The 142,840-nt window shown below is 46.9% G+C and overlaps 1 protein-coding gene, 1 non-coding gene and 1 pseudogene across 5 annotated transcripts; 1 reads left to right on the plus strand and 2 right to left on the minus strand.

Annotated features, from left to right (window-relative positions):
• Positions 1–16,974: 16,974 nt before the first annotated feature.
• On the plus strand, positions 16,975–112,055 carry SUSD6 (sushi domain containing 6). Of its 4 annotated transcripts, XM_027552269.1 has the most exons (7): positions 16,975–17,227; positions 59,614–59,773; positions 60,053–60,257; positions 102,205–102,402; positions 103,390–103,528; positions 105,770–106,188; positions 108,230–112,055. In XM_027552269.1, the coding sequence occupies exons 3-7, from the start codon at positions 60,137–60,139 to the stop codon at positions 108,253–108,255; spliced, it is 903 nt and encodes a 300-aa protein (XP_027408070.1). In that variant the 5' UTR covers positions 16,975–17,227; positions 59,614–59,773; positions 60,053–60,136; the 3' UTR covers positions 108,256–112,055. The 4 variants fall into 4 exon arrangements, with proteins under 4 accessions (XP_027408070.1, XP_027408069.1, XP_027408071.1 ...); XM_027552268.1 differs by lacking the exon at positions 59,614–59,773; XM_027552270.1 differs by lacking the exons at positions 16,975–17,227; positions 59,614–59,773 and adding an exon at positions 17,531–17,645.
• Positions 21,051–21,153, minus strand: LOC113900578. Its single transcript, XR_003513208.1, has one exon. It is a non-coding gene; the product is annotated as a U6 spliceosomal RNA (small nuclear RNA).
• LOC113899039 lies at positions 83,929–84,336 on the minus strand (annotated as a pseudogene).
• Positions 112,056–142,840: the final 30,785 nt, after the last annotated feature.

Raw genomic sequence — 142,840 nt, forward strand, 5'->3', positions numbered from 1 at the left:
AAGGACTTGTATTTTATGACATTTTGTCCCCAACCCCTGGGCCTGACACAGATATCAAGAAGGTTTGAGGAATAAATGGACACAAGACATACTTGGTCTCATCTCTCTATTCATGTTCTCCCCCTTCTTTCCTCCTCTCTGGGGAGGGCCTTCCCATCATTGCCTCATTTTTGAGAGTCCTGCGGAGAGGCAGCCACGGGCATTGCCAGCAGGGCTCAGGGCTAAGGCTCACCAGGACGCCGTCCTCCACTGAGACTTGGCTTCGGGACCACACACACCTCCCTGTCTAAATTTCGGATCTTATTTTATGAACACAACAAATGACTGAACATCTCTGAGCCTCAGTTGCCTTATGGAGAAGGTGATGGCACCCCAGTCCAGTACCCTTGCCTGGAGAATCCCAGGGACGGAGGAGCCTGGCAGGCTGCCGTCTATGGGGTCGCACAGAGTCGGACATGACTGAAGCGACTTAGCAGCAGCAGCAGCAGTTGCCTTATCTGTGAAAACAGAAATTGTTTGCTTTGCAGAGCTGTTGTGAGAATTAAGTAAGATACCCAACTGCTTGGCACGTAGTAGGTGTGCAATAAATACTAGTTTCCTTCCTATGGGGTTTTATGTTGAATCCAGGGAAGTGACTTCATCCTTGGGGAAGAATGGCTGTTATTCATTATGCAGGTGGAACAGTGACAACAAGCATCTTTGGGAAACACCGGCTTCCCTTGCCTGGCACAGGAAACAGGCCAGCCTGCCCTCTGTCTCTGCCGGGAGGCCAGGTGGGCGGAGGCAGATGTGCAGGGCAGCGGGGCCTCTGCACAGCGCCCTCCTGCTTTGATTGTCCTTTTTCCCATTCGTTTGCTCCTTCAGCTGACACTCTATGCTCTCGAGGGGCAAGGTGCTGGGGCTGGCGGTGAACAGGCAGACGTGGCTGCTGTCCTCATGGAGCATGTGGTGTTAGTGGCTGGGTGGAAAGAGAGACAGGTGCATGTTGCAAAGAGGGATGGAATGAGTGTCAGTCGCTCAGTCGTGTCCGACTCTTTGCGACTCCATGGACTGTAGCTTGTCAGGCTCCTCTGTTCATGGGATTCTCCAGGCAAGAATACTGGAGTGGGTTGTCATTTCCTACTCCAGGGGATCTTCCCAACCCAAGGATCAAACCCAGGTCTCCTGCATTGAGGCAGATTCTTTACCATCTGAGCCACCAGGGAATAAGGGCTATGAGGGAACAAAGGAGGATATAACCTAGTCTGGGAGAGGGGAGAGCTTCCCTGAGGAAGGGACTTGGAAACGGAGACAGAAAGGATGGCTGGGGGTGAGCCAGGCCAAGTGCAGCTCACTCACTCTTCCCCATCAGCTTGTGGGGGACTCCAGGTGGGTACCCCACCCAGAGCTCCCTGTCACAAAGCTCCACCTGAGCCAAGCCCCCGCAAACCGCCTAGCCCAGCCCCTGTGGCCCTCTTCTCAAGTGGCTGCAGGAACCAGAGGCTCTTTTTCACCAAGGAAGTCTCCCTAAGATGACAACTGGGAAATGTGTCTGTTCAGGGAGCACTTGCCTTCTATTCAAGGATGCACAGAGAGGACCTGTCTTTAAAGAACAGCTTCCAAACACTGAGCATGTCAGGCACTTTCTGCTCAGTGTTGGAAAGTCATACATGGCTTCCCTCCCTCTCTCTCCATCACGGTGCCCTTAACTTCTCCCCACCAGAGCAACCCACCAGCCCCCGGAGCCTTTCCTTGCTTTGGCACAGCCAGATGCCAGGGCCCTGGGCAGCCCAGGGGATTGGGCAGGGACCTGCAGACTTTCTGTTGCCAGGCCACATGATCTGGCCCAGCCCAGGGCAAAAAGTGAACTTGACGTCAGCCCAGGGTGGGGTCCGACAGTGAATGGTCTGTGAGCCTCAAAAGGAAAAGAAGAATCACCAAGAACAGAGCCCAGCTGCTTTCGTTTCCTTTTCTTGACAAGGTTGGCAGATCAGGGCAATACTGGTAATCCAAGGCAAGATCCTGGACACTCTTTGTGGATGGGATGGTGAAGCGTGGTCCCAGTCAGACTCCTGCCAGTCATTCGGTCTACATTTCCAACTTGGATAGAGTCACAGTGGAATTACTGGGATAAATGATGCAGACTTTTTTTTTTCACTTTTTGTTGTATTAAAATTTTTATTTTTAGAAGGGAAAATGTATACATGGTAAAAAAAAAAAAAATCCAGATCGTACAAGATATACACAATGAGAAGGAGGTCTTTCTGACACTGGTTTCCAATTTCCCACTCTGAACCAAAATTACTTTCTTGTGCATGTTTCCCAGAGATAATGGGTGTAAACAACAGTTATATGTCTGTATAATCCACGTTTCTTTAGAAAACTAAAATTGATATACTATAAGCACATCTTTCCCTTTTTTATTGATACATTAGTGACTGAGCACACATGCAATATATCTTGGAGATACTTCCTATCCTTATCACCGCACAGTATTTCTTGTTAAGGATGGACAATAATTTAATAATTTAACTAGTGGGGCTTCCCTGGTGGCTCAGACAATAAAGAATCTGCTTGCAATGCAGGAGACCCGGGTTCTATCCCTGGGTTGGGAAGATCCCCTGGAAAAGGGAATGGCTACCCACTCCAGTATTCTTGCCTGGATAATTCCATGAACAGAGGAGTCTGGTGGGCTATAGTCTGTGGGATCGCAAAGAGTCAAACATAACTGAGCGACAAACAATTTCACTTTTCATGGGTGTTTTGAAGATGTTTGATGCATATCAATGAATCAGCAGAAGTGAGCTCTGGTTTACAACGAGAAGTCCTTTAAACCCAGCTAATCAGTGAAACCAGGATTAAAATCCAGATCAGCTCAAAGCCATGCTATGTCTGCACAGATGTTCAAAGACCAACAGCCCTGGAGAGGGAGTCAGTTGCTGGAGAATACCCTCCTCATACCTCCCAGAGAAGGTTGGACTTAAAAATATGTGTGAGAAGTAAGGCCCATCATTTTTTAAAACAATTGTTAGGCTACCAGCCAGATAATTGTATCCTCTATAGCAAGTGCTTGCAATGCAGAGTGGACGGTCCGCCCATGGCAGCATGAGAATGGGCCTGCTCCACCTAAAGATACTCAAGTTCAAGCACATTATTAACTATGCTGAGCAACGTCAGCTTGAGACCGTCTCGGTGGCAACGAGATCAAACTGTGCAATACAGAGCAGAAAGAGCAAGCCCTGTGCGCACATGTGGCTGGATTTCTGGTTAGGTGGACAGGACCTCCATCAGAGCCCTGAGGATCTTTTCTGAGACCTGGGTCTTCTTGAGATCCTCTCCGATATGGTATGGAGAGGAAGCAACACTGCTGAAGGCCTTCCCAAAGTGGCAGGGAGAGCGGAACATGGCCTGCAGAGGACCTTCTTGGGGGGACAGAGCTTATCTTTGTCCCGTGCCCCCTGCAGCGGAAGAGAAGAGTCCTAACCACTGGACCACCAAGGAATTCCCCAAACTGCTGGGACTTCTGACGGATTACTTCTGTTTTTTTTTTAAGTGTCTATGTTATCCCTTGTCACAAAAGTTTTATCTTCTTCCAAGACATGTTAGAGAGGACTACTTTAATCTGCGAAGCTGGGGAACCTGGAGAGCAGTACTGTAGACAGAGCATCTTTGTTCATATGATTACAAAATATCAAAATGCCTATGACTGGATGAAAAGGCGCATTCAGAGACATCCTTCTTAACTCCAAATTCCCTGATATACTGCTAGAACTGACAACTATTTCTGCCTGAGGGTTAGTATCCAAGTTGAACTGTGACTATGTAAGTCACATCTGTCAGCTCCTTGGGGTTGTATGGAGCCTACAGGTGCTGGGCGGAAGGTCCTGAGCAAGTGTGTACAGGCCCTTCTGCCTTCTCATCTCTGGCCTCCTTCTTCCATCCCCAGTCCTTCCAGCTCCACAGAGATCAAAGCCGATCCCTCGACCGTACAAAGCCATTGATGGAAAAGCCGCAGTGATGCGGCAGCTCTTTGCTGACTGGGGCTGGGAGTGGTGCCAGGCCAGAGATTTTAAAAGGGAAAGCTTCCAAAGGCTGGATTAAGCCTCTGGAGCAGACGTTGCCTGTGGCTCGCCAGCATTCCCAGAGCTAGATGGGCGGCGGGCATGGATGGGGATTCAGCTAGCTCACAAAACTGTTGAGCAAAGACCTGGAGAGTCTGTTCTAAAAGGAGAGGCCAAGGAAGGGTCAGGTGTCAGGGGTCTCCAGGCGAGCCCCGCTCAGTGCCTTCAGAGACTGGCATCACAGTGACTCGTTTCAGACAGAAAGGGCACAGAACAGGTGTTCCCATGAGTGCCTCCCCAACACCCCACCCACATGGCACTCCATGGATATCATTCCTTCTTGCAGTTTTATACGCAGCCTCCGCATTTGGAAATGGGGAACAACTGAATGCCTGAAGTTTGCCAAGGAGTGAGACTTTGATAAACAGTAGAAATAATGTAGGGACATATCCATAAACCATGGTATAGTTTTATTTCTTTTTGGCCGTGCTGTGCAGCAAGTGGGATCTTAGATCCCCGACCAGTGATCGAACCCTCATGCCTATAGAGGAAGTATGGAGTCTTGACCACTGGGCCACCAAAGAAGTCCCATAAATCATGGTTTTGTACACAGAACACAGCAGCTCGGACAGAGCTGATCTTGCCCTTTGGAACAGGTGAATGAGGGACCAGAGAGGTGTGCCAACCAGAAGACATCTCTCTCCACCAGCATGTTCCCATGCCTGAAATTCCACCACTGCCAGTTGGTAGCACTGGGTGGCCGTATCAGGTCAAAGAAGACCCAAAAAGAGAGGCCAGGAGGCTGAAAAAGATGTGGGGAAAGATACACTTTGCTGACTGCGCTGATCTGCTTAAGGGCAGCTTTGGGACAAAGACACGTTATCCCACGGTGCACACAACTGAGCGGCTGAACAGAAACAGCACAGAACAGATCCCGGACTTGGAGTCAGGTACACCACCGTTTGAATCCTGCCTCTGACAATTACTGGCTCAAGTAACTGACTTTGAGCCTGTCACTTGACTTTTCTGAGCCCCCACTTTTCCATTGCTGAAGCAGGGAATTGACTCCTGCCTCGAAGGATTGCCATGAATGTGAACATGCCCTTTTACTGAGACCCTGAGCACACGTGTAATTTATCAGTAGTGGCAGCCCAAACATCCGTGGCACTGTTGTGGACGGGATGTTCGACTTGCCTCGCAGATTCTCTCTGCTGTGATCGCTCTTCTCAGCCCAAGTCCCCTGCTTATTCTTGGGCAGTTCCTTCCGAAGCTGTGGTGACCTTCCATGCAAGCTATTGAGAGGCTGGTGTTAGAATTTCACTCAAGTTTTCCAAAGGTATTTGCATTTTGAGGCCAATTTTCCTTTGCCATGTCCCCCCCCAACCCCCCCCCCGCCCACTTATGTTCGGCCTTGGGGAGAAGGTTTCCATCTTTCTGAAATTAATCTTTGTATGGAAGAGTTTCTTACCACCAAGACAGATCTAGGCCTGCCTGCCCCCCCCCCCTCCCCCGCCGCCCCCCGCAACCTCCGCATACACACATTTGCAAAGGAGGGCAGGATAGAGGAGGAAGAGGCAGAGAAAAGTTGGAGTGAAGTTAGGAAAACAAATGATGTGAAAGCAGCAAATAGAGAAGGTGCAGGGAACTAGAGGGCAGAGGAAGAGGGCCTTGAACCTGGAGGGTCTCTTCCTGAGTAACCGTGGGAGCCAGCAGTCCCTGTGAACAGGCTTTCTCCCAGCGCCTCCTGTCCCCACCAGAGCAGCCTGCCTCCATGGAGCTGTGCAGGGCCTGCCTGCCTGTGGATTCTAAATTCAACTCCTAGTGCCCCCAGAGTCTTCTAGCTCTCTCTCTCTTTTTTTCCCCCAACTGTTGCATAGGGAATGCCAGATCTTAGTTCCCCAACCAGGGATCGAACCCATGCCCCCTGCAGTGGAAGTACAGAGTCTTAACCATTGGCCCACCAGGGAAGTCCCTAGTTCTCCTTTCCGCAGGCCTTCCTGCTGCCTCTGAGAGGCCTGTGGGTTCTCCTGGTAACCGCTCTCTCACTAAGCCCCATTACCTGCACCAGCCAGTGTGGGGTCGGGTTCCTGGGTGTGCAGCCTGGGTGGTTATAACAGGTCCTATGCTCAGAAAGAGCATTAAATCTGCTTTGATTTAATGCTCTTTTTCTGTCTCCATCTTGAAACTTCTAATAATTTAATCTTTGAAATGGGTAAGTGTTTTGTAAGTGAAGTCCAGTGACTTGATGGAGCATACCTGAGACAAGACCCCAGGCGGGCAGGCAACAGGAACACAAGGCTTAGTGGCCCTGCAAGTATATGCATGCCTGGCAAAGTCTAGGGGACCACTGGGCCCCAGTGTGGCCCAGTCAGACCTGGACCCATACTGGTGGCAGTGACAGTGGCGGCGGCAGAAACCACAGGAGCGGGGGGTGGGGGGTGGGGGGTGGGGGTGGAGGGGCTCACAGGAAGGCAGCACCCGATACCCCCGGGGGGCCTGCTTCTGCCCCTGGAGCCCATCCTTGCAGTGTCTGGACAACTCTTGGATCTGAGCTCCCAGAAAAGAATTGCTGGCCTTCAGGCAGTAAATTTTGTCAATAAATTATTACAAAATAATGGCATATATATAGATATTATAATAGAGCATATCAAGGAATTATTAGAATTCTTCAAGGAGTTTAGATAATCTTCAAGAACTACTACAAAATTACAAAGCAAATATTCACAGGCTTACAAAGAGAAATTAGATTCAAATTGAATTTTTTCATTCAATGGAAAAGAACACTATATTCATATGAAGCTTGAATTAAACCAGTTATTAACAAGCAAGGTGACTTCAAAATTAAGTTTTCTTGTCATTTAAGATACAATGAAAGAGTGCATAAATAGGTGTTTTAAATTACATGCCAAAAATGAGGCCACTTTCAGTTTCGTATTTGACCTCAAGGTACAGAAATAGTCAAAGGAAACATTAAAGAGGCATGGTGTAAATTTATGTTTAAAACCAAATTCAAACTTACATGAAACTGGCTTGTATGAAGAATTAAATCTGCCTAGAAAGATTGTTCCATGGAAATCATCAGATCTAAATGTACCAAAATTTATATTTTGAAATAATTTGTTAAAAATGTATTCACAGGCCATAAAATATTCTTAACAGCTTCAGTAACAGCTGCATCCGCAGAAAACTCCTTCTCAAAATAAAAAGTTATTGAAAATATTTACTATCTTACATTTGCAAGGGCAACTAACGTCACTCTCCATTATACTGACTGAAAATAAAGTTGTGAAAATTATAAATTTTGGTGACCTAATAAATGAACTTGCAGATAAACAAGGCAGAAAATGCTTATGCTCAATCAAGATCTAACATTAATGAATTATCACTATATATTGCATTATATCTAGATAGCATATTAAAAAGCAGAGACATTACTTGCCAACAAAGGTTCGTCTAGTCAAGGCTATGGTTTTTCCAGTGGTCATGTATGGATGTGAGAGTTGGACTGTGAAGAAAGCTGAGCGCCAAAGAATTAATGCTTTTGAACTGTGGTGTTGGAGGAGACTCTTGAGAGTCCCTTGGACTGCAAGGAGATCCAACCATCCATTCTGAAGGAGATCAGCCTGGAATATTCATTGGAAGGACTGATGCTGAAGCTGAAACTCCAATACTTTGGCCATCTGATGTGAAGAACTGACTCATTGGAAAAGACCCTGATGCTGGGAAAGATTGAAGGCAGGAGGAGAAGGGGACGACAGAGGATGAGCTGGTTGGATGGCATCACCGACTCAATGGACATGAGTTTGAGTAAACTCTGGGAGTTGGTGATGGACAGGGAGGCCTGGTGTGCTGCAGTCCATAGGGTCGCAAAGAGTCAGACATGACTGAACAACTGGACTGAACTGAACTGATTGCATTATATAAAATATGACACCAAAAATACTTTTTTACAATTTGTTAGTTTGTTACTTATGTATCTTTATTACCCCCAATAGATTCCATAAGTAATAAAAATATTTGTAAAGGCAGAACTTTTACATTCTAGTACCTTTAGTGGCATGTTTTTCTTGCTTTTTGAACAGGGACTCCCACATTTTCATTTTGTACTGGGCCCTACAAATTACGCAGTCTTCCCTGCTCAGTACCTTGAAGGCTCTCTAAATTTCAGCAAAGCCCATAGACATATAAACTCCACATTTTAAGAGTTTCTCCAGACTCCAGATCAGAGGATTTCAACCAAGAGCGATTTTGTCCCTCCTTCAGGGGACATGTGGCAGTATCTGAAGACATTTTTTTAATCATCACAAATGGGGGGCTGTGGGCTTCCCTGGTGGTGCTAGTGATAAAGAATCCACCTGCCAGTGCAGGAGACGTGGTTCAATCCCTGGGTTGGGAAGATCCCCTGGAGAAGGGCATGGCAACCCACTCCAGTATTCTTGCCTGGAGAAACCCATGGACAGAGGGGCCTGGCAGGCTACAATCCATAAGGTCACAAGGAGTTGGACACGACTGAAGCAACTTAGCACAGAACTCTAGGGCACTGCTATCAGCATCTAGAGAGTATAGGTCAAGGATGCTGCAATATCCCACAATGTTCGGGACAGCTCCCCACAGCAAAGAATTATCCGGTCCACAATACCAATAGTGGGGCAGTTGAGAAACTCCTATCTGGGGTCTCCATGTGTGATTCTGGATCAGCAGAACAGCATCCCTGGTGGGTTTGAAATGCAAACTCTCAGGCTCCACCCCAGACCTGCTAAGCCAGGATCTGCGCTTTTAACAAGATAGCCAGGTGATTCGTGTGCACAGAGAAGTTTGAGAAGCACTGAGCTAGAGGACATGAATGGTGTATTTTAGACATGTGAAAAGAGCTGAGAAGCTGTCTCTGAACCCTTCAGTCATGCCAGGTTAGACCAGCCCTGCAAGGACTCCAAGGGCTATGCTGCTCCTGCCACTTTATTGTCTCTTCTTGTTCATCTCCTGAGCCCCAGTCCCCAGACGTGTGATAGATAATCCCAGAGGCAAGGACACTGTGGTCAGGGTCTGACAGCACCTCAGTCCTGGCAGTCGCTCTGATTTTAGACTATCTCAAGTCAAGCAAGTATGCAGAGAAAGACAGCAGGCTGATCTCAGACCTGGGAACTTCCAAGTTCTGGCCTGGCTTCCAGCTGGTCCCAGGCCACCCCCTGTTGCAGTGGCCCAAGGACTCTGCCGCAGGCCTCTATGTCCTAGCGACTGGTCCTCAGGCACGCCCCTGCTTCAGACCACAGCCACTAAACACACCGTTTCCTTCTCCAGTGAAATGTCCTTTCTCTCTCTCTTTTTTTTCTAACTTTTATAGTTATTTATTTTTGGCTGTGCTGGGTCTTCATTGCTGCATGTGGGCTTTCTCTAGCTGCAGCGAGTAGGGGCTACTCCACGTTGCAGTGTGCAGGCTTCTCACTGCGGTGGCGTCTCTAGTTTGTGGAGCACAGGCTTTAGGCTCGAGGGCTTCAATAATTGTGGTGCATGGGCTTAGCTGCTTCATGGCATGTGGGATCTTCCCAGACCAGGAATAGAACCTGGGTCCTCCTGCATTGGCAGGCAGATTCTTAGCCACTGGACCGCCAGGGAAATCCCTATCCTTTCCCTCTTTATTTGCCTCCCAACAAGCATTCAAGGTGGCTTCCCAGGTGGCTCAATGGTAAAGAATCTGCCTGCCAATGCAGGAGATGCAGGAGACGCGGGTTCAATCCCTGGGTCTGAACGATCCCCTGGAGAAGGAAATGGCAGCCCACTCCAGTATTCTTGCCTGGAAAATTCCACAGACAAAGGAGCCTGGCAGGCTATATATAGTCCAAGGGGTCGCAAAGAGTCAGACATGACTAAGCATGCCTGCAATGAGCATTCAAGACTCACTCACCTGCTTATCCTGGAGACTTTTCATTTTCCTTGGGGTTCCCATAGCTACCAGCAGCCATATCTATGACAGTGGCCCCAAGCTCCAGGGTCCTCGAGACAGGGGGAAGTAAATGAAGGCCAGGTGGAGGCTGTGGCAGATGCAGAACTCTCAACCAGACACACAAACACAGGCCCAGTGTGTACACAGCTTTGGATTTTAAAAGAGAAGCAGAAAGTCTTGCTTTTTATGCGAAATATCCTTTTCAAATACTAGTAACTAAATTAAAAAATTAAAACAAACCAAAGGCTGACCACACTCCTCTACAGGAGGCTAGCATCCCCGATAGGCAATTTGCTAGTCTATGTAAACACTTGTTATCTTGTTTTGTCACTATCTGTGGACATCTTTGTCTTCCCACTCAGCCTGGTAGCAACCTGAGGGTGAGGCCTGAAACAAGTTGTCCTTAACATATGGTGGGTGAGTAAATGAATGAATGAATGCTGCTGCTACTTCATGTAAGCCGTGGTCATCTGGTGGGTTTAAAACCATGGTTCATTATGGGCAGTGTCACCTCCTAGGAGTTGTTTGGACACCTGTGAAGGTATTTTTGGTTGTTATAAAGATTAACAGTACCATTGGCATTTAATGGGTGGGGGTACTCAGAATAATATGGATGGATGTATGGATGAGAGAGCTGAACCATAAAGAAAGCTGAGTGCCAAGGAATTGATGCTTTCAAACTGTGGTGTTGGAGAAGACTCTTGAGAGTCCCTTGGACTACAAGGAGATCAAACCAGTCCATCCTAAAGGAAATCAGTCCTGAATATTCATTGGAAGGACTGATGCTGAAGCTGAAACTCCAATACTTTGGCCACCTGATGCGAAGAACTGACTCACTGGGAAACACCCTGATGCTGGGAAAGATAGAAGGCAGGAGGAGAAAGGGATGAGATGGTTGGATGGTATCACCAACTCGATGGACATGAGTTTAAGCAAGCTCCGGGAGATGGTAAAGGACAGGGAAGCCTGGTGTGCTGCAGTCCATGGGGTCACAAAGAGTCGGACACGACCAAGGGACTGAACAGCAAGTCAGAATGATGAAAGTAATTTTAAGCACTTATTTTGTGCTCACTGTGTGCCAGACTCTCTTCCAGGTATTTTATTGAAAGGAACTTATTTAATCCTTATGACAGTCTTACAAGGTAGATACTGTCATCATACCCATTTCACAGTTGGCAAGGTGGGTGAGGGGAGGCTAGTAGGTTGGCAGCGGACAGAGCAGCCTTGCATCGTAAGAAACTGCAGTTTCTTGGATGCTCCATTGAATGCTTATGCAGGAAAAAAAAAGCCTCTGTTTATGACCATCAGAAATACAACAATCACATAAATGAAGAGTTTTATTTTTACTAACTGCTGAAAAGAGCTCACCATTTCATAAAAATCAACAGGCAGCAACATTGCTCAAGGCATTTGGGTCTCTAAACCCATATCCCTACATCCATCTGTGTTCACAGTTACCAAAGTTATGATGATTCTAGATGCAAGCACTGGATTGATTGATTTTTTCTATTAGTAAACTTGGTATTGAATAACTATGAACTTCAAAGAAGTGAACGAATCATAAGTATACACCTTATGAGCTTTTGCAAAATGAACACTTGTGTAACCAGGACTCAGATCAAGAAACAGAAAGTTCTTAGCACTCCGTAAGTCCCTTCTAGTCACAATGTACCCTAAAGGTAACTAGCGACCATCCTGACTTCTAACACCTGACATTCATTTTGCCTATATATCTTTGAACTTTATATAAATGAAATCAGGTAGTATATGCTTCTTTAGTGTCTGGCTTCTTTTAAAATTGTGATTCAGCCACATGGTTGTGTGAACTGAAAGTCTGTTCATTCTTGTCATTGTGTAGTATTCCATTGATGGACATACCACGCGGATCTATCCCTTCTGCTGTAGGTGGACTTTTGAGTTGTTTCCAGTTTTGTGCTATTGCAGATAATGATGCTGTGAATATTCTTTTGATAGCTGTCTTTTGGTAACATGTATACATTTAATTTCTGCAAGTATGTGCGTAGGAAGTTTATGGTATCTGTGATTTTCATCTCATAGTAGGAAGTTGTTGTTCAGTCATTAAGTCTTGTCCGACTTTTTGCGACACCATGGACTGCAGCACGACAGGCTTCCCTGCCCTTCACTATCTCCCGGAGTTTGCTCAAACTCATGTCCATTGTGTTGGTGATGCCATCCAGCCGTCTCATCCTCTGTCACGCCTTTTTCCTGCCTTCAATCTTTCCCAGCATCAGGGTCTTTTCCAGTGAGTTGGCTCTTTGCATCAGGTGGCCAAAGTATTAGCAGTAAGAGGGTGTTACAAAATACTATCCAAAGGAGGTATCGGTTTGAAGGAACAGTTGAGACTCTCTGGTTTGAAGCAGAGGCTCTGTCCATGGCCCATTTTCTGTCCCACAGAGATTGTCCCTGCTGCCATGTGCTTCCTGCTAGGGAGTGCTGTGGCTGAGCTCTGAGGAGGGAGTCAGAGAATCTTGTCTGAGAATCAGTCTGAGAATCTTGTCGTAAGACTAAAGGGCCGGGACTTCCCTGGCAGTCCAGTGGTTACGACTTTGTGCTGCCAATGCAGGGGGCATGGGTTTGATCCCTTCTGGGGAAACAAGATGCTGCATGCTACTGCTGCTGCTGCTGCTAAATCGCTTAAGTCGTGTCCAACTCTGTGCGACCCCATAGACGGCAGCCCACCAGGTTCCCCCGTCCCTGGGATTCTCCAGGCAAGAACACTGGAGTGGGTTGCCATTTCCTTCTCCAATGCATGAAAGTGAAAAGTGAAAGGGAAGTCGCTCAGTCGTGTCCGACTCTTCGCGACCCCATGGACTGCAGCCTACCAGGCTCCTCCGTCCATGGGATTTTCCAGACAAGAGCACTCCCCACCAAAATTAAATTAATTAAAAATAAACAAATAAATAAAAGACTCAAGGGCAGAGACCTGCATTCTCACTTCCACCACTAGAGGTCAGGCATTCACAAGGGACAGGGACTGGCGGCCCCTCTTCATTCAACCTTCCTTTCAGGTTCCTGTCCCTTCATCCCTGGTAACTGGGGATCCAACTCTGCCAGGGGAATTTAAACAAAATCTTCTTAGTGCACCTCAGAGGAGGCAACGGAATCAACACACTGTGGGGGCATCAAATCTTTTCCACCCAACCTTCCCTGTAAAATGGAGACTCTCTAGGGTCTGGCTGTCTCTTAGAGGTAACCCATGTTCTCTGTCACTCACTGGCTTTAATGGGAAGTGTATCCAACCCTGGGCCATCTCTGCTGGATTCACTGTTCCTACATGGTGACTTCTATAGACACACACATGCTGGTAAATGTTTACCAACTTGTTCTGGGAGTTGGGGGGTAATTTGTAGTGTTTACTAATTTCTGTGATGTAAATACTTTCACTATGTCTGATTTCAGTTATTAATGAGATGTCACTGAACCTGGAATTGGGAAGAGATGCTAAATAGCATAGTCGTCATCACGCATATGTGCTCAGTCGTGTCTGACTCTTCACAACCCCATGTACTGTAGCCTGCCAGGCTTCTCTGTCCATGGGATTCTCCAGGCAAGAATACTGGAGTGGGTTGCCATTTCCTCCTCCAGGGGATCTTACTGACCCAGAGATCGAACCCCTGACTCCTGAAGCTCCTGCCTTGCAGACAGATTCTTTACCTGCAGAGCCACTGGGGAAGCCCAAATAGCATAATATGATATAGTATTTCCAACATACATGCATAATAGATGTAAATAAACTTGAAAGCGTAGATAAGAGTACAATGTAGTAAAATTAAGAAGTGATATGTTTTGAGTGTGTGTTAGTTTAAAACTTTTGTTTTAGTGTAGTGTAAATGCCATTATTTGGAGAAGGCAATGGCACCCCACTGCAGTACTCTTGCCTGGAAAATCCCATGGACAGAGGAGCCTGGTGGGCTGCCATCCATGGGGTCGCTAAGAGTTGGACACAACTGAAGCAACTTAGCAGCAGCAGCAGCTTTCTTTATAGTCCAACTCTCACATCCATACACAACTACTGGAAAAACCATAGCTTTGACTACCCAGCCCTTTGTTGGCAAAGTAATGTCTCTGCTTTTTAATATGCTGTCTAGGTTGGTCATAACTTTTCTTCCAACGAGCAAGGAGCTTTCATTTTATGGCTGCAGTCACCATCTGCAGTGATTTTGGAGCCTCCCCAAAAAAGTCTGTCACTGTTTCCACTGTTTCCCCATTTATTTGCCAGAAGTGATGGTACTAGATGCCATGATCTTACTTTTCTGAATGTTGAGTTTTAAGCCACCTTTTTCACTCTCCTTTTTCACTTTCATCAAGAGGGTCTTTAGTTCTTCTTTGCTTGGTGATGTCATCTACATATCTGAAGTTATTGATATTTCTCCTGGCAATCTTGATTCCAGCTTGTGCTTCATCCAGCCCAGTGTTTCTCATGATGTACTCTGCATATAAGTTAAATAAGCAGGGTGACAATATACAGCCTTGACATACTCCTTTCCTTGTTTGGAACTAGTCTGTTGTTCCATGTCCAGTTCTAACTGTTGCTTCCTGACCTGAATACAGATTTCTCAAGAGGCGGGTCAGGCGGTCTGGTATTCCCATCTCTTTAAGAATTTTCCACAGTTTGTTGTGGTCCACACAGTCAAAGGCTTTGGCATAGTCAATAAAGGAGAAGTAGATGTTTTTCTAGAACTCTCTTGCTTTTTCCATGATCCAGCGGATGTTGGCAATTTGATCTCTGGTTCCTCTGCCTTTTCTAACAGGTTTCTCAGGAGGCAGGTAAGGTGGTCCAGTATTCCCACCTCTTTAAGAATTTTCCAGTTTGTTAGAGGAGGAAATTGAGCAGGGAGGGAGGGTGTCCACCTTCTGCAGTGAGTCTGGATCTCGGAAATGTTAAAAAACAAAATTCAACCCAATAACTTTGAAGATCTAATTGACTTTATTCAATGGTTCAGGAATCAGGGAGAACCCCATCTAGCAACTATAAGGGCACTCAGAGGGGCTGTACAAAATGGAAGGTTTTTTACAGGAAAAAGGGTGGGGCAAGGGACCTATTGTTAAAAGAAATGAAAGTGGGGGGGTGGGGGGGAGAAGTGCCAAGGGTTTTACTATGTAGATTGTTTCTTCTTCTCTTCGGGAATGGAGAGGGTCCCTGTGACAGATTATTATGTGACAGCTTCTCATTGGTGCCAACCAGAAAATTCCAAACTCATTAAGATTACATTTATGGTAAAGATTGAAACTGCAATTGGGCTCGGTATTAAATCTAGCTTTGGAATCATGGGCTTTAGCACAAGTGACGCCATTTTGGGCCTGTGGGTTTTCTCTTTAACAGAACTTAGGGAGCAAAGAAGGCAGAACAAGGACAGACTTATGGAAAAGGAAGCAGCAGCGGTAATGCAGGCCCCAGAATGGGAGGGTTTCCTTGCTGCTGCTGCCAAGTCGCTTCAGTCCTGTCCGACTCTTAGCGACCCCATGGACTGCAGCCTACCAGGCTCCTCTGTCCATGGGATTTTCCAGGCAAGAGTACTGGAGTGGGGTGCCATTGCCTTCTCCAGGGTTTCCTTGGGATAGGTGTGTATGCTTGGTGGTGGACATTCTGCTTGCTTTGTTTGAACTACCTCAAACATTTGACTTGTTAATCACAGCACTTTTTTAGAGAAGCTAGCAGAATTGGGCTGGGTGAGAGACCCTGAGAACCTGCCTGACCCAAGTTGCAGCAGAGGCTCTGGGTCCAAGCCCAGACTCTGGCACTGCCTATCAAGTAGGAACGCCTCAACATTAATTGAGCACCTCTGAGACAAGTATTGTTCAAGACCCTGGGGCGCAAAGATATAAAATCAAAACTTTTTGTCATTAAGGGGTTATTCTCTGGTGGCGCAGTGATAAAGAATCTGCCTGTGCATAGAGGAGATAAGATTTCATCCCAGGGTTGGGAAGATCTCCTGGAGAAGGAAATGGCAACCCACTTCAGTATTCTTGCCTGGGAAATCCCACGGACAGAGCAGCCTGGTGGGCTTCAGTGCATGGGGTTGCAAGAATGGGACACGACTTAGCTACTAAAACAACAACAATAAAGCCCTGTAAACACAAGCAGAGGACTTATCTCCTATGGCCGCAGGGGGACCACCTATATATAGAGAGAGATGCTATAACTATAAAGTGCTCAAACTGGTTGCATACTGTATGTTGGAAAATAGCCCTGGGAGACAAAGCTCAGGCTGGGAAATAAAGCCAGGAGTGCGGCGGGGTACTATAGCCGACTCTGACAGCCCTCGAGCTGAACTTGTTTTCTGAACTTTGAGATCCGTTGCGTGCGTTTAGAATGCCGAGGAATCCCTTTTAGGAAAGCCTGTTAAAATAGATTTTTAACACTAACGGCTTAAACACTCCAGTCGTAGCCTTTTTGAATCAGAATGGCTGAACGAGGGACCCTAAATCTGCATTTTTACACCCCTACCCCCGGGACAATCTGACGCTGGTAGGCTTCGCAACAACAACAAAAACAACAGCTTAGCGACGGGCCTGAAGAGAGATTCCTAAGTCCAAAGCTAAGGCAGCAGGAACGAAAGCGCCTAGCCGACCGGAGAGCAAACCAATCCTTTGCAAATAACAGTACTCCAAAAAAATAAATCCTAGCCGAATACTACAAATAATAATACAAACAATAAGAGCAGAAGAACTGAGAGGCTAAGCGCAAAGCCGTCGCAGTCAGCCCGCAACACCTCCTCCCAGTCTACTCTGGCGGAGTTGGCGTGACGGTCCCTTTAAGAACTCCCTTTCTTCCTCTGTCTCGCCTGCCGCGAGGCGTGAGGCGTGCGGGCCGGCCGGCGGCGCGTGCGTGCTGGCAGCCGTCTACCGGCCGGGCCTTTTCCCCAACGGGACGATCGCTGCGGCCGACGCCGGCGCTCGTTACGTGCGCGCGCGTGGCCCCGCCCCTCGCCCGCCCCTTCCCCTCCCCCCTCCGCGGCCTCCCCCGCCCGCGCCGTACAGCTGGCCCAGTGACGCGAGCACTGCCACTGCTGCCGCCGCGGTGTTCCATTCTCCTCAGCCGGCGACAGCCTCGTCCCCCTGCCACCGGCCTCCTCCTCACGCAGCGCCGGCCAGACGACGGCACGCGCGCGGGGGCTCGCCTAGACCCGAGAGGGCTGCGGGCGCGCGCAGGCGACGGAGCGGATCCCAGCGCCGCGGAACCTGAGAGCGCCCCCCTCCCGGAGGTCGCCGCGCCGTCCCCCCGGTGAGTTGTCACCGCGGCCGGGGGCGCGGCGCGGGGCCGGGCATTGTGTCACAGGAGCGCCCGACCGGGCCGGCTGTCAGGGGCGCGGGGCCGGCGCGCACAGCCCAGGAGGGGGACGGCTTGGGGAGCCCGGGCAGCCGCCCCGAGTCGGCTGCTGTCCGCGCTTCCTGGCCCGGCGCCCCGGGGTGTCACCCCAACTCCCCGGGCGGCGAGCCCCGGTGCTTGGCGTGGGCCGGGAGGGCTGGCGGGGTGGGCTGTGTGCCGAGGCCGGGAGGAGCACCGACCGGCAGGCTTACGGCCGGGAGCTTGGTGGCCGGGACCGGGGCGCGCTGCCCAGGGGCCTCTCCGGTCGTGCGGGGTCGCGCTCCGAACCGGAGTTCAGGGTGGAGACCGCACTTTGCAGGTCGCAGGAGAGGAGGTAGGCAGAGGCTTTCTTTTCTTTATTACTTGTTAACCGTTTTCGCGTCAGGGCCAACGAAAGCGGCGGGTCCCGAGCTGGGGCAGGGTCGGCTTAGCGATGGTGGACTTCGCAGGACAACCTTGGAGCCGAGGTGTGCAAGCCTCGGAGCTTCATGGAGCTCCCGCGTCTCGTCTGGTCTTTAATCTCAAAACTTCATTATTATCCGGGCTGAGACGCACCGAAACCACTTCCTGTTTGTGTATGTAGACTTTTTTTTTTTTTAATTTCTGGTTTTTAGAAGCTCCAAATATTGGTGTCGGTCTGACCCTCCCACAGGGTTGTGACTCTGGGGGCAGCTGAAGTGGGAAAAGTTACCCCGTAAGGGAGGTCAGGAGAAGGAGGTGGTTTGGGGCACCGTGAGACCCAGGAGAAAAGCGTCGAAAACACATCTTTAGCTGGCTCGAGGGAAGTTCAGCAAGGAGGCCTGATGCTGCTGTTCCCATAGAATGTCCTCTGGTGGTAGGTACTTCCTCCGGCTATTTCTCAGATCACTTGCATCCTTATTTCTTTTCTCCAGGGTACACATTGATGGTGTGTTTGCACAACATTCGCTTGTTCATACATTCTTTCTTTTCTTTAGTTTCACGAAAGTTTTTGTGATATAGGATATATGCCAGGCACTGTGTGCTAGGTATTCGGGTTACTGCAGTGAATAAGACAGAACCCAGCCATTCCTTACAGAGTTCACAGTTTTTAAATCAACTCATTTTGGATTATGTTGTTAATTTTCACTGGTGGCCATTGCTGCTTAAGGAAGTTTTGCCCAGTGTGTTAATAGGGGACAGTACTGGTACAAGACCTGATAAATAGAAATCCCTGTCCACAGAGTGGCTTTTTGGATACTGTAGTAGAAGTGTTCTGTGAAACCAAACCTCACCTGCAGCTAGATGGGGCAGGTCCCTGATCAGAGTAAGACATCCCAGGGCTCCCCCACCGCCGCCACCACCACCCTGCAGTGCTTAAACCCTCAGAGCAAACCCTTTGTCAGATGGCAGAGTTCAGCTTATTTGCTTGAGGCTTGCCTGCTCAAAGGTCAGAATTTGGGCAGATAGAAACGAAAGGAAGAAAGGTAGAATGAGCTATTACAGATGCAGGCTGGCAGACGATGAGCCCTCAGCACTTTGTCTGGTCTCCTGGCTGGTCTCCATCATGTGGTGGTTGAACTTGTGCTGTCATGTAATGGTCTCTTCGTAGGGGATTTCCTCCCTTGCGATGGCCAGGGCAGCAATCTCTATAGCTTCCTCCCCACCCCCCATAACACATGTATGCACCCTCCAAAGGGAATTATTCACCTGACTTCTTAAAAGGAAGAACGTATTTTAAGTTTACTGCTACTCAGCATTATGCATTTCCATCCTCCAGGAAAAAAATTTGCCTTATGTTTAAAATGTTTCCTTGTTCTCTTTTTCCACATTCTTAGCTCTTTGATAACCAGATAACTACTGGTATCTGTCTGTGGCCCAGAGAATTATAGTACTGTGTCTTTGAAAAAATTCGTGAGTCATGTAATCTTCCTTATTTCTGTTCCAAAACAGTTGAACTGGGGAGAATGTCTTGAGCAGAGCCTCTTGCAGGCGGAGAAGGAAGGCCAGAGAGCACATGTCCTCGTCTTCCTCTCTAGTTCTCCGTTTACCAAGGGGCGATTTGCAGAGAGGGACATGATGCCTGTGTCCAGGCCTGACATGCCCACTTGGAGGCCTGAATGTCTGCAGACCCACCAGGCCCAGTTGTGTAATTGCCATGCAGGAAGCACTTTCCTGAGCTCCTGAACTGACATGTGATCTCCTAGTGAAAGCTGACTAGCAGGATTCCTTTTCCCTCTTCCATTCTCCTGGACAGTAGGGAAGTCTTGTCTGGGGGTATTCCCTCAGGCAGTAGGAGAAACAGGAGAAGGGACAAGGAGAGGGAGAAGCCCAGTGCCTTTTTTGTTTTTAACTTTGCAGGCAGATACTACTGTGGTACAGACTTGAGTGCAAATTTGCTTCTTGGGTTAAGAGTAAGCATTGGGACAAATGCTTGTATGTTAATAGAGACTCTTTTCTCCTGGTCGAGATGGCTTCAGGCTAGGGTCCACTCACATATCCAACTGTGGTGAGGCTTCACTTAATGGAATGAGTTTAAAAAAAATTAATATTCTTAAGTTACATTGCCACATTGCAGGAAACTTGAAACTAGAGCAGTGAGAAATAAGGCCCATGATATGCCAGTGTTGTTTCCTTATTGGTTGGAATGAAGGCTACAGCTCGAGGCTGGGGCTGGGGGATATGTGATGGGTGTTGGAAGCTGCTAACAACTATGGATCTGAGACCAAAGAAGCAGTCTCAGGACAGCTCAAGGACCATCCTTGAGCATCAAGACACGTTCACGCCTGCCCTGGCTAGGATTCATGGCAGCAGCCGTTCTACCCTTAGATGGCTATGAGTTCTGGTGTCTCTTTGTAAAATCTTTATCAGAAAAAGTAGAGATGCTGGAAAGAGGCACCTCAGACAAGGGCTAGGTTTTAGCAGCAGAGTCTGTGGGCACCTACGGATGTTTCCCTTTTCTTGTGCTCACCTGTGTCTGTGGTGCTGGCCTTTTTCTTTCCCTCTTAGTTCCTTGGCCTAGAAACCGGCAGGATTCCTCTATTTGCTCTCTGATCGTCTGGTTCATACCTGAGTGTGGAAGTCTCCACTCCTTTGGTAGACTTTGCAGTGGTGCTGAGCTGGGTTGCTGCAGCTGTGGAAGGCCACCTGTGCTGTCGTCAGGGCTAGGGGACGGTTGAGTCTCTGTGAAGGTGCTGGTACAGCAGGAACAGGAAACGCAGCTACTATGGTGAAAACTAAGTGGGTTTCACAGACTCTGTTGTTGCCTGTGATGTATTCTGCCTCCCTGACTCTTCCATCTCAAAAGAGGAAAATAGCCACCCTTGAAACATCAGAAGCTGCGTGCCAAGAATTCATGCAGTCCTCCAGAAACAGGATATTATTGAAGCATTTTTCTCAAGCAGAAACAGATGTAGTTCCCTGTTAGTGTCGCCAGTGTTAGTGGATCCTTATAAAATTACCTGATAGCAGTGTGCCCTTAAGTGTACCCCCCAACATGTATACAAGCATTATTATTATTATTATTATTATTTTTGGCAGAGCCTCATTGCTTAATCTGGGGAAGGTTAGCCTGGGATTCCTGATCAAAGTTAGCCTGGGTTTGTAGATGCAGAGGTTGTGACCGACAGTTCCTTATTACTCAAGAGGATCTTGTGTGGTGAAAAATTTGATGACTCAGGATTCTTTCCTCCTGTAGTTGGTGATTGAACACAGAACCTCAGGGAAGAGACACAGATAGGGGTTTTTCCCCCAATTTACCCTTTCTTTCTGTCCTTTTTTTTTTTTTGTGGAACACTTCACGAATTTGCGTGTCATCCTTGTGCAGGGGCCATGCTAATCTTCTCTGTATAATTTCAGTTTTAGTATGTGTGCTGCTAAAGCACTCTTTCTGTCCGTTTTTAAGAAGGGGAAAGTCTAATCTTTCCAAATCCAGCCTCCTGCCAGCAGTGACTTGCCTTCATTCACAGAAGTTGAAGACTAGAGTGTAAATTGCCCTATATGTAGACTCTCCTTGCTGAAATTTTGGCTAGACTAGGCTAATGATGCGAAGAACTGACTCATTGGAAAAGACCCTGATGCTGGGAAAGATTGAAGGCAAGAGGAGAAGGGGACGACAGAGGATGAGATGGCTGGATGGCATCACTGACTCAATGGACATGAGTTTGAGTAAGCTCCGGGAGTTGGTGATCGACAGGGAAGCCTGGCATGCTGCAGTCCATGGGGTCACAAAGAGTCAGAAACAACTGAGCAACTGAACTGAACTGAGGCCAATGAAACATGCTTCTGGGAATGGGAAAGGGGTATTCATCCCTTTCTTCCTTCTTTGGGTTATTCTTAGTTGATCTCAGTAAACTGAGTTGATGGGAGTTTAAAAAAGAGAACTTGAAAAAGAGAACAAGGTGGTTTTGCTTATTTTGCATTTTAAGTTGTCAAGACAAACTGAGGGGAGAGGGGAGACTGAGGCTTTTTTTTTTTAAATTGTTAATATGCTGGGACAAGATTACAGAAGACTTGGAAAATAGAGGAGGGGAACCACTGTGATTCTACCATGCTAACACAAACATCATGTCCATGTATGTATTCTGTGGTAGTCCTGTACATTCGATTTTCTATTTCTTTTTATCATCCAACATTACAGCATAAACATTTTCCTGTAATGACACATAACTTTTATAATTATTTTTAGTGGCTTTATAAAATTCCGTTAACTAGATCAGCTGTGATTTAAATACCCTTTTTTATACATCTGCTTCCCCGGTGGCTCACATGGTTAAGTGTCTGCCTGCAGTGCGAGAGACCTGGGTTCGATCCCTGGGTCAGGAAGATCCCCTGGAGAAGGCAGTGGCACCCCACTCCAGTACTCTTGCCTGGAAAATTCCATGGACAGAGGAGCCTGGTAGGCTGCAGTCCATGGGGTTGCAAAGAGTTGGACACGACGGAGCAACTTCATTTTTTTTTTTTTTTTCATTCATTTTATACATCTAGATTATTTCTAAGTTGGCTCAAGGAGATTTTTTTTTTGGAGGGTGATTTTATTTTGTCATGACATTTTTAAAAGACAACTTTATTGAGACATAATTTATATATCATAAAGATCATCCATTTCAAATGTACAAGCAATGGATTATACTATATTTAGCATTGTCCAGCGATCACCATAATCTAATCTAATCTAATCTTAGAACATTTTCATCACCTCCCAAAGCAACTCCATTAGTAATCACTCCCTATTTCTCTACAATTCCTCTGGTTCAGGGGTACCACTAGTCCACTGCTCTGTCTGTAGTTTACGTATTAGGACATTTCATTTGAATAGAATCATATATTATACAGTCTTTAATGATTGCCTTCTTTAATTTAGCATAATGTTGCTGAGGCTTATCCATGTTGTAACATATGTCACTACTTCATTCTGCTTTATTGCTGAATAATCTGTTGTATAGATATACCATATTTTGTTTATTCATCAGCAGAAAAACATTTGGGTTGGTTCTGTTTTGGTGATTATGAATAGTGCTGCTATGAACTCATGGTTTTTGTGTAGGCATAGATTTTTTAATTTCTCAGGGAATTATTTTTAAAGCTGCATCTGTATTTTTATTTTGGATTTAATGTTCTACTTGGTTATGTTGTTTGTTTGGGTAAGAACAGTATAGTGAGATCTCTTGTCGAAAGATGTTGAAGGTATTGCCCTGAATTTAAGAAGAGGTGCTCTATCTCTCTGTCTATATCACATATTTAAGAAGTTTGAACTCTCCAATAGCATTGTTTCCAGGTCTTTGGTGCAGAACTTTATAAACAGCAGCGAGAGCTAATAGATGCAATAGTGCTTAAATTCAGTGCACATGTACTGCTACTTAAAAAAAAAAAAAGGGGGGAGCGGGGAGAGGGGTGGGGTGGTGGTTTAGCATGAAGGCTCCCAGTTCTAAATCACATCATCATGTCTTTTGGAAAGAGAGTTACCATGAACCCCACAGAGCCTTCCTTATCAATGTAATTTATAGTTCTCAAAAGTTTTTCCTCTCTGTATGAAAAATTGCATACAAGGGCTCTGTGCACCTGCTTGAGGCTGCTGCTGGGCTGGGGAGCGGCGTGCCTGATGAAGAGAAAGCCAGCCAGTGATGGGGGAGGGGGAGGGGCTGTGTAAACACAAGTCTAGAAAAAATATTCTTTAGAACAGCTCTTACAGGCAGACCTTAGTTGCACCCAAGGTTTAAAATATAGATCATGCCAGACACAAAGAGGAACAGATGGTGCTGCTGGGAGTGTCATTTCCTCCACAGAATCTACCCCTGGGTGGCTTTGCATCATAGCAGCCTCAGTACTGAAATAGTGCCATGCCTACTTTCGCCCTTGTCTTAATTGGAACTCCTAGCATTTGTGATTAGTAGCTGTTCTTGCTTCTCCTGCTCCTAGATTCCTACCAGAATCTCTTGAAAGTGTGCATGTATAGGGCACCTGAAGATCAGAGAGTCCAGAAAGTTCTACCTCAGAAATATGTGGGACACAGGCCACATGCCTTTTGTCCACAAGCCAGACAAAACCTAGGAAGTTGAGTTATTTTCCCTTGTACCTGTTTCAGGTTCCTGTACCTGTAGCTAAGTCCCCGGACCAGTTCTTCCAGAAAGTTCGTGTATGTGTGTGTAAATGTGTATGAGTGCAGCCATAACTTCACAGCCACTGTTCACTGCCAAAAGTTTTAGATTTGGAGTAGGCTCTACCTGTTAATGGCTTCCCTTGTGGCTCAGATGGTAAAGAATCTGCCTGCAATGCAGGGGACCTGGGTTTGATCCCTGGTTTGGGAAGATCCCCTGGAGAAGGGAATGGCAACCCACTCAGTATTCCTGCCTGAGAAATCCCATGGACAGAGGAGCCTGATGGGCTACAATCCGTGGAGTCACTGAGCAACTAACACTTTCACTTTCACTACCTGTTAATTTAAATTCTGTTCCTAAGTACTAGGAGTCTCAAAAGAGTGAGGACACAGTATCCACATGTTACTTGCACAGTACGTCAGGCATGTGACCAGAGAGAGCTTGTGAAATGCCGGAGTTGGAACAATGGGGCTTGAGGATGGTCTCATTTCACCACCTCACTTTATAGAGAAAAATGGGATATGGTTGCTCAGAGCTCATTTCCTTGAGTGCTGACGGGGCCAGGGCAGAAGCCAGGGCTTCAGATTCCTAGTCTGGTGCATTTTCTGTCCCAGTGTGATCAGCTTCTTTTCCCTGGGCCTCTTCCAGGAAAGAGGGCTGGAGCCCAAAAGGGTATGTGGTTCATATCGTTAGAAACAAACTCATATCCCTCTGTGATTGTGGCTTTTGAGTCTTTAGTAGTGAAATTACAAGAGAATGAGCCTCTAAATTCAGTTCTTCAGAAGAACTGTTCCTTAAAATGGGAGTTGTTGTGTTTAGCCTGGCCTGCTTAACTCTTCTATCTCTGTACTGTGCTTCCTTACAATTTAAAAAACACTCTGACTCCAGGCCGACGGGATGTGTTCTCTGAGTCATTTTCCCCTTGCGGTCTCTCTCGCCTAGGTGAGGCGGTGGCAGGTACTGGTGGCATCCTGGATGTAGGAGGACTGCCCAGTATCTGAGAACATGCTGTCTGGGCGAGCTGACTGCCTCTCCTTCCCACCCTGTTAGCAGACCGAAACCCTTTGCAACCGTGGTTCTGGTTTCCTCAGGTTTATTTCATGTGGGTCAGCCACCCGTCCACATGTATGCAGTGTGAACAAGGTCTCTAACTGTGTCTTTAAGCAGCGAGGAAGGAAACAGACTTCTTGGGTTGAGTTGTCGCATATACTATCTTTCTCCAGATAGCCAGTGAGCAGTTTTGTGTTCAGTGGGTGCTGTTCTTTCAGTTGGCACGCCCGGGGCATTTCTAGAGGGTTAACACATGGTGTGTTGGCTAGTCCACACCTTTATCAATCCTTGATTCTCATCCACCCCCAGGTAGAAACTGTGCCATGGGAAGGCGGTCTACCTCCTTGTTTCAGTCCTATGGGGGATTTTGCTTGTTACACAGCAGGATGGCAAGAAAAACAGGCTCTGGGTTTCATAAGATTTCATTGGTCCATCCTAGTTTCCCCTTTACATGTGCCCTCAAGTCCTAATCATTTGTGAGCTGAAAGTCTGGTTGGGCTGTGACGTCATACTGGTGGGAGGTGGGCAGAGGGTTGCTACAGAAACCAAGAGGAAGGAAGGAATCAGGTCATTTGTGTGGCAGGTACTTAGTGAATGCCTGTGGTTGCTCAGGCATTGTGAACAAAGAACAAAAAGGACACAGCACTTGCCCTCATGAGGTTAACAGTCCGGGGGAATACCCGGGGGTTATTTAATATGACAGTAGTGCTGGAGGAATCTGTTGTGTAAAGCAGGCGTTCAGCTTGGCTACTCAAAAGGAGTGGCTCTGGCTTTTTCAGGGACATTTGTGCTCCAAACCCACAATCACCCTGGAAAGGAGGAGGGCTTGAAACATTCTCTTGGCGAATTCTACCTGGCCTCCCTAGCAAGAGAGCAAATTGCCTTTCTCTGTAGAGCAAGCTCGGTCTAGGAATTTGGAGTCTGGACTCCCATTTTCTGGCTTTACTTGAGTGCTGCACAGTCTGTGGGATCTTAGTTCCCTGACCAGGTATCAAACCGGTGCCTCCTGAAATGGAAGTATGAAATCTCAACCACTGGGCTGCCAGGAAGTCCCAATCAGTTTTTAATGTGTGAATGTTTTCTGACCCTGAAGTATCTTCCCTTCACCCGCTCCCCCACCTTTCTTTTAGTTTAGAGAGAAAAGCCTGTGTGAGTTTAACAGTGAGAAATTGGGAGGGAAGTAGGATCAGTGGTGTGCATTCTTTAGGGAATCTTTTCTTCTCCTTTTCCTTTAAGTCTCAGTTTTAAATAATGTTAATTTGCAGTATCTCTTCCTATTATGGGGCTTTCCTGGTTGCTCAGCTGGTAAAGAATCCACCTGCAGTGCAGGAGACCCTGATTCGATTCCTGGGTCAGGAGGATCTGCTGGAGAAGGAATAGGCTACCCACTCCAGTATTCTTGGGTTTGCCTGGTGGCTCACCTGGTAAAGAATGTGCCTGCAATGTGGGAGACCTGGGTTTGATCCCTGGGTTGGGAATATTCCCTGGAGAAGGGAAAGGTTACCCACTCCAGTATTCTGGCCTGGAGAATTACATGGACTACAGTCTATGGGGTTGAAAAGAGTTGGACACGACTGAGTGACTTTCACTTTCACTTCCTGTTATATCTGGCTTTATAACCTGCCAGGGTGGTAAGGCCCCAGTACACTACTGGCGCAGATAAGGGTCCCAATAAGCACATTTCCCACGTAGGCTCAGGTTCTTGGCTAAGATTGTAAGTTCCTCAGGGTCAGTGCTTGTCTCGTCCACTTCTTTATACTCAGCTCCTGGATTAACTGGTTGATAAGAATTGACCAGATGTAGAGGATTAAAGTAAAAAGGGTGAGAGGGCAAGGTGACTTTGAGCCTTGATGACAAGAAATGTAAGAGTGGCATTATTGATAAAATTCTAGAAAGAAACATTTTGAGGGAGGCCTGGCTTGAGTGGAAAACAAATATAAACAGGGTGATAAGAAGCTGTTAACATTCATCAAGTTCATTCCGACTGGTGGCTGGAAAAGAAAAGAGCTCAGGACCCGTGGAGGTGGAGGGAGGGAGGGAAGGAAGGAAACAGAGGATATTGGTTGTCCAGAATGTTTCAGTGAGGCCAGTCAAAAACAAATTACAGGACCCGTTACGAATTTTGATCCTAGACCAGAGAGTTACCCCTTCTGATATTCAGGTGCAGGACTTTGTTTCTGGGAAACTGTCATTCTTTTAAAAGCCTCAAGAGGTATCAGTCACACCCTTAATCCAATTTACACGTGTGCCATCTACTTGTTTGGCCTTTTTTTTTTTACAGATACATAACATCCACTGCACATCTGGCTGCAGGCAAGGAAGTGGTTAACATAAGATGGCTTGTTTTCTGTTCTCCGGAACCAAGCTCTTCTGGGTGCATGCTCAGTCGTGTCCACCTCTTTGTGACCTTGTGGACTGTAGTCTGCCAGGCTCCTCTGTCCGTGGGATCCTCCAGGCAAGAATCCTGGAGTGGGTTATCATTTCCTCCCCCAGGGGATCTTCCCAACCCAGGGATTGAACCTGCATCTCCTGCATTGCAGGAGGATTCTTTACCACTGAGCCACCAGGGAAACCTGAGCTCTTCTGGGTTGGTACTTTTACTCCTGGAATTATAAAATAGAATTGTGTGGGTCATCTGCTTTGAAGATCTGTGTGTGGTTTGAAAAATCACGCCTTTGAAAGAACGGCTGCTCTCTGCAAATGCTGACCGCTTTCTTGGAATGTATGTGAGACAGTGCACGAACAGATTTCACAGCCTTTCGTATTGGTAAAACTTTCTGTGGATGGTAACAAGTAGATATTTTTCAAGCAGTGCATTGGAACTCATTTATTAATTGAACAAGTATTGAATGCTCTTTCCCACGTAATCATCTCCCCACAGGGATTATTTGCAGCACGGTATAACAGAGGTTTTGAATCGTTTGTCAGTATTTGGTTAGTCTTTTCCTCTCATAGATTTCAAATCCCTAGAGGAGAGAAGGGCTGGTTTAAGTTTCTTCCTCATTTACTTAAGCAGGTTGAATGTTCATATTAATAGCAATAAAGATCTGTTTATTTTACAAAGTACTTTACATAAGGAATCAGATAATTACTGTGAGGAAGATTTCAGTCCCATTTTACAAATGGGACAGCCAAGGCCTTTGCTGACCAGTGGGCATTTAGAATTCACTGTGCTGATAAATAGGGGCGCTGAGTCAGCTGGGGCTGAGGCTGAATCAAACACTGGTATCCTGCTGGGAAACAAGAAAACTCCTGGAATTGCAGACTTGGTAGATTTTAACTTGTGCATGAAAAGCAATGTAGCAGCCCCTTTCCTCGTCCCTACCCCTGTGTCGGCGTGGGTGCTCTCCAGATCAGTATGTCAGTATGTTTTTGTGTATCAGTGGGACAGAGATGTGAAAGTATGTGTAATTCAAAAGGGCACATTGCATCTCCTAACTAAGGAAAAAGCATTGCTGTATAGTCTGAGAAGATTTCACTTTTATTTTTTCAGAGGAGCAGGGAGGCCACAGGGGCAACACCCTGGTATTTAGAAGCCTGTGCAGTTTTGGGGTTAATAGAGGGTCCATTTGGGAGTGAGCCAGAGCAGAAATTCTAAGTTCCTAGGACTCTGTGTGGGGATCTTGAGGGCTCTGCAGTTGTATCCTGTATCAGCGTTGTTGCAGTCCTGTTCTTTCTGCAGGTGTGTTCTGACTGGGACACCAACTGTGGGTCCAGAGCCCCCTGAGACGCCTCCCACTCCTAGGCCGTCCTGAAGAGTGTCCTTTCTTGCTGACATGGGGATCCAGGGTCTCCTGCACGCCTGTCCTGACCTCCTCTTCTCTTCCCCATTGTCCTGCCTCTCTCCCTTTCAGAGGCAGAAGAGCCTGTGTGGACAGTGAGCGGGCTGGAGGGGAAGAAGGTCCTGCCTCGCCCAGGATAGCTTAGATTTGAAAACACGAAGCAGCACTAACGTTGCTGGGGCGGGGTGTGCTCAGACCGCTCTGGCTGTTTTTCCATTTGGTCAGGAAAGTGGAGGAGTGAGACTGGCTGCGGGCCAGGCAGAGTTTCCCCCTTTCCTATGGCGAATGAAAATGGACGATTGTTTGGGGGAGTGGGTATGAGTGGGAGGCGCGGAGCAGGCCTTGTCCTCATGCTGGCCCTGCTCAGCCACTTCCCAGCTTCATGACCCTGAGCGGGCTTAACCTCTCAGACGTGGAGTTTTATCCCTTGTGAAGTGGAGGTGAGAATGTTCCCACTGGCTGGCTCTTGACGGGTAGCCACCAGAGTATTAATAATTACCTGGAATGGGGAGTTCTGGGGTGATAAAGGGTAACAGGAAACTAGAATTTCTTTTTGTTTTAATTTATTTTTTAAAAATTGGAGGATAATTGCTTTACAGTGGTTAACTATAACTTCTTAAACTTGCTTTTTGTTTCATTCGAATTTTCACCATTGGCATGGATAACTTAAATGATTTAAATTATGTTGAAAAGTAACCCCTCCTAGGATTGTCACAAAAATAAAATGGGATAGTTAAAACACTCGGTATGGTGTCTGACAATTAAAAGATAACTCATGGCATTTTATTTGGGGAAAGAGGTGATGTTTAGTAGTTGACCCTTGCTTTTTGTAGCGTTAGGTTTTCTGTCTGACTTACGTACTTTGGGTGAGTCTCTTTGTTAAGCCCCAGTTTGTCAACTGAAAATGGGGTTAAAGTCAATATCTGCTACATACAGGGGTTTGGAGGAGACACGCAAAGCAGCTAGCCCGGTGCCTGGCTCCTAGTCGGTGCTCAATAATTATTGCCTGTTAGCCTGTTATCCTCTCAGTCACCCTGGAAGTGAGGAGAGAGTGGTGCCCACTTGAAAGCTTCAGAATGTGAGGCACAGAGTATAGTTTAGGCCAGGTGTCCTGTCTTAAGGCCAAGTGCTGAGTTAGCAGCAGAAATGGTGATGCCAATGCTCTTGTGGCCTATTGGCCCCTCTTGCAAACCAGAGAGGTCTCACCAGTGGGCAGATGGGAAGCCCCGGCCAGGGCTGTGGATGTGAAACACGCCGCTGGCCTGGAGAGTGGGGGTTACTGAAGGTCAGTTTGTCTGAGAAGGGCAGAGGCTGGTTTAGGACCACTTCCTTTCTCCACTCTCCAAGGCACATGGACTGCATCCAGACTGACAGAAGGGAGGGGCTCGTTTCCTCTTGCTTTTCTTTCACATCCTCCTGCTTGTCTTGTGGGGGACTCCTGAATACTGCCCTTGTAGTGGGTTCAGTTTTCCCCGCTCCTTCAGTCTAGCCTTCTCTGCTAACCTGCCCTGCCGCTAGTCCACACCAACAGCCTCCCAGGCCTCCTCCTCCTGTCCTGGAAGGCTAGCACAAGGCCTCTCAGCTTCTCTCTCCACACCCCTTGGGGGCTGCCGGTGACTTTCCACCTGCTCCTCAGCTAGCTGCCTGTCTGTGCGGCTGACTGGGTGAGCTGAAGCCAGACTTGGTGGGAAATCAGTGTTGAGCTTCCTTTTCTGTGTATTCACATTTTGAGAGGGAAAAAAAAAAAAAAATAAAGACCCTGAGTGATTTCTGCCCAGTCTTGTTTTCAGGAGAATGAGAGGTTCTAGTCACCAAACCCACTTGTGGGGCCAGAGCTGATTTTGCCCTGGCTTCTCACCTTGGGTTTGTACAGTATGCTTCTCACCCTCCCCTTTTCAGTTCTCTTTTTACATAACAGGCGTGACCACATTTGCCTTGCTCCCTTCTTCACAGGGGTCACGAAGTCCTTACCCAGAATTGGTGAACAGTATAGGCATTGCAGTGTTTGCAGCTTTAGCAGCCCAGGTTTGTCTGGCGTACTGGAAAAAAGCGTGTGCATACTTGTGCAGAGTCTTGCCCTTGATAGCTTTTATCCTGTTACCCTGTGTTTCGAACACACCCTTTTCCATTTGCATTTGGTGGTGGCTGGTGAGCCTTGTAGTCCATTTTTCCTTGGAGTGTATCCTTGCTGTGGGTGTTGAGTTCACATTTTATGCTTAATTTCCCATCAGGATCTGAACAGTGGGCCTGCTGTGGCGCTACCACCAGCCAAGTCATTGCACCTCGAGACAAGTCTGCTCTGACTCCCAGGCTGCTTTCTTTTCCTTATTTATGGCGGCCTGAAGGCCTCATGAAGTGCATCAAAGTGTTTCCTGTTGGCTTGGTGAAAGGAAGACACTTGGAGGACCTTAAAGGCCTCGTGGAGGGGACCCTCTTACAGTTAGCTAATCACAAATTTAAGACTCTTGAGTGAAGAAGTAGCCCTCCCACCCACTCTGTAAAAGCCCCTCTGAAACTCAAGTGGTTCAGGCTGTTTGTCATGTTGCTGTAGTATTTATCTGGTTTTTGAAGACAGACTTGCCTAAATTAATCCTGATTGTAAGGGTAGTGCCTGGAGGTCTTAGAGGAGAAACTTAGGGAAGAATCAAACTCTGGGTTTATTTCAGGCCTAAGCAGGAGCTGGCAGCAGCGGCTCTGGGGCTCTAGGGAGGGGGGAATGGCACCTGCCTTGGAGCTGTCATCTAGGATGCCACCTTTTGGGAACCAGACTGTAGACAGTTCCTGGCCCGTGTGAAGTTGTGCCTGGGCCTTATCAGAAGTGAACCAGATGGTGTTTCTAGCAAAACTGGCAGGTGTTCTTGCTGTCAGAATTAATTTGAAAGTTTTACATGTAAATGTGGAATTATGGGCATTTTTCTTTTGGGGTTTTAATTGCGTGTGGAAGTGCTACCCTTATCTTAACAACTTTATTCATCTCCTGCCTCTGGCCAGAAGTGACTCCCAACTCCATGTCCTCCTGTCCCCTCTGGTTGCTTTCCTCCTCAGATGGGTCCTTTGTGGTGAGGAGATAGAGGGTGACCTGTCTTGAGTGTAATTTGAAGGTTGCTGATGGGACCGGCTGCCCGGAATGTATCTGCTCCACAGATAACATCAGTGACTAAAACGTTCGTCATTTGAGTCACTCCTTTGAGTTGAGACCTTTGGATGTAGCAGGTATGATACCTAGAAATAATGACTGTATCAGAGTCTCAGAGCCCAGGGAAGAGGAAAGAAGAAAAATCCTGTGGGGACTGGGACAAGGCAGGAGGACCTGAGCGCATGCTCTGTGCCAGGCCCTGTGCTGGGTGCTATTCCTAGGTGGGCCTGTATCCACTTTATACATCAGAAAATCAGGCTCTAAAAACGTTAAGTATTGGGGTTTCCCTGGTGGCTCAGTGGTGAAGAATCCACCTGCCAATGCAGAAGACACAGGTTCGATCCCTGATCTGGGAAGACCCCATCACGTGCCGTGGAGCAACTAAGCCCGTGCACAGCAACTGTTGAGCCTGTGCCCTAGAGCCTGGAAGTCACAACTGCTAAGCCCACGAGCCCTTAGAGCCCATGCTCTGCAACAAGAGAAGCCACCGCAGTGAGAAGCCCACACACCTCAATTAGAGAGTATCTCCTGCTTGCTGCAACTAGAGGAAGCCCACGCAGCAATGAAGACTCTGGCACAGGCCGCCCCCCCCCCCCCAAAAAAAAGTAGTGTAAGTGTGTGTACCTCAAACCAAGGTTAAAATGATTCCAAAGTCTTTGTTGTTTTCATGGCAGATAAAAATATATACTGATGAAGAAGTTGGGGTGGAGGATGAGGTGGTGAGGGAGACAGGGGGAGCCTGGAGAGACCAGAGTGCGTGGGGGAGCTGCTGTGGAGGGGTTCTGGGGAGTGGATGGTCCTGGGTGAAGGATGTGGAAAGGAGAGGCTGGCCAAGCTGGAAAAGAAGGAAAAAGAGTTTTGGGTATTGCTTTGGAGGGGTTGACCATTGGCCGATGGCAGCTCTAACCCGAAGGACTCGTCTCGGAGTCTGTTTGGGGTCTGGAGAACCAGAGAGCCTTTGTCTTCAGGCCAGTGGCAGTTGGGCCCGGCAGGAAGCCTTTTAATCCCTGGTATTTATAGACTGGCCTGTACTCTACTCTAAAGCAACTCCATTTCGGTTACTGAAGGCAGCATTACCTTGCCTTTGAAGTGCCACATTTATGGGTCCCCCATTTGGCCCAGCGGGAGGGGCTGGATAATGCTGCGTCATATTGTCCTGATTCCCGGCTGCCTCAGAGGTTGTGCAAGGGCAGTTCTGCCATTTCCCTCTAAGTGACCTCTGGCTGCCCCTGCTCCTGCAGCTGCTGCTTTTCCTCTCGGGGGTGAGGTGGGAGTCAGGACTGGGGAAGTCAGCCCTCTTGTCTGTGTGTTCAGGGTAGCTGGGAATTCCCTACAACAGTGATTCTGATTTGTTCCCCCAGCGCCTTGCAACAAGCCTGGGGTTGCTTGGCTTATAGCACGGGCAGCCCTTGCCGTAAACCCTCAGTCCAGCCCAGCCTTGATTTATTGATACCTGCTGGCGTGAGTGTGGGGAGTGGTAACCAAAGATGACGGAGATGGGTCTCTGACCCAGTACCTGGAACTGATGAACACGCAGCTCACGAGTAAAGATCAGGTCAGTTCCTTTTCCTTATAGCAGGACGTGTCCGTAAACCTTTAGTCCTGTCTATCGTAAACGATTATTGTGAGGGCTGATTGTAGCAATAATGAATTGAGACTGCTTCAGAAGTATAAAACTCTAGGTTCACGCAAAACCTTGTTAATATTACACGGTGGAGTCTTAATAAAAGGTGACATGTCTTGAGTGCCTTCTGAGTACCAAGCACTCATGGTCTAAGTGACTTATATAGTTTATATAATCTTCACAGGAGCTTCAAAATAGGTTGATTATATTATACCTGATTTACAGTTATGAGAATTGATGCCAAAAGAGGATAAAAAACACCTTTCTAGGATGAACAACTGGTAAGTAGCAGCAGAAGCAGACACTCTGAAGTCTTGGCTGCACTGTGTGACCTTTCTGAAAACCCCAAGGAATCATAATGGGGGTGGGTGTCCCTCCTCAAAGGGAGGCGGCAGCCAGGACTTACCTCAGAGACCAGAAAGGATCAGGGAAAGGTCAGCCTGGGGCCCAGAAAAGCATTAGCATTTCTGTACAACCTAATCACATTACCGAAAGCAGTCCTGAACTTGGAGCCATCTTTCTTGGATAGTAATGCAATTGACATAGATAATTTAAGCCAAAGAGGAAGGGCAAACTTGGTGAGCTCGAATATGTGGATGGATACCTATTAACTAAAACACTGAGAGGCAAAACCTCACAGCAAGTGCCTCTGTCTTCAGTTTACAAATGAGTGCCAAGACCCAGGCAACATGCCCTGTGTTGGGACTTTAAAAAAAACAGACATTAAAAAAAATTTTTTTTCTCCTGTCAGCCTTTTTGTGTTGGTTTCTATAAAGGATATCTGAATTTGGTCATTAATATGCAGTGTATCCATCTTTGGCAGTTACTTTTCAGAGGAATCAGGCTCATTTTATGGGGCAGCTTCTAGCCAGGTTATTTCAGTTGTGGAAGGTGTGGGGCAGATGGCTCCTCAGATGCAGGTCTGTAAAGAAAAGAGAGCTTTGGGAATTAAAGTCTCTGAATTCCTGCTTCCCTTCACTCCATTCTGCCAACAGCATTCTTCACATGCAGCGCCTGTGACTGAGGTGATGTGTCTCATTCGCAGTTCGGGGGAATTAGCCGTCAACATCTAATGACCTAGTTCTCAATTTCTTCAGTGGCTTCAGAAAGTTTCCTAGAATACCCCCAAAGCAGTATTTCTCAAAGTGTGCTAAGTCACCTGATCCACCTCTAACTGAGGAATTCTTACCTAGAATCAGTCTGCAAGTTAAAACACTTTGCTCTGCTGAGGTTCTGAAGTAGAGCTGGGAATCCAAGTCCAAGTCCACTCAAGAAGGGCTAGAGCCGCAAGCCGCCCTGTGAACAGTCTTCAGAACTTCCTGTTTTTTTTTTCTTCCCAGAGTGAATGGGAATTTTTCCTTTTATTCTATAATACATCTAGGATAATTTTAATATTTGAAATGAATTACATAATCTAGCAATTGATTTGAACCTCTACCAAGATTATATGCTTTGGTGTCATATTGATTCATTTGTAATCTTGCTGTCGTGAATTGCTATCTCTGTGGCCTTGGGGAAATTATTTAACTTCTCTATACCTTGTCCAGATAGAGAGTTGCTCTCCAAAGAAAGAGTCGCTTGGTCGACTCTGCAATCCCATGGACTGTAGCCTACCAGGCTTCTCCATGGAATTCTCTAGGTGAGAATACTGGAGTGGGCTGCCATTCCCTTCTCCAGGGGATCGGATCTTCCTGACCCAGGGATTAAAGCCGTGTCTCCTATGTTGCAGGCAGATTCTTTATCATCTGAGTCATTAGGGAAGCCTGGAGATAGGAGTAGTACCTTTTAAGGTTCTTATGAGGATTAAATCAGATATTAGATGGAAAATGCTTAGAGTCATGTGCAGTGATTAGGCAGTTAGATTCCAGGTAGTAATAATGATGTGTTATTTTTCTTATCCTGAGGTTCCATGTCACTGGGAGTATGACCACCCCAGTTACAGAGTCGAGTCCTGCAGGATAACAAAACATCCCTCTTCCATTGGTACAGCCAAGTCACGGACTTCTAAAAGGCCTTTTGCCGTCCATAGGAAGCCTAAACCAATTATTGGGAAAATGTTTTGTGCTAACATATCCTCAGCACCCCAGTTTTAGTTCTCCGAGCCCCTGTGTGGAGGGTATGGGTGGCTGTTCTCAGGCAGTCAGGATCTGTCACAGGTGGGAGGGATGCACTTGTTTGGAAAATGTCGGGATCCACCGAGTTGTTTTAACCCGCAGCTGTTTGTTCTTCATTCAGTCTACACGCTCTTTTTCCTCTTATTCTTGTTTAATGGTTAGGAAAGAGGGCTAAGCTGCACTTTCACTTTAATGATGTGTGTGTATTTGTGTGTGTGTGTTAGTCGCTCAGTCGTGTCTGACTCTCTGTGACCTATGGACTATGCTTTAATGGTACACATGTCAAATTCATTTCTCCCACCAACTTACTTGTTTTAAAAAAAATTTAAGAAATCACAAGTTCTACTTCCTTCTTTTTTTAAATGGACTTATTAGTTTTTTTAAAAAAATATTTTTATTTATTTATTTGGCTGTGCTGGGTCTTAGTTGTAGCACACAAAATCTTTGATCTTTGTTGTGACACGTGGAGCAAGTGGGATCTAGTTCCCAGACCAGGGATTAAACCCAGGCCCCCTGCACTGGGAGCTTGCACTCTTAGCCACTGGACCACCAGGAAATTCCCTCTACTTATTTCTTGAAGAAAGATTAGGAAATACAGGTTACTTGATTCATGGAAGAAGAAAATCACCTGTGATTTCCCTTCCAGAAGTCACCACTGTTCACCTGTTAACTGTGCTACTTGTGTCTAGGATGGCCGGGGACAGCAGTGGCCGGCAGCGTGTCGGGGTTCAGAGGAGGGACTGCCTTTCTGAGAGCCGGGCTGGCCCTCCTGTGGCTCAGAGCCTTACACTGGGCAGCTCTGCTTTGGGACAAGCACTTGGCAAGTCCTCAGGTGTCCTCCCGCCTTGAGAGCAGTTACTGTGGGAGGCCAGCTGCTAGTTTCCATTGATGCCGTGTACCCAAGCGTTCTGGGCCTTGTTCATGTTGATTCTGCCCTCCTGATTGTGCGTTCAGTTTTCACATAGCCAGGTGGGGTGGGGTCTTGGGCCTCTTTTCTCTGTAGGAACTGATGCTGGCTCTTAGGGTTGGTGGTGCTCCATCTCTTGCCTCTGCCTTGCTAAATGTCTCTGGGAAGGCTCTGCCCAGGAGGAGAACTCACTGGGTAAGGAGAACACTGCCTCACAGCTTTTAAAATGTAATGCCTCCTCCCCCTGTTCTCTTCCCGAATAAGAGCTGCCAGTAGAAGTTTAGTGCTGGACCATTGAGATGTTTTTATTACTGTGTGATGGACAAAGGAATTGTCAACTCATTCATCTCCTTCACTCCCTTGCAAGTGGGAATTACAGGGAATCACAACTAGCATAAAAAACTGGGCGAGTGGGAAGGATGCAATGTGTAACCCTTATTCCCAAAAATGGGCAGAATGTCGGAGCTGACTGACCTTAGCCTTAGGCGATCAGTGGGCCAAAGCATGGCCTGAAGCTCTCACCATCTGGGAATTGACACTGAATCTTGCTGCTTTCTGACTTTGTGTCATCAAGACTCCCCTCTTCTGAGCCCCTCCTGTCTGATCAATAACGAGCTCCTGCCAGTTCTTTCTGCTGGAGGTTTCTGTCACCACTACCCTGGCCCAGACCTTAACATCCTGTCTGGCCTCCCAGGCTGCTTTAGTCTCCCTTGCCAGGTTCATGTCCCCTGAACATTTTTCTTATCTCAAGTAAAACTAGGTAAGAGAATGCAGCCCTATGTGTGCGGGAGGTCATATTACCGTCCCTTCCCCCATGCTCCTTGAGGACAAAGACTGAGTAATCTGGTGCCTCTTACATAGTAGGCCTTTAGTAAATACTTGTTGAGGTGGATGAAGTCATGTTTCCTGCTCAAGAACATTCATTGGTTCCCTACTACCTATGGATCCAAAGCTGAATCTCTCTGCCCGTTTTTCATAGATGTACAGTCTGGCCTTATTGTAAGTATTCAGTGGAATACTTAATTTACTTTGTGGAATAACCAGAGTCTGGTAAGTAATAGATACCAGGGAAACCGTAAGAATTGTGCCTTGCCCTGAAGGATCTCAAATGGATTTTTTTTTCTGTTCTTCCCTGATTCTTGGCTTCTTTCCCCACCCCTGCCTTCCCAATTTATCATGCTTATTTATGCCTTTCAGCCCCAGAAATTCCTTCTTGTTGTCTACATACTAATTCAGCTCTCAAGGCTTTCAGGTCAAATCTTCCTTCCTTCCTTTTTAAGGTCCTCTCTCTCTGTTTTTAAATATTTATTTGGCTGTGCTTGGTCTTTGTTGTGGCATACAGGATCTTTAGTGTCAGCATGCAGAATCTTTTTAGTTGGGGGTGTGGGATCTGGGCTTCGAGGTAACTCCATGGTAAAGAATCCACTTGCAATGTAGGAGATGCAGGTTCTGTCCCTGGGTCAGGAAGATCTTCTTCAGGAGAATATGGCAACCCACTCCAGTATTCTTGCTAGGAAAATCCCATGGACAGAAGAGCCTGATTGGCTGCAGTCCATGGGGTTGCAAACAGTCTTACACAACTGAGCGACTGAGCATGCATGCATGTGGGATCTAGTTCCTTGACCAGGGATTGAATCTGGACCCTTTGCATTGGGAGCTCAGAGTCTTAGCCACTGGATTCCCAGGAAAGTCCCTAGGGCCCTCTTTAATTGTCTTGGTTCAGGTCCATTTCTGTCTCTCTCCCTTTTTTTTTTTCATTATTCTGTCCATAACTCACAAGTAGTTGCTGCTTATTCTTCCTTATTTTCTGAAATGCATACCTCACGATTTAGTGTTTTATTGCACCCACATAGACTACTGAAATAGACACTCTTGCCTTACTGGGTGCCTTGATTGTTTGCTGTCAGGTAGGCAGCTTCTCCATCTCCACTGAAAGCGGACTGGGGCTTGTGGTTTCTGTGCCTTTTGCAGGCTTCACGTAGGACATGGTGCTGCACAGAGCAGACAGAGGTGGAAGCTAATGTGATGTGCTTGAGAGTGTGGTTCCTGGCAGGATTTTGGGTGGCCTGAGGCTGGAAGACCATCAAGGACTTTTTTTAGGGCTCTGGAAACCAAGACCTGAGAGAAGATGGAAAGATCAGAGAGGGTCCAGCTTGTCCCCCAAGAGTTTGTCCCACTCAGAGATTTTCTTGAAACCCCAGTTCACGTGGAACTGTGTTCATTCTAGAAGTTGGCCAGTGTTCTTGGAAATTGTGGGGAGGTGCATGTGTGATGAATCCTCTCTAAAGGAGGATATGAAAGGTGCCTGGCCATAGGGAAGCTCGTAGCTTAAGGGAACAGACCATCTGGGGCAGTGGTGAGCAGATGCAGTTCGATTTGTTTGTATTAGAGGCAAATTGATTCCTCTGGGAAGTTTAGGGATTTAAATAATATTCTATAAATACATGTTTTTCTTTGCTTTGTCACTGATGAGGTTTATGGCTTACGTTACATGTTTCCTTCTAATAATAGAATCTTACGTGAAATTAAAAGCAGTATCTTCCTCTTCTGACTCAGACAGAATTATAAGTGTATTGCTGATTTCCTACCCTGCTTTTATTTCTTACATTCAACCAGGACTGTGCAGACAGGTTGGTACATCTGTGGGCTGAGACCAGTTTCAGCCAGCTGAATTCCCTGTAATCCAGTCTGCATCTGAGAGGCACATCTAACTTACTGGAGTTCTAGGTAGGAAGTGTGGTTAAGGAGGCAAAACCATTTAATTGCAGCTTGTTTGAAAATAAAACCAGCTTGAGTTTTCTTCTCACAAACTTTCTCTGAAACATTTCTTTAGATCTTTTATTTTTGGCAAATGGGTTTTGGGGTGGCAGCCTCATTACTTGTGATGGAGAGGTAAAATAAGCCAGTGGGTGATTTCCCAGAATCCTGAGCCTTTGAACATTGCAGTTCCTTTTGGAAGTGCAGAAACCAGGCTGCCCGTCTCAGATTTATACCCTCTTCCCATTCTTATCTCAACTAGTAAATACTGTGGCATCAGTCTGCCTAAAAATGTAACGGCTTAAATTTGTTTAAATGTCTATAGCAGTTTGGTGATGAAGTTTAGCCCTTTAATGATAATGATGATGATAGTGATGATAGTAGTAGACAAGCAGGCTGACTGAGTTGTGAATTAGTTCTTTTAAGGTTCCCAGGAAGAAAATTACTAACTCACTTTTCTTGTCAAGGTCTTAGTGTTGAGTAGAGCAGGGAGCAGCCTAGAGAAACCATCTGCCCAAAGGTTACCCTTCACACAAGTCCTTTACAGGAAATTGTGTGTTTTCTGTTTGGAATGGGGTGTGTTCATTCTTTTGAGAAGCCTTTTTACAATAGTATAATGGTTCCTCTGGAACTCCTAGCAGTGTTCTCTTTCTGCCCTCTACTGTATTTACAGCTGCTTTTTCCCTAGGGGAGCATTCATCTGTTTTAAAAAACAGAGAGAGAAAACAAGAAGTTCTCTCTAACAGTGAGGTTTGGAAATCAAAACCGTGTTTGCCCTTCAGGAGGGCAAGTTCTTGAGGGGCTGTTGTTGGGGTGGAAGACAAGGAAGTCCGGCTGTAGTGTCCTGATTCCCTGCCCTCACTGCACCCCCGCGCCCCTCTACCCGCAGCGTGCTTGTGACAGATGTGAAGGGGTTTGAGCACAGGGCCCATTATGACCCCTTGGTTGTACTAGATCAAACATTGCTTTTCAGCCCCTGAGTAAGGCAGTTTTTCTGGCAGGCCACTGTCTGGCCCCGCATATCCGTGTCCAGGGTCCTGGACTGATGTTGGGCCTGAAGGGCAGGAGGAGCCTATGGTGATTGCCCTGGAGTGTGGAGGCAGCAGCAAAGCCACAAGCGTTTAGGAAAGACCTCTCATCCTTAGGATGCTTTCATTATACTGATGCTTCAAGGCCTTGGAGCTGGGGTTTGCCAGGTCTCTGGGTGCAGTTAGTCAACGAACTTCACCCCAGTACTCCTTAGCCTCTTTTTGCCCAGTTTTAACCACATAGCTGGTTGTGGACGTGCACCTTTGTTTGATGAGGAGAAGAGGATTTCTGCTTTGCAGTTGAGTAACTGTGCCTTCTATTTAGGTTCTGTAGAGGGTTATATTTGAAAAGCTAATGAGTGTTTTTTTCCACTCTGCACACACAGTGATCCAGAGTGGGCTGCAGCGCAGGTGCTGTTGAAGGCAGATGTTGAGCTGACAGTAAGGGCAGCTGGGCCCTGAAGCTCCAGCGGCCTGGCCCCCTGGCTGACAGCCCATCCCCCAGGGCCAGGTCGCCAGAGAGGGCTTCAGCTTCCCTGAAATGACTGCTTCTTATGGCTAGTGTGACCAGCCAGAGGAGGGGGTGGGTTTCCTGGGGAAGAGGGTGGGAGAGTCTTAATTAAGCCAGTCTAGTTTGGCAGTTAGCTCCGACTTGCCTCCAAGTCTGTGTTGGCTGATAATTCCCTTCAGCTCTCAGAACAAGCCTTTTTCGTTTCCAAACACACACCGCCCCCCACGCCCCCAAAACTACAGCCTTCCTTGAGTGTTAACTGTGTGTACCTTCTGCTTCCTTTCTGGAAGAGGCAGGTAGCTACTCGTGAATTTTTTCCCCTGAGCTGCTCTGGCTGCATTGGAGTTCCTGGAGACTCAGCGCTACCGGACATTCTCATCTGGCAGAAGCCTGGCCAGGAGCCATTCCTGGAGGGCTCAGTGGACAGAGCACTGGGAACAGTGCTGGGGCTGGCACTCAGTCTGGGGGGCTCGGTGGGAGGTATTTGGGAAACCTTGCTGAGTGAAGAGTTGGGAGAGCTGAGTTTTGGTTCAGCCACTAACAAGCCCTGTGTTCCCGGGGCAAGCTGTAGTCCCCCTCTAGGCCTCAGTTTCCCTCTCTTAACATGGATAGGTTGAACTTTAGGCTGTAATGTGTTAGGATCCCAAGACAGACCCCATGAGTCTGCTCCTAATAAAAGATGACCAGAGGCAGCAAAGGTGGGTGCAGAAGAACCTTGGATGATACTAGAGATGTTTTCCAGGTTCATCTCTTGGTGGCAGAGCATTGGGTGTCTTTGCCATCCCACCCCCAGGGTGGTCTTTGGAGGTGATGCTTGGCTTGGGCCCTGCTCCTTTCGTTTCCTGCCCTGGGGAGGGGCGGGCAGGCACGTGCAGTTGGCTGTCTCTGCCAGCTGCCTGGGGCTGAGCCATCTGCTGCTTAGGCCCGCGGGTGGGGTGGGGGCTGAGCCCCAACCTAATCTCCTCTCCCGCACTAGCCGCTCAGCAGAGTCTACCCCTTCTCCCCGCATTCTGTCCTGTGTTCCAGCGCTCTGTTAGGCTACCCTTCACCGTGGTCTTGCTTTGTTCCAGCTGCCCCCATCCCCAGGAGAACCCTTGCTGTGTTTTTGTTTACTCTGTGTGTGTGCTGTGCCCTTTAGCCTGTGCCCCAAGAATCTTTCTGTAAGTAAGGCAGCAGCGGCGGCAGGAAAACAATGAAACTTTGGACTCTGGTCGGTCTCTGTTCAGATGCAAATGACGAGTCTCTTCCCATCAGAGTTTGTACCTTTGGGTTCTCCATCCCACCTCCTGAGGAGTCTTTGAACGGCAGGGGTGGGCTGAATCAGTAGCTCAGAAAAGCTCTGATTTAGCCTGTGCTTCAAGTCTTGTTTCTTTCTGGCCTTGTGTGGATGTAGGCACGACTGAGTGACTTGACTTTCACTTTTCACTTTCATGCATTGGAGAAGGAAATGGCAACCCACTCCAGTGTTCTTGCCTGGAGAATCCCAGGGACTGGGGAGCCTGGTTGCCAGCCGTCTATGGGGTCTCACTGACTCGATTTAGCAGCAACAGTGGATGTAGGCAAGAGGCAAAGAGAAAGGAAGTTGTCCTCCTGACTGTCGGTGACTCTGGGTTTGGAAGTTCTGAACTGGTGTGTATGTGTGTGTGTGTACATGTGCACAAGCTGTGCAAGGAGGTGGAGTTAGGACGGAATGTGGACAGTCTTGAAAGTCATCTTTACAAGTGAGGAGATGACAGAGCAGGGAATAAAAGGGCAGTATATCCTAAACCAGGGCTTCTCAAACTTTTCTAACTTCTCAAACTGGAGGAATCTTATTAAAATGCAGATTTTCATTCTGTAGATCAGGGATGAGGGAGAAAGAAGTGGCAGCCCACTCCAATATTCTTGCCTGGAGAATCCCAGGGACAGAGGAGCCTGGTGGGCTGCCATCTGTGGAGTCACACAGAGTCAGGACACGACTGAAGTGACTTAGGAGCAGACCCTGAGACTCAGTGTCTCTGTTAAGCTCCCAAGTGATTCCAGGGCTGCTCTTCAGTGGCCCGAGCCTCCCCCTCCTCCTCTTAACACTGATGAATAAGATTGACCTGAAAAGGCAGAAGGGAGACTTTCTTATGTATTTTAAATCTGAGAGCCTGGGCTGGGCTTTAAGCAAGTGTTTGCAGAGCCTTTTCTGGATCGCTTGTACCTGAGCTCCTGGCTTCTCCGGCGCTCCCCCTTGGCTAGATTCTGTCTCTACAATAGCAGAACCTCTGTCCTTCAGGGGTGGATGTGCATACTAAGCTGGATCCTTTCTCTTTGGCTCATGATAAGGACAGATAGCATTTCAAATAGAATTTTAGAGCTGGAAGAACTCCTCAGTCATCTTTTCCAAGCCTTCTGTTTTAGAGAGGAGGAAATGGGCCCAGAAAAATTTTGTGGTATGTAACAGCCAGAATCAACAGCTAGTGGCCGAGATGGGGTGAAAACCCAGACATCTAAACTCTTAGTAAATTCTTCTCTCTGAGGGATGTAAGCCTGAGTTAGGGACACCAGCAGGATCAAAGCGTTGCCTGGAGACAGGTGATAGGAAGAGACTTGCCAGCGGCGGCAGGGAATTTACAAGCACAACTGCTGATACCTGCTCAGCACCGTGCTGGTCCCACTCAGGCCAGGGTTCTCAGCTGCAGCCTTTTTGACATTTGGGGCCAAATTCTTTGTTCTGGGGGGCTGTCTTGTGCATCATGGAATGTTTGCTGGCACCCTGGACCTCTGCCACTTGGATGCCAATAGCATCCCCCAGGTTAAGACCGTCAAAAAGTCCTCCAAATGTTGCTAGAAACCTTGGGACTGGAGTGGCATGTAAAATTGCCCCCACTGAAAACCACTTGTTCAGGCAGTAAGTTATTTTGGGGAGGAGAGTCCCTCTTGGGCACCTGTACTAGGGTTTTTTGAGAGAGTCATGGTCTCAGAGTTTACAAAGAAAGCACAAAAAAACAGATAGAGCTCCAGCCTTCCCGGGACCTTATAGTTTATTAACTACAGTTTACTGGAGAGACCAGACCAGCCAATGTTGAAAACAGATAAATTGCCATTTTAATGGTCCCTCCAGGGTAGAACCCCAGGCTGGACTCTGAAGAATGGGGTGCCTGCCCAGGGTCCTTAATGAGAAGAAGATTATGTTACCCTGGACTGGGTTGCATAGCTAAGAATTGAGTAACTCTATGTCATTTCTTGAGTTACTTTTACCTCTTCTTAAGGAATATTTCTTTCATTCTGAAAAAATATTTTATCTGAATCTGTAAAGGTCCATCAGACACATTAACCAGTAGATGTGTACACTTGAGGGAGGGAGGCCTCTTCAGGACTAATGCTGGTGAAGCTGACTCTTTCCATGATGGGGTTTACTTTTTCTTTCTTCCTTGATTTTCTTCAGCTAAGGCATGGATCCTCTAATAGACCTTTCTTATCTCTTTTCCAGTATTTTAAGGAATATGACTGTATAAATAAGCTTCAGTTTGTAATGTTCTGAGTACAAGAGTATAAAACGTGTCTCTACGAAAGTAAGAAAGGGTCTTTACCCCTTTTTACTCCTCATAGAATACTATACTTCCAAAGAGCTTCCCTGGTAGCTCAGTGTTAAAAGAATCTGCCTGCCAATGTTGGAGGTGCTTGTTCGATCCCTGGGTCAGAAAGATCCCTTGGAGAAGGAAATGGCCATCCATTCCAATATTCTGTCTGGGAAATCCCATGGACGGAGGAGCCTGGTGGGCTACAATCCATGAGGGTCACAAAAAGTTGGCCATGACGTAGGGGCTAAACAACAACAAGTACTTGCAGATGTTTGTAAGACCACTGAGTTTACGTCTTGTGCTCAGCACAGGCCTCCCTGAAAAATATTACTGCAGAACACAAAAACTTAGTGATGGGAACTCATAGTTCCTGTCAGCTTTTCCTTAGGAAATGAGTGTCAAATTGATTTTTTCCCCAATACTTTGAACATGATGCTCTGTTGCCTCCTGGGTTGCATTGTTTATAACAGGAGACTTGCTGTGATTCTTTGTTTCTCTGGGTGCATTGTCTCTCCTCCTACCTCCTCATGGCTGCTTTTAATATTTTCTCTTTAATGATCATTTTCATCATTTTGATTACAGTGTGCCATGCTGTGTTTTCTTGTTGAAGTACTTCTTGTGGTTTGATGAGTTTCTTGAATCTGTGAGTTTATAGTTTACATCAAAAAATTTTTTTTGTGTGTACCTATGTGCGCTTCCCATGCCTCAATTATGCATGTGTTAGGCTGCTTGATACAGTCATACTTCTGACTTATGTTCTGTGTATATCTCTTCGGATAGTTTCTATTGCTGTGTTTTCAAGTTCATTGAATTTTTTCTTCTGCAGTGTCTAATCTGTTAATCCCATTCTGTATATTTTTCTTTTCAGGTATTCGTATTTTTCCCTCTAGAAGTTTAAACGTTTGAGTCTTTGTGGTCTCATGCCCGTCCCTTCCTCTTTTCTCTTGAGCACACAGAGTATATTTGTAACAGAGATTTGAACATCCTCTGTGTTCATCTGTGTCATTTCTAGGTCTGTTTCTGTTTGTTTATTCTCCTCCTGTGACCATAGGTCATGGTCATAATTTTCTGCCTCTTTGCATGTCTGCTCAGTTTTGATTTGAAACTAGACATAGTGAGTTGTATGTTGTTAGGTGCTGAAACTTTCTGTATTCCTTTAAAAACTTTTTGGCTTTGTTCTCAGAAGCAATTCAGTTACTACTTAGAATTGGTTTGATCCTTTCAAGGCTTGGTTCTCAGCCTTTATTTATTTATTTATTTTTGTCCTTTTTCTTTTTTGCAGACAGCCTTTAGTTGAGGGCTAGGATGGTCCCACTACTGAGGCCAACACTTGTGAAGATCCCTTCCGGTGCCCTGTGAACCAGGAGGTTTTTTGTTTCCACTTTGGCCCATGGGAACGCGTAAACTTCTGGCTCCGTGTGAGCGCCGGGGGTTAGTTCTCTCCTTTGGTTCTTTCCTTAGCCTTGCTAGTCTCCTCTAACACGTGCACAGATCAACACTCAGCCTCGGCAGATTGTTAGTTTTTTCCCTTGGAGCTCCCTCCTCTCAGTTACTTTGCCCTGCACGTTCTAGCCTCCTTGACATCCCCCAGTTCCCAGCTGTCTCTCTAACGAAGTGAAATCATTGAACTCTCAGGTTTTTATTTGCCTACTCTCTGGTCTGAAGATGCCTTTAGGGGGTTAGTTAGCAGGTTAGCCCTGCTGGGGCACCAGCAGGACTCTGCATTTCTTTCCCTTTTTTCAAGGATCACTGCCCTGTGCTACCTATTTTTAAATGTCTGAAAACCATTATTTAATATATTATATCTGACTTTCTAGTTGTTTAAGGAAAACGTAAATCTAGTCTCTGTTATTCCATTATGACTTCTGTGTCCCTCAGGCTAATTTTTAGGTGTCTTTTGCCTCCTGTGTTCACTTGTTGAAAAATTAATCCAGTGAGACAGATTTCATTGGGAATTCAACCAGGTTCAGGTCATGTCACTGCACCAAACATTTACTGAACAGCTACAGTGTCCAAAGGAACAGCATGCTGTAGTGTCATGCAGTATGTGGTGTATAATCTGAAACTTCACCTGTATTGTGATGCCATGCTTCCAAGCTGAACACTGAGTGTGTACTTCCAGGTTTATCCTGACGTGAACATACGCATATATATGCTCTGAGCCTCGTTCCTATGCCTCCTGACCATAGTGCCATTCAACCTGGGTGACTGATTGAACTAATAGGCACAGTTGATGAGCAAATAGCGGATGCTCAGCTGTCTGTCCATGAGTGAGGGTCCAGACAGCTCTGTGCAGACGCAGGAGCTCTAAATTCCTGTGTGCGGTGGCCCTGCCAGCATCTCACGTCTCACTCTGGGCCCGATATTGTATTAAACTCCAGAAATGCGTGAATCACGGACTCGTCACAATTCTGTGAACTAGGTATTGCTACCCCAACTTCGTATATGACTCACAGGAGGTAACGCAGGGCACCTAGGTACCTCTGAAAAACAAGAGGCAGAATCAGGATTGAACTCCCTATGACTTTAAAATCCATGTTGTGATTAATTCTTTAATTGACTGTTTCATTTCCTTCTGCTGGCTCCACCTTACTTCCCTGTTTTCTCTTTGGCACTTTGACTATATATCTCTCTTGGGTTTTCACATTTTACCTCATCGTAGTTACTTATGTATGTGTCTTACCTCCCCTGTAGACTGTAAACTCTTTAAAGGTATGAGCTTTCCCCCACTTTTATACCTTTTGTGGAATCCAATATAAGTAGGTGCTCTTTATATGTGTTGAATGAAGTTAGTAAGATATGTGTTAAAATTGGGGGAGCTATCAGATTCTCTCATCAAATTACGATGCTTCTTTCTCATCTGCTGAGTTTTATTACAGTCCCTCTTAACATAATCTTAGATGATACATGGACTTTATGAGATTCTTCATTTGATACCTCTGCCTGAATTTTGACTAATTTGAAATAAGTTTTGAGTCTGTATTTAGAGATTTAAGGGAATATTCCTTCTTGTGCATTAATCAGATCCTTTCTTCTCAGGTCCTGACTTTGAACTCCGTATTGAGAGAACCAGAGGTATGGTTGGAGCTAGACCTAGAGCATGCAGGCCTTGGTGGATGGCTCTGTACCGTGAGAGGGTCATGTCAGTGCAGAGGTGGTGCTTGGGCGTGGGACTAATCAAAGGGGAAGGAACAGTAGGCAAGTTCCTGCTTCTCCTTCTTGCTTGGGGCCTCACAGTCCAACCTTGACAACTTACAGGAAGTTTGGGTAATATGTGAGGAGGACGGGAAGAGTCATGGTTTGCTTATAAATTAGGAGGCTTCTTGGAACTTAACACAAGATGAAGAACATTTGGACTAGAAGACAGTGTCTTGCTTGGGTAGGGGTGGGGGGAGTGTCTCAGAGCTGCAGTTCCAGAAGCTTTAACTGAAAACCTTAGGTTAACTGAGAAGGTACAACTCTCAGAATTTGTAGTACACAAATTCTTTCTAGCCATCATCCCATCTTTCTTCTTCCTTCTTTTCCAGTTCCACCATCCTTCCCCCAGTAGTTTTGCCCTTATTGTCTGTGCTTTCTCACTTTGAATTCATGATCTTCCCTCATGACTGTAATAAATCTGCTTTTGAGGAGGTCACTAGTGATAACTTCGTGATCAGATCCAATGGATGGATGTCTTTTAGGCTTCATTTATGGGACCTTTGTTGCGTCTGCCACTCACCCTCACATTCTCCTTGAATCACTGTGTCCCTCCTGTGACAGCTCTGATGCATAGGCTCCTGGTTTCCTTGTACTTTTGGGAGGGTCTTTAATGATCTCTCTTTCCTTCACATTCTGCTTTAGAAAGTTAGTGTTTCCCCGAGGATCCTGTCTTGACTCTCTTCTCACTCAGCTCTCTCACCAGGATGAGCTCTCATCTCTTTTGCATGCTTTCAGCCAATCACTTTCAGGCCGATCACTCCAGGGCTGTATCCTGAGTTTGGAGCACTTTGCGGAGTTTCATACTCGTTTCTAATTTGCCTGCTAGACCTTTCCACTTGGATATTCTCCAAGTACCTGTAGTTCAGTCCTTCCAAACATAACCTGCGCTACATTCATTCATCACATGCTTCACCAGCACCTGCTTGTCCACATATGTTCTTTCCTCTTGTGGTAGCTTCTACCATTCACCCAGTCACGGGCCAGAAACCTCGGTGTCATCCTTTGTGGTTCTCACTCGTCGCATCCTATTAGTTTCTGGCATCCTGTATAGTCTTTAGCATGTTATGAATGCTGAGCGAATACAAGAAAATGCCTATTAATTTCATCTGAATTTAATTTCAGTCTAGCACTTCGATCTTGTTACTATACTCTGATTACACTCTTAACTTTTGGGGAAGGGCGTTAAATTTTTGACCACATTCAAATTATATTAAGGAGAAGGCACTTTTTTGTTTAAAACAGGACTGCTTTGCAGGGGGGATTAGTCATTACTAGAAGTGTGTTGATTGGCCACGTGCTCACTTTTAGGACGAGGAGCTGCACAACAGGTAGAGATGAGGTGGATGAAGTTGCACTGTGCTGGCCCTGGAGGGTGTTGTGCTTCACGAACAAGGCCGTAGAGGCAGCAGGTGTACCCATGCTGTGGCTTCAGTGTGAGTCACAGCCAAGGCTCTTCCCCAGGGAGCGGAGCATGCCTCTTTCAGCTCATTGATGAATTTCCTTAATTGTGTTGTAGTGTATCGAATATAAACATTGAGGATATATTGGTAACTGTCATGCTTCTCCAAGTTGATCTCCCTTCCTTTCCATCTAACTGCCTGAAAAGAAAAAAAAAGAAGGGACTTATCTGGCGGTCCAGCGGTTAAGACTGTGCCTTCCAGTGCAGGGGGTGTGGGTTCAATCCCTGGCCCTGGTCGGGGAGCTAGGATCCCACGTGCCTTGAGGCCCAAAGATCAAAACATAAAGCAGAAGCAATACTGTAACAAATTCAGTGAAGACTTTAAAAATGGCCCACATCAAAAAAAGAAAAGAAAAAAAGGAGAAGGTGACTTAAAGAACCAGAGGATTTTGGAGCCAGAGAAGCTCTTCAGGTAGTGATCCATCTAGCTCAGCCTTTTACATTTTCAGATTATGATGACAATAATAGATGGTGAAAACTAGAACACCTATTTTTGACGACTTACTGAATACAGGCAATGTGCTAAGTGCTTTACATGTAATTCCCATGTGATACTTACCCCATATGATATACTTACACCATACTCATGCCATATGATAACATGTATTACATGATATGATGCCTACAAGGTAGCTATTGTTAGTGCTAGTTTATAGATAAGGATAATGGAGGTCCAGAAAGATTGGATAACTCTCTTGGGGTTAATGCTGAAGCGGCTATTGTACAGAGAGGTGAAACATCATGCTTTTTCAAGGTCAGGTTTTCCAGTTAGAGGCAGAACATGAGTAGAATCTAAATCTCCTGACCTTGAACTCAGTAAACCTGTATTTTCATTTTCACCTGAGAATCCATTCTCTGTGGTCATTTTAGTCTCATTGCTTGCTGAACCCCTTTTAATTCCAGTGAAATCAAATGAAGCAAAGTAAAGAGTGGTTTGGAGTTGGGGGTTTTGGGTGAGTTTTTACAGTTTATTTTTAAATAGGCAGCATTCCCAGACTGACTGGGAATGTAGCAGAAGGCCTGAGAACCAGGAAGTGACACAGACCTGTTTATACCCTCCCACGTGAGAGCCTTTGGAAAGTGATCCACGGTGATGGTAAAAAGTAAACACCACTGCTTCAGCCAGTTCTCTTGGGTTTGCTGTTTTTGACCTGGAGGAGGTGTTTTCCTGCACAGCCATGAGTATGTATTTAGAAGACCAAAATCTAGCACCTAAACATCCCCTTCAGTGAAAATATATAGATATGTTTATTTCCTGTTGCCAGACAGCAGCAGTCAGCAACTCTTGGCAGAAAGAATTATCACTGTTTATTTTTCCTCTCTCCCTCTGCCATCCTTTCGGTGAATTGTTCTTCCGTTTCTTTTTCTTTCTTTATAATTAGACCTGTGGATGCAGAACGGGCCAGAGAGCTCACTAAATCTGTTCATGATAGTCAAGGTCCAGCTCAAAGCTTCCTCTTTCACCTCCCCCTACTCCCAACCAGAATCCTTTGTTCTTATGGCCTCTGTGTCCTCATGGCACTTAAAAAAAAAAAAAAAAACAACCCTAGTAACAGTTTCACAGTGCTATATGGATAAACACATAATTCCTGTCATGGAGATTGTGAATTCCTTGAGAGTAAGAACTATGCCCCACGTCATCTCTGTGACCACCCAGGCCTTGCACCGAAGACAGCCAGTAAATATTTGCTGAATTGCAGTATAGTTACTGCAAACACAGAGCCCTGAGAAATCAGATTTAGCAAATCAGCTTCCCAGCCTTTATTTGCCAAGTTAGTATTGAAACCTGCTCTGCTCAGCTCTGATGGAGACCAAGCAGAGGGCTGTGATGACACGTAGACGTGTCTTTGGGTCCAGGAACCAATGACAGCCATGTCTGTCAAGCATCTGTTTTCCTGCCTGGCAAAACTTCCAGGATTTATCTATCCTCTCTTCCTGTTTTATATCTGCTGCTACTTTGCCATCTTGTATTTCCTACACACATTATGGGGTTTGGGGTTTATCTTTATTTTCCCCTTCTGTGAACAAATAAATGTTGAACACTCTGGGGCACAGAAAGAGGCAGTTGGTGGGCTCTGCAGGAATTTACCACCTGCAGTAAATGTAGTATACAACAGTTAAGTGACTGTGAGTGGTCCACAGGGAAGGTTATGATTCGTTCTCCCAGTCTTCATGCAGTGTTGCTGGGGGTTCAGAAGAGCTGTCCCATGCTGTGGGCTCAGTTGATGAGTTTTCCCAGAGGAGATGCGAATAAGCTTGACCTTGTGCTGGGAAAAAAGAGCAGGGAGCCCTCTGCAGTATGAAAGCAGGAGGAGGAAAGACTTCTAGGCCCCTTTGATTGCATTTATCTGTAAAATAATGGCACAGTGGCACCTATGTAATGAGGTAATGAGAGGGAGAGTATGTGTGTGTGCATCTCAGTCATGTAAACTCTGCCCTTATCCTGTCCTACAGCATGTTTACACTGTGGGACATATTTAGGGAAACCTCCTTGGTCCCTTTAGACACATAGCACTTCAGGATGCTCACGTACAAGGTTATATAATTTGGAGAGAGGCATGTTCAGTTCCTTAAAAATATATATTTTTAGAACTTCATGGGAGAGACCTCTGGAGGTTTACTTGTTTAAACTCGTGGCTCTTCTTTCTTCTAAACTAACTGTGTTTTGAGCCTTGTCTCAGGACAACAGTGCCCTTTGGGAGTTTCATGTGGGCTCAGTCACAGCCTGTTAGAGCAGGAAGGGGCCTCCAGCAGCGCTAATTTGAGGGCCCAGTATTCCAGACGCTGTTCTGATCCTTCACGTTGATCCTGTTTCTACCTCCCAACAGCCCAATGAGGTGGGTATTATTTACCCATTTTGTAGATGGGAACTGAAAATAACTTGCCCTGGACTACCTAACTAGCAACATCCATGCAGACCAGAGGTTCTTGCCCAGTCTGCAGGAATCTTTCCACGGATCCATCCTCTCTGAGTGAGACGAACATGAAACTGTTTCCGTTTTACTGATGAAGAAACAGAGGCATCGGGAGGCAAAGTATTTGTCTTGGTTCAGGCCATCAGTCCAGAGAAGAGATACTTTCCTGCCTTCAGGGTTGGAAATGTATGGCCTGAGCCGAGGCGCTCTGCCTGTTCTCTCCTTTTTCCTGTCCTGAGTCTGTCTGTCTTTGTTCTTTTCCATCCTCTCTTGTGTTTTTCTGTTTCTCTCTGGGCCCTTACAGCTCTGTGGTGATCCTTGCCTTTGGGTGTGTGGAGGCTGGGTTTTTTGTTGTTGTTGTTGTTAGTTGTTTGTTATTTTTGGAAAGGGCTTTAGGAACACTGGGTATGAATGGCCTATGCAGATGTGGTGATGGATTGATTAAGCTCTAAATGGAAAAGCGGCATCTCCTGAGTTTGTTGCAGTGCAGAGGGAGGTAGATGCTAGGCTATGTCTGCTCTGGGGAATAAAGAGGAAGGATTTCACATTTCTTCCTTCTACTCAAAACTTTTGTTGACTTCTGTTTCAGAGGAAATACTTTGAGGCCCCTCCTTTTCCCTAGAAGACATTCCAGAGCGCTTAAAACTGAAAGGACATTGGGGGATCATGCAGGCCCTGAGTGCCAGGAAGAATGAACGACTCATCTGAGGCCCAGCCACTGCTGGGTGGTGGTGCTGGGACATGAGGGCTGTCTCCTGCCTGCAGGTCCATGCTGCAGTCATCCTGCTGGCTTCTAGAAAAGAGTCATTAGAGATGATTATAGGGAAGGTGCCATGTATCTGCTGGTGTTTCTGCTGTCTGAAGCCTGAGGAACAGGGTAGGGAGAACAAAACAGCAAGAGGCTGTAGTGAGCAATTTTGGGAAGAAAGATAAGAATACAGGGATATCAGAGCAATTCAGAAAAGCCTCCAGTACCTGCCTTACCCTGGCTTCAGTGGTTCCTGAGAAAGTGAAAGTGTGAGTTACTCAGTTGTGTCTGACTCTTTGCGACCCCATGGACTGAAGCCCGCCAGGCTCCTCTGTCCATGGAATCCTCCAGGCAAGAATACTGGAGTGGGTTGCCACGCCCTCCACCAGGGGATCTTTCCGACCCAGAAATCTAACCTGGGTCTCCTGCATTGCAGGTGGACTCTACCATCTGAGCCACCAGGGAAGCACCAGGAAGTTTTTCTGAGAAAACCTGAGGATTATTTTTGTGATTTATAAGAGGTAAATTTTAACAAGACCTCTGATATTTGTGTCCTTTTGGCTTTGGGACTGGAGATGAAAAGGAAATGGATAAAGTAACATTATGACTCTCAAGGATCTCAGAGTTCAAAAGACAACTTCGTGCCTATTGAAGTACTCAGCTGTTGGTGGCATAAAAGAAAGGGGAAGATACAGAGGTTAGCAAAATTGGAAGGAGCCATTTATCCCCAGGGAGGAAAAAAGTGAACTGAAGACATCTAAAAGTAATACAATTTTGACATTTTATGGGGGAGGAGTGGGAGGCATTTAGGTATCTTTTTCTGCTTTGGCCCAGCGGAATCAGGATGAATGAGAGTGAAGCTGGGAGGCACCACTGGGAGAAAGGGAGAAGCAAGGAGGGCCCCACGGCACGTTCCCTGCTCTTATCACAACCTTTGAGGAGCTCTGAACTCCACAGAGCTAACACTTATTTTCCGTACAATCTGAAATGCAAGGGTTAAATTCTGTTCTGACTTCATGAACTGTTGTCTTCCCCCCATCACATGGTAGTATGGGGGTTGGTGAAGATGGTTAATCAAAGGAACAAACTTACTCTAGATTCTCCATCACCACCATCCCCTTTCCAGACTAGCCTGAAGCAAGGAAAGGATTTCTGTTGGTCTTACCTATTCACTTACCTCTTATAACTAAGGGAGAGATGGCCGTGACTTAGGAAATAATCTGTCCTGAGTGACTCATGTAAACTGAGTCTGAGCCGTAGAGAAACTCAGGTAGCCTCTGGGAGGCTGGCAGGGCTGAGTCAGAACCCTTAGCCTCCACAGAGGAGGGCTCAGTAGAGTGTGACCTGACCGCGCCTGCAGCAGGACTGTGACATCCTCGACCTGAGGAGCAGGGAGAATGGAGCAGTGCGTGCAAGAATGGGCCCCAGGCACAGGGGCTACAAGGGGCTGGGTCCTGGGTGCCCCGGCTGTTCCAGGGTTCCCCCTGACCCCTGCTGCTGCCTGTCTAGGCTGTGAGCGACTCTTAGGATACCTTTAATCTTAGCAGGCTCTTTGGTTCATCTGGAAGCATCTATGGCAACAACAAGTAAGCAAACTGTGTGAACTCGGAGCTCGTGTTACAGGCTGTCCTCAGCCCCGGAGGCGTGCCATGCTTATTGTCATCGTTCTTAAGAGCAGTTTTCTCAGGTCACCTTCTGCTGTCTTGGCTTAGAGGCTGAGACTGAATAGAAGGTCTGAGTCTTACCAGTTCACAGAGCAAGCAGTCCCTTTCATTTTGTCTCTTTTGAGCCTTAACTAGAACCTAGTGAGATAACCCCGGAGAAGGCAGTGGCACCCCACTCCAGTACTCTTGCCTGGAAAATCCCACGGATGGAGGAGCCTGGTAGGCTGCAGTCCATGGGGTCGTGAAGAGTCGGACACGACTGAGTGACTTCACTTTCACTTTTCACTTTCATGCATTGGAGAAGGAAATGGCAACCCACTCCAGTGTTCTTGCCTGGAGAATCCCAGGGACGGGGGAGCCTGGTGGGCTGCCGTCTCTGGGGTCGCACAGAGTCGGACACGACTGAAGCGACTTAGCAGCAGCAGCAGTGAGATAACTCAAGCTTGGTTTTCACAGCTTCCATTTTACAGATAAGGAAGCAGAGGTGAAGGCAGTGTCTTTCCTCTTGGCTCTGGACAGGAAACGAATGTTTATGACCATCACATTCAGCAGGGCACAGTCACTGAAGCTTTTGACATTTGGGTTCACAGAGGTGGGAGGGGCCCGATGGCAGTCCAGATCATGGTGGTCTCCTTTTACCACAGGCTGTTGAGGTGGCAGCAAGAATCCCAAGAAGGAGAATCAAAAGGGTGAATGTAGGTTTTTCCATGACTCTTCCTCACCTCATGTTTTGGAAGGGAACGCTGGCTGTTGGAGGAATCAGTGAGTTGTACAAAGAGAAGCATGGATGCGCTCTGGAGGATTCTGTGGCTGAGAGAGGCTTTAGAGCCGTTTCTAGGTGTGAAAACAGAAGCCAGAGAGCGTTCCTGACTAGCAGGCTGGTTGGTGGCAGTTGGTCCTCCAGATCCTTTCCTCTCTCCTCACGTCTGGTTTAGATGCTACATGCCTTGTAAGGATGGGTGTGAGCGCAGGCTTTGGAAGTAAGCATGATTAGTTCCCAGTTCCTCTTAATCATAATTTTTCCCAGTTTTTTTTTTCTTTTTTTACTCTGGTAAAACACACATAAAATAAAATTTACTGTCTAAACCATTTTGAAGAGTGGTATTAAGTACATTCATAATGTCAAACAGTCATCACCACTGTCTGTCTCCATAATTCTCTTCATCTGACAAAACCTTAAATAGTAACTCTCAATTCCTTCCTCCCCCCAGACCATGACAACCACCATTCTACTTTCTTTCTCTAAATCATAATTTTTTAATCAGGAGAAGTAGTCACTAAAACATCCCCCTCCCCCCCAAAAAAATACTGAAGTGAAATGAATGCTTTTTTTTTCCCCCAAGTTTTCACCTATAGGTTTTTTCTAGGCATAGTAATGAATACTCAATCTTAATTTCTTTTCAGTGTTTTTCTTTTTACTTGGTCTAAAGCCACAATTCAAGGACAGTTTTTTTAAATTCTGCATTCAAAGCAGATCCTTTCTTAAAATGATTAGGTGTAGCGTGACCCTTTCTCTATAATAGCTGAGTTTTCCCATTTTGGGATACTCTGGGACCGTGGGGACTCACTTTTCTCCAAGTTATTTCTAAAGCACTACCCTTGGCTCAGCCTTGCGTGTGAACGTTCCTTGACTCTTCCTCTGTTCATCTTTTCTCTCTGCAGAGCCCTAATTTCCATCACCCCATTTGTTCTGCACTTGATCAGGTCTTTGACTCATGGTGGAATTAGTCCCTTGCCCCAGGTAGCTGCTTAACAGTAAGGGAGGAACCACCTGTTTCTTCAAAACAAAACATGAGCTTATATGTATGCATCTTTTCCCCAGTTCCATACTCGCTTCTCCCCATAGTATTCATGAGTTCAGCAGACATTTGCTGCCTGCCTGTCTGGTGCCAGGCCCTGTGACGGCTTTTGAAAATTCCATGTTGAGTAATTCACGGTCCCTGCCTTCAGAAACTTTGAGCCTGGTGAAGTAAGACAGATAAACAGATGTAATCACCTGATAGAGGTAACGTCAGAGTAGGGTGCTCAGGGCACTTGGGGAGTAAGAAGAGGGTTATTTCTACTGGAGGTGGGTGTGACATGTCAGAAAAGAACTCCCCCAGGAGATGACCCTTGTGCTGAGCCCTGCAACCCACTGTATTCCTGGCAGGGAAAATCAGATTTACTGGCGTGTCCATTCATTTGTTGAGAAAGGAGGTGGGTGGCCTATGGGAAGGCCTTGCTGCATTAATTTTATTTTGTATTTTATCTATTTGATTAGGTAATACACAAGGTACAACACTCAAGGCGATGAAAAGGGAATACGTTCAGTGAACAGTGAGCCTTCTGCCCTGTTATCCCTAGATCCCTTCCCTGACAGCACTTGGTAGCTGCCAGTTTCTTGTGCATCAGTTCCAGAGAGAGACTTTCAGTGCATACAAGAGTGTGTGTGTGTGTGTGTGTGTGTGTGTGTGTGTGTGCGTGCACACGTGTGTATATCTTAAAAACACATGCACACATGCACATGGTTTTCTTCACGTACTAACTTTGGAAGTCATTCCATATTAGTACAGACTGAACTGCCCAGTTCTTTTTAAACCACTGCGTGTATTCTGTTATGTAACTTATTTAACTAGTCCCCTTCAGTCTTGTGCCAGTATAAATAATGCATTGAATATCCTGCATATGTATCATTGCACACAAGTGGTTTCTGAGGACAGATTATAGGAGTAGAATGGATAAGTCAGAGAATATGTGCATTTGGGGGCTAGATATTGTCACATGGTTCTCCAGAGAGCTCTACTTTAATTGTTGTTTAGTTGCTAAGTCGTGTCCAACTCTTTTGTGACCCTATGGACTGTAGCCCATCAGGCTCCTCCGTCCATGGGATTTTCTAGGCAAGAGTCCTGAAGTGGATTGCCATTTTCTCCTCTAGGGGATCTTCTCAGCCCAGGGATTGAACCCAGGTCTCCCTCTTGGCAGACAGATTTTTTCCCACGGAGCCAATGGGGAATCCCCTACATTAATTATAAAATGCTAAATGTAGGATTCTTTACCACTTGGTAACCCTCCCTCATACCAAGTTACCCTCCCACTTGGTAACCAGTCCTCTAAAATCTGTGCCACAGTGATCTTCCTGAAAGAATTTGGTGGTAGAACTTCCCTGTGTATAATCCTTGGAAGCTCCACATGGTCTTCAGTGATAAAGTTTTTATTTTTTAATTTATTTTTATTTATTTGACTGCACCAGGTCTTAGTTGTGGCGTGTGGGATCTAGTTCCCTGACGAGGGATGGATCCAGGCCCCTGCATGGGAGCACAGAGTCATAGCCACTGGACCACCAGGGAAGTCCTGGTCTTCAGGATCGATTTTAAATTTAGCCTAGCACCTGCCTCTAGCGTCTCCTGGGAGTGTAGGGTTCCATTGCTCCCAGCCACTTGTAGTTAATGTGTTCCTTCTCCACTGGACACTTCGTTTAGTAGTCTGTCTAGCATCGCCTCTTCTGGGTAGTCTTTCCTGATTGCCTCCACTCATGCACGGAACAGTGAGCACCACCCTGATCTGGCCTCGTCCATTCTCTGCAGAAGTGCTTCTGCACGTGCTGTCATGTGGCAATAGCAGGTGTCCTTCTCCATGATCCACTTGTTCTTCCCTTGCGGGGTGGTGAGTGCCTGCCCAGGTTACCCGCTGTGGCTGCATGTACAGTGGCAGCACCAGGGATCCATTGCTAACTGGCTGGCGGCCTGGGCATAACCTTTTAACTCTCTGAACCTTAGTTTTGACTTCTTTCAGAAGAGGAGATGAAGCCTGATGACCTCTAAGGTCTCCTCTGATGCTCAGATCTTATTCATAATTATGATAGCAACAGGTGCCATTGTTTACTGAGGACTTGCAAAGTGCCAGGCACTGTTTTGAGCACTTTGTCTGATCCTAAGGTGTTCATTGGTAGGACTGATGTTGAAGCTGAAACTCCGTTACTTTGGCTACCTGATGTGAAGAGCTGACTCATTTGAAAAGACCCTGATGCTGGGAAAGATTGAGGGCAGGAGAAGGGAATGACAGAGGATGAGATGGTTGGATGGCATCACCAACTCAATGCACATGGGTTTGGGTGGACTCCGGGAGTTGGTGATGGACAGGGAAGCCTGGTGTGCTGAGGTTCATGGGGTCGCAAAGAGTCAGACACTACTGAGGGACTGAACTGAACTGAATCCTTACATCAGCCCTATGAAGATGATTGTATGGTTACTCTCTCCATTTTACAGATGAGAAAACTGAGCCTCAGAAAGTAAATTGGCCACAAGTCATAATAGAGGAAAGAGATTTGAATTCTGGCATTCTGACTCTACCATTCTTAGCTACATAACTCTTTTTACACATTTACACACACGTGGTTTTGTGTACCCTTTTGGGTCACTAGCAGACTCCATCCCTAGACCTCTCCATGAACCATCCCTGTTGGCCCAAGTTGGAGTCTGGGTAAAAGCTGGGGACAGAGGACTCTACAGTCCCAACCATTGAGGGGTGGTGAGTGAAGACCCAGTGGCTAGCTCTCTTCGTGAGCCCCTTGGTCATGCTCATTGAAGACCCTCATAGCTGCTTTTCCTTTAGACTAAGGCAGTTCATATTGCTGTCTGCAGTACCTCTCTTTAGAAGGGCTGTGTAGGCCTGAGCCAAAGGCTTCATGCATGGATTAAAGTCAGGGCTGGGTGATATCCCTCAGGGACATCCTTTATTATGATTGTAGATGGCAGGCTCGCGTATCTGTTTACATAAACCTGTACTGGAGAAAGAGGTGTGTATGGCGTTTAAGGAGGAAGTGTAACCTTATATTTGGAATATCTTTTATAAACTAGGATAAATGATATCAAATGAGTTAAGTAAAATATAATAGATCTATATCAAAATATATGATCAACCGTTCTGCTTTCCTGAAAGCAAGTGGGAAAAAACCCTTAGAAGTCTTGATCCCTGATTTTTTTTTTTTTTTTTTTTTCTTTTTTAAAGATACTGGTTCCTATTCTTCTTTAAGTCTGTGAGCCAGAGTGGATGGTCAGGCTAGTCAACAGTTAAGCCTCGTTCTCCCCTCAGTGTTTGTCCCATAAAGCCAACAGATGCGGCCTCTGGGGGCGCAGGTGTGTTGGGTGAGCCTTGAGTAATTAGTCCATTTTTGAGATTGGTGGTGGGAGCCAGGTCCCCAGGGGCTCCTGCAGCCTCTGGTGGTTGAGCAGGCCCAGCCAGGGGCTCTTGGCGCCGGCTGTGGCGTTCCTTCTCTAGGCGGTGGTTTCTCCATCTTAGACACGTGTTCTCTCTTTTTTTTCCGGTTAGTTGAACTTGCTCTGAGTCCAGTGGCAAAGGCAGAGGCAAACTCGGGTGCAGCACTCTCCACGTGAACAACCATCTCTTTCCTCCTCTCTGCTGGAGCCCCCACGGCAGGCAGGCAGCAGGGCACTTTCTGAAAGCTTTACCCAGCTTGACGGATCCCCAGGTGAGCCGGCTCTGGTCTCCTTGTCTCGTCACAAGGATCTGGCTCCCAGGTGGTAACCACGCCTGTGGCAGCTTACTATGGGCCTTGGCATTTCCCCAGGGAGGAGTTGAAAAGCCACTTACATGCTTGTCTCTTCTCCTGGCAGTAGGGATTCAGTTGCTAGAATTCTTTCAACTTTGTATGTTACCAAGGCTTCCCTTATCATAAAGGAAGGCCTATTATAACTAACATAGGCTAAAGCTTTCACTTATGTCCTTTTTTTTTTTTTTTTTAAACTAGGTGAATCTACCTGAGGCTGACTTCAGAGTTGTTCCTTCTGGCTTTTACATTTTTCCTTTTAAAAATAACTTGGACGGATAAAAGATGTGCCATGGCAGGATAGCACCAAAGAGCACCTCAGCGTTTGCCGTGGCCTCCGTGGGACATGGAGTGTTCCTTCCCCTGGTGATTCTTAGCACCCTCCTTGGAGACGGACTTGCCTCAGGTAAGCCCCTGCCTGCTGCCTGAGTATGCGAAGGAAAAGACTCAGTACCATTGTTTTCCCAAAGGCTGGGAGAAGGGGATTCTCTGCTTGTGGAGCAGTTAATGGGAGAGCAGAGGGTGGTGGCTTCAGTGCTGGTCCTGCGATACAGCTGAGAGCCAGTCCTGGGGGGCAGGGGTGCTCCAAGGGACCTAGGGAGCCAGCCGGAAGTGGGGGTGTAGGAGCCTACCAGGGGTGACTTAACCATCCCCCTCCCTTAGCCATAGTCACGTATGGGACCGAGGTGTAGGATTCAGAGTGTGATGTGCAGGTAAGGATGCGCACTTTGGAATCCTCTGTGTTCAGGGCCCAGTCCTGCTCTCGCTAGTTCTGTGACCCAGAGCGAGTCTCTGCTTCTGTAAGCCTCAGGTCCCTCACCTGTGCTATAATGACAGAGTTGGGTAATAGTGACATGGACCAGGTAGTGCCCAAAGCCTAAAATATTTACACTTTAAGATATTTGGCCCTTTATGGAGGAGGTTTGCCAACTTACCCCCAGCCCAGAACAAGCGATGCTCACTAAGAATGTGTATGAATGGAGTGGCTGTCAGAGTAAGAAGAAAGAAGGGACTGGGCAGAGCTAGGACGGACCTCAGAGGCTGTGCACTGGCCCAGGGTCGGGCTCACGGCAGCCCTGGGACCAGAGCCCCGCCCAGTGCCTGGCGCACCAGCACGCATGCTCTTCCCCGGCTCCGCTGGGGAGGTGTCCCGGCCTTCCATGGCCGTGTGAGGGCAGAGCTTCTGCCTTCGGCCTCTTTAGCTTCATCGGGCCATCCCTTGTACCCCACCACTTTCTTTTATGGGCTTCCCCCCACCCTCCCATTCCCCACCCCATTTTCCAGCTACCCACACCTTCCCAGCCTTCCATTCAGGGTCTGAAATCAATTATCAGGGACTGATGGTCCCAGACTGGCTGGATAAAGGGATTATTATTCTCCAGTATGGAAAAAATATAAGTCTGTAGTGTGGGCTCAGACCGGGATGGGAAAATTGGCTCTGTTGTTTTCTTTCCCTCCCCATCTGCAAAGAATCCTTCCTCCCCTGCCGTCCCACCGCCTCCGCCCAGTCTTTTTATTCCCCATAAAACCTGTGTACTGGCGTGAGCAGGGTGCAGACAGGGGAAGGGGTTTCACCATTACTTCGTTCGAGTGCACCAAGTTGTGATATTTTTTCCTCTCTGGAGTGGTTTCTGGTGGAAGGAGGTGCCCACAGCTTGGCCTGAAACCCAGAGCACACCTGTATGGCCGAGCCTGCATGAGTGGTGTGTCAGGCAAGCTTGCCAAGAAACCAAGACTCTCAGATAATCTGAAGTCGAGGAAAGGCATTCAGGTCAGGAAAGGTCTCTTCCTGCATTTCTTACCTGTTCCTATAGCTGCTCTTAAACACCCATTCCAGAGGCATTATAATGAGATGCTTGTTACCCAGAGAGCTCTAGTAGATATCTTCATGTGTCCTGGCACAAACGTGACTGCAAGAGTCTCACTGGGCAGAGGTCAGCAGGCGTCCTCTGGAGGTGATTGGTCTGCATAGTCTCTGGTTGTAAATACCACTAGCATGCCTAGTATTGGTCATAATTGCTCAGGTTTAGAAGAAAAGCATCATGAAGAGGCACTTGAGAGTTCTGGGGTAAAGCTCTACGTAAAGTGATGTATGTCATGTCCCTAGTTCAGTTTTCTGTCCTGGTTTCTCTTATCTGCAGCCATCGATTTGGAGTTATAATGGAGATAGGGTTACAGAGGATTGGTTCAGCTTGCCCCTTGGTCATATCTTTAGCAGAGACGGAGAGAGTTAATGAAAGTTCCCTTTTTCAGAGTGGCAAAAGGAAGCGTGTCTTACTCTTCATACCTGGGCACAGTCTGCAGGGGAAGACCAGGTCTAAAAAGAAGGCCTGTGCTCATGCTACCCAACTTGCCTTTCTTGGGCTGGAGAGGAATTAGCATCCCCGCTGTGTAGGAGCCTCTCCCAGGTCTCTTTGCTTGTGACTTTAAGAAACTTGCTGTATGTATGACCTCAGGTAAATCCCTTGACCTCTTGGTGTCACCTATAAAACGGAAATACAACACTTGAGGATGTTAGGTGGGTGTTGTGTGGACTAATAAAAATGATTGGAAGGCGCTTGACATATAAAGTGCTCTGTGTAATTTTAAATAATAACAACAGCAGATTTGGTATGTGACCTCCTGTTGAGTCACTCTGGGCGGGAGGCTTCATGTGGATGACGTCCTCTTCTGTCTTTAAAAAACAAAACCGGAGAGACTTCCCAGGTGGTCTAATGGTCATGCTCCCAATGCAGGGGGCCTGGGTTCGACCCCTGGTCAGGGAACTAGATCCCGCATGCCACCACTAAAGATTCCTCATGCCACAACTAAGACCTGGAGCAGCCAAATAAAGTAAATAAATATTTAAAAAGCAAAACAAAACTGGAGATGTAGAGTCACTTCTTGGGTTGAGGATAAGGGGTTGGGAGGAAGTGTCAAACCTGACCAGTTAGGGAAGGATTGATTCCGTCCAGAATCCCTTTCGCCTTCCATGTTTGCATAGTTGGATGGTCCCAAGCCAGCTGCCTTGCTGACTTGTATAAAAAGCTTTTAATTTCCATTCTGTCTCTGTTCTGAGCAATTTTATTGAAAAAACTTAGTATTTTGTTTCTGATTTTTTTCCCGTTGCTGTGACACTTAATGGCTGTGTTCAAAATCACACAAGCACCTAAAGCAAGGAAGGCAGAGTGATAAAGCTAGGTGCTTAGTGTTCACTGAAGATGGAAAATGTTGAGAGCTCGACTCTCAGGGGGATGGTGTGGCTTTGGCCCTTAGCATCACTCTGGCAGAGAGATGTTGGCAGGTGGCCCTGGCTCACCTCACCGTCTCCGAAGGGACTTGGAGTCCGAGGTAACATACACTGAGCTGGGAAGAGAGGACAGGTAGGGAAGTGATGTGTACGGAGCATCATTTGCGTGTCAGGCTCCGTGGTATCACGTAAAAGCTCTCAGAATGCCCGTGATCTACATGGTCCTGTAACGTTTTTACAAATGAGAAACCGAGGCCAAGGGAGTTTCGGTAACTTGCACTGCCGAGGGAGTTTCAGTAACTTGCACTGCCGGTAAGCGGCAGACAGTTGTAGGTGGGGAAGCTGGCTGGGATTTGTACCCAGTCTGTCTGACTCTGTTGCCCATGCTCTTGCTGAGAACCACACTACCTCTGCTGAGTGGCCGGCTTCTCTGAGACCTGTTTCTTGTACTGCTCTCTGTTGGAGCGCTCAGATCAGCATCCTTCAGAGGATAACTTTGACAGAGGAAGAGAGACACCATCTGTTTTCCTTTCTGGATGAAAGATGCAGGAGTCATCTCTGGGTTACCCTGTCTGCCTCTGTGGTTGTCTCTGCTCTTTTCTGTAATGACCCGTGGTTGTTTGGGTCCCAGTTCAGGCACAGGGTTTGCCAAGGCAGTTCTATTTTTGGAAAGGAACAATAGGGACCACAGCAAATTGTTTGCTAAATGAAGTTCCCAAAACATCCGCAGAGCATCTTCCTGTCAGCTGCCAACCATGCTGAGGACGTGATGTAATCTCTCCATGGTGTAATTACCTGTGACTATAAAAAGACTTGGGGATTGTGGTAGGAGGCTGGGTGGGTCATTATAGAGCTGGCTGAACCCTGGCATCATGAAAAGACGTTGAGAAATTGCCCTCTGCTTGCTGATTGTTGTGCCATGATTAGAACACCGCCAGTGCATGGTATGAGCTTTGCACTGTGACTTCCGAACAAAACAAGCCACAAGTCTACCAGACTGAACACCTCAGTGACTCTCCTCTGGGTTAAAGCCTCATTAAACACACATTCCACCTCCCAAACAAAGGTGCCCCACTACTCTGGTCCTTAAATACAAGCTTACAGGTTATCCTTACCCACATCTTTCTGTAAAAGAGGGTCACAGGGTGCTAATAAAAAAAAAAAAAACTAGGTGAGTGCTCAGTCTTTAATTGTTCTAGGTAGGTTTGTAGATGAATTCTTTCACCACCTCTCACCGACTGGGAGATTCCTTTCTTCTTCATCACCCCAGCAGCACCTACAAGGGTGTGAGCAGTCCTCCCATTCCAGGTGGCTGATACTGGTGTAGTCAGCTGCCTGGACTGTGGCCAGATCAGGAGTGACCTTGGCCGCCGCGTGTTCAGCTTTGGAGCCTAGAGGAACGGCAGTGTTTAGCGACGACTGTTCCGCAGTGTGCTGTGACTGAGAGGGATGCCTGCTGCTGGGTCTCCCTGCCCTGTTTACCCAGCTCACCTTAAGCCAGCCTACAGTTTGAACTCTCCACGAAGAGGATGAGTACTGCCTCGGTGCCTCACTGCCTGCCTTACCTTGGATAATCTTGCTGACCTCGTTGTCGGTATTTCGCTAGAATAGGGAAGACAGTAGATAATCTTACTTCATACAATTGTTGTGAGGATTAAATAAGATGGTACATACGAAGCACTTAGGACATTGATTGGCGTACAGAGAAGTAATTGCCAGGTGTGAGGACCAGACTCTAGCACCAGTTGATACCAGTCTGCACTTTTGACACCACAGCTGATTAGCTCTGTTGGAAGGTGCTCCTTGTTTCTTCCGTGTCTCTTGGATTCTTTTGGATTCAGTTTAGCGCAGCATCCTGAGTATATTTAGACACATACGGATGAGTTCTCCCCAGTTCGCATGCCCCTGATTCTCAAATGCCGCCTGTTGGCATCTCACACGTGAAGCCAAGCAGAAAAGAGCAGCGGTGGCCCTTTGCAGTGCTGGGGCTGAGAGTCAGCTGGGTCATCTCACAGTCAGTCCTTCCCTTCAGTGAGGCTGTCTTGTTGGCATCTCAGAGCCGGGATTCCCTCAAAGCTGCTGGTACTTTTGTTAGGTACATTGTTAGGAATGTCCAGAGGGTTTTTGAAACCTTAACAAAGTGAGAATGCCAGAGGTCTGTTCTTTGATTTTTGGACTGTGCTGGGTCGTCGTCGTGGTACGTGGCTTTCTCTAGTTGTGGCCCGCCTTGTTGCTTCTCTTGTTGCGGAGCACAGGCTCTGAGGAGTGCATGAGCTCTCTGGTTGTGGCAGTCAGGTTCAGTTGTGGCTCAGGGGCTTTAGTTGCCCACAGCATGTGGGAATCTTAGTTCCCTGACCAGGGATTGAATCTGTGTCCCTTGAATTACAGGGTGAATTCTCAGCCACTGGACCACCAGGGAAGTCCCCCAAGGGTCTGCTCTTTAAAGAGGTATTTCATCAGCACAGTGATATGAAAGCAGGGTTATATTCTACAGAATCTCTAAACACATCTAGGAGAATACAAGATGGAATTAAAAATTAAGAACTCTCTTCTCGTCTCTCCGTTTTGGTAGTGCTTTTGCCTCCTCCTACTTTCCTTAGCTGTGTTTGACAGCATTCATTTTTGTAAGAGTCTTTGTCCTACCCAGGTTCACTTGTTTCCCTAGAGACAAGGTTTTCCCCCCGTTTTAACTGCTTTAACTTGTTAGCTTTGCCAGTAGCCAAATCTTTTAAAAGTACAACTGTTTAATCATTCAGAATTCTGGGAAGTAGTGCAGAGAAGATAAACAGATTCTCTTCAAGGTTTATTCTTTGCACAGCGTTTTTTCTTCTCAAATTCACAAAAAGTATTTTAGCTGTTTAAGCCAAGGAGGGGAAATGTGTTTCAGGAAGTTATGGCCAAGAACTCCTGCAAGATTGTAAAATAATTTGGCTCTGGCCTTTGTTACTCTGAGTAGCCAGCAAGTGACACTTTATATAATACAAATGTCCTGACTATCAGTTCTTCACATTCAGTAGATACAGGTCTCCCTGGGAGAACGCGGGACCTGTGTATTTATTATCACTGGCTTGAGTTCCAACAGCTCAGCCTTGTTGACTCTGGCAGTGGGAGGCGTAAGAGAATGTTGTTGGGATTGTCATGCACCAGACAAGGACAAACAGGGCGTGGGCAGCCACCTGTCAATATTTGCTGAGCACCTATCTCGACACTTCGAGGTGCGGGGCCAACAGGAGAGGAGCCTTGGATGTTTCTGCTTCCCAGTTGGTCTCATTACTTTGGAGGCTAGATTGCAGAGGACCCAGTGCAGCCACACTCAGGCTCCTGATGACGATGCATGCTTGCTCCAGATGGCTTACTTATGGCCTATGAAGTTAGCTGGTGACATCAGTGGATTGTGTGGCCCTCTGATTTGTCCCCATCATGCAGTGGAACTTAATCTTAGTTCATGTTCTTTCTTCTTGGCTTTATGAAAGTTTGCACATAAGCTCCTTGAAGTCAGGGACAGTGTCCTTTGTACTTTGTTATAACCAGGCCAGGGATCGTCCTGGGGAGGTGGGGGTGGGAGGGGTCACTCCTGGTAGCCCTGTGCAGGGTCATGGTCCGTCCTGTGTGTGAGGACAGGCAGGACGAGTCCCTGGCCCTGTGAGCAGCAGCAGCCTAATCAGTGGTTCCCCGTAAGACTCTCTCCATCCTTCCTGGCAGTGGAGAAGGATGTGGAAGTGTCTTCATGCTTTAGAGGGTGAATGTAGGGGGGTGGGTCTTCTGAGAGGAAGGGAGTGGGGCTGGGCAGGCCGCCCAGACGAGTTCATCATCCAGTGTGTTAAATTTCAGCCTGAGCGAGAGTCTCTGAACCCAGTGAGGGTTCCCTTGGGTGACAAGGAGCAAGGAGAGGTAGGCTTTCATTACATGTGGGAGTGACGTCGTGTGCAGTAATGGATGTGCGAACCGTGCTGGCCCTAAACTTACCCTGACATTGGAGAGGGAGACGGCAGCTGGATGGATTTGGCTTCCCTTCCCCGTCCACAGCTCCCTCTACATCTGTCCTTAAAGTCGAGGCTGAGGGGACTCCTTATTCCCCTTTCCCTGAGCACTAGAACCTTCAAGCCTGTCTTTACACTGTTCTTTCAGTGGCTAGATTTCCTGTAGCTAGAAGCCCGCTGTCTCCCCTCCCTCCCCTTCTCCCTTCACTTCATCCTTTAAGATGCAGTTCAAAGTCAGCTCCTCTGAGACAGCACCCATCCCCTTACTACTAGAATAAATAAGGTCTGAGGGAAGGAGAGTTAGGCTACATGTGTATTTGCTGAATGGTATAAGCAGGAGCTCTTGGTCTCAGCCCTTTCTCTTTGGAGAATGTCAGAGAGTTTTCCCTATGAACAGGATTCCGATTACGAGGGTCTTGACCATCTTTGATTATTGAAGGGACTAGACAGCTCATTAAGGCTTCTGGGGAATTCCTGCTTTGGGGAACCTGAACCCTTTGTCTGCAGATCATGATACACAAACCCCATGGACTTGTTCCAGACCCTAACACCCAGGGTTGCCATGGAACAGATTGGGTTTTGTGTTTTCGTAAGCGACATCAACTCATTTAGCAAGTGTGTGTTGATGATATAAGGCAGGCCGGGGTGGGGTGGGGCAGCTGAAGATAGGTAATGCCTTGGAGGACTTTCAGGAACTGGGTACTGGACTGGCTCTTGTTGGAAGTTGTCACATGTAGTCGGTCCTCATGGTCAGCCCGTGAGAGGCGGGTGGCTACAGCCAGGAACAGGACTCTACACCAGAAGGAATGCAGGCGGGGCGGTTTAGACTCTGATATGTCCACTGTTTCTTGTTGAGCTCCCGCCAGGGTTGTGATGGTGCCGGCTCCAATTCTGTAAAATACTCCCTGTGGTCGCTATTGCTGCCCTGGAATACCCACAGGCAGGGCTCTGCTCACGTGCGGATGGTTGAAAGGCCTCTCTGAGGGAGAGGAGTCTACCTAAGACCTGAGGCAAATAGGGGAGACAGATGGCATAGTCAGGTTAAGAATGCAGTCTCTTGGGCCGGGTGGGCCAGTTGGAACCCTGGTTCTGCCGCTCGCGTGTTGTGTAATTTTTAAGACGTCTCTCAGTGTCCCTCAGTCTTGCTACATAATGACGTACATACCACGTGGGGTTATGGTGTGGCCGTCATCACTGTTGTCACGTGATGCCTCAGCCAGCCTGTCGGGGCCAGTCTGGAGGGAGGAGAGGTAGAGAGAGAGAGAGAGAGTTTTGTGTCTGCTGGGCTCACTGGGCTATTCCTTCCTTTGGAACTTGCAGCATCACTTCTGTTGAAACTTTGGAAGTCTGGTATACTCTTTCCTCTAAACTCGTTTGCTGCTTTACCATACTGGTTGAGTGAGTGGTCTCTTCTATTTTGGTGGAGTATGTTTAGAAGCCAAGGTTTCAAAAAAGAAAAGAAGCATAGCCTTGGCCTAAGAGTTCAGAGGTTGGGCTGAGCATCACCAAAAGCACAGTTTGGGGGAAGTACCCAGAGGGGTAAGATGCTGCTGGTGGAGGCAGGTAGGTGCTCTTCCTAGCTGAGTTGTCAGAGCAGTAGAGGAGGGAGAGGGTGGAGGAATAAGCTTGGTGTTAAAGGTCAAAAGGTTAGAGAAAAAAACAAACACCAGTTAATGGATTAAGGGTTGAATGAGTCTAAACAAAGAAATGAGGAGGACTGGAAAAGGGTGTTGCTTTTGTACAAGTCCATGGAGAAGATATGGAGGAGAATGGACTCTTTGCCTGTGGGGACTGGAAGGGACTGGCTGAGTGAGGCCGCCCCTCCAGGCTGGTCCCTCATCCTCTGCGTCTGCCCAGCCAGCCCGTGGGAGGCCTGCCTGACAAGAATGACTTATTTCAGCCAGTCTGGTGCACTGCACGGGGTCCCACATCAGGAATTCCATGGGGAAGTTTCCTCAGGCTTGAGAAGGGAAGGGAGAAGAGGGGAGGAGCGGCTGGCCATGGGCATGCAAGTGTATCCAAGACTGGTCAGCTGGTATCCGGCCAGTGCCTGGAGCTGTTGGGGTGAGGACTCTCCTGTGATTTGATGTGTCCAAGTACAGAGAACCGTCGTGCCTTCTAGTGGAGATGTGTTTCCGCTTTGGCCACCTGGGATGCAGTTCCTTGACCAGGGATCGAACCCCTGCCGTCTGCAGTGGAGGAACAGAGTCTTAACCCCTGAATCACCAGGGACGTCCCCGTGTCTCAAATTTCTTATGAGAGACCTTCAGCAGAGGAACCCGTTCTCCATGCTATTGCTCTCAGCACCTCCTTGTCAGGCACTTGAGAAGCTTTGTGGTCCCTCTTGTTCAGAATTCTGTTACTGGTAACAGAAAGCCCTGGCCCTGCAGGAATAATTAACATTATGAATGATAGGATTAGGTGAGTTAGTACATGTAAAAGTTCTGGGTAAACCATAAAAGTCTATTCCAGTGGAAAGGATTACTGTAATGCTTTTTTTTTTCCTTTAGAGAGCATCTCTTCTCTGAATTGCTCGAAGCACTTGGTTAACACTAACTGGTTAATCCTTCATCCATCCCTGGGCAGAAGGCTGGCTTTTAAATAGCTCACTTTGTATAGATCAAACTAAAGTTTCCAACAGAGCCCCAAATCTTGAATCTAAAGCCCAAATCTGTGGAGTCTAAAGCTTGGATCTCCCAAATGTGAGACTGCCTCACTCCTGGGAACAAAGAAGGTGAGAGAAGAAATGGAGGGATCCTTTAAAAAATTTTTTTTAATTTCCACTGACGTAGTCATGTCAGACAAGGTGGCTGTAGTCAGGATTTTGAGAAGCCTAGAAATCTTCCTCTTGGAAAGACCCATGTTCCTCTTGGAAAGCCCCAGAGTCTTGTTGGGAGTGAGGGCCTGGCATCAGCTAGGGAAGCAGAAGGCTAACCCAGGCACAAGCTAACCCTGGACACAGAGTTCTCTTTAGGCTGTGGTTGGCGGTACCTGAGGCTCCAGATTCTGCACCATAGTGCCAGCCCCACCCCCACCCTGGTACACCCCCATGGAAACCCAGCGTGTCCCAGGATGTGTCAGGGCACGCACCGCTGGTGCCTGTTGCCTTCTGCAGGTCCCATGGCAAGGCCCCAGGGAGGTGGGATCAGGTACCTCCCTGAGTGTCTGGCCTAGGGCAGTTTTCCTGCAGAACAAATACTGCAGCCTGCACTGGGTAGGATGGCATCTGGGCAGATCAGAGTCATGACAGCTTTCTAGTCAGGAAGAGGCCTGGGCTCTTTGACTCACCATTGTCCCTTCTGACGTCTGGTCTCAGCAGTGTAGAGCTGGCAAAGGGAGGTTTTGTTGTGTTTTCATTGCTAGGTAAGGTCCTCCAGGACCATCCAGATGTTTCTTCCCAAGCTCGTGCTTTCCAGCCTCTGGTCACAGCTTCAAGGGCAGTTTGTGTACTTTCTTGTACAAGGTCTTGAACCTAGAAGCAAGGGAAGACAGGCTGAGTTGGAAAGTTCCTCCTTCCTCCAGTGGCAGTTCCGTGGGCTCCTAGCTTGAAGTTCAGGTCATTCAACTGTGCCAGCTAAGAGTCACCGGCTTGTGAGAGAAGCAGCCAGCTGACCCTTATAGATTATATGAACAATTGGGTCTCAAACTTGAGTGTGTGTTCGAATCCTCTGAGGGCCTGGGTTGCTAGGCCTCACCTCCAGAGTTTCTGATTCGTCAGGTCTCAGGTAAGGCCTGACAGTCTGTGTTTCTACTAAGTTCTTACGGACTGCTGCTGATGGTCTGGGGACCACACTCTGAGAACCACCAGTTTGCACTTGGGCTAAAAAAGCCCACTTGACCTTTCCAGAGCAAATTTGATAAGATGTGAACAGAGAGTTGGAGAGGTCACAAACTGCTGGGGATAGAGGAAGGTCAGAAATAGGATGCTGCAGGTGGATCAGCCTAACTTAAAAACTGAGAAGAGGTTAAATGATTAAAGAAGGTGCTGGCTGGGCTCTTACCTTCACCAGTCCAGTTCTTGTCCTTTCCAGCTATCCGACAGAGGGAGGGGCCAGGCCTGGGGAGCCCCAGCGGCATCACTTTGGGCATCTCCTCCCTCCACTTCCTATTCTGCCCTTTTAAGCAGTGGTGAGCTCTGGAAGTTTGTGTTTTAAGTCTTTCCACAGCTTGAGGTCCATGGTACGGAGAGCAGGGTGCTGAGCTGGGGTCCCACGGATCAGCCTGTGCGCCACCTCTCAAGAGCAATAACTGAAGGCCCCTCACTTTGCTCAGGGGCAAGCGCTCTCCAGGGTCCTTTGAGCTTGGATACCCAGCATTCTTTTTTCCTTTTTTGGTTGTGCTGGGTCTCCATTGCTTACGTGTGGGCTTTCTCCATCTGCACAGAGCTGAGGCTACTCTCTAGTTGCAGTGCGTGGGCTGCTCACTGTGGTGGCTTCTCTGGTTGCAGAGCATAGGCTCTAAGCACACGGGCTTCAATAATTGCAATGCGTGGATTTAGTTGCTCTGCTGCATGTGGATCTTCATGGACCAGGGATTGAACCTGTGTTCCCTGCTTTGGAAGACGGATTCTTACCCACTGTACCACCAGGGAAATCCTACCTGGCATTCTTTAATGCCTTCTCTGATGGCTTCCTCAGCAGGGTCAGGAACTTCCGCTTGCTTGTTAACTTTTTTTTTTTTTTTTTTTATTCTTTAATTTGTGTGGAAACTTCTGTTGATATTGAACCAGAATCCCATTGAGGGACTGACTGTCTGAAAGTGAAACCAGAGAAGTTCAGAAATTAGAGTAACTTTACTTTTTAGAGTCTCTGGCCTGTACAGTTATGCTGTCCCATAAAACTGTCCACAGAGGGCTGACTTCGCATCATTGTCAGGTGCTGCTCCCTGTACCCCAGGACGTCACACTCATTGCCAGCAGTGTTTCTGGATGTCTGAGTTCTCATTTCCAGGTGCCCGGAGATGTTGGCCTCCCTTCTGCACTGCCCAGCACAGTGCTCATGGGAGGCCCGTGGAAGTATTAGCTGGTGTATGGAACAGAGGGATGCACCCATGCGCCTCCTTTCCTTTGATTTCTCCCTTCTTACGTTGTGTTCATTGCCCTCCTTTGCCCTCCTCTCCCTCCTCCCTCTCTGCTCGCTTTACCCACTCTGTGTTCTGGCACAGCTGGCCATCAGTGTCTGTGCACTGTGCGTGGAGGGGTTGGGGTGTGCCTGGGGAGTTCCCAGGGGTCCTACCCTAGCCATCTCTGTGAGGAGCACATCCAGGCTCCCTGGTCTTTCCCCTGTTCCCTTCTCTCTTATGCCCACTTTGTGGTAGCTGTGAGTTACAGAATGTTTTCACCATCCTAGGAGAGGTTGCCACTCTTCAGATTGAGTTGGACCCCGTTTGCAGTCTTTATTTCCTGCCCGCTGTATTGGCAAGCTGAAGGACTCCTGGCCTGGAGAAAATTAGCATGTCCTGCCTCAGAACCATCGTCTGGCCCGTCTCCCCAGCCTCTGTCTTGGCTGACTGTCACTTAGCCGCTCTGATCCTGCCTGGGTGGCTTTCAGGCAGCTCAAGCAGTGACTAGCCTGAGGTCTCCCTGGAAACAGGGGAAGATTGAGGCTGATTTAACTCATTTTAAGTGAAATCACCAGCCTTTTGATGATTCCATTAATTTCCTCCCTTCTGAACACGCTCATGCTAGCAGTAATTGGAAATCCTGACTCTGTTTCTCATTTCCCCCCACTCCTCTGCTTTAATCTGAGGCAGCTGGATACTGCACTCTGCTTTTTCATTTACTGGAAGAGCAGTTTGAGGATGATTTTAATGACCAGCTTTGACAGTACTTCCAGAAGCCGAGACTGTTGCTGCTCTTCAGTTCACACCCACTTGGGGGCCTCTGGCTCACTTACCTTGCTCCTATGAAACTCTGCTTTGTTCTTGGTATGCAGGTGGGAAGGGGGCTGTGTGAGAAGGGGCCCCAGGGGGAGAGGGCCCTGGGGCTCTCTTGTCCCAGGTAGTGTGTGCAAGCTTTTCATCACTCAACATTTGCAGACCTACAAGGTGTGCCAGGCACGGTCTAGTTACTGAGCGTTTCCCTGCCCCCTCTTCCCTGCCCTGGTGGAAGCACAGAGGCCTGAGCCCGTGAGGTTCCAGCAGAGCTTGTGACTAACCACAGACCTTGGGAATTGTCTCCAAGGCTTTCTCTCTGTGTTTGTATGATAGCGATGCCTGTTTCAGTTTTTACTTTCTTGGCTCTAAAGAGAAATAAATAATATGAACCACCTCCCAAGATCAGAGAAATAATGGTTGCTTGCTGCTGTTGGCAGTTGACAACTGTCTTGGGTATCATGTCACACTGGTGTCCTCGCAGTGACTTACCACAGCCAGGAAAGGATAAAGCTGGTTTTGAACCCAGGTCCTCCCATTGCAAGTGAAATGCTCTTTGTACTACATTGTGTTCGTGTGTGTGTTTAACACTGACTTTCCAATGTCATTGTCTTTAGCAGATCAACCACATAAGTGTTAAACTGTTAGGTATGCACTGGGCCTTCTGCCAGAAGCTGAAGTCCTCACAGTCTAATTGGGGGAAAAGATAAGATAGAATGCATCTTCATTCCCTTGAGCGGTTCAGGTACTGAGTGCCATTAGAAGGAAGAGAATTAAGCCTGACATCATCCAGGAAGGCTTCCAGAGAGCTGAGACTTAACGCTGGGCCTGGTGGGAAGGCAGGATCCAAACCAAGGAGAGCTGGAAAGGAGAGTTTGGCATTTGGCCGCCTAAGATTCTGGGATGCAGAAATGGTGATGAGATTTTAGTTCTTCATCAGACTGAGAAAACTAACATCCTCTGGGTGATGCTTTCCCAGCTTCCCTGTGCTTTTAAAATCAGGTTCACATACCCCATGCCCACAAAGAACCATTCAGTTTGTCTGGAGTGCAGCCCAGCAATCTGCATAAAAGTTTTTTTAAAATAATATCAAACAGTCTCCCCTCCTTTCAGTTCTCTTTCCTGAACAGAAGAAAACAAGGGTGCAGGTTTCATTTGTTCCAGAGGCAGAAGCTATTTAACACACTGTTTCAGGTGGTGAGGTTGGCCACACTTTGAGAAACATTGTACCCTAAGCAAATGCCCTCTCCGCTGCAGGAAGCGTTAGGGGTTAAGAATCTGGGTTTTGACACCATAGGAGTCCCACTCCTGAGGACTAAGTGTTTAGGATAACTAAGGGGGAAGGGGAGACTTGGTATTAACTGATGTAAGTTTAAGGTGATTCTGATAGCCACTGGGTCAGTCGGGGTGCTCTCATGAAGGCAGGTAGGTGGTGGGGGCATTGAGGCCGAGGACCTTTAAACAGGTCATGCTTGGGAGTTAACTGCATGTGCCTCTGACTCTTAAGAAAAGCGTTTTTATAGATGCTGTGTGGTAGCTTAGTTTCAGATGGATGTTGGGGGTAGAAGCAGTCAGGGATCAGTCAGTGGGTGGGTGGAAGCTGGTCTGGGATTCAGGATCGTTTACATTGAGAGCCCTGGAAAAGGTAACGCTGTGTCTTCCATAGGAGTTGGCAGTCTTGGTGAATCTTATGATTTTTCTGTCAGTATTTTGGCACCAGATGGGACCTGGGGTGGCTGTGAAGATTAGAAAACTTACCAAGTTACTAAACACTCTGTTAGGAATTAACATGTCTTGGGATTTCCTTGATGGTCCAGTGGTTAAGACTCTGTGCTTCCATTGCAGGGGGCCTGGGTTCCATCTTTGGTTGGGCAGCTAAGATCCCACATGCCTAGGGGTATGGCCCAAAAGAATGATATGTCTTAGTTTGGGGGTGTTGTAAAATACCTATAGTAAATGTGTGATATATTTCAACTAATAGCCACTTTAAATCTGTTATCCCATTCTTAGTCAATGAAAATTTTCAAATACTAAAAAAATACAGGGACTAATACACCTGGATATTTGCCCCCACATTTCATATTTTGCCTCATTTGCTTCATATGTTTTTCTGCAGAGATATAGCCAGTATCCTAAATCAATATGTATCCTTCTAACCATGCGTCTTGTATTTTTACATACTTACATGTGCATTTACATCTAGTTTTTTAAAAGGCCCTCAATCTGTGGAAGTCTGATTTCATTTGTTTTTTTGCATTTTGTATATTACAAGTTTTACATACTTACTCATGCGTTCCTAAGTGATACAGAATATTGTTTTGTGTTTTAAAGTGGGTGTAATCTTCTGTAGCTTCCTTTTTTCACTCAACATTGTTCTTGAGGTTTAGCTAAGTTGATAAATTTGTTTTACTTAGGGTATAGCATTCCATTTTTAGTTGGAATTCTGGTATACTGTTAATATACCAGAATATTTGTAACCACTCTCTCATTAATGGACATATAGGTGACAAGTTTTTCATTGTTAAAAACAATACTGCAAGGAACATCCTTGTACATGTGTCCACGGTTTCTCTGACATACACACCTAGCGATAGAGTTGCTGGATTGTTAGAAGTATTCAACTTTCTGTGTATTACCAGGTAGCTTTCCAAAGTAGTTGTTTGAGTTTTCACCACTAGTGATGCATATGAAAATTCATAGTTCTGCCCTGGTGGCTCAGATGATAAGGAATCCACACGCAATGCTGGAGACCTGGGTTCAGTCCCTGGGTTGGCAAGAGCTGCTGGAGGAGGGCATGGCAACCCACTTCAGTATTCTTGGCTGGAGAATCCCATGGACAGAGGAGCCTGGCAGGCTACAGTCCATGGGGTTGCAAAGAGGCAGACACAACTGTGTGACTAAGCACAGCACCATATGTTTTGCAACAGCTAGTATTGTTAGATATTAATTTTTGCCAATCTGATGGATATAAAATGGAATCTCTTGAGTTTTATATTTCTTTGACTGTCTTCTAGTTTGCAGATTATTTTAACTTTTATCTATGGCAGTGGTTCTGAAGGGTCATTGGGGTCTTTTCAGGTGATTGACAAGGTTAAAACAGTTTTCGCATTACTACTAAGATACTGTTTGCCTTTTTTGCACTCATTCTTTCACAGGTGTGTAGTGGAGTTTCAGAGACTTACATGATATGTCTTGATACAATCACTGCGATTTTATTATTTTTAAATGAATTTGTAAATTAGTAATAAAAACTAGTTTTATTTTCAACAGTGGTGTGTGTTGACAGATGTAAGACAGAGACAACTTTGAGGATTCTCAATAATTTTTGATAGTGTAAGGGGGACTTGAGAACAAAGAGTTGAGAACCACTGCTCCTTTATTCATAATTTTTTCTTTCTGAAATGTGTTTTCTTTGACTTTCTTAAGAAATCCTCTTCAAATTTCATAAAAGATGGGCTCATATTTTCTTCTAGAAGTTTTTTTTTTTTTCAATTTCTTTCTTTCTTTATGGCTGCCCTAGGTCTTCCTTGCTGAGCACAGGCCTTCTCTAGTTGCGGAAAGCGGGGGCTCCTCTAGCTGCGGTGCACGGGCTTCTCGCGCTGTGGAGCAGGGGCTCTAGGGTGGGGCCTCCATAGTTGTGGCGCACAGGCTTAGTTGCCCCGCAGCGTGTGAAATCTTCCGGGACCACGGGGATTAAACTGGTGTCTGCTTCTTTGGCAGGTGGATTCACCACTGGACCACCACAGAAGTCTTTCTTCTGGAAGTTTACTAGTGTACTTTTGTGGGTGCTGTCTGCCGTTTCCCAGGCCCTTCAGCCACTTAATTTTATACCTTCTCAGAACATTTGTAGAGCCTTAATAGAACATTTTCCATGCCTTTTTTATAGCAGAATTTTTTTGAGCTTTTTGGGGTGTGGGGAGCAGTGTGGATGGAAGGATAGGCAGGGATTTAGTCACCTTTCCCAGATCCTTTGTTTAAGAGAGGGTCCCAGCATTCTGCAGTTTATTGCTGTGTCTCCTTGAGATGCTGGTACACTCTGATTTTGGATCCTTGTGTTTATTAGTTCATCACAACTTGCTGTCCAAGGACCAGAACTCACCAGTGACAGGGATTCTGGAAGCGCCTACCCTCTCTAAAGCCCCCATTTTCCACTGGACGTTTGAGTTCCTTTTAGAGAAGGAACCAGGAAGCTCTCTTTTTCCTGGTTGTGTCCGGGCGGGCTGGCTGGGCAGGGGGGTGGGGGCAGTGTGCAGGCAGGCAGCTGCCAGGTTAACTACAGTTGGGGGCATAAATGGTAGCCCCCTTTAAGGGGAAAAAAAAAAAAAAGTACTGCTAACATCCAAGGCCTCACCTTTCACTAGACTCTTAACTGGTTTTTCTGTTCCCAGTATATTCCTTACCTCCCTCCCCTCAAATCTGTCTTCTACCCTGCAGGCAGCATAACTCAAAGTCTCAGACTTAAGCCAGAAAGAAAAACACCAATACAGTATACTAATGCATATATATGGAATTTAGAAAGATGGTAACAATAACCCTGTATACGAGACAGCAAAAGAGACACTGATGTATAGAACAGTCTTTTGGACTCTGTGGGAGAGGGAGAGGGTGAGATGATTTGGGAGAATGGCATTGAAATATGTATAATATCATATATGAAACGAGTCGCCAGTCCAGGTTCGATGCACGATACTGGATGCTTGGGGCTGGTGCACTGGGATGACCCAGAGGGATGGTATGGGGAGGGAGGAGGGAGGAGGGTTCAGGATGGGGAACACGTGTATGCCTGTGGTGGATTCATTTTGATATATGGCAGAACCAATACAATATTGTAAAGTTTAAAAAAAAAAAAAATCTCAGACTTAGCATGATTCTTCTCCCCTTAAAACAAAAACAAACTCAAAGCTTGCTGTGAGGCTGCTGTTAAGGTCTGTACCCTCACCTGTGCAATCTCTCCAGCCACTTCCCTAGCCTATGCTCCGTCCAGGAAACGCCACCGGGCGTTTATTCCCATGACACACCATCAGATGTGCCCCCAGTGCCTCGCTGATGCTGTTCCCTCCACCTCAGATGCTGCTTTGATTGCCGATCTTTTCAGTAAAGCGACACCGTAAATTATATTATTTACCCCTTAGTTATGCTCTAGAGGTGTTTGTATGTGCCCCATGTGTCAGGGGAGAGCTTGTTTGATTCTTAGCCAGGCCCCACAAAACTCAAATACAGATTCTAAGAAGATGATCCCTTTCATCTTTCATCCCTACTAACTCCGCCTTTCCAATTAAAATGAAGACTTGGAGTTGACCTCTTTTTAATCTTTGTTTCACTTGTGGCTTTTCTGGGGGACAGCTGCTCCATCTCCTTCCCTTCCCGCAAGTTCCTTCCCCATAAATTGTTTACTGCGTTGACTCCTGTCACTTTGCACTCCGGTTCTTTAGTAACTGCAAGCGAAGGGGATTTCTTTTTTGTGGTTAAGGAGCTGATGTAGACATCCTAATAAATTGTCTTCCAGCATGTCTTACTTGCAAGGGCGGGAATGTGCTGAACAGACAAACGAAAGCACCTGGTCCCCCACAGTTACTGCTTGTTTTGAAAAAAATAATAAACTGACATTTATTTCAAATTGACTAGCGTATTTTGAAAGTGATGCATGAGTTGTATGTATGCGATAACGCTGCCAGCAGAAAGGCGCTGCTCAGGGAAGGAATTCTGGATGGTGTTGTGTTTGCCATTTAGCCACACCCAGACTCCTGCTTCCCCTTCAGCAGCTTAAAAAAAGAAAATTCCACAAACTCTGGAAATCTGTTAAAGATGCAGACTAGGTAGATTAACTTCTTTTCTGAAAGAGCTTTGTAGCAGGAATCCACATGGTTCTAGAGAAACGGGGCTCCCACATGAACTCCTGCAGGCCTGTGTGCTTGCTGTAGGAGGTTGGGGTGGGGACCTAAGAAGGGGCTGCAAGTCAGAGACTCTGAGCTTGCAGGAGCCTTCTTCACATCATTATTGTGTCTGAAAGACGTGACTTTCTTTGACAGCTTGTTTAATGGCCCTTTCATTGGTTCTTGAGAATGGTCACTAGGTAGATTGGGAGAGTAAGAAGCAGAAGGGGACAAGTTATTCTTTGCTCTGTTGCTGATAAGGGCAAAGCTAGGATTGATCTGTTGCACGCTGCCTCCTGGTTCATGCAAACAGGCCATATGGGCATGAATTCTCAAGTTCAGGGAGAAGGGGCTTATGCCAAAGTGAGGTCTGAACACATAGATGCTGGTTACTGGGTATGAATACATTAGGCCTTTATATGGACATGGACCTGAGTGGTTTCCTTTGCGGGTGATGCTTTTCTTTCTTCTTATTTGAAAAGTACTGCTAATGTTGCTGTACTGTTTGATTAGCAGTAGTTATAAAGATGAAAGATGAGGAGTAGTTAGGTAAGCCTTGCAGATCAAGCAAAATGATATGAATTTTCTCCTCCTAACCCAGTTTGTTCGTGCACCCTCCCCTGAAATGCAGACACTCTGGAATATGTGAGAAAATAATCCTTATGATCAAACATAATGTATAAAATACAAAACATACCGGCCGCCCCATTAAAAAAAAAAAGAAGAATGCGATTATTGCAAAAGGATTTTACCATCCTCCAAAGGAAGTGGCAATCCATTCCAGTATTCTTGCTGGGAAAATTCCATGGACAGAGGAGCCCAGCAGGCTGTAGTCCATGGGGTTGCAAGGAGTCAGACACAACTTAGTGACTAAGCAACTCCTCCAAAGGAGTTACCATAGTTGTTTGTGTGGTGCAGCTTGTGGGATCTCAGTTCCCTGACTGGGGATCAAACCTGAGCCCTGTCAGTGAGAGCACCCAGTCCTAACCACTGGACCGCCAGAGAATTCCCTGTGCGGTTGCTTTTAAGTGGAAGTACCTCTGGTGGGTGTGAAATACTGCATTAGCACCCAGCTTGACGGGGTCACATCTGCTGTTGAAGGAGTCCAGGAAGAGAAGGAGGAGATGGGGAGCTTCCACGGCACCTTGGCAGAATGAAATGAGGTATTAGGTAGGGCCACCAGCTCTGAGAAGTGCTGCACTCTACGCCTGGCCAGGAGGATTTGCCTCCTTCCCTCTCCCACCCCCCACAGCTTGTCTCTCCTGCTCCTGCACAGCAGGCTTCTTTGCCAAGGATGAAGAGCTTGGATGTCAAATTCTTTCTCTCTGCCCTTGGCAAGGCAGGGTGTTATATTTGTTTTTTAAAGAAGCCTTTTTGCACTTGGGGAATTTTTTTCTTTTCTCTTATGGGAAGTTGCTTCATCATTTCCCAAAAATATACCGCACCTCTTGTTTAAACAGGGTGCCCTTGAAGAGCTTTGGAGCCTGAAGCGGGATGGGGGTGTTGTGAAATCTTTTGTTTAACGCTTTGATGAGAGCCGGAATGCTCGCTCTCTGCAGGCAGAAGTGTCAGGATTTGCCAGGACTGGGTCCAGGAGTTGGGTGTTGAGGGGGAGAGACTCCCTGAGATGCAAGAACTGGGGTCTTTTTAAGCATTTAAACAGTCCATGTTGTAAGAGGTATCAGCCCTTCTGGGCACAGACTCTATCACGTTTTTGTCCAGTGCCTTCAGTGTGCCCAGGCTGGAGAACGTGGATTTGCTGTTCTTTTGAGATGCTGATGGTACCCTGGAGAGGCAAGACCAACTCACGCATAGCAACGGTGAACAAAACAGTAGTAAGTGTGGGCTAAATTGTGAAGTCGTGGGCACTTCATTTCAGAGAAAGGGAATTCCTACAGAAGAGAGCACTGAGGCCAGGCCTTGCACTGTCGGGGGATGGGGGTGTTAAGCTGATGTCGGGTAAGAAAGGATATTTGAGAGGGGAAGGAGGAGCTGAGAAGAGCCAGCAGGCTGACCTGAGGCCACGAATGTGGGTGAGTAAGCCCAATGGTGGGGGTAGCCTAGCGGGACTTGACGTCGGAGAAACAGGACAGACCAAATTGTGGAGGGCCTAGCACATCCAGGAGAAACATTTAGACTTACAGGAAGAAATGGGCAGCCTTTCTCAGATTCTGAGAAGAGAGTAGCAGCATTAGGAAAAATGTGGCTTTGGGGAATATTAGCTGACCAGAGTAAGCTAGAATATGCCTTCAGGTGGGCAGGAGGAGAACCCCAGCTCCATCCACCGCTCTTGGGAGGAAGTCGTACTTGGGTCCTTGGAGAGAGGGATGGCCTGGTACATGGCTTCTGTCTTGGGTGAGCGTGGTCGCACATTGCCCGTGGCCTATGGCCGCCTGCAGCTTCCCCTGGCAGGGCACAGCAACTTAGGCCACGAGGTTAGTGCTGTCTGGCTAGGAGCAGGTGTTAGGTGCCAGCTCGAGCTAAACTTTGACTAGGGCCCCTGTGGAGGTGCTATGCCCAGGTGGGCCCAGTGGAGCCAGGCACGAAGTGCGGTGGGTTCCATGCTGCTCGTTTTAGGTTGGGATTGACCAGGGATGATTGCTCAGATCCAGACAACATGGGTCACCTTGTGCCTAATCAGGAGTCGGGGTGCATCATGCAGAATCCTTGCCCGTGCTGAGTTCTGTGCCCTCCACCCATGCCCTCCACCCGTTCACAATCGTAAATAAGGAGTTTGGGTAGCTTTGGACTATAAATAATACCAAAGAGGATCAGTCAGAAAGTATTCTTCTTAATAGACTACTAGTAGCTGCTGTTTATAGAAAGTGAAAATTGAGAAAATAAATTATTGTTGAGGGAGATTGCATCAGTGGGGACAAACACATCATCGCAAGATCTATTAAGTTCCAATAGAAAGAGGGAAGAGTAAATGATTGCCAAGGGAAGTACTGCCCAGTTTGCCTAAGTCAGGAACATAGTGACAGTTTCCATACCAGCCACTGGGCCTGGGCGGGGCCTGCCCCTCCCAGCTGACCCACCCCAAGCTCCCTGGCACGGACCCAGAGCATGTCCAGGGCAGGCATCAGGTTTGGAACCCTGGGAAGTGAGCGGCTCCTCTTTGGGGATCATCCCAGCCTGTCACCAGGGCAGGGTGTAGGCCAGCAGAGGCTCAGCTGCCACTCTGGGTATGGGCCCTGGTGCAGGAGAGGGACAAGGGCTTAGCTTGAAGCCTCAAGACATTAGCTTTGACATCATGTTGCTGCTTTTAAAGACCAGTGGTTTTTTCCCTTTTTTTTTTTTTTTTTTGTGAAAACTAAGGCCCCAGACACACTGTTCAGATTGCTGGTAGATAAATGCTAAAACCCATTCTGAGTAATCGCCTTTTTTTTTTTTTTTAACAGTTGAGTAACAGAGTAGTCCACAAAACAAGATTTGACTGTAATGGGCCAGCCCACATTTGCAGAAGGCCCAGCTGTCTTTGGGCTTCCCAGGTGGCACTAGTGGTAAAGAACCCTCTCCTGCTAATGCAGGAGACCTAAGAGACGTGGGTTTGATCCCTGGGTTGGTAAGATCCCCTGGAGGAGGGCATGGCAACCCATTCCAGTGTTCTTGCCTGGAGAATCCCATGGACAGAGGAGCCTGGTAGGCTGTAGTCCATAGGGTCGCAAAGAGTCAGACAAGACTGAAGCAACTTAACACACACACACACCTCTCTTTTTTTTGTTGTTGTGTTTTTTTTAATGCTTCATTTTATTTATTAATTTTTAAATTAATTATTTTACTTTACAATATTGTATTGGTTTTGCCATACATTGACATGAATCCTCCACTGGTGTACATGTGTTCCCCATCCTGAACCCCCCTCCCACCTCCCTCCCCATCCCATCCCTCTGGGTCATCTCAGTGTACCAGCCCCAAGCACCCTGTATCATGCATCAAACCTGGACTGGTGATTCCTTTCACATATGATATTATACATGTTTCAGTGCCATTCTCCCAAATCATCCCAACCTCGCCCTCTCCCACAGAGTCCAAAAGACTGTTCTATACATCTGTGTGTCTTTTGCTGTCTTGCATACAGAGTTATCGTTACCATCTTTCTAAATTCCATATATATGCGTTAGTATACTGTATTGGTGTTTTTCTTTCTGGCTTACTTCACTCTGTATAATATACTACAGTTTCATCCACCTCATTAGAACTGATTCAAATGTATTCTTTTTAATGGCTGAGTAATATTCCATTGTGTATATGTACCACAGCTTTCTTATCCATTCATCTGCTGATGGACATCTAGGTTGCTTCCATGTCCTGGCTATTATAAACAGTGCTTCGATGAACATTGGGGTACACGTGTCTCTTTCAATTCTGGTTTCCTCAGTGTGTATGCCCAGCAGTGGGATTGCTGGGTTATATGGCAGTTCTATTTCCAGTTTATTAAGGAATCTCCACACTGTTCTCCATAGTGGCTGTACTAGTTTGCATTCCCACCAACAGTGTAAGTAAGAGGGTTCCCTTTTCTCCACACCCTCTCCAGCATTTATTGCTTGTCGACTTTTGGATAGCAGCCATTCTGACTGGCATGAAATGGTACCTCATTGTGGTTTTGATTTGCTTTACTCTGATAATGAGTGATGTTGAGCATCTTTTCATACATTTGTTAGCTATCTGTATGTCTTCTTTGGAGAAATGTCTGTTTAGTTCTTTGGCCCACTTTTTGATTGGGTCATTTATTTTTCTGGAATTGAGCTGCAAGAGTTGCTTGTATAGTTGTGAGATTAATTCTTTGTCCGTTGCTTCATTTGCTGTTATTTTCTCCCATTCTGAAGGCTGTCTTTTCATCTTGCTTATAGTTGCCTTTGTTGTACAGAAGCTTTTAATTTTAATTAGGCCCCATTTGTTTATTTTTGCTTTTATTTCCAATATTCTGGGAGGTGGGTCATAGAGGATCCTGCTGTGATTTATGTCAGAGAGTGTTTTGCCTATGTTTTCCTCTAGGAGTTTTATAGTTTCTGGTCTTACGTTTAGATCTTTAATCCATTTTGAGTTTATTTTTGTGTATGGTGTTAGAAAGTGTTCTAGTTTCATTCTTTTTTTTTTTTTTTAACAACTGATTATTGATTTATTAAAAAGGTTGATTTAGGCATCGGCAATGGTGACTTCCACCTTGACTCCCGGCTCAATAGTGATGGAAGTGATCTGCTTGACAACTTCAGAAGGACTGTGCAGATCAATGAGTCGCTTGTGGATCCTCATTTGGAATCGATCCCAAGTCTTAGAACCTTCACCACAAGGAGTTTTCCTCGTAGTTATTCTCAGAGTCTTGGTAGGCATCCGAACTGGTCCTTTAACTTTGAGATTCTTTTCCTTCACGCCTCCGATCAGGTCAACACACACCTTCTCCAGAGACTTCACGTTGCGGCTGGTGAGGGTGATCCTAATCCGGTGAATGGCCACCTCTGGCTCCACGGGAGTCTTGCCGGTGTCTTTAAAGGCCATGGCTGTGGCATGGCTTCCTGACTGACTTGTTCCTCGGCGAGAGTGAACAGCGGTGAGTCAGGAGCAGGAGCGGGCGGCACAAAGGTCCACGGCAGCCTCGACCACGTCTTCCTCAAAGAGCTAGTTTCATTCTTTTACAAGTGGTTGACCAGTTTTCCCAGCACCACTTGTTAAAGAGATTGTCCTTTCTCCATTGTATATTCTTGCCTCCTTTGTCAAAGATAAGGTGTCCATAGGTGCATGGATTTATCTCTGGGCTTTCTATTTTGTTCCATTGATCTATATTTCTGTCTTTGTGCCAGTACCATACTGTCTCAATGACTGTGGCTTTGTAGTAGAGCCTGAAGTCAGGCAGGTTTATTCCTCCAGTTCCATTCTTCTTTCTTAAGATTGGTTTGGCTATTCGAGGTTTTTTGTATTTTCATACAAATTGTGAAATTATTTGTTCTAGTTCTCTGAAAAATACCGTTGGTGGCTTGATAAGGATTGCATTGAATCTATAGATTGCTTTGAGTAGTATACTCATTTTCACTATATTGATTCTTCCGATCGGTGAACACAGTATATCTCTCCATCTATTTGTGTCCTTTTTGATTTCTTTCACCAGTGTTTTATAGTTTTCTATATATAGGTCTTTTTGTTTCTTTAGGTAGATATATTCCTAAGTATTTTATTCTTTTCTTTGCAATGGTGAATGGAATTGTTTCCTTAATCTCTCTTTCTGTTTTCTCATTGTTAGTGTATAGGAATGCAAGGGATTTCTGTGACACACACAGCTCTCTTTGCTCTTTATTATCTCTGTCCCTCAGAGAGGTGAGGCTGGCTGGGAAAATTGAGAGGATTGTGTGAGAGAAAGCAGCAGGCCCACAGTTCAGAATCAGTTGCTCTGCAACTTCTCTGCCATCTTGGAGTGTATGGTTTCATTTGGTTTTGCACATGGACTGCAAGTACAAATAGACTAGCCCCAGAGGATTGCCCACCCACTCCTGTGGAGTCTATGAAGCACGTGGATTCTCTTTCCTGTAGGCCTAGTTACTCCCAGCAGCTGGGGGTGAGGTGGGGAGGGAGAGACTATTGTTCTGCTCACATTATTCCACTGCGAGAAGTACCTGCGAAGACTCAGGATCGCCACTTGCACATGTAACAAGCCTTTTCCATCAACAAGGCAGAGAGAATCGGAAACCCAGGATGAGTAACAGGCCTATGGCGTGTGCCGACTAGCTTGGCTTCCCTTGGTGCCATGCAAACCTATGCACCCTGGCTGCAGTCCTGGCTTCTTTGTGAAGTGCAGGTATGTGTGTGTTGCTGAGTGCCAGTGATCCTTAGACACATTCCTCATTCATATTCGGGCCTTTGGGGCTAGGGTGTAAGGGGCAAAAGAGTGCAAATCGGATACCTCGTGAGGTGGTTCTGAAACAGTGCTGAGCAGTCAGCTTTTAAAAGTTTGTCTTAGAAACAACCTGTACTTTGGTACATTGTAAATTGACACCGCAGTTGCCTTTTGAGTAACGAGTTTGGACTTTGGTGCAGCAGCTGAGAAGGAAACCTCATGGGCGGTGGGTCTAGGGTGTGGCTGCCTGCCGGCTTGCAGCATGCTCTGAGCAGCTTCACAGACTCCATCTGTGCAGCCGTGTATGTTGCAGCAGTAACTTGGATTTGGGGCCCTTTATTCTCTACGGATGAGTTGAAAATGGGAAAATGACATTGCTGATGGTAGTTATAAGAAGGGCAGGTCTTCTAAAGCTGATAATAATTGAGGAGAAGATTTTGAAGTTCAGCATGCCAAGAGCCAGGGATCATTAGTGTTGGTTGAGCATTTGCTGACTCTTAAGTCAACGGCCCTCCTCAGTGGTGAAGAGGAAGAACATAGTTAAAGAATAGTGTAAAAAAAACCCCAAAAACCTGAGTTATGCTGTCCAGGAGTATAAAAGCCAAAGCATTATTAGGCATTTTAGCATCTCGTTTGGCTTCCTGAGAGCCCATCTTCTTTATATATATTATAATATATAAACCTATCATTTGACTTCAGGGGGGCTCTCTCTGGAGAAATGGAAAAACTATAACCAGGTTCCCCTGTGATCAAGAATTGTGCAGAAACAAAACCCTGTTTGTAAGGGTGCAAGGCCCTTCTGGGCTTCTGGGGCTGAATCTGTCCCTTGGAACACAGTCCATGTTGACCTACTCTCAAGGCCTTTCCCCTGGCAGTTTACTCATTTATATGCTGATGTCTGTCATCTTTTTTCTATTTAGATACTTTTAACCTATGATTTTAAGCTGTCAGATGGGCTGCATTTATTTAAAAGGCTAGGCTGCTCAAACACTGCTGGCTTTCTCTAACTGGAAAAGTCCCAGGTTTGGGGAGGTAAGAGAAAATCAACCACCAAAAATAAACTAGAAACTCGTGCCTGGACTGTGAACTCTTTCGTATACTCCAGTCTCAGTCCTTGACTTTGTGAGTATAGAGTTTTATTATGTGTGTGCTTTAAACAACTAAGTTTTTAAGCAAAAACCACTGACATCCCACACCAGGGTACCATTATAATGGAAAGAGAAAAATCTTTAATTATAGCAGCGTTGTGGCCTTCTCCCATGCCTGGCTAGCCAAGGCATGGAGTTGATAAGCATACAGTGTCTTTCATACTTGCCATTACAACATGTTAATTAAGAGAATTCAGCTGTGGCACCAGCTGGGGATGTCTGGCTTTGTGGAAGATTGCAATTAGATGCTTTATTTTCTATTTTCTTTTTCCCCTTTCAACTTTGGTGGAATGCCTTTGAGTGGGGGCTTTTAGTCTCAGCAGTATAAATACTTTAATGTGCCTAATTATGTAATCATACACTTACACTCCTCTGTGTACACACACACCGTTTTATGGATTTTTATCCCCTTTTCCAGTACATGGGGCATCTCGCCTGCTTTTTGGTTTGGTTGGTATTCTGTGCCATGGGCAGGAAGACGAGGAGGGCCAGAGACAGTTTGGGGTTTTCCTCCAATTATGATCTGTCCCTCTGCTCCCTGCCCCCGCCCCCACTCTCCTTTATCTCTCAAATAATTAGCATCTCAATAGTTTCCTAGAAAAGTCAAGGTAATTTAAATGAAATTGGACTTTATAATACTATATCTTTCCGTGAATTTGCAAGTGCAGTCTTTCAAAGTGTATAGTTTTATTTTTCTCAGTCCTCAATTCCAGGCAGGCCTAGGGCATGAGCCTGGACATGAGAGCTCAGGCACAATGGAACCCATTGATTTCTGGCATTCAGCTTGCGCGGAGAGGTCCTGTGACCCCAGCTGTTAGACCGGGATCTGGGAGCAGCTGTTTTCCGAGATTGAGTCCTCCAGGGATAGGCCATCTGCTGCTGTGTGAGAGAACCCTGGGAACGAAATTGACCGCAGGACATCTCTGTACTCCTTTTCTCTGCTCTAGTCCCTGCAGTTTTTCCCGGGCCCCCTCACCTTGGCACACTTAAGACACATGATGCATCTGCACCGGAGAGCTCACATGGTTTCTTTCGGTCCTTCTGCTGCCCTGGCTCTGCCACACCTGCACCCCAGCTCCACTGAAAACTAGTTGCCAGAGTTGGCAGGGAGATTCAGATGGCTTCTTCAGCTGGATTAGAAACATAGAGCCGGCTTTTCGTTTTATTGGTAGTAATAATAGTAGTAGGGAAGAAGAACCCAAGAGTTTTTCATTATTCAGATTTGTATTTGGGGCCCTCCCTGATTTTCTGAATTTCCAGCTATGTCCTGCTACACACACACACACACACACACACCCTCTTCTTGCTCCTCTGCTATGCCCTTGTCTCCCCCTTGCTCCCCCTTGCATGCTCTTCCCCCTCCTTTATGCAAGTCACAGTCTTTCATCCCATGTCACAGTCCTGTTTACCTCTAGATTTGGAGTTCTGGTATCATTTCTTTCTTCCTTTCTGATCTCTTCCCCCGTTGAATTAACCCTTCTTCAGAACCTCCTAGTGTAGCCCAGATTGATTTCTAACATGTGTCTCCTGTGGTTATTTATTAGACCACAAGCTCCCAGAAGGTAGGGTCGGTATCTTTGTTGCCTTCCCAACCCTCCTTCCCCATTGCCTGCCACAGTGCTGTAGTGCTTAGTAAAAACCTATTGAAAGAACAGATGGATACATGCAATCCTTAGGTGAACTCTAGGAGATAGAGTAGATGTTACTATTATTATAACCTACTTGGGGCGCCTCATCTGTACCCCCAAAGAGTGTGAAGTCTCCTCAGGAACAGTGAAAGTCGCTCAGTTGTGTCTGCCTCTTTGTGACCCCGTGGACTGTAGCCTGCCAGGCTCCTCTGTCCATGGAATTCTCCAGGCCAGAATACTGGAGTGGGCAGCCATTCCCTTCTCCAGGGGATCTTCCCAACCCAGGGGTCGAACCCAGGTCTCCCGCACTGCGGGTAGACTGTTTGCCGTCCGAGTCACCAGGGATGTATTATTTACTCTCGAAGTTCTATCACCAACCTGGCACACTGGTCGGGGCTCATAGATATGAAAATGTTATATTGAGAAAGCATTCCTAGTAGAAAGAAATCCAGAGGGAATAAGAATCAAGGTTTGCAAGTGTTTTTTAACTCTCTTCTAATGGGTGAAAGTCATTAAACCATTCTTTGGAAGACAAAAGATTAAAGGATATTTTCTGTTCACCTGTGTGATGTTTGGACACAGGTATCTTCTGACGCACAAATGACTGAGGCTGCAACAGGCAATGTCTTCTGACCCGGAATCTTGTCTGGTCAGTCACAAGTGGCTTACCAGGCGCAGGGGCCCAAAGACCTGAGAGAGGCAGGGGAGGCAACAGGAAGGTGGGGCTCAGATGGACAAATAAAAAGCACGGTTGAGACTCTGTCCCTGAAGCTCACTAATCTGTTTTGCGTTTGCTTTGTTTAATGATCAAGGGATCTTGACAGCCTGTCACAGCCAGGCTAATAAATACTCAAGCTAAAATCAAAGGGGAAGCAGGTCCCAGACATGTGAGAAAGCGCTTGAGGGCAGGGGCCCTGCCATGGACCTCACAGCGGGTCTGATGTGAGTGAATTCACAGGAGGTGAGAGAAACTCTGGCCTTCCCTTCTGCCTGGGACAAGGAAAGGGATCTGCCAGGAGTCCTCTGGCTCCGTCTGGCCCAGAACTTTAGAAAGACTCACAAACTGAAAGTTCAGTTCAGTCGCTCAGTCATGTCTGACTCTTTGCGATCCCATGGACTGCAGCACCCTGGCTTCCCTGTCTATCACCAACTCCTGGAGCTTGCTCAAACTCATGTCAATTGAGTTGGTGATGCCTTCCAACCATCTTATCCTCTGTCATCCTCTTCTCTTCCTGCCTTCAATCTTTCTCAGCATCAGGGTCTTTTCCAATGAGTCAGTTTTTTGCATCAGGTGGCCAAAGTTTTGGAGTTTCAGTTTCAGCATCCATCAGTCCTTCCAGTGAATATTCAAGACTGATTGCCTTTAGGACTGACTGGGGGTAGAGAAGAATAAAACTCCTCTGGGGAGACTTCTCACCACCCTTGATCAGCTGATGATAGCAGAGGGTGGGAAGTTCCCTTTCTAGGAAGTGCAGAGGAAACCAAGAAGGCCAGACAAGCTCCTTTTCCTGTGGTGGCTGTATGAACAGTGTGGTTAAACTGATGAAGCATTTAAAGAAGAGACTCTCCTTCCTCACAGATGGAGGAAGACTCTCCAGATGAATAGATTTTGTAACTTTTGACTCCATCTTCCCATGGCCCATTGGTCACAGTGTTCCTCATTTTTGTTGGCTCAGAGGTGATTAAGGCAATGACCCCTGGCCCTTGCCACTTCATTCCCCATGCCACGCACCCCACCCTCCAAAGAACCGCCTTGTCTTTTCCCTTTTATATCTCCTAATCTCGTGGTAGGGTCAGGCCTGACACAAACCCCCACGGAATGTGCAGGGCTCACTTTATGGCCGGCCTTCGACCTGTAGTCTGTTATTTGCACCTTGTCTGTCACAGCAAGATCCATCACATCTCTTTCTTCAGAAAAGATGATTCAGACCTTTACCCCTCAATTACTGGGTGGGTGTTTTTCCAAGAAGTGTAGCGCTTGCCAGTTACAGGTCACCTCCATCGCTGATTTCTGCCCCCTCAGCTGATTTCTGCCGCGCTCTGTGGCTAGAGTTTACCAGTTGCTCCCTTTCGTTCACTGCAGGTGTGTGAGCCTGGGCAAGCAGCAGTGGCTTGTTGAGCACCCAGCATAAGCAAGGCGCTGCCTGACTCCCTGTTTGGAGGCACGCAGCAGAGGCTGTTTATTCTGGGCCTTGGCAGAGCTGCCCTGGTGATCCTCTGTATACTAGGCGGTGGGCAGAAGGGCAGCCCTCTATCTAAATGTAGCTCACACCCCCGTTCTGCACTCAGTGGCGGGCTTCCTGTCATGTATCCCTCTTGGAAGGTGGGTGTTCCCAAGCTGAAAATGCCCCCATGCCCTCTCCCACTTGCAGCTTTGGGATCCGTGCTCCTTAAATAGCTCCATTGTTTGTAATGCTCACAGATTACTAAAGGAAACCGTCTTGCCTTTTCCCCCCAGCTCTCTGGAAAAATGTGGCCCCACTTGAGATATGAGCTGAGTTCTCTGGGCACAAGTAAACTCACCAGTCCACATTCTTCGCCAAACAGGAATTACTGCAACTTTTTGTCAGATGGACCCCACCCCCATGCTACACTTTTGTAGGTCTTGGGGTAACTTTTTTGGTGGCATCTGTAGTCAAGGAGCTGGAGAAAGGCATGCCAGAGTTTCAATCCAGACTCTACTACCAGGTAGATTTGTAATCTCAGGCCACTACTAAATTGCTCAGAGCATCACTTTCTTCATCTGAACAAATTGAGTATGACACCACTTTCCTCATAGGATGGGAGAGTTAAAAATAGGATAGTAACTTTAAATTGCCTCTCATAGCGCCTGGTGATAAATGTTAATTCTCTTCATCACTTCTACCCTGTTGGACAGCAGAGATCTTTAAATTTGTTTTAAATTTAAATTTGTGTTTCTCGAAGGCCTACTGTGTGTGCCTGACACCAGACTTGGCATAAGGTATTTCCATCAGATGGTGGACTGGGAATGAAACCACAACTCTGAGTCCAGCCCTGTCGTAAACTCCCAGCCAGACTCTGAAGTCAGTTATCACTCGCTCATCAGTTCTCCTTCTGAGGTTGCTCAGTGCCTTAAGCAGCTGACTGGGGCCTTCCTGCAGAGGACCAGCCTCCATCCTCCTAGAGGTGGGGAATTCTGAGGGCAAGAGCAGACACGTGGGCAGCTTCTTCAATGATAGGATAAAGGAGATGAGACCAGGAAGTAGCAGTCGCTGATGAGAAAAAATAAACATCTGTTTTCTCTTAACCCTTTACTGCTCTCAGGGGAACGTAGTATCATTTGTTAAGCACGTGGAATGGCCTGTCTCCTTAGCCCTGCTGGCATCCCACCATCCTGGGGTGGAGGCGGTGGAAAATTGTGGGTGCTGCTCTCTTAAGTCACTGCGGTGGGTGGGAGGGTTTTTGATACTGTGAGGCCCAGGCCTGGAGCAGCAACAGGAGAAGGGTCCTCCTGCCTGCTCGTCTTCTCAGTTGTACAGTAGGGGTGGGGTGAGGGTGTAGCCCCAGGTGGCCGCGTGTCTCTCAAGTCCCTGAGCTGTGAGAAAAGGGGTGAAAGGGTAACAGGCCATATGGAGGCCATTAATCTTCCCTGGTGGCTCAGAGGGTAAAGTGTCTGCCTGCAGTGCTGGAGACCTGGGTTCAATTCCAAGGTTGGGAAGATGCCCCAGAGAAGGCAATGGCAACCCACTCCAGTACTCTTGCCCGGAAAATTCCACGGACAGAGGAGCCTGGTAGGCTACAGTCCATGGGATCACAAAGAGAGTCGCACATGACTGAGCATCTTCATTTCTCTGTCAGCCAAGAACAGCTCAGGCTCTGCTGAGAACACAGTGGGGCAGGGGGCTGGCATATTACTGAGCTGGAGGAGGGGACAGCAGGCAAGCCAGAGTGCTCATCCTACTCTTCTCACTGCCTGTCCCTCTCCAGACATCAAGAAATTTCTGAAGCAATCCCTTTTCTTTGCTGGAGTCTTTGCCCTACCCTATTCCAAAAACCACAGGTAAGAAATTAGTTTACATTTATACAAATCAGTTTACATTTACAAATCACATTTATAGTGTGAATAATAAATGTAAAGAATTTAAAGAAAGTGCCTACTGTGTGCCAGGCATGATGCAAGACACTTTCAGGTACATAGTTTCATCCATCCCCTTAAGCACTTCACGAAGGTGAGTATTGGCTGCTAGGAAGTAAGGCCCAGGAGAGGGCAGGCCCCCAGGTCAAACCCTGATTCACCATCAGACCACGCTGTGACTCTGCATGGCCCGATTCTGGTGGCTGGGAGTGTATTTTCACGGGGAGATGGCAGTTTAGAGAACATGAGATGTCCCATGCCGAGGGCGTCTCTCCCTGCTAGAAACCACGCAGCTCAGATTAGGATGGAGCCCAAGGTCTTTTAACTGACATCACACACCTGGTCTCAGGGCTTAATGAAGCACAGGTTCTTGACGTCTGATTGCAGAAAGAATTCAGTGAGAGACAGAGTGATAGGTAAGAAGTAGATTTATTTACAGAGAGACACAGTCCACAGACAAGAGTGTGGGCCATCTCAGAAAGCGAGACTCCAAAATGTGGTGTGGTTATACTTTGTATGGATTGGCTGATTTCATAGATTAATAAGTGGGAGGGTTATTCCAGCTGTTTTGGGGAAGAGGGCGGGGATTTCCAGGAACTGGGCCACCACCCACTTTTCAGCTTTCTATGGTTGGCCTCAGACCTGTCATGGCCCTGGCCGGTGTGTCAATTAGCTGATGCGTTACAGTGAGTGTATAAAGAGGCTCAGAGTCTCCTGGAAGTTTCGTCTTCCACCATCTTGGGCCTTGTTAGTTCTAACCAGTTTTTTGTTGTGTCCTATGACTATGTCATTCTAAACATTGTGCCCTGCCTGCCAACTTCCCTCCTGTTTCAGCTGTTATCCGCTCCTGATTCATCTCAAATCAGAAACCATGTGACCCTTTGCATTTAAAAAGACAGTGCCTTGAAATGTGGGCAAAATTTTGTAGGTGAAGTCAGTTTCTGCCAGTTTCTGTACCGAGATCTGGGAATACAAGAAGCAGAACAAATGCTTACCCTACAGCTTGGGTATGTGGGTGGGTTAGTGGAGAGGTGGGGTGGACCGACCTGTGAGAAAATAATTGCAGAGACAACAGTACAGCCAGTGCTTTATGGGGAGGCAGGAAGATGTGTGGAGAAAAGAGGAGGGTGATAGAGCTGCTGTTTATTGACTGCTTGGTGTGTGAGAGGCATGATTGTGATGAATCTGCACAGCGCCCACGAGGTACACACCTTTACTGTCCCCCTCTTAACAGGTGAGGGAACTGGGGAATGGGAAGACCCGCCCAAGCCCACGCAGTGGGGAACTGTCCTAGCTCACCCGGCTGCTCTCACTGTAGGCCGGGGGTAGGCTCTGCCCGTGCCGCTTAGTTCTCTTTGGGACGGTGTCCTGGGCAGGCGACCTGGGAGCCAAGTCTTGACAGTTGGGTGGGGCTCCAGCTGACCCTTTGTACTTTCAGGTCAGGGTTTCCAGGCCAAGGAGCAGCACTGCTTCCTTCAGAACAACTTTGGTGGCCACTCTCAGATGACAGGAGTTTTCATGTTTGGGGCAAGGTGCCATAAAGAAAATGTTCTTCCTTCTTGTAGGCTCTGACCTGCCGGCTGGCATGTCCCCTCTCCTGTGAGGTGAGGGGAGTGAAAGATGCAGGCCTGAAGCAGGAGGGACAGCCTCTGAAGCTGGACCTGCTTGTGAGCCTCAGTCCCCTGGAGCGGGGCTTGGGCCGGGCCTCTGCGAGAGGGCAGCCTGAGCCATGGTGGCTTCTGCTGCTGCTCACCCCCACTTGCTCTGGAACCACACCCTGGGAAAGGCTGGAGCGCCCGCAGCTGGCCCTCCCCCGAGTTTGGGAAGTTCTCATGAGAAAAGGGATCCTGGCTGGACAATGGGCTTCCTGTCTGACCGCTGGGAAGGTTTGTCTCAGAGGAGAGGAAGGTTGCAAATGGCATGAGAAATCATCTCTTCCCTTTCGTTGCATGCTGCCTGTTTTAGACTGGTGACTAGTTTGACTAGGGGATCAGGAAGGCAGAGCGCGGGGGAAAGCGATGGACAGAAGCAGCCCCTGGTTCTCTCTGGAGGAGCCAACCTCCTCTGGCCTGGTTCTCCACCCCCGCCGTGCGCCCAAGGTGGGACTCTGCCCTGACATGGCTGCGGGCGCTTCTGCACAGATAGGACGCTTCTCCTCGAGCCTCCCACACGGTGCTCAGTTCAGAACTGGAGTGGCTGCAGGACTAACAGGAGAGGAATCTCAGGGGGCGATGAGGCTGGCCATCCACCCAACTTGATGCAGGTTTGCAAATGGCAGACAAGACCTCAGAGGCCTTCTGGTTCAGCGCCTGCATGTATGGAAATTGAGACCAGGAGAGACCAGTGTCCACAGGCAGCACACAGATCGCCTTTGTCACTGGGTTCCCCTCCTTGTGGCTCACTTTCTCAGGTGGGCTGTGAGAGGAGAAGCTGGACACAGAACCCTTGTTACTGCCCAGTGCCATGGAGCAGAAGCCAGCCTTCCTGGGTTCAGATCTTTACTCGCCGGGTGACCGTGACCAAGTTTTTTAAGCTCTCTCACTCCATCCATTTGCTCATCTGTATAATGTTATAACAATACGTTTCTTATAGGGTTTTTGTGAAATTTGAATGTGTTAAGACATGTAAAGTGCTTAGACTGATACTTGGCATATAGTAGGTGGTCAGTGAATAGGAGGAGCCTGGTAGGCTACAGTCCATGGCATCGTGAAGAGTCGGACACAACTGAGCGACTTCACTTTTCACTTTCATGCATTGGAGAAGGAAATGGCACTCCAGTGTTCTTGCCTGGAGAATCCCAGGGACAAGAGCCTGGTGAGCTGTTGTCCGTGTGGTTGCACAGAGTCGGACACGACTGACATGACTTAGCAGCAGCAGCAGTGAATAGGAGCTGTTATTACTGAGATTTCTAAGGGAGGCCTTAGAAGAAACCTTTATACCACAGTGAGATGTGGTAACCCAACCACTACGCCCACCCCGACCCCAGCCCCTTGCATTTGTCTGTAATACCCAGTTCCAGCTTCCTTGAGAGGCTTTCTTGAGGAGAATCACCTCCCCGTTGAACTAGCGAGCTCACACCTTTCCCAGAGCAGCGAGATGTTCCAGAGGTCCAGGCCTAGTCCATTGGGGGATGGACTGGTACCCTCGCCTCCTCTGCAGGTCTGCCTGGACTTCTCAGTCAAGCCTGCAGCTCAGGAGCCAAGCGCCTGTTGAGTCATTTAGAGATGAGCGGCTCGGAGGAAATTACTCAACTCAGCTAAGGCTCATTGTTTTTAATCGGTAAAATGGAAAAAAAAAAATTAAGCCTCATTGTTTTTAATCTGTAAAATGGAAAAAAATATAGTACCTGCTTTGTGTAAAGAGAGAGCTCAGAAGAGTGCCTGGCACAGGTAATAATGCTTTTCGCAGTAATTATTATTTTCCTAGTCTTACGTCCAAAAAGAAATTTGCACATTTGAATACCTTTCCCAACCCCTACTCCCCGTTTTGCCTTGCTTTCTCTCTGGCTCTCTCTATTCCTAACAGAGCCTTGAGGGCTAGAAATAGAAATTAAACCTTCATGTATTGAGAAAGGGTTTTGAAAGCAAGCATGTCAACAGTGCTTTAAAGAACAGCCTGAGGGACCCTGCGTGCTCCACGGCATCTTCATCTGCTGTTTACCCTCCGGTCTCACACCTAGTGGTGTGGTCTGAACCCTTCCTTCTGTTCTCAGACCCCCATCATTTGTGCCATCAGTACAATGGCCACTAGCCTCGAGTGACTGTTGAGAACTTGAAATGAGATTTGTTTGACCTGAAATGTGCCATAATTGTAGAAAAGAGTATTATCAAATATCTCATTAATAAATTTTTATATTATGTATTGAGATAGCAAATGTGTATTTTGCATATTTTGGTTAAATAAAATATATCATTAAGATTAATGTGACTAAGAAAAATCTAAAATCACCTCTGTGGCCGCATTGTATTTCTGGGGGACAGTATTGTGCTCGGTGTTTGCTTCCCATCCATTCCTTCCTCCCCTTTCTATTTTTTTGCACCTGCTTCTCTTTGCCTGGGCCCTCACCTTCCTCTGGTTGCCAGCAGTTCTCAGATGAACAGAAAAGATGTCCCTGCTCAGAAGGACACCCAGGGCCAATAGAAGAGCTCAGCTTTGAGCAATTTGCTTCTTTCATTTACGAGAGTTAGCCCTGCATGTCTGTGTCCTGTCGACTGTAATCTTTCTGAGGGTTTGGTCCTGTCACGCTTAGCTCTGTGGCCCTGCTAGAGCATCTTAGGAGGAGGGGTGCTCTGATTGTGTGATGGAGTTACAGCCACGCAGGGACACGTGTGTGTGATGGAGTTACAGTCACACAGGGACACGTGTGATACCGCCTCTGCTGCGTTCCTTGGTGACCACAGCTGCTGTGTTGATGTGCTGGGTTTGGGGGAACCTCTTTGTTCTCCTCTGAATTCCTAGAAGAGTTTTCTCTGGCCGTCCTTTCTTTCAGCACCTTCACTAAGCACCTATTTCTCTGTGCCCATTGTGTTATAAATGCCACTACACTGGTTTTAGTGTAAAACGACATTATTTCAAACCTGCAAGTGGATACTAAACACAGTTTCTTAAGCCCAGGCACTTAAAGTCACAAAAGAATCAGACGCGACTGAAGCAACTTGGCACGTACGCACGATGTGAGGGAGTTGGTGGGGGGTGTTGTTTTGTATTTTGTTGGGGTATAGTTACTTTACAATGTTGTGTTTCTGCTGTACAGTGACGCGAATCAACTATATGTATACATATATCCCCTCTTTTTTGAATTTCCTCCCCATTTAGGTCACTACAGGGCATTGAGTAGAGTTCCCTGTGCTATGCAGTGGGTTCTCATTATCTATTTTATACATATTTGTGGGAGTTTAGGGTTTTCTTGATGACTGACATCAGATGGAAGTCTCTTCTGTTGAGTCTTTTTAACTGAACTAGGTATTTGCATTCTGCTTCCCTTCCTCAAGCTGATCTTCACCATCCCTGCCCTCCACACCTCATTTTAAAAGGGGCTCTTGGAAGGAAAGTTATGACCAACCTAGATAGCATATTCAAAAGCAGAGACATTACTTTGCCAACAAAGGTCCGTCTAGTCAAGGCTATGGTTTTTCCTGTGGTGATGTATGGATGTGAGAGTTGGACTGTGAAGAAGGCTGAGCGCCGAAGAATTGATGCTTTTGAACTGTGGTGTTGGAGAAGACTCTCGAGAGTCCCTTGGACTGCAAGGAGATCCAACCAGTCCATTCTGAAGGAGATCAGCCCTGGGATTTCTTTGGAAGGAATGATGCTAAAGCTAAAACTCCAGTACTTTGGCCACCTCATGCGAAGAGTTGACTCATTGGAAAAGACTCTGATGCTGGGAGGGATTGGGGGCAGGAGGAGAAGGGAACAACAGAGGATGAGATGGCTGGATGGCATGACTGACTCGATGGACGTGAGTCTGAGTGAACTCTGGGAGCTGGTGATGGACAGGGAGGCCTGGCGTGCTGCGATTCATAGGGTCGCAAAGAGTTGGACACAACTGAGCAACTGAACTGAACAGTGTGTTAAACTCGACACTTTGACTCCAAGGCCATTCCTGGAGCTTCTTTTGATTCATTTGTTATGGAATCTTAGAATTTGTTTTGTCTCTGATTCCTCGCTTCCTCTTAAAAGTCTGGTCCCCAGAACAGCAGAAGAAAATCACATTATCTGAGGGCTGATTGGGGGCTCTTATTGGTTTCTGCTCTTGGTTTAGGCTCAGGGATGGGAGTACCAGCCAGATCATTCTGCCTCCTCTCCGTCTGCTGCCTCCCCATCTGGTCTGTGTCTCCTGCTTCATGATAGCTGTGCCCTGGGCACTCCACAGGCACCCTGAAGAATTACCTTGCTGATTCCTGTGCTCATGGGAGGCCAAAAAAAGTGGCTGTAAGAGATAATGGGAAGCAGAGAAGGAAGCTAAAGAGAGCTAATTGATTTTTTTTTTTTTCTGTAAAATTTCTATCTTCTGGCTTTCTCCCTCTTCTTTTTAAAATTATGCAGCTTTGCCAAATCAGATGAGTTCATTGTCTTCTTGGGGCTAAGAACAGATCTTGAAACTCCCTCTGCGGACCTGGGGTTGTCAGAGAGAGCAAGCCTGATGCACAGATTAAGTCAACCTCTTGCCCAGAACAGTGGCTCCCGGAAGCCACCGAGTGATTTATTTGATCCTCCTCATGTTCTTCCCAGTCCTTTGACGCCCAGGCGTCCCTGAGACCCTCTCCCAACGCCTGCTCCCTGCCAAGGCGCTCCCACTCTGCTTTCTGATTGGGCAAGAGGGCTGTATTTTTTTCCTTATGTTCTTGGCATCTTAAAACAATCCTGCCTTTTTCTGATTTTTCCTTCTGAGACCTCCTTATTTCTTCCTTGGACTTGGGGCGGTCCCTTCATGATGCTGAGGCTGTTCTACCCTAGTTTGTCTCTTTTGTATGGTCCTCATACAATGTTTTAATCCAGTTTATTTCCCCATGCAAGGGTGGCTCTACTGCTGACCTTCTCCAAAGGTTTTTTCCTCCTCTCTTTGACTTACATCAAAGTCAGCTCTTCTTGTGATTTCACCCATTGAATATGGTATGAACACCTCCTATTGCAGCCAGGGCCCCTCTGCAAAATGGTTTCTTCACAATATTATTACTTCTACTACTACTGTTACCATTATTTTATTTATTTATTTATTTGGACAAATTTTCTCATGCAGTCAAGCTAACCTAGGCTACCTGATGTTCTCTGGGCTTAATCTACACTTTGCTGCTTTGGAGCATTCGATTCAAACCGCCACCTCCTTTCCCGCTGAAATCAAGCCCCATTGAAAATGCCGCTTCCTCCAGTAGCCATTCCTGGCCCTTCCCCACACAAGGTTGATCTCTCCTGCTCTGAACTCCCCCTCTTGCAGCACTAATCTCATTCTTTGACATGTATAGGGTAAAATCTGTGTGGAGTATCTCTGGGAAGAAGCACTGAGTGACTGGGAAAGAGGGCTTACTTTTCTGTGTTCACCCTCCTACTTTTTGAATTTTTTTCTAGGTATATATTTCCTATAATTTTTTTTTTACCCCTCCGAAGGTGTTATTTACATAACAAAGAACCAATCTGTAAAACTTGAGAAGAAAATATTGGAGAGTATGTTTAGAAGAGTTTCCTAAACATACTCTCCAAAATGTGTCACGACATAAAACTCAGAAGCCATGAAGAAAGAAGCTTTTAAAATACACATGTGGACTTATTTGTCATACCCCTGTTTGGCTACAAGTACCCGGAGTGCTTGGGCTTCCCTGATGGCTCAGTGGTAAAGAATCTGCCTGCAGTGCTGGAGATGCAGGCTTGATCCCTGGGTTGGGAAGATCCTCTGGAGGAGGGCATGGCAACCCATTCCAGTATTCTCACCTGGAGAATCCCATGGACAGAGGAGCCAGGTGGGCTACAGTCCGTGGGGTCACAGAAGACAGATAGGACTGAGCAGCTGAGCACACATGCGCCTGCAGTGTGTATCTTTTTATCCTTTTTCAGAGCAGAGCACAGTGATCCCTGCCCAGTCATCAGTAAATATTAGTGAACCGGAATGAATTGTACGTAGCGTCTTTGTAGACCTCACTTTTGGTACTGATGCAGTGAGTGCCAGGTGATGTCCAGGGTCCTCTCAGGGGTTCCGTGACGATGTGGGCTTTTTGGGCAGAAGTGCCCAGCAGAGCCGGAATGACTTGAGAATCAGCAGTCCTTCCCCTGGGACTGTCCTCCCCCGCACACTGGACCTGTGTGAGTCCTGCCTGCTTTTGGGAGCTGCTGTCAGATGCTCACCATTAATTACACTGAGGAAATGAACCAATTAGACACAATCTGGAGAGAGCCAGGCGATCTCTGGCAGGCTTGTTGCCCTGAACAAAAGAGGGAGAGTGTACAAGGTAAAGTGGTTTGCTGAGCTTCCTTTGGCAATCCAGCTGGCCAGCTCTTTGAGCACCTTGGCCAGAGTTTAGAGAGGCACCAGGAGAGGTGTGATGCCTGTGTCTGCCTCCTGTTCCAGCCTTTGGGCGAGCTGGGTGGCATGGGAAGAGTCTAGAGATGATGGTGTGTCCTTAGAGGGCGCTGAGTGGGCTTATTTGGGCTCATATACTAGTTTCAGAGAGGACGTTCAGACTTCTCTGATACCTGTGGACCTACCTCATTATTTTAATAGGTTAAGTAATGGAGTCTTTTCTCTGAATCTCAATGATAAGTAGCCTGAGGGCAGGGAACCATCATCTCTTTTTTTACTTCATATCCCCGCCTCTCCTGGTTGGCAGTCATCTTACATAAGAGCAGTTTGCAGGCTGAAGGGAAGTGGTATTTATTTGGTGAGAGTGGTGGGCATTCCCATGAAGGGAGAGTACCTTATCTCAGACAGTCAGAAACTCGGTCTATTAGAGGAAGTGAAAAACAGAAACCCAGCAGGTCTTATTTTCATATTGATGTCCTGGTGATATCTTGATGGGGACAGGGTATCTGTCAGCAAAATCTAAAGTCCTTTGGAGACTTTCATCTTTCCTGCATTAGTAAGGCTTGGGGTAAGCTGAAGTTTGTGGGTGCCTGGCCATCTGCCAGCATATCTTCTTCCAAACAGTGATCCCTGAGGGAACCTGTTGTCCCCTTCCTGTTTTTGCGAGGCACACCCCTTGATCTATTGCCTGGGGACTTGGGTTCTGCAGTGTCCATCCAGGCGCTTCACGTCCTCCCCAGGCCTTGGAATTGGAGGCCGCCTTCTCCCTGGGCCGCTCCAGGGAGCTTGTTACCACAGCTTGTCTCCATCCCAGTTCCCCCAGCACTTAGGTACCGTTTGCCATTTTCCTTGTTCAGAGGGAGGTAACCTTGACATACACAGTTCTTAAAGGCCCGCTCACTCCTGGAGTGGAAGCAGTGTCTGCTGGTGGGAAGAGCAGGTTTTGAATCAGGAGACCCAGCTCTGTTCCCCGGTCTGCCCTTGACTCTCTCTGCCTTACACTTGGCTCAAAGTCATTTAACTTTTGTGGACCAGTGTCCTCATCGTCAAAGGGGAGGCATGATGACTACTCCACAGAGATTTTAAAACTGAGCAGACCTACCTCAATGAAAAATACAGGCTTCACTGTAGGATGGAGTTGAGTGATGCCAGTGACCACGCAGTTCAGGGAATGCATGGTGCCGGGGGCTTGGGAAGCCTCCCAGGAAACGCATCAGAAGCCAAGAAGGCACATTTTATCACACAGAGGAGTCCTTTCTGATCCTGATCTGGAAACAAAGCTAACATTTCCCCCTTGCAGGTTACTGGTGTTTTACCACCTGTCACTTGGTTTCATTGTGTTCCAGTAGGTTTTATTAAAACTGTATTACACACTAGGTCTCTGTGAATCTAGCTTGGTCAGACTACTGTTGAGTGAAGGATGCGGTTCTCTGCAGGCAGTAGGGAGGGGGAGGGGAGGGGTGGGGGCGTGGTGTTGGCAGCCCGGCTTCCCCTGTTGCCAGGGCGCCTCCTTCTGTCTTTGGCAACCTGATCTTCCAGTGTTCCGGCAGCAGCCTTTCCAAGGGTCTGGCGCTCTGCTCCTGAGGTGTTTCCTACCGAGGCCTTCAGCACTGCCCTTCTCCGTGTTGCCAACGGCACTCCCGCTGGAAAACCTCATCAAGGTACCTCCTCTCTCTCCATCTCTGCAGTGTGTTCCCTGCCACCGGAGCCAGAGAATGGTGGCTACATCTGCCACCCCCGGCCCTGCAGAGACCCCCTGAACTCCGGCAGCGTCATTGAGTACCTGTGTGCCGAAGGCTACATGTTGAAGGGTGACTACAAATACCTGACGTGTAAGAATGGCGAGTGGAAACCAGCCATGGAGATCAGCTGCCGTCTCAACGAGGGTCAGTTTGGCAAGCGAGAGTGGGGTACTTGCTGCTGGGCTCCTGCTTCCCTTCGGGCTCCCAGGCAGTGGCACGCACTCGCTCCAGAGGGCCCTGTGCTATGGGGGGCAGTGTGGTCCCTCTGGCACCCTGCAGCCTCCCCTCCTCTGGGGTTCACGTCTCGGTTAGACATTTGGATTGCTGATGCGTGTCCCGCGGCGTTTCAGCTGAGCCACTGAGGCGTCTGCTGTGCGATGCAAAGTCCCTTGATGCTCTAGCCCAGGGCTGGTGACCTCTGGCTGTGTTCTGCTAACACAGGGGCACAATGCGGGCACCTTCTGTAGTGTCTGTGGTATATTTTTTTTCCCTGAATGGAAGGGCGCTGTTTTGTTACGGAGCTGCAGTCCAGCTGGACAGGAGCACGCTCACCCTCAGCCTCCTCCTGTCGTACATGACATGAGGTCCAGCCTCCTGAGGAAAGTGTGTGACATGCAGCCATCTCTGGGCTTTTCACTCCAGTTTCAGGACTGTGACACTCTGGAGAAGGGTGGGGACCGGCCTTAGATATACAGCTAAAGATGCAGGACCTTAGAACAGAGGGTTATTACAGCCCTGTTTTTATAAAGTTTGCTGCCACATGGGCGGAACTTTAGATGGTGGAAAGATGTGTGCATTTGAATGGTTCATGTCTTTGAACCTGCTGTTGAGGACAGGATCAGCTTGGGTTTATAAAGGTAAGATCTCTAGGGTTAAGTGAATTTAGGTGTTAGATGGTCCTCAGCAGTCCAAGGTGAAGGGAATTTTAGTTTCAGGAACAGAATAGGGAAATGTCCGTTTTCCTTGACATAAAAGCCATTTGGCTCTGCACTGTTGCTCCAAAAGCGACCCTGGCCATACCTAGCACGTCTCACTGGGGCACCATGCAGGGGGCCTTTGAAGGTCAGCCATGAGGCTCGCGTTCCATGTGTCTGGGTACAAAACACTGGTGATGATGGCTTGTTTCCATAGACAAAGATATCCACACTTCGCTCGGGGTCCCCACGCTGTCCATCGTGGCTTCCACTGCCAGCTCCGTGGCGCTCATTCTCCTCCTCGTGGTGCTGTTTGTGCTGCTGCAGCCAAAGCTGAAGTCTTTCCATCACAGCCGGTGAGCCCAGTGGCGGTGGCAGCAGGCGTCACTGTTAGGGGCTGGCCCTGGACTGGCAGAGGGGTGCTGGTGGGCTTGCTGGCCTCTGCTGGTCCATGTGTGCCCAGGGAAAGGGGAGGGCCCTGCGTGTGTTAAACTTCCAGGTGTACCAGGCAGTGTGCTTTTGCTTCACATCCATCATCGTAATCCTCACAGGATCATTGCAGATTAGGAAACTGAGGCTCAGAGAGGTAAAAGTCAGAGAGGGTCATCCCTCTAGGTCAGGGGAGCCCCCCCCAGCCCCCACCTCTGGGCCACAGACCAGTAGCTCCTGTTAGGTCAGTGGCAGTGTTAGATTAGAGATAAGGTGCACAGTAAAAGTGATGCACTTGAATCTTCCCCAAACCACCCCCTGACACACCTCTGTCTGTGGAAAATTATCTTCCACAACATCAGTTTCTGGTGCCAAAAAGGTTGGGTGCCACTGCTCTAGGTGACTACAGAGCTGAGACTTAAACCCCAGTCTCCCACTCCAGTGCCGTTTTATTTCTGCTATGTCAGTGGTTCTCACATGTGGTCCCGGCAGCAGCAGCATCACCTGGGAACCTGTTAGGAATGCAGATTTGCAGGCCCCACCCAGACTGACAGAATGAGAGGCTCTGCCTTTCGTCAGCAGTCCAAGCGGTTCTGGGGCAGGCTCGTGTTTGCAGGCCGCTGCCCTGTCTCCCTGGTCCCCACTCCTGGATGCACAGAGAGGCTCCAGTGGGGAACTAAACACAGGCGCCAGCACCTGGGCCTCCATCCCCAGATTTATTTGGTTTGGGGTGGGAGCCTGTGTATAAAAGTGATCCAGAAAAAAGGTATTTGCACGGCTGAATCTCCCAAACATAATGTCGAGTAAAATACAAAACCACACACGCCTATTCTCACACAGACACACACATTTATTATCTCTATCTCATTCATAAAAGGTCACAAAACCTCAAAACTAAACAATGTTGAAGAATTCATGCTTAGGCATTAAAGTTACTAAAATAAAAGTCAAAGGAATGATTTTAATGTAAGTTAGGATAGTGGTTACTTTTGGTGGTGAGGTGATAGGAATGGTCATGGTTATACACTGGCATTATTGTTTAGTCGCTCAGTCATGACTGACTCTTTGCGACCTCCTGGACCACCAGGCTCCTCTGTCCGTGGGATTTTCCAGGCAAGATTATTGGAGTGATTTACCATTTCCCTCTCCAGGGGATCTTCCTGACCTAGGGATCGAATCTGCTTCTCTGCATCTTCTACACTGCAAACAGATTCTTTACTGCTGAGCCAGTAGGGAAGCCCATACGCTAGTATTACCTTTGGAATAAATCAGGTATACATTTTTCTGTGTTTTATTTCTGCTATGTCAGTGGTTATATTTGTGTTATAATCCACAGGGTTTTTTTAAGTTTACAAAATTAAAAAAATAAAAGGCAAGTAAAGTGACTTGAGTCAAAAGAACAGAATTCTTCCTTCAGTTTTCGAGTCCAGTGTCCCATTTCAAGATCACGGTGTTTCTTTTCCTTCTCCTCTTTTTAAAAGGACCTTTATGGAGATGTAATTTGCTTCCCTGGTGGCTCAGCAGTGAAGAATCCACCTGCCAATGCAGGAGACGCAGATTTAATTCCTGGGTTGAGGAGATCCTGGAGGGGAAATGGCAACCCAGTCCAGTGTTCTTGCCTGGGAAATCCCATGGACAGAGGAGACTGGTGGGCTCCAGTCCACAGGGTCGCAAAAGGGTCAGGGACGACTTAGCAACTAAACAACGAGTGTACGTGCCACACCGTGTGCCCACTGGAAGTGTACAGGCAGGTGTGTTCACAAGTACACGCAGCCACCGCTCTTCCACTTTCCTGGCTTAGCTGTGCTGAGCCCGTGGCTTTATTTCTGAGTCTCGAGCTTCCTGGTTTTTGCACAGGACCAGAGGGCCAGGTGCCTGTATACCCAGAGGCTAGTAACATAGTCTCTGGAAGCAGGTGGAATGGGTGCACATCCTAGTTTCTTCCCTTACCAGCTGTGTGCCTGGGCAGGTTGCTTAGCTCCTCGGAGCCTCATCCACGTTCTTGGTGAGGGACTCAGGTGAGGATGCAGTGGGGTGAGTGTATAAAGCCCTAGTGCCGTGCCTGGTACATAGTAAGCCCTCAGAAACGGTTGGTATTGTTGGTACTGTGATGCCTACTTGTGTGCATGTTCTGATTCTTCCTTTGTCCTTTGCTTCTCCGGACGCAGGCGTGACCAGGGAGTGTCCGGGGACCAGGTCTCCATCATGGTGGACGGAGTCCAGGTTGCGCTCCCGTCGTATGAGGAGGCTGTATACGGCAGTTCTGGTCACTGTGTGCCGCCAGCAGACCCCAGAGTGCAGATTGTGCTGTCAGAAGGGTCTGGGCCTAGCGGGAGGAGCGGGATGAGGGAGCCGCACCCGCAGGACCAGGGGGCCTGTTCTTCTGCAGGCAGCGAGGAAGAGGCCCCGGGCCAGTCTGGACTGTGTGAAGCCTGGGGCTCTCGGGGCTCAGAGACTGTGATGGTGCACCAGGCAACCACCTCTTCCTGGGTGGCCGGCTCAGGGAACAGCCGAGCGGCACACAAAGAAGCCCCGGATTCAGAGAACAGTGACATACAGAGCCTCGCGTCAGAGGACTACACAGATGGTAGGTGGTCTGTGCCGGTGCCCAGGGCCCTTGCTGGGAGTGAGGGAGGGCAGTGAGCCTTTCTAATCATTGGTGTGCCTGGGGCAAAGAAGGATAGTACCTAGGGGATTATCGTACAAAATAGGATTTTACCCTAGGTGGGCCTTTGGGCTCTGTATTGGGAGACTTTTTGCTATTGTCTGTGAGTCTTAATAGGTTTGGAGTCTCTGAAACTATTCATGGCCTCAGGGAAATACTAAATCAAAGGGTAGACAGCCAGTTGGAGGTGGAAGTGGGGCCTGTCCTCTTGTTATAATTCTTATGTTCCTGAAAGGACAGGAATGACAAGGAGGCGTGGGGTCTTAGAAAAACTGGAGCCTGTATCTCTGCCAGAGCATTCTGCTGCTTCATTCTAACCAGGAGCATGTCAGCTCCTGTGCTGTTTGGTTTTCTTGCACTACCTCAGGTCAGACCTCACGGTGATCCTGAGAAGTAGGTGTTGTAACCAACACCAATTTACAGATAGGGAAGCTGAGGCTCCAAGAGGGTAAGTCTTGGTAAATGGCTGAATTGGGATTTGAAGCCAGATGGATCTGCTCCCAAGCCTGTATCATAATCCATGGTGCCATATTGCCTCCCAGGTAACTCCGGGGCCTTTGTGGTAAAGCCGTCAGAGGATGAAATTGCTCCCTCCTGACACCTCTGCCTTTACTGGAGCCTGGAGCATCAAACACTGGGATTGACTCTTGTCACTTTAAAAACCATCTTTACATGAAATCCCACTGTGGTTCAGGATGCAGAATAAACCTAGATGTTTCCCTTTAGAAAGTCAGGACTTCCATGCTTACCAATCCCGTTCCCCCCCCACCACTGCCCCCCGACCCCTCTGCCAAAAGTGCTTTAGAGCTCTCCCCTTCCTGCGAGTCCTGGCCACAGTTAGTGTCTAAGGTTTAGAATATCTGAAAGCCAAGAAGTTGGAAATTTTTAAGTGCAGATCAGGTTTCGGGTTTCCTGAGTATCACCAGTATGCCTCCTATTATCTTGGTGGGATGTAGAGCTAGGAAGGGGCCATTAAATCTTTGGGCCAGATTTAAAGTTGGAAGCCAGTGGCCCCAGGGCAGCCAGCTGTACATGCTGTGTGTCTGCGTGTACTGACGTAGACCTCAGCCCCTGTCCTTCATAAAGAGCCCTGGGGTGCCAGCTCTTCTCCCTTCTCCTTGTCCCTGGCTTTGTTCCACGTGTTGAACAAGCATTATTCAGACAGAGCCCATCTTGTGCCTGGTGTTGGATTAGGTTTCAGGTGCGATGGAAAGAACCACAAAACATGCTGTCTGCATGCATGGACTGTCAGTCAGTTGGGAAGATGGAGCATATACCTGAGAGTTAGAGAAAAAAATGGAACCAAATGGTAGGGTCCATGTCAGAATATTGTTGTTCGGTTGCTGTCGTGTCCGACACTTTGCCACCCCATGGACTACAGCACGCCAGAGTCCTCTGTCTTCCATATCTCCCAGAGTTTGCTCAAATTCATGTCAGTTGAATTAGGTATGTCAGAATGAGGGGTGTGCAAAACCAGACACAGAGGTTATTGAGTTGGTTGCAGGTTAAGCCCAAGTTATCTGGGGCAGACAGTTGTGCAGGAAGCCAGGCCCTTCAGGTATCAGTCTAGCCCAGGTGACGTGTGAGATGACTTGAGACCCAGAGAAGGGGATTGATTTACTCAGAATCACACAGCTGAAGGATGGCTTTCAGAAGGAGGTGAGACTTACCAGGGCTCAGTAGCCTCATAAGATGAGAATAAGGGTAGAAAGAGAAGCAACTGAACCATCAGCATCCAAGCGGAGGAGGGTGCGGGGGGCAGGGCCAGAAAGGGTTTGAATACTGGACTGGCTGTTCAGGTTTTCTCACACAGACAGACGGAGAGATGAGCAGGAAGGCCTGGAGAAGGGGTGAGGGGTGTAGACTAGCTAGGAGTGTGCGAGGGGCCCCCGCAGTGGGGTGAGCTGCGCTGCCGTCACCCACACGGGTAACCACTCTGCTTTCCGTCTTCCTCCGCCCGCAGATATCCCACTGTTGAAAGAAGCATGAGGGCTGCCACGGGCTTCTCTCCTCTCTGCCCTTCCTCCTCTCCCTGTGGGTTTGAGCACCACGTCCTCCAGCCGCCCTGCCCGGAGACCTGAGCTGCCCACCTGTGTGTCTGTATCTCCGCACCTCTGAGGGCCCACAGGCCCACTTTGCTGGAAACTCCAGGAAGAATCTCGCCATCTGCCTGCTGGACGTCTGGAGGAGCTGGCTCCCTGTGCGCCCCAGCTTTTCCACCTGTGTCGGGGACGTTATCTGAACGTGTGGGTTGACCCCTTCCCTCCCCGGAGCCCTCCAGTCCCCTGCAGCCAGCTCCTGGGTGGCAGCCCCCCGGCTCCCGTGGCCCGAGCGCGCCGTGTTTACTTGTGCCTTCCTCCCCCCAGTCCGGTCTCCCTGTCACGCGGGCTGGTTGCTGTCCTACAAGCCTTCACGGCTGCGCTGCTGCTCCCCCAGGGGGGCCAGGCCTGGGTCTGGCCCATTTGCTTTGGAGACTGGCACCACTGCCCTTAGCAGGAGCAGATCCCAAAGTGGCTTCAGGTGGGGCCAGAGTGTGGGGCCCTGGGCCTGCCATTGGCTGACAGCAGTGGTGCACTGCCTCGACTGAGGACGGAGGCTGTGAAAAGTCACCCCGCAGCCATCCTCACTCCAGCTGTCTAGCTCAGAGGTGGCGGCTCCTGGCCCTGGTGAGTTTCTGAGAAGCGTCCAGAAGATCCCAAGGGAGGGAAGGAAGGTGGCTGTTAATGATTTGTCTTCCTAATATGCAAGTCCTCACTTCCTGCTTCCAGCATCTGGCCTTCCTGGCCTTGTTTTTTTTTTTTTTTTCTCTTTCCCTGGAGCCTAAGGGGAAGGTGCCTGCTGCCTCCTGGGTGTGACGCCGTGTGGCCCTGGCTTCCTTGCTGGCCAGGGCCAGCGGCGTCCCCCATGGGACTTGAGAGTTCTGAGATGCCGTGGGATGCCCCACTGGTCACTGGCAGTTGGGGGCCAGTGGCCTCGTCCTGGGTTCGTGGTGATGGAAGGGGGCCTGCGGGGCACCGACCGAGCCCCCAGACGGCTGCAGGCAGCTCCGGCCCAGTCCTGAGGGTCCTCGTCACCGCAGTCACGTGCCTTAGTAACTGTGCCCGGGAAGCATGCTGCCGCTTGCTCGCTGCTGCTTCTCCTCCTCCTCCCGCCCTCCCCTGCTGCCTTCCACTCGTCACAGCTGACAGACGACACCCCTGGAGACATCAGCACACACCCCCACGCGCTGCGTGCGCTTGCTGGTGGGGACGGTTTGGGAGCAGCCTGGCTCCAGGGCCCTGGTGTGGAAGGAGTGGCCAGGGCCCTCGCTGGGGCTGCTCCCTCAGCGGGCTGCTGCCTCTTCATGAGATGTGGCATTAGGGAGTGCTTGTTGTTGCTTTTGTTCCTGAAGCGCTGCCCCTCTGCTCCCCGCTGAGCCTGAAAATACTCGAGCCTGGGGCGTTTTCAGTTCCTGACCTACCAGGGTAGCTCCGGTGGCCTTCTCTCAGCCTCCCACCCCCTTGCTCAACACTCGCACTTTATTCCCGCTTATCCTGGCCTCTCACCCCTGTAGTCTTCCTTCCTCTCAGGTAAGGGCAATGCCTGCCGAGCGTTTCTCTCTCTCCTTCCCACCTGGTGCCCACAGCCCTGGCCCGCAAGGAGGAGGTGCCTAAGGGAAAGTGCAGAACAGAGTAGGCCTGCCCTTGGCCTCCAAAGAGGCCGTGTCCAGAGATGCGCCTACCAGCTGTGGCTGGCCCGGGGCCCATCTGGAGGGCAGGGTCCCCACGACCCCAGTCACTTCAGCCCGCACAGGTTCTGCTCCGCCCGTGGTACCCTTGTCTTCCTCCGGAAGGGAGCAAGGCCCGGTAGGGGGATGGGCTGGGGGTGCCTGCAGAGTCTCACTGCTGAGCCCGTAGCTTTCGTTTCCCCATCTTCCAGCACCTGAACTCGCGTCTAGAATATTTTTTTAAACGGGGCTCTTACCCTTTTTTTATATAAATACTCTGGGGGTTTTCCCCATGAGATTGCACTTTTTGTTTGCGGTTTATCCAGCCACAGAGATGATCCGCCTGCCGCTTGAAAAAAATGAAAAAGCCTGCCTTCTGAACCCTTCTTTCACCTTGCCCGCCCACCCTGCGGGGATCACAAGCCCAGACTTGCCACCTGGGAGGGAGGAGAGAAAAGTTGGGAGGCTCCCCTCCCCTGCTCCCCTGTCCCTGGCTTTGATGAAGCCTGCCTCCTGGAGGCCCCTGGCATGTGGGTACCGGGCCAGCCTCACCTCCCTGCTTACCCGCCGTGATGGCTTCCCGCAATTAGTTCTCGTCTCCCAAATCAGCCATGAACTGCTGTTTCTAGAGCTTCTGGCCCTTGTTTCAGATGTGAAGGATCAGGGCCTCCACGGTGGCCTTGGGGTGGGGGCTGGCTGAGAGACAAGGTGGTGTTGGGGGCCACCAGAGGGGCCTGGAGCAGTGGGGAAAGCTGCCCTGGTTTGGCTTCCCTGGGCTCACCTCTAGGGGAACCCAGCAGAGGACTTGTACAGGAGAACAGTTGGCACCAAAGGACTTTTAAGAAGCGTTTTTTTCTTTTTATTTGCGTACACGGGCTGACTCAATGTAGGTTTTATATCTTGGCAACTTGCAGTCACATTCCAGTGACTTTCAAGGGCCAGTATATGGTGAAAAATCACTTAAATTTTCTAACATTTTCAATGCCTTAGTTCAGCAGGTAGGCTCTATCTTTTGCCATTTTTGAGTTTTGTGTGCTGTGTTCCCATTTCACTGGGTGTGAACTGTGAAATGGGCCAAGTCCTGGCCACTTTGTGAGTTCTTCTGGTTTTATAAGGCATTTCAACGTACATCCTCCCAACACTCCATTTGCAAACAGAACTTAACTCCTGTCTCATCCCCATTCTTCCTGCCAGCCGTGAAGCTTCATGGAGAAGCTGATGGCCAGACAAAGGTATACTTTTCCTGCTAAGTCAGTGGTGGCACAGGAGCCCTAGCACTTGACCTTTCCCCTCCCCACCCCTGTGGAGCTCAAACCACTGCTTCCCATATAACTGTCACTTCCATTCCCAGGGAGCATCGCTACATAGAGAATGAAAAATGCTGCAGACATTTCTAGATCCTTGCCTGTTTGTTATTTCCCCCCCTCTCCTTGAAAATATAGGGCCCAGAAGGGAAAGGACACAGGCTTGACAGCTTCATTCCAGATGTGCTTGCTGAGGACAGAGTCCAGGAGCTTCCCTGAAGCCTGCCGGGGCTCCTGGCCTTCAGCACAAGGCCTGTTGTTACTGGAGTCCGGTGAGGGGCTCGGAGAGGATTTTGTGTGGCAGGTTTGTAGACCGAGTGGTAGAGTAGCCAGTTCCCCAGAGAGTGAAGGGCAGGCTCAGCTTTCCTGGGAAGCAACTCCTCTTAACCGCCAGTTGAAAATCTAGTAGAATTTTGAACAAGAACCCCAAGGTTGAGCCCTGTGCTAGGAGCTGGGGGATGTGCCTGGGCAAAGCACTTGGACCATCATGCAGGGAGAAGAGAGGGTTGAGGGTGGCCTGGCGGCTCATCACGCCACTATGGAACCTCAGCAACAGTTTCACATGACACGCGCATCATTGACTGTGCAGGATGTCACCCAATCAGTTTGGGTTTGCTTTATTTTATTTTATATATATATTTTTTGGTATCCTGTACATTGCAGTGGGTGTGAAGATAGTATTTTAATATTTGTACAAAGTTTAATTTAATTTTAATTGTTCTCTGTATATAACTGCATTTCTAAATAATAATAATAAAAAAAAAGTTCTTTTGAAGGCAGTTGTGAGAGATGTGATCCTTCCAGAAAGTTTTTGCAGAAACCCTCCCAGGGGCAGGAACTCATGAAGGGCATGAAAACACCAGCTCTGAGGGGAAGAGATGCCTGATAAGAGGAGACGGGACAGGGAGGTGGTGTGTGGAACGAGGAGGAGGGACCACAAACCCAAGTGAAAGCACGTCAGTCCCCTCAGCGTGCCAACCACTGTGCTCAGGCTGCGGTTCAGCAGTGAGCCACATGGTGAGTTGGGGGCCTGCGTGGAATTCCTGTCAGGAAGGAAGACAGAGCAGCAGCCAGTGATGGCCGTGGTGACAGAAGTTATGTTGAGGGGACAGTCAGGAATACCTTATGGTTGAAAGGCCATGTAACTGAGAAGAGGGAAGCTAGAACGGTGAGACTGAGGGGCAGGACCCAGCGTCTGCGTGGGCAACAGAAAAGCACTTGGAGTTTGAGAAACCAAAAGGGGTCTAGGGCCGCTGCAGGGGGCTGAGGGCAGAGGGCTCAGGGACCGCTGAAGGAGGCAGACAGAGGCTAATGGTCGGAAACCCTTGCCAGCCACGCTGGGACGTTTCACTTCTTCCTGAGGACAACAGGAAGTGCCCTCGTGGTTTTAATCAATAGAATGACTTAGCTCCACTTTGTTTTCGGAAGCTATCTCTGTCTCTTAAGAAGAATGAATTTACGGGGATAAAAACATACATAAGAGAGAGACCATGTAAGAAGTTGTTGGTTCTGTGGGGAATAAGGTAGTTTGAGCAGCGAGGTGAACAGCAACACCATTCTCTGAGGGGGAGAGGAAGTACTGGAGACCTAGAGCTGAAAGAGCAGGAGGTGAAAAGAGGTCACTGCCAGGTAGGAGAGGTCAACAGTACTCAACAGGTAGTAAGGGTATGAGTAGAAAGATGTACCGGGTACTTCGGGATAAAAATTCAGGCCACCCTTAGTTTTGTCCCCCTGGGAAATGGTCAAGATGTGTTTACACACAGTGTCATGTGGAAAAGCATTCGAGGGGTATCTGTGCCCAACACCCAGTCTCAAGCTCAGAACACCCGTCTTCAGTAGGATCTGCCCAGGCAACACTGCCATAACTGCAAGGGGGTGGAGAGACGAGTGGTCCAGCTTTGAAGTGATGGTGATAGTGGAAGTGAAGTGAAAGGCACTCAGTTGTGTCCAACTCTTTGCGACCCCATGGACTGTAGCCCGCTAGGCTCCTCAGTCCATGGAATTCTCCAGGCAAGAAGACTGGAGTGGATTGCCATTCCCTTCTCCAGGGGACCTTCCCAACCCAGAGATGGAACTCAGGTCTCCTGCATTGCAGGAAGATTCTTTACCATCTGAGCCACCAGGGAAGTCTGATGGTGGTAATGGCTGGTCCTTAAAAAAGCACTTACTCTGCACCAGGCAGGGTTCTAAGTGTTCCATGTGTATCAACTCAGAGCCCTGAATCACATAGAATGGAAGTGAGGCCTAAAGAGGTGAACCGACTTGCCCAAGGTGGAGCCAGAATTGAATTCGAACCCAGATAGCCCTGAAGGAGTGATCCCCTCCCGGCCCACTTCCCACCCCACCAGATTCTGCCTGCCTCTCAAGGCCCTCATCCCCTTCCTACTGCCTTTCAGAGTCTGTTCTCAGCAGTGAGCTTAGATAGAGGAAGAACTCTTAATTTCAGAGCAAGGAAATGGCATTCTGTCATGAGGACAATACGGTACCCTCATCTCAGAGGATTGGGATGTGCCCTTCATGGCGTTGAGGGAGGAGGCATTTAAGCTATGCAAAATGTGATGAGAAATAAATTCACCAAGCAGCAAGAGTTGTTCCTCCACGAGAAAAAAACACAGACAAGACCGCTTGTTTCAATGAGAGGTAAGTCCTCTCTCTCTCTGGAATATGGGAGAGAAGCATATCCCATCAGGTAAGAAATGCTGGGGAAGGGAGTTTTGTCCAAACAGGGTCAGCCACAGGTTGGCAGCCCTTCTCTTGATGACACATGAGAGGAACAAAAGAAACAGCCCACAAAACCTGCAGAACTGCTGGGGAAGGGCTGTCTTTGAAGTGATTGGCCTAGATTGGAAAGGAGATGGAAGGGGAGAAAAGAAATTTTCTACCCTGCTACTGAAGCCCCATTTCCCAGTTTGGAAAGCCGAGACTCCCAGACAAGGACAAAAGTAACAATCTCCAGGGCAGGGCTTTCTCAGACTACTTAAAATACCTTTAAATATGCCAAAGTAACACACAATCATTTCAGAAAATTTAGAAAGAAAGTTAAAATCACCCATAATTCCACCTTCTACTGACAATGTTCTAATCATAAGATTTCATTGACACCATTTTTAACGGTTGCATAGACCCTATCATATTGGTAATCTGGACTTTTAGGTTGTCAAATTTTTTTTTTAATTCTTATAGCCAATGGGTTGATAGTATTTTAAATTACTTCTCTGGGATAAACTGCCGGAAATGGAATTGCAAGATCAGAAGAAGCACATGTTAGAGGCTTTTGAGACAGCTCAAATTGCCCACCAAGAAAGTTACTCCAAATTACAATCTCATTAGCAGTGTTCATTTCCCAGTGACCTCACCAGCCAGCATGGGTTATTTTGGTTTTTGTTTTTTAATGTATTGGCTGCACTGGATCTTCATTGCTGCACAGGGACTTTTTCTAGTTGCCACCAGCAGGGGCTGCTCTCCAGTTGTGGGGTGCAGGCTTCTCATTGCAGTGGCTTCCCTTGTTTCTGTTGCGGAGCGTGGGCCCTAAGGCTCGTGGGCTCAGTAATTGTGGCACAGGGGTTTAGTTGCCTCTAGGCATATTGGATCTTCCCAGACGAGGGATCAAACTCATGTCCCTTGTATTGGCAGGTGGATTCTTAACCACTGGACCACCAGGGAAGTCCAGCATGAGGTATTATCTTTTTTTAAAAAAATAAGCCAGTTGAAAGAAAATGGCATTTTGATCTATAGTTGTTCATTATTCCTGAAGTTGAATTTTAAAAGAAGTTGGAACTGTCCAAGTTTGAGGTCCAAGACATCCAGGTTTGGGAGAGAGAGAGAACTTCCTGAGGCAAGAAATGAATCTGTACCTGGATAGACATGGCACATTCCCACAACGACAGGCCCAGGTTGTTGCTCTAAGCTCTGTGGAGGTAGGGGAGCATCACGGCTTGGGGACTGTCCCATCCCACGCCCAGAGGTGAACAGCTGTTTGGCATCTCAGATTTCCCATGATGCCCCAGGGCCACCAGAAAAGGAAATTTCATAACACAGGAATGTCCTGAACAGCCTGTCTGGGGTAACTTGAACTGTTCCCGAGCCTGGGGTGGCTGACGACTCAACTTGGCAGGAAGCTGCGGAGGCTTTGCAAGTATGGACTTCCCCACCGTGGAGCTTGCTGGGGAAGTGGGTTGTCCAGCCTCCAGCAAAAGGCAGCATGCTTGCGGGTTCAGCCTGCTGACCTGGGCTGAGCATCTGAGGTGATCTTGGGTGTGTGAAGGAAGGACTTTGGCTCCACACAAACACACCAAGGATGGGGGCTGGTGCTGTGACTTCTAGGGTGGTCTCAAAGCCCTTGAACATCAAGCTCTGAAGACTTTTACAGAATTTGGTGCTGTAGCCATTTTATGGAGAAGGCAGTGGCACCCCACTCCAGTACTCTTGCCTGGAAAATCCCATGGATGGAGGACCCTGGTAGGCTGCAGTCCATGGGGTCACTAAGAGTTGGACACGACTGAGTGATTTCACTTTCGCTTTTCACTTTCATGCATTGGAGAAGGAAATGCCAACCCACTCCAGTGTCCTTGCCTGGAGAATCCCAAGGACGGGGGAGCCTGGTGGGCTGCTGTCTATGGGGTCGCACAGAGTTGGACACGACTGAAGCGACTTAGCAATAGCAGCAGCAGCAGCCTTTTTATGGGATGGCCATTCTCACTCCTAGTCATTCATTCATTTGCCAATTTACTCAACAGTTTTTTGTTGTTGTTTTAAAGCTTCCCTGGTGGCTCAGATGGTAAAGCGTTTGCCTGCAGTGTGGAAGACCCAGTTCAATCCCTGGGTTGGGAAGATTCCCTGGAGAAGGAAATGGCAACCCACTCCAGTATTCTTGCCTGGAGAATCCCATGGGCAGAGGAGCCTGATAGACTACAGTTCATGGGGTCACAAAGAGTTGGACACCACTGAGCGACTTCACTTTCACTTTCTTTCTTTGTTTCTGTTTTTTTTAGAGTTAGCTTTACACAAAATCTGGTACTAAGTCCCAGGAGTACAGCAGTGAGTAAGAGTCAGTCTTTGTCCTCAAGGAGTTTGCAGACTAATAGGGGAGAAAGAGATTAAACAGCTGCCTAAAATTTAAGGCAGAACTTAAAGGAGGCTATTGGAGCACCCGCAAAGTGCCTGGGGAGTGAAGAGTGAAGAGTTCATTTCTTGGGAGATGAGCAAAGATTCCCCAGGGAAGGTGCCATTTGCTTTACATCATAAAGGATGAATTTTATTTTAATACTCTAGGTAGAAGAGTAAGTCAACAAGGAGCTATAAGGTGGGAAGTGTGAAGAAGCAGTTCCTTCAGGCTGTATGTGTGTGCTCAGTCATTCAGTCGTGTCCTACTCTTTGCGACCCTATGGACTGCATCCCACCAGGCTCCTCTGTGCATGGAATTTTCCAGTCAAGAATACTGGGATGAACTGCCATTTCCTACTCCAGGGATCAAATCTGAGTTTCTTGTATCTTGCGCATTGGCAGGCAGATTCTTTACCACTGAGCCACATAGAAAGCCCATTCTTCAGGCTACAGAGACCTATAGGAGCAAAGCACCAGCATATAAGACGAGGAAGCATCTGAAATCGCCACTTCTGCAGGTTAATTAAAGAAGGTCAGTGTGAGCAATTTCAACCTAAAACTTAAGATCTGCCACAATTAGAAATGCCTTTCTCCTCTGGGTTGATTAAACTTTAATTATTTTAATCACAAGAAAGAAATCCAGGATACCCATAGACAAGTGTCTGAGACTTCCTGTCCCAGAGTCTGTTCCCTACAAAAACAGAGCACTGAGCATAAATGACTTGCTGCCAACCTGCCAGCTCCTGCTCCTGCCTGCAGGGGGCGTCCTCAGAGATAGCGCGAACGCGTCCAAGTCTCTAGTACAGGGCCGGTTCACTAGCTCTTTGGGGACAGACGGGACACCCAGTGCTTGCAACCAAGTTTCTGCCAGCAGCAGCCAGGCAGCCATTTCAATGTTGAGAGGTGTTTTTGCCCTTTCTGTCATTTCCTTGAAGCGGAATTAAGGGACAGTGGTTACATCCAACTACAATAGTTTTTCCTTGTCACGTTTCTTTTTCATTAGAAACGTTGGAAAATAAGCTGCCTTATAATGAGTGATACATGTTAAAACATCGGAAGTAATATTTTTTTCACATATCAGTTTGGCAAAAGGAAAAGCTTAAAAATATCTGCTGCTGCTAAGTTGCTTCAGTCATGTCTGACTCTGTGCGACCCCATAGACGGCAGCCCACCAGGCTCCCCCGTCCCTGGGATTCTCCAGGCAAGAACACTGGAGTGGGTTGCCATTTCCTTCTCCAATGCATGAAAGTGAAAAGGGAAAGTGAAGTTGCTCAGTCGTGTCCAACTCTTAGTGACCCCATGGACTACAGCCTACCAGGCTCCTCTGCCCATGGGACTTTCCAGGCAAGAGTACTGGAGTGGGGTGCCATTGCCTTTATCTAGTGGGAGTGTAAATTGGTACATTCTCCATGGAGAGTAATTTGGCGACAACCATCAAATTACAATGCAGTTCCTCTTCCCTTCATTTACTGAACAGTTCAATTCTAATACCAGTTAAGTGGGGGCAGAATTACACAATCAGAAAAGGAAACAGGATGAACACAATGAACCATGCAGTGTCAGGTTGGAATGGTAAGATTTCATGGTTTCAATCTATATAAATATAGAAATATAAATAATGCATGTATGCAGGTACACACACACATGAGCTAGATATTCCCAAGCTCTTTCCAGAGGATTTGGGATCAGTGACACTTCAACAGCAGCTAGCACACCTGAAGTTTGGATCTTGGCTTTTAAAGACTGTTTTCCACTAAAAGGAACCTGGGCTCCTTGGAGAAATGGCTGATTCCAGAGCCCCAGCAGGAAGATTACTAGATGAACTTGCAATATCTTGATGTATCAGAAAGTTAAAAAAAAAAAAAGTGCTAAAAAATGATGGGTACATGTCCAAAGTACTCCCACTCGCACGGGCATCTACTGACCGAATCAGGAACGACATGAGCATCAAAATAATGATAATAATAAAATAAAAAAAACATACAAATAATAGAATCAGTTAAAAAAAATAATGATAATAGATTTTAATCCATTGCATAAAATAGAAGGCCACAAATCCATATAGGTAAACTGAAGTCCTGGTAGATACTACTTCATTCAGGGGGACAAATCAAAAATCATGTACCACCTGACAGAATGCATCACGTCCAAACACGTCCACCAAACTCAACCTAAATCTAATCATGAAAAAATGATACAAACCCAGACTGAGTATTTTTTACAAAAATGGGCATATAGTCCTCAAAATGCCAAGTTCACACAGAACAAAAAACACTGAGAAATGCAAAGCATGATTCTGAATTGAATCCTTTGACATAAAAGACATTATTGGGACAACTGGTGAAACTTGAGTCCAGTGTGAGGATTAGATGGTAGTGATGTATCTGTGTTAATTTCTTGTTCTGTTGGTTATATTGAGGTTATTCAGGGCCATGTCCTTGTTCGTAGGGAATACATGTTAAAGGAGATCCAACAACATACTCCCCAAATGAGTCAGGAAACTCTATAAATTTGTTTCTAAATAAAATTATTTACTTAAAAAATATTACAATGTACTCTTTGACCCAGAAATTCTCCTTTCAGGAATTTTTTCTGAAAGATGTTCTTGCATAAAAATATCAAATGTATACAAGCTGTTCATTGCAGTTGTCTAATCACTGCAGATGGTGATTGCAGCCATGAAATTAAAAGATGCTTACTCCTTGGAAGGAAAGTTATGACCAACCTAGATAGCATATTCAACAGCAGAGACATTACTTTGCCAACAAAGGTCCATCTAGTCAAGGCTATGGTTTTTCCAGTGGTCATGTATGGATGTGAGAGTTGGACTGTGAAGAAAGCTGAGCGCTGAAGAATTGATGCTTTTGAACTGTGGTGTTGGAGAAGACTCTTGAGAGTCCCTTGGACTGCAAGGAGATCCAACCAGTCTGTTCTAAAGGAGATCAGTCCTGGGTGTGTTCATTGGAAGGAGTGATACTAAAGCTGAAACCCCAATACTTTGGCCACCTCATGCGAAGAGTTGACTCATTGGAAAAGACCCTGATGCTGTGAGGGGTTGGGGGCAGGAGGAGAAGGGGATGACAGAGGATGAGATGGCTGGATGGCATCAAGGACTCGATGGACATGAGTTTGAGTAAACTCCGGGAGTTGGTGATGGACAGGGAGGCCTGGCATGCTGCAATTCATGAGTTTGCAAAGAGTTGGACACAACTGAGTGACTGAACTGAATAAAGCCAAAACTTCAAAATAACCTAAATGATCATCAACACAGGCTAAATACATATGATACATCAAACATTAAATGAATATGGTGGAGGAGGCAGGGGAAGAGAATAAAACAGCTCTGGACTATTCTGCAGGATACATTGTTGTAAAAAAAAAACCAAAAAACAGGCACAGAAGAGGGTGCTGGAACACTATCATTTGTATACCAAAAAAAATCTTTTAAATGTGTCAATGTGCAACCTTTTCTTTTCACAGAGAATCACTCCAGATATGGGTAACATTGAGAACCTCTTGAGGAGAGAGAGTGACTTGGGAGGAAGGGTCACTTTCCATACCTTTTGCACTTTTGAATTTTGTAGCAAGTAAATATATTGCCTCTTCAATAAATTATTCCTTAAAAAAGCAAAATGCCTGATACCTAAGCACACAGAAAATATTCTCAAAGAATGTTGAAAATGTATCTGATCTGTTCATTTGTTACAAATTAGTAATCTGCCTTCTGGAAAGGGACACACAGCTCCCCAAAGAGCTTTGCTTAAGAACTAATAAACCATATTCATTGCCTGTTATTTCCATCTGCCTTTCTGGAGAAAATAAAACTATTTACTAGAATCTTTAGTATTATGAACTGAATTGTGTCCACACCCCCCTGACCAAATGCATATGTTGAAGTCTTAATTCCCAGTATCTTGGAATGTGTCTGAAATTGGAGACAGCATCTTTAAAGGCATAATTAGGTTAAAATGAGGTCATTAGAGCGGGTCATAATCCAGTATGACTGGTGTCCTCATAAGAAGAGGGAATTTTAATATGTATACACAGAAGGAAGAGGGCTTCCCTGATGGCTCAGTGGTAAAGAATCTGCCTGCCAAAGCAGGAGACGTAAGAGATGCTAGTTCGAGCCCTGGATTGGGAAGATGCCCTGGAGGGCAACCCACTCCAGTGTTATTGCCTGGAGAATCCCATGGACAGAGGAGCCTGGTGGGCTGCAGTCCATGGGATTGCAAAGAGTTGGACACGACTGAACGACTGACTTCCACTTTCCCTTAGGCAAGTGGGAGCCATCAAAGGAGCAGACTCATTGGAAAAGACCTTGATGCTGGGAAAGAGTGAGGGCAGAAGGAGAAGGGAATGATAGAGGATAAGATAATCAGATGGCATCGTTGATTCAATGGACATGAGTTTGAACAAGCTCTGGGAGATGGTAAAGGATAGGGAAGACTGGCATGCTGCAGTCCATGGAGTCGCAAAGAATTGGATATGACTTAGAGACTAAACAATGACAACAAATACTATGGTGAATAGTACAGAAGGAAGAACTGACGCTGAAGCTGAATCTCCAATACTTCGGCCACCTGATACAAGGAGCTGACTCACTGGAAAAGACCCTGATGCTGGGAAAGATTGGAGGCAGGAGAAGGGCACGACAGAGGATGAGATGGTTGGATGGCATCGCCGATCCAACATGTCAATGGATGTGTGTTAGAGCAAACTCTGGGAGATGGTGAAAGACAGGGAAGCCTGGTGTGCTGCAGTCCACGGGGTCGCAAAGAGTTGGACACGAATGAGCGACCGAACAACAACAAATAGAACAGGATCTGAGGTTGGTTGAATTCACAAATGGGGAACCTTGGATATGGAGGGCAGACTGTAAAATTATGCTCAGATTTTCCACTTCTGAGCGTGGGCACCCCTAACCCCCATATTGTTGAAGAGTCAACCTCATAGGAAAAGGAGTACGTCAAGGCTGTATATTGTCACCCTGCTTATTTAACTTATATGCAGAGTACATCATGAGAAACGCTGGACTGGAAGAAACACAAGCTGGCATCAAGATTGCCGGGAGAAATATCAATAACCTCAGATAGTCAGATGACACCACCCTTATGGCAGAAAGTGAAGAGGAACTAAAAAGCCTCTTGATGAAAGTGAAAGTGGAGAGTGAAAGTGTTGGCTTAAAGCTCAACATTCAGAAAATGAAGATCATGGCATCCGGTCCCATCACTTCATGGGAAATATCCTGGCATCCGGTCCCATCACTTCATGGGAAATAGATGGGGAAACAGTGGAAACAGTGTCAGACTTTATTTTTTTGGGCTCCAAAATCACTGCAGATGGTGACTGCAGCCATGAAATTAAAAGACGCTTACTCCTTGGAAGGAAAGTTATGACCAACCTAGATAGCATATTCAAAAGCAGAGACATTACTTTGCCAACAAAGGTCCGTCTAGTCAAGGCTATGGTTTTTCCAGTGGTCATGTATGGATGTGAGAGTTGGACTGTGGAGAAGGCTGAGTGCCAAAGAATTGGTGCTTTTGAACTGTGGTGTTGAAGAAGACTCTTGAGAGTCCCTTGGACTGCAAGGAGATCCAACCAGTCCATTCTGAAGGAGATCAGTCCTGGGTGTTCATTGGAAGGAATGATGCTAAAGCTGAAACTCCAGTACTTTGGCCACCTCATGCAAAGAGTTGACTCACTGGAAAAGACTCTGATGCTGGGAGGGATTGGGGGCAGGAGAAGAAGGGACGACAGAGGATGAGATGGCTGGATGGCATCACTGACTCGATGGACGTGAGTCTGAGTGAACTCCGGGAGTTGGTGATGGACAGGGAGGCCTGGCGCGCTGCGATTCATGGGGTCGCAAAGTGTCGGACACGACTGAGTGACTGAACTGAACTGAACTGAAGGAGGAGAAAAAGAGGAAAGACAGAGAAATACACAAAGGGAGTACTGGAGAGTGTGTAGGGAGTCTTGCAGAGGGTTCAGGAGTGAGGCTGAGGGTCCTGGACTCAGGGAAGGGTCATCACACTTGTTCAGGGAAAGAACTAAAGCCTGTCCTAGGGAATTGCTTCTGGGGTGAAAAAAGAACTGGTTGGCCTCCCACAGGAAGATTTGGGGAACGCCAAAGGATCGGAGCACACCTAACCTGGGAAGGCAGAATCTGGAGGGTAGGGTGGGGGGTATCGTGGGGCATGGGGGCAGTAATCTGGTTCCTCTTATTTCTCCTCCGAGCAACTCAGACTGAGGCTGGGAAGGATGATTTGCAGGCAGAAGGATCTGATTTCCTCTCTCTGATAGAACAAAAGCCAATTCTTGGGGAAGAACTTGAAGTAGTTGATGCCTGGTCCTTGTCTTGGCCTCGAAGATCAGCCCACAGTTAGTGGGGAGTTGGGATGGCTCAGCTTGCTGGCGCCATCTAGTGTCCACCTGGTGGGATTCAGAAGATCTGATGCTTTTGAACTGTGGTGTTGAAGAGATCCAACCAGTCCATCCTAAAGGAAATCAGTCCTGAATATTCATTGGAAGGACTGATGCTGAAGTTGAAACTCCAATACTTTGGCCACCTGAGGAGAACTGACTCATTTGAAAAGACCCTGATGCCGGGAAAGATTGAAGGCAAGAGGAGAAGGGGACGACAGAGGAAGAGATAGTTGGATGGCATCACCGACTCGATGGACATGAATTTGAGCAAGCTCCGGGAGTTGGTGATGGACAGGGAAGGCTGGCGTGCTGCAGTCCATGAGGTTCCAAAGGGTCGAACACGACTGAGCAACTGAAGTCAACTGAACTGAACTGAACTGAGACACTAGTCCTCTGCCCGTCAGAGGGGAGGCTTAGGCTAGGCTGATGGGATAAAACTGGAAAGTTGGGGTCCAGCCTGCAACAGAGTTTTGGGCAGCTGTGGCCTCCCGGGGTGATGGAGAGGGAATGTGGCCAAGAGTTCATGGGCAATGAGCCTGGAACTCTGTATTAGTTTCCTGTACTTCCTGCATTCCCTCTATCTCCACCGGTAGTCAGATTAGGATCCGCCTGATCCACTATGACCTCATCTAAACAGGAGGACATCTGCGAATCCCTGTTTCCAAGTAAGGTCATGTTCACAGGTCCTGGGGGTTAGGACTTGAACCTACCATAGTGGGAAATGCAACTCAATCTATAACAGACTCCTCTCATCCAACAGTGTCTGCAAAGGGCCAGGCCTGTGCCAGGGCTGGGCTTGCAGGGCTGAAGGTGTGGACCCTGCTGGGGCCTTGAGGCTCCTTAAAAGTCTTGTCACTGGATCACCCTTGACTCCTCAGAGCCCAGCAGGGCAGGTCCAGAGACTCAGTGTTTCACTGAAGTAGGAAAAGAGGATGGAGGAAGGGCAGGAGAGAGGAAGGAGGAGCTGCAGGAAGGATGAGGGGGGAGATGACATGGGGGAAAATGGGGAAGGGGCCGCAGGACCACTGGCTAGAGCTTTTGCAGAGAGGTGACCTTAAGCTGGGACTCGAGTTTGCCCAGAAAAGAGGCCTTCTGGGCTGAGCTAAAAGTCCGAGCAGTGACCTAGAAGCCTGAAGGAGGCTTGTGACATTGAGAGGTTTGGTGTGGCTTGAAGGGAGGGTGTGTGTGTGGTGGGGGATATGCGCCTGTGCTGTGCTCTATGGTGAAGGCTGGGTGGGCCATTCTCAGGGCTTTAAATACTACCTCTAGGTGGACAGACACCTTAGGAGGTTTTAAAGCCTGCACTAGGTGTCAAAATTACCAGGGGTAGAGACTGAAGCAGGGCTTCCCTGGTAGCTAAGATGGTAAAGAATCTGCCTGCAATGCAGGAGACCAGGGTTTGATCCCTGGGTCAGGTAGATCCCCTGGAGAAGAGAATGGCAACCTACTCCAGTATTCTTGCCTGGAAAATCCCATGGACAGAGGAGCCTGGTGGGCTATAGTCTATGGGGTTGCAAAGAGTCAGACTGAGGGACTAACGCGCACCCACACAGAGACTGAAGCAGGCAGAGACTCATGAAAAAGGGCTTCAGAGGGCGTCCTGGATAAAAATGAAAATATCCAGTCTCAGAATTGCCCCCATTTTCTGAGAGCATCTGCTGCTGCTAAGTTGCTTCAGTCGTGTCTGACTCTGTGCGACCCCATAGACGGCAGCCCACCAGGCTCCCTCGTCCCTGGGATTGTCCAGGCAAGACCACTAGAGTGGGTTGCCATTTCCTTCTCCAACGCATGAAAGTGAAAAGTGAAAGTGAAGTCGCTCAGTCTCGACCCCGTGGACTGCAGCCTGCCAGGCTCCTCCGTCCATGGGATTTTCCAGGCAAGAGTACTGGAGGTGGGTGCCATCGCCTTCTCCGGAGAGCATCTAGTGCAGAATAAAACCACACTGCCTTGAGACTTACCCCAACTACTTAACACATGCTTCCAAAACAAGCCCCTCGTAGTGTGCAAGCTCCTTCACAGCAGCAAATACCAAGAGATCCAATCTGTGTGACTTCAGATGTGTCCCCCATAGGCTGTGGTTGTAGGTATCAATGTAGTTAAGTAAGTGTCATTTAATTTCTAGTTTGCTAATTGTTGTTAATAATTAATGAGCGTTTGACTTCATGGAATACTTTTTCTGCTAGAATAGATAAGATTTAACACAGTTTTCTTTAATCCATTAATGTAACTCATTATATTGAATAGTAATAGAATTGATTGCTATTAAACCATCCTTATATTCTTGCTAAACCCAACTTGATTAGGATAAAAGCACGTGTGTGATTGTGTGTTTTAAAATACACTGCTATTTTTGTTTAATTGACATCTACTGCCAATTAAAAGCTGTTGATCACCATCTGGTTTTGCAAGAATGAAGCCACTGTTGCCTGCCGTTGCAGACCCTCCACACACCCCAGAAGGAGTTCCAGGCCAAAGATCAGGAATGAGGCCCTCTGTGCTCTGGGAAAAGCTGGCAGAACAAGCCTTCAGATACTCGGACATTTTCAGAAGATGTTATGAGCTCAATTTCTCACATCTTCTCATAGCTAGAAAAGGACTAAAATTCTTAATAGAAGCATCTGCTTCTCATGACCCACAGCAATCTTCTGCCAAAAATGTGTGCCTGCTTGTATGTATCCCCCCTTCACCTTGCGGCTCAGCTGGTAAAGAATCCGCCTGCAGTGTGGAGGACCTGGGTTCAATCCCTGGGTTGGGAAGATCCTGGGTTCAGTCCCTGGGTTGGGAAGATCCTCTGGAGAAGGGAAACCGCCTGCAGTGTGGAAGACCTGGGTTCAGTCCCTGGGTTGGGAAGACCTGGGTTCAGTCCCTGGGTTGGGAAGATCCCCTGGAGAAGGGAAAGACTACCCACTCCAGTATTCTGGCCTGGAGAATTCCATGGACTGTATAGTCCATGGGGTGCAAAGAGTCAGATACGACTGAGCAACTTTCCTTTACTTCCTTCCTTCACTAAAATCATATATATACTGTGACTGCCCACCCCTGGCCCCGCCTTCAGAGCGGGTCCTCAGCCCTTTCTGAGCGGAGGTATCCCAGACTGTAATTCTCATTTGGCCCCAAATAAAATTTAACTCACAGCTCTCATGTTCTGCATTTTTTGAGAAGTTCTTTTCTTGTCCTTGATTGCCACAGAGCTATGGTAACCCCATGTAACAGTATTTTGTGACTTCCATCTTTTTAACTTTTGGAAGCTTATTGGTTTCTTAACAGTCGGATGAAAATGACCTATAAAACCATATGTGCAATTTCCTGAATGATTATTGATTGAATTAGGTTTTCCATTTTATTGAAATAATTTTGGTGATTTTTTTTCTATAAAGTTCTCTATTTCAATGTATGTTTTTTAAATATGTTGGCATAGAGCATTTTGATTTTTAAAACTTTGCTATCTGTAATCATACCCCTTTAATATTTCTCAATTTCTAAAATTGTTTACTTGTTGTGACTTTCACTTTTTCTTGAGCAATCTTACCAGAGTCCTTTTTTGTTTTTGAAGAGTTCAAGACCTATTTACCAGAGTCTTACCTTTGGCTTCATTTGTTTTAGTTGGGTTTATTAACAGCTAGTTTTATACAGTAAAATTTACACTTCTTCATTTTTAGTTTTGACACTAATACAATCACGTAATCACCACTACAATTAAAACTGTTCCCTCACCCTCTAAGATTTCTTCATATTCCTGTGTAACCACCCCTTCCCAACTCTAGCCAGAGGCTAACACTGATTTGTGTTGCGTCTATAAAATTTCTGCTTTTACAGAATATCGTATAAATAGAATCGTACATTATGTAGCCTTCTGAGTCTGGCTTCCTTTACTTAGCATAATGTGTCTGATTTTTGTCCATGTTTTACATGTGTCAATAAGTTCTTCCTTTTTATCATCAGATAGCCTCCCATTGTACAGATGTACCAGGGTTTTGTTTGTTTTGTTTCAACAAAGTTTGGTAATCAGCTTTTAAAAAAAGTGATGTATTCTTTGGAGAAATGTCTATTTAGTTCTTTGGCCCATTTTTTGATTGGGTCATTTATTTTTCTGGAGTTGAGCTGTAGGAGTTGCTTGTATATTTTTGAGATTAGTTGTTTGTCAGTTGCTTCATTTGCTATTATTTTCTCCCATTCTGAAGGCTGTCTTTTCACCTTGCTAATAGTTTCCTTTGTTGTGCAGAAGCTTTTAAGTTTAATTAGGTCCCATTTGTTTATTTTTGCTTTTATTTCCAATATTCTGGGAGATCCTCTATGATCCTGCTGTGATGTATGTCGGAGAGTGTTTTGCCTATGTTCTTCTCTAGGAGTTTTATAGTTTCTGGTCTTACGTTTAGATCTTTAATCCATTTTGAGTTTATTTTTGTGTATGGTATTAGAAAGTGTTCTAGTTTCATTCTTTTACAAGTGGTTGACCAGTTTTCCCAGCACCACTTGTTAAAGAGATTGTCTTTAATCCAAAACTGGAAATAGAACTGCCTTATGATCCAGCAATCCCACTGCTGGGCATACACACTGAGGAAACCAGAAGGGAAAGAGACACATGTACCCCAATGTTCATCACAGCACTGTTTATAATAGCCAGGACATGGAAGCAAGCTAGATGTCCATCAGCAGATAAATGGATAAGAAAGCTGTGGTACATATACACAATGGAGTATTACTCAGCCATTAAAAAGAATTCATTTGAATCAGTTCTAATGAGGTGGATGAAACTGGAGCCTATTATACAGAGTGAAGTAAGCCAGAAAGAAAAACACCAATACAGTATACTAACGCATATATATGGAATTTAGAAAGATGGTAACAATAACCCTGTGTACGAGACAGCAAAAGAGACACTGATGTATAGATCAGTCTTATGGACTCTGTGGGAGAGGGAGAGGGTGGGAAGATTTGGGAGAATGGCATTGAAACATGTATAATATCATGTATGAAACGAGTCGCCAGTCCAGGTTCGATGCACAATACTGGATGCTTGGGGCTGGTGCACTGGGACGACCCAGAGGGAGGGTATGGGGAGGGAGGAGGGAGGAGGGTTCAGGATAGGGAACACAGGTACACCTGTGGCGGATTCATTTCGATATTTGGCAAAACTAATACAATATTGTAAAGTTTAAAAATAAAATAAAATAAAAAAAAAGTGATGTATCATTTTTAAAAACTTTTTATTTTATACTGGAGCATAGTTTGTCACGGTGGCTTACACAGTAAAGAATCCTCCTGGAATGCAGGAGACCTGGGCTCGATCCCTGGGTCGGGAGGATCTCCTGGAGAAGGGAATGGCTACCTAGTCCATTATTCTTGCCTGGAGAATTCCATGGACAGAGGAGCCTGGCTGACCACTGTCCATGGGGTCACAAAGAGTCAGACACGACTGAGCGACAAACACTTTCACTTGTTCCATAGTTGATTGACAACGTTTTGTTAGTTTCAGGCGTACAGCAAAGTGATTCAGTTATACATACACATGTATCCTTTTTCAAGTTCTTTTCCCATTTCAGTTGTTATGTAATACTGAGCAGAGTTCCCTATGCTATGCACTAGATCCTTGTCGGTTATCACTTTTAAATACAGCAGTGTGTACATGTCAATCCCAAACGCCCTAACTATCCCTCCCCTCCACCCCTCCCTACTGGTAACCAGAAGTTCCTTCTCTAAGTCTGAGTCTGTTTCTGTTTTATAAATGAGTTCATTTGTATCACTTCTTTTTAGATCCTGAATACAAGGGATAGAATACAATATTTCTCTTTCTCTGACTTATTTCTCAGTATGACAATCTCTAGGCCCTGGATGTACCAGTTTTTTAGTTGTTCGTATTTTGTTGTTTATTCATTTGGCTGTGCTGGGTTTTCATTGCTGTACACGGACTTTCTCTAGTTGCGATGAGCAGGGGCTACTCTTTGTTGCGGTGCTTGGGCCTCTCACTGCGGTGGCTTCTCTTGCCGTGGAGCACAGGCTCTAGAGCACATGGGCTTCGGTGGCTGTGGCATGTTGGCTTAGTTGCCTCTTGGCACGTGGGATCTTCCTAGACCAGGGACTGAACCTGTGTCTCCTGCATTGGCAGGTGGATTCTTCACCTCTAAGCTACGAGGGAAGCCCTGAAGTTTCCAATTTAAATGAAGTTCATAAGTTAAAAAAAAAATATGATGAGATTGGGGGCTTGTCAGTCCCTCTCTATTGTGTTTTGTTGTTGTTGCTTTCTAGTGTTATCGTATCATTTAAAAATTTCCTTCTTTGGTCTTCAGTTCAGTAGTTCAGCCCCTCAGTCATGTCCAACTCTTTGTGATCCCATGGACTGCAGCATGCCAGGCCTCCCTGTCCATCACCAACTCCGGGAGTTTGCTCAAACTCATGTCCATCTAGTCAGTGATGCCAACCAACCATCTCATCCTCTGTTGTCTCCTTCTCCTCCTGCCCTCAGTCTTTCCCAGCATCAGGGTCTTTTCCAATGAGTCAGTTCTTCGCATCAGGTGGCCAAAGTATTGGAGTTTCAGCTTCAGCATCAGTCCTTCCAATGAACATTCAGAGTTAATTTCCTTTAGGATTGACTTGTTTGATCTCTTTCCTGTCCAAAGAGCTCTCAAGAGTCTTCTCCAACACTACATTTCAAAAGCATCAATTCTTTGGTGCTCAGCTTGCTTTATGGTCCAACTCCCACATCCATATATAACTACAGGAAAAACTATAGCTTTAACTATATGGACCTTTGTTGGCAAAGTAATGTCTCTGCTTTTTAATAGACTATCTAGGTTGGTCATAGCTTTTCTTCCAAGGAGCAGGCGTCTTTTACTTTGACGGCTGCAGTCACCATCTGCAGTGATTTTGGAGTCCAAGAAAATAAAGTCTGTCACAGTTTCCATTGTTCCCCATCTATTTGCCATAAAGTGATGGGACCAGATGCCATGATCTTAGCTTTTTAAATGTTGAGTTTTAAGCCAGTTTTTTTACTCTCCTCTTTCACTTTCATCAAAAGGCTCTTTAGTTCCTCTTTGCTTTCTACCATAAGAGTGGTGTCATCTGCATAGCTGAGGTTATTGATATTTCTCTTTGGTCCTAATTTAGGTTTATTAAGTATTTCTGTTTGGCTCCATTTGTTGAGTACAATTTATTTATTTTAACTTGATTTTCAGGAAATGCATTTAAGGCTACCAATTTCCCTCTAAATACTACTATAACTGCATTTTGAAAGGTTTGATTAATAGTATTTCCATTGCTCATTTCTAAATAAGTGTCATTTCCCCTTTAACCATGAGTTATTAAAAAATAAAACTTTAAGTTTTCAAATATGAGTTAAAAACACTTTGTTTTAGTTATTGGTTTTAAATTTAATTGCATTGTACTTCTTAGAGACAGTGACTAGTATAACAGATTACTTGAACTATCTTGAGATTTTCTTTGTGACCTTATAGCTGGTCAACAATTGTGATGGTTTTTTCACACTTGGTATAATATATGCCTCTATTATTTGGTGCAACGTTCTGTATTCAAGCAAAATACTTGGAATGGTGCCAGGCATGTAAGTTCTTCACTGTTAGCTGATAGTATTGTTTTTTATTTTATAATTTTTTCTTCATGACCTATTGATTTATGATAGAGGCTGTTAGGTCCTCCCACTAGGCCTTGGGATTTGTCAATTTCTTTTTATAATTATGTTAGTTTTTGCTTTCTGCATGGGCTTCCCAAGTGGCTCAGACTGTAAAGAATCTGCCTGCAATGCAGGAGACCTGGGTTCGATCCCTGGGTTGGGAAGATCCCCTGGAGGAGGGAATGGCTACCTAGTCCATTATTCGTGCCTGGAGAATTCCATGGACAGAGGAGACTGGTGGGCTACAGTCCATGGAGTAACAGAGAGTCAGACAAAACTGAACAAGTAACTCTTTGCTTTCTATAATTTAAGACCGTCTTGTTTTTTGAAAATAATTTTGTTTGTTTATTTTTGGCTGTGCCGGGTCTTCACTGCTGCACGGCCTTTCCTCTAGTCGCAGTGAGTGGGGCTACTTTCTAGTTGTCTTGGGCAGGCTTCTCATCGGGGTGGTTTCTCCTATTGCAGAGCACGGGCTGTAGGCACTTAGGCTTCCGTAGTTGCAGCACGCGAGCTCAGCAGCTGTGGCTTTTGCTTAGCTGCTCCTCCGTATGCAGCATCTTTCTGGACCAGGGATTGAACCCATGTCTCCTGCATTGGCAGGCAGACTCTTTACCACTGAGCCACCAGGGAAGCCCAAGGTCATCTTATTAATTACCTGCTACTGTATAACAAAATACCCCCTGAATTTAATGGCTTGAAGCAACAATACACATTTACAGTCTTGTGGTTTTTGAGTCTGGGATTCATACATGGCTTAACTTGGCAATTCTGGCTTAGGGTCTCTCATGAGTTGTTGGCAGGAGTCACTGTTCTCCAAAGGTGAGCGCAGGTCTGGGGACCTGCTTCCAAGCTCACTCATGTGGTTGGCAAGTTGGTACACCAGTCTTCCCCCACAAAGACCTCTCTGGGACTGTAGGAGTGTCCATTGACATGGCAGCTGGCCTTCCCCAGGGCAAGTGATTCAAGAATGTACATACACATCAAGGAAACAAGAATTGAAAGAGACACGTGTACCCCAATGTACATCCCAGCACTGTTTACAACAGCCAGGATATGGAAGCAAGCTAGATGTCCATTGGCAGATGAATGGATAAGAAAGCTGTGGTACATATACACAATGGAATATTACTCAGCCATTAAAAAGGATACATTTGAATCAATTCTAATGAGGTGGATGAAACTGGAGCCTGTTACACAAAGTGAAGTAAGCCAGAAAGAAAAACACTAATACAGTATACTATCACATATATATGGAATTTAGAAAGATGGTAACGATGACCCTATATTCGAGACAGCAAAAGAGACATAGATGTAAAGAACAGACTTTTGGACTCTGTGGGAGAAAGCGAGGGTGGGATGATTTGAGAGAATAGCACTGAAACATGTATATTACTGTATGTGAAATAGACCACTAGTCCAGGTTCGATGCATGAGAGAGGGCGCTCAGGGCCAGAGCACTGGGACAACCCAGAGGGATGGGATGGGGAGGGAGGTGGAAGGGGGTTTCAGGATGGGGAACACACGTACTGCTGCTAAGTCACTTCAGTCATGTCCAACTCTGTGCAACCCCATAGACGGCACAGCCCACCACGCTCCCCCGTCCCTGGGATTGTCCAGGCAAGATCACTGGAGTGGGTTGCCATTTCCTTCTCCAATGCATGAAAGTGGAAAGTGAAAGTGAAGTTGCTCAGTCGTATCCGACTCTTAGGGACCCCATAGACTGCAGCCTACCAGGCTCCTCCATCCATGGGATTTGCCAGGCAAGAGTACTGGAGTGGGTTGCCGTTGCCTTCTCCAATGGCAAAAACCACTACAATATTGTAATTAGCCTCCAATTTAAATAAATTAATTTACAAAAAAAAATGTACAATGAAGAAGCTGTGATGTCTTTTATGATGTGATTTTGGGAACCACATGCTTCACCATATTCTACTCATCAGAAATGAAATCTCTAAGCTCAGCCCATATTAAGGCAGGGGAGTTATGCTCCACCTTTTGAAGGAAAGAGGGTTAAAGCATTTGCATGCATACTTAAAAATAATTCAGCTGCCCTTTAATCTATCCAGACTTATAATGTCCTCTTTTCTTAATGGAGTATTTCTTTATTATGTACTTCTCTTCTTTATGCCTTACTGATTTTTTTTTAATTTAACACCACGTGGTTTATTTATTTGCCTGTGTTAGGTTGCTAAGCCAGGTTTTCATCCCTTTATTTTCAAATATTCTTTCTGGTTTTGTTGTTAGATATCTATCATGAGTAAGATATTATTGGATTTGTAGGACTTTAATCTGATAAATTATTTTACTGTATGAATTTATTATGTTTATCTTCCTTATAATTATTAATATATTTGAACTTACATCTATTAGTTTGTATTACCCTCTAATTGTTCTTCATTTTACTTTTCCTGCTTTCTTTTGGATTGAAAATGTTGTCAATTTTCTATATTCTCTTACACTTCTCTAGTTGGGAAGCCATAATATTGTATTTCCATTCTTTAGAGGTCACCAAAGTTTTTGAAAAAAATGAAGTTATTATTTCCATCCATCAATGTTTCACCACCTTTGCCTGTCTTGAGACTTAAAAAAAAACCAAACTACTTTTGTTATACATTTCTAATTTAATTGCTTTGTCATCAAAGAGTACAGTCTGAATGATAAGGATCCTTTGGAATTTGTGGAGGTTTCTTTTGTGGCTTACTATTTTAAGGGGCTTCCCTGGTGGGTCAGCAGTAACGTGTCCACCTGTAATGTAGGAGACATGCGTTAGATCCCTGAGTCGGGAAGATGCCTTGGAGGAGGGCACAGCAACCCATTCCAGTATTGTTGCTGGGAAAATCCCATGGACAGAGGAGCCTGGCGGGCTACAGTCCAGGGGGTCACAAAGAGTCGGACACAACTGAACACACACACACACATATACTGTTTTAAAGGTTGCATATCTCAAAAAAGTGTATGCATTCCTTTTTTTTTTTTCCAGTTCAGAGTGCTGTATACAGCTAATAACTCAGTCTAGTAAGTGTATTGCTTGACCTACAGGAGTGTGGCAATATTTCAAACTGCAATATTATTATTTTGTCAAGTGTTGCTTGCCTCGTGCCAAGAGGCTCTCCTGCACTGTCACAGACACAAACCACACTGGTTTTTCAGTGTATTTATTGAACTTTAATGCCAAGCTCTATTCTTATTTGCTCCATTTGGACCGTTTATTGTCCAGGCACATGATCCTTCTTCATATTAAAATAAAAACCCTGGTGAAGGTTAGAAATGGGTTCAAGTCGGTACTTTGTGACAACCTAGAGGGGTGGGATGGGGTGGGAAGTGAGAAGGAGGTTCAAGAGGGAGGGGACATATGTATGTCTATGGCTGATTCATGATGATGTATAGCAGAAACCAACACATTATTGTAGAAAGCGGAGCGCCAAAGAATTGATGCTTTTGAACCATGATGTTGGAGAAGACTCTTTGAGAGTCCCTTGGACTGCAAGGAGATCCAATCAGTCCATCCTAAAGGAAATCAGTCCTGAATATTCATTGGAAGGAATGATGCTGAAGCTGAAACTCCAATACTTTGGCCACCTGATGCGAAGAGCTGACTCACTTGAAAAGATCTTGATGCTGGGAAAGATTGAAGGCGGAAGGAAAAGGGGACGACAGAGGATGAGATGGTTGGATGGCATCACTGACTCAATGGACATGAGAGTTTGAGTAAACTCTGGGAGTTGATGATGGACAGGAAGGCCTGGCGTGCTGCAGTCATGGGGTCGCAGAGTCAGACACAACTGAGTGAACTGAACTGAACACATAATTGTAAAGCAATTATCCTTCAATTAGAAATAAATTTTTAAAAATAAATATGTTCAAATTACTAGAGTGGTGGTCAGATACTGAAAATAGATTTGGTAATGAGAGATAAACCTGTTTCCCAACATTTATAGAGCTTTCCAGTATCTGACTTGATGTCAACTCCAGGGAGACAGCATGCAATGCAATTTGTCCACCAGGTGGCGCACTAAGCACATAGTCTAATTCTGAGAGGAAGAAACAATCCCAGTAAGAAATGTAAGAAATGGGACATTATCCAATGAAAGATCAGGACTTCATAGTCAAGTGTGTGTGTGTGTGTGTGTGTGTGTGTGTGTGTGTGTGTGGTGTGTACTAGACCAGGAACTTACAATAACAGAATCTAGGATCTGGATTGGATCCTCGGCGTCTTCTCCCTTAACCCTCTTCCCAGAAGAGATAATCAATTCAAAGGATGAAACAAACGGTTTAATTCATAACTAACGTAAATGTAGTTAAGGTGTTTTATCCATTACTTCTTTCTATAATGCAACATTTGTTTTATTTTAAATTTTTAACACGGATGATTTTATATTTCCACTTCTGAGAAACGTGATGCATTGTTTTAGCTATTGAAACAAACACAGAAAAACTCACTGAGGACTTCTCTGGTGATCCAGTGGTTAAGAATCTGTCGTGCAGCGCAGGGGACAATCCCTGGTCTGGGAAGATCCCACATGCCATGGGGCAACTAACCTCGTGTGCCGTAGCTACTGAGCCATCGCTCTAGAGTCCGCAGACTTCAACTGCTGAGCCCGTGTGCCTAGAGCCTGTGCTCCGTAACAAGGGAAGCCACTGCAATAAGCCCAAGCACCACAGCTAAGACGCAGGGCAGCCAACAGATTAATTAATTAATCAATTAATTTCTACAAAACCCACTGAATTGTTACATTTACATTATCACCACCCTCCCCAAACTGTTGTTCACTTAGGACACCTCTAATTTTTTCCATTCAGGCACTTTGAACCACAGTTATAAAGCTTCTGTTGCCACATTGAGAATGCTTGTAGTATGACAGGCAACAGAAAAGAAGGCATAAGATAGATTTGCAGTCATTATAGTCATGTTAAGACATGTGCTCATATGAATGAAGGTTGGAAGTGGATGATGGAGAAATAAACATGTAGTTTTTTTGGGGGAACTGGAATTGTGTGTGTTTCTTCCTCTATTAAAAATCATATATATTTATAATAAATTGATAAGGAATAAAAAGTGAAGCCATATATATATGCTTTGACGTGAGAAATACAAGACAAACTTCATTGTGGTCATTTGTTTTTTTTTCTGGCCATTCTTATTATTGGTTTCATTCCATGATTCTTGATGAAAATAATTTTGTTGTATAGAAGAGGATACAAAAATGTTCAAAAATGATCTACTTTAGTGGTCAAATATACCAGGTCTGCCGCTGTTGGCGGTGAAGATCCCCTGGAGTAGGAAATGGCAACCCACACCAGTATTCCTGCCTGGGAAACCCCACGGACAGAGGAGCCTGGCAGACTATAGTCCAGGGGATCGTGAAGAGTCGGACACGACTGCGCACACGCATGCTGCTGTTGGCAGTCTGGGTCTCCTCTGCCTCTTGGGAAAAAGAGCAGGACTGTGTGAGAGTTAAGTGATCTGCACCGCTTAGCTGAAAGAATCACTTTACATTTATTCAAACTTAAATGCATGAAGCTGAGAAAGCCTTGCCCAAGGAGAGGGGCGTGTCTCCCCAGACTTTTCCCCGGAGAGCACCCCGTGGTTGAAGCCACCTGCAGGAGTGAGAACAGGGGTGGCTTTGCTGCTGGTGTAAGCCGGACAGGAATGGGGGGCCTCCAGGCCTCCCTCTTTGGCCCTCCCTGCAGCTGCCACAGCAAAGGTGCTGGTTTTCCTGCCACCTGGGGGCTGGAGTCCACAGGAGAACCGAGTCAGTTCAGCTTGGGAGTCAAGCTCAGAAAGAAGGAGAAAGGTGAAGGCCTTAGAGGAGGGGAGTCTCAGGTTAGCCTCTCCCTTCTGGACAGGAGAAGGAAATGACAACCCACTCCAGTATCCTTGCCTGGAAAATCTCATGGACAGAGGAGCCTGGTGGGCTGCAGTCCATGGGGTCACAAAGAGTCGGGCTCGACTGAGCGACTAACACTTACTCTGGACAGACAGACTGGGTGGGCGGGGGCTCTGCCAGCCTTGGCCAGGTGGGCAGGGAGAGGCCTGAGGGGTCTCCCATGTGTCTGGCTTTGGGACAGAAGAGCGCAGGGCACAACCTTTAAAATAATGACATGGTCATAGGACGTTACATAAACTGATTAGAACCAGCTAGGTCCAAGATGGCAGACTCAACTTCCACTTGACTTCGAGCCTCAGTACACGCTCGTTGTGGGGGTTTCCCAGGTAGCACTACTTGTAAAGAACCCACCTGCCAATGCAAGAGACATAAGAGACACAGGTTCGAGCCCTGGGTCGGGAAGATGCCCTGCAGGAGGGCTTGGCATTCCACTCCAGTATTCTTTCCCGGAGAATCCCAAGGACAGAGGAGCCTGGCGGGCTACAGTCCATGGGTTGCAGCGTCGGACACAACTGAAACAACTTAGCAGGTAGGTACACAAGCAGGTAGGTACACAAGCAGGTAGGTACACAAGCATGCCGGCTCATTGCAGGCTTCTCGGGGGGCACTAGTGGTAAAGAACCTGCCTGCCAATGCAAGAGACGCAGGAGACGCAGGTTTGATCCCGGGGGTGAAGATCCCCTGGAGGAGGGCATGGCTGCCCACTCCAGTATTCCTGCCTGGAGAATTTCATGGACAGAGGAGCCTGGTGGGCTGCAGTCCAGGGGATCGCAAAGAGTTGGACACAACTGAAAGACTTAGCATGTAACACACGTAACACTTGGCTCGTCGTAACATACCCCAGGTGCCATGACCATAAAGGCCAGAAAGTGGGCAGCGGCCCAACTCCTGGAAATCCCCACGCCTTCCCCAGAATAGCTGGAACACTCCTCCCACTCACGAGCCTATGAAACTACCCACCCCTATAAAGAATGGCAACTCCACAGCTTTGGAGGTATCCTCTGTCAGCGGAGTGTGTTTCCTCTCAGAATAAATCTTCTTTCACTTTACTATGGCTTCCCTTGAATTCTTTCCCGTGTGAAGCCAAGAACCCACACTTGGTGGCTACTCCAGGGACTCGGACGTGACCTGGGAAATGACCATCCTCTCGTGCCCCACTCTCTTTCCTGAAGCAGCTTCATTGCCCCGGTGCCCTCTCCATGGGTCCAAGGCTTTTCCTGGGGGGCCAGCACGGGGTCCTGCTCCCAGGACTTCTCTGCCTGCCAGTCTCACCTTCTTGGATTGCTCTCCAGGCCTGTGCACTCAGCTCAAATATCTGCACTGTGTCCTCCCCGCCCTGAGGATGGAGAAAGCCCATTTTACAGATAAGGAAACTGAGGTGGGGGCTTTAATGTCTTCAGATAGGGGAATTCCCTCAACCAGCCAAGAGGCTCCTTTCCTTGGTGCAAATACCATCTTGTTCTGGGGATAACACAAATAGTACAGGCCTCGCTGGATCATGAGGAGCTGGAGTCTTGGTCTGAAGAGGGAAGATTCAGTGTGATCAGTGGTTAGACTGTGAGCTCCCTAAGGAGGGAGACTGGTTGGGTCATCTCTGTCCACAGTGCTCTCAGATGCTCAGTCATGTCCGACTCTGCAACCCCATGGACTGTAGCCCGCCAGGCTCCTCTATCCATGCAATTCTCCAGGCAAGAATACTGGAGTGGGTTGCCATTTCCTTCTCCAGGGGGTCTTCCAACCCAGGGATTGAATCTAGGTCTCTTGCATTGCAGGCAGACTCTTTATTGCCTGAGCCACCAGGGAGATGAGCTATGGACTGTAGCCTGCCCTAACTGGGAATTAATCGGTGATAGGAACCACTGTTACATCAGAATAAGTACATTTTTATTTTACTAATTCCAGTACCATTGTATTTGAAAGCAAGAAGTACCACCAAAAAATAAAGAAAGGACTTCCCTGCAGTGCATGATTAAGACTCCTCACTTGCACTACAGGCGGCACGGGTTTGATTCCTGATCAGGGAACTAAGATCCTGCATGCTGTGTGATGTGGCAAAAAAAAAAAAAAAAAAAAATACCACCAACTGGCCAAGGGGTTCTACATTCAGAGAAAGGAGGTCAAGAACCGGGAGAACCAGTCTGAAAACTACCTTGTTTCGTCATGTGTGAACGAGCGTAGAGGTGGGGCATTGTGTAAAAAACAAAACAGGTGTGGGCATTGTATAAAAAACAAAACACCCCACAGAACCTGGGGAGACATTGGGCATGGTGTATGTGTGGGTAGGGGGCACTTTGGACAAGTAGCCCTGACCTGGCGCAGGAGGGTTGAGAGAAGCCTTGGCTCCTGATAACATAAGTTTCTCTTCAAAGAGCCTTTATGTGATTTGTGCATGAGAAATGCAACAAAGTCCAGAAGTAAAGCCCTGACAGAGGAAAGACAGCAGAAGTCTTAGGTAAGCAAGCAGTGCTCGCCTATCACTGGTGAAAAAAAAAGAACCTGTGACTCTGGGCAGAGTTAGACCCTCCCAGACTCGGAGCCTCTGTGGTGCTTCTACGGGGAGGAAACCCATGTGGTCTGAAATTTAAAGAAAACTGTCCAACTTTTAACTGGATGCAGCCCATGCAGCAGAAGGAAGGAACGACTTTACGGGAAACCTAGGTTAAAAACACTAATGCTAACGATGTTCCTACCACTAGGAAGAGCATCTGCCATTTATTTGTTGAGCGCTTATTATGTACTTTGCATATATTATCTCATCTAACTCTTGTTACCACTATGAACTATAAAATTGTGTGATTTGGTACTAATGACATAGGGCCAAGAACTCTGTTTTCTAAAGTCCATGGACCATGAGAAGCTTTACTACTTTAACTCTTTTCTATAACAATAGAACATTCCAGGGTTCTGAGCCATGCAGGTCACTGTAACACACAGAGACTGTGATTTCCATCCTAGGCGCAGAGCTTGGCTTAAAGGGTTTGGGGATGCGACATTCCACGTGTGGCTTCATTTTGTGGAATGGAAACCAGATCCTGAGTTCACTTCCTGGCCCTGGTGGTAGTCAGATAAAGTTTCTACCAACACCTAAAACAATGTTGCTGAGGACTTCTCTGGTGGTCCAGTGGTTAAGACCTCACCCTCCACTACAGCAGGTATGGGTTTGATCCCTGGTTGGGGAGCTAAGATCTCTCATTCCTCCTGGCCAAAAAACCAAGACAAAAAAAAAGAAATGGAATTGTAACAAAGTAAGTAAGGACTTTAGAAATAGTCCACATCAAAAAATCTTTAAAAGAAGAAACAATGTTGCTAAGGGCCCCTGGCCAAGGTCACACAATCCCAGTATTTCTGAATCATTATTACTTTCTTACTTATGACACCTTAATTTCTCCACTGAAGGAAATTTTCTTAAAAAAAAAAAAAAAAAAAAGGACCTAATTCAAAGACTTCTTTCTTGACAGAGACATTTTAAAAGGAAATACTACAAGTGTTTAAATCTCTGCTGTCTAACACAGTACTCAAGCCTCACACGGCTGTTGAACATGGCAAGACTGAGTAGAGATGTGCCCAGGAGTAAATCAACACAGCAGATTGCCAAGACTTAAGATAGAAAAAAGGTAAAATATCACATTAATAATTTTTATATTAACTGTGTATTGCAACAATAATATTTTGAATATATTGAGTTAAATGAAATATATTATTGAAATTAATTTCACCTGTTGCATTTACCTTTTAAAAAATATGGCCGCTAGAAATTATTAAATTATGTGTGTGGCTTGCATTTGTGGCTTATATTTCTCTTGAAGAGTGCTGGTTCAGATAATCATGGTTTTGTTTTGTTGTTTAGTCGCTAAGATGTATACTTGACTCTTCTGTAACCTCATGAACTGTAGCCTGCCAGGCTCCTCTGTCCATGGGATTTCCCAGGAAAGAATAATGGAGTGGGTTGTTATTTCCCTCTCCAGAGGATCTTCCTGATCCAGGGATTGAACCCTCATCTCCTGTTTGGCAGGCGGATTCTTTACCCCTGAGCCACTTGGGAAGCTCAGTCATTGTCGCTGGTTGCTGTTGTTCAGTCGCCCAGTCGTGTAGGACTCTTTGCGACCTCAGGGACAGCAGCATGCAGGCCTCCCTGTCCCTCACCTTCTCCCGGAGTTTGCCCAAGTTCATGCTCATTGCGTTGGTGATGCCGTCCAGCCATCTCATTCTCTGACTCCCTCTTCTCCTTCTGCCCTCAATCTTTCCCAGCAGCAGCATCATTGTCATACCAGTGGCAAAAGAAGAGAAAAAAGAGATTGAAGAGGGGAAATGGAAGAAGACGGGGGTGGGAGAGCGAGAGTGAGAAAGAAAGGGAGAAGGAGAGGGCGGGGAGAAAGATGTCCGGTTAAAGATTATCAGAAACCTCCCAGGACTGGTTAAAGGTCTGTAGAATCCTCCCAAGATCATGGAAGGGTAGTGAGATTCCAGAAAAGGTACTTAAACCTGTTAATGTATACCAGAAAATTGCTTAAGTGTTTTTCAAGATGCAGAGTTCTAGAAAGGAACAGCTATACCAGATGAGAGTTCCATTCCCACCTGAGTTCCGGACAGGTTCTTTCTCAACCTCCAGAGAATATCATTCCATGGGTCGAGGAGGGCCCTGAAATCCCGTGGTTTTGTTGATTCTCCTATGGCTGATTCTGTGGTTACGTGAGTTTGAGAGTTGTTGACTTAGAAGGTGGTTGTATAGTGTCAACTATAAATTGGCCCTTACCAAGAGCATGGCCAGAAAGGCATCAGCCATCTGCCTCTATGGAGATTGAACCCTATGCTGCAATAGCTGTTGACCTTCAACAACCCCTGAGGGAGTTCAGGGTGGAGTGAGGCACTCTGTGCTCCAGGGAATCTGGTGGGACAGGTCTAGTTGGATGTTTTTAGAAACAGATTTTATGATCTCAATCCTTGCATCTCCTCATATCTAGGGAAGTACTAAATCCCTTCTGGTGACATCAGATCCTCATAACTAACAAAAAACCTTTTGTAAAATGAATGCTTAATGGTATTGAGCTCCCCCTTCCCCAAAATCTTATAAATTTATCTTCCCCTCTGCCACTTTGGAGCAGTCTCTCAGAGTTATCTGAGCTGCTGCTTTCTGGGCTGCAGTCGTCAGTACAGTTCAGTCACTCAGTCGTGTCCAACTCTTTGTGATCCCATGGACAGCAGCACCCCAGGCCTCCCTGTCCATCACCTACTCCTGGAACTTACTCAAACTCACGTCCATCTAGTCGGTGATGCCATCCAACCATCTCATCCTCTGTCAGCCCCTTCTCCTCCTGCTTTCAATCTTTCCCAGCATCAGGGTATTTTCCAATGAGTCAGTTCTTTGCATTAGGAGGTCAAACTATTGGAGTTTCAGCTTCAGCATCAGTCCTTCCAATGAATATTCAGGACTGATTTCCTTTAGGATTGACTGGTTGGATCTCCTTGCAGTCCAAGGGACTCTCAAGAATCTTCTCCAACACCATAGTTCAAAAGCATCAATTCTTTGGTGCTCAGCTTTCTTTATAGTCCAACTCTCACATCCATACATGACTATTGGAAAAATCACAGCTTTGACTAGACGGACCTTTATTGGCAAAACAATGTTTCTGCTATTTAATATGCCATCTAGGTTTGTCATAGGTTTTCTTCCAAGAAGCAAGTGTCTTTTAATTTCATGGCTGTAGTCACCATCTGCAGTGATTTTGGAGCCCAAGAAAATAAAGTCTGTCATTGTTTCCCCATCTATTTCCATGAAGTGATGGGACCAGATGCCATGATCTTAGTTTTTTGAATGTTGAGTTTTAAGCCACCTTTTTCAACTCTCCTCTTTCACTTTCATCAAGAGGCTCTTCAGTTCATCTGCACTTTCTGCCATAAGGGTGGTGTTATCTATATATATGAGGTTATTGATATTTCTCCTGGCAATCTTGATTCCACCTTGTGCTTCATCCAGCCCAGTATTTTGCATGATGTACTTTGCATGTGAGTTAAATAAACAGGGTGACAATATACAGCCTTGACATACTCCTTTCCCGATTTGGAATCAGTCTGTTGTTCCATGTCCAGTTCTAACTGTTGCTTCTTGACCTGCATGCAGATTTCTCAGGAGGCAGGTCAGGTGGTCTGGTATTCCCATCTCTTTCAGAATTTTCCAGTTTGTTGTGGTCCACACAGTCAAAGGCTTTGGCGTAGTCAGTAAAGGAGAAGTAGATGTTTTTCTGGAACTCTCTTGCCTTTCCTATGATCCAGCGTATGTTGGCAATTTGATCTCTGGTTTCTCTGCATTTCAGGATTTGGAATAGCTCAACTGGAATTCCATCACCTCCACTACCTTTGTTCGTAGTGATGCTTTCCAAGGCCCACTTGACTTCACATTCCAGGATGTCTGGCTCTAGATGAGTGATCACACCATCGTGATTATCTGGGTCGTGACGATCTTTTTTGTACAGTTCTTCTGTGTATTCTTGCCATCTCTTCTTAATATCTTCTGCTTCTGTTA

This window comes from Bos indicus x Bos taurus, chromosome 10, assembly GCF_003369695.1.
Source record: "Bos indicus x Bos taurus breed Angus x Brahman F1 hybrid chromosome 10, Bos_hybrid_MaternalHap_v2.0, whole genome shotgun sequence".
NCBI lineage: Eukaryota > Metazoa > Chordata > Mammalia > Artiodactyla > Bovidae > Bos > Bos indicus x Bos taurus.

What these genes read in the sequence shown, in the direction of transcription:
- SUSD6 (XM_027552269.1), top strand. Translation starts at nt 60,137, where the DNA reads ATGTGCCATGGCAGGATAGCACCAAAGAGCACCTCAGCGTTTGCCGTG. An exon ending in TGGAGACGGACTTGCCTCAG is followed by an intron (nt 60,258 to 102,204) that starts GTAAGCCCCTGC and finishes CCATCTCTGCAG; the next exon opens with TGTGTTCCCTGCCACCGGAG. An exon ending in AAGTCTTTCCATCACAGCCG is followed by an intron (nt 103,529 to 105,769) that starts GTGAGCCCAGTG and finishes CTCCGGACGCAG; the next exon opens with GCGTGACCAGGGAGTGTCCG.